This window comes from Trichosurus vulpecula, chromosome 1 (assembly GCF_011100635.1).
Source record: "Trichosurus vulpecula isolate mTriVul1 chromosome 1, mTriVul1.pri, whole genome shotgun sequence".
Taxonomy (NCBI): Eukaryota; Metazoa; Chordata; class Mammalia; order Diprotodontia; family Phalangeridae; genus Trichosurus; species Trichosurus vulpecula.
Window position 1 is genome coordinate 362,734,294 of NC_050573.1, and position 115,459 is coordinate 362,849,752.

Below are 115,459 nucleotides of genomic sequence, written 5' to 3' on the forward strand. Positions count from 1 at the left end.
CAAAGGAACTGATGAAAAATAATGTAAAGGAAGGAGGGGATTGTAAACTCTAGTGAAATATCTTTTGCAGAATCTAGCACAGATATTCAATTCATTGAATGAATTAAAGCAATGCTGATTTTCATTGGTAATTTCCAGGTACTGCAGAATGAGGAAACCCTAATCTCTTGTGTAAAAAGATAAGGAAATTATACAGCTTTTGTCCATCAAAGTGAGTTTCAAGTATAATGGGTAAATTGGCCAATATTTCTAAGCTTCCAAAGTGAATTTCTAAAACCTGTATCACTCTTTCATAGGCATGAAAAACTTACAGAATTACATGGCCAAATAAAACTTTATTTAATAAACAAAATTTTCCAAAAACACAGGGAGGCTATTTTTAATTTAACTTTTATTTTACTTTTTAAAATTAATAATCATTTTATTTTCTCTCCCTCCCATCTTCCCCTCCACATAGAAAAAAAAAACAAGAAAAACAAAACTCTTTTAACAAATACATTTTTACTTTTTTTTTCCCATTTACCTAGTTATCTAATTCTTCCCCTCTTTTGTCTTGGTCAAGTAAAATTACCTCTTCTCTTCCTCCTTCAACTTCTTTTGTTAATTTTTTTTATTTTCTGAAAAATTTTCACATAAGTGCAGGAAGAGAAAAAATATTTAAACAAATGACCATGTCTAACAGTATATACATACAGATATATCTATATACATACCATATTCCACATGGTTCCTTTACTTCTACTGAGAGGAGGGCACACTTTGCCCTCAGTTCTCCTAGCCAAGGATTGTTCATTATAACTAATGCCCTCTAGTTCTGTTTTCATCTGCATTACAGTAGTTGTATATTTTTTCTATTTACTTAACTCTGCATGAGTTCACATAGATCTTCCCATTTTTCTCTGAATTTCTCATATTTATATTTTTTTAGTAGTCAGAGGTATGCTGTAGCCACTTCAGTCAGCTTGTGAGAGCTGATTGTTAAATTCTCAATGTGAGCATTTAAACCTCAGCAATTGGCTAATGCTATAATCCAGAGCTTCATTTATCGTTTTATTGATTGTCTAAGAAAATGAGGGAGAAAATGTTAATTCAGATTAAGCTTAAAAGTATGCTGTGTGTCCTTTTTTATTTTCAGAGTCAGTTAAATATTCACCAGTACATCCTCACAGTGATATTCCATTATATTCATATGACAGTTTGTTCAGCTACTCTCCATCTGATGAGCAGCTACATTGTTTCTAGTTTTTTTTTTCCTACCATAAAGTGTCACCAATATTTTAGAATAGATATGGTTTTTCTGTTTTTGACTTGTTTGGGTCATATGTGCACATATGGGGACCATTAGTAGGATCATTGATTGGTTAAAGGTTACAAACAGATACTTTTCTTCCAATTCCAAGGTGTCCCTCAGCAGCACCCCACCCTGCCCAACTCATAGACTGCCAACATTGATTTAGTGTGTATGTCTTCCAACAGCTATCTCCAGCTGTGATTATTCCCATTTTATCATTTTTGCCACCTTAACAAATTATTTTATATTTCTCTTATTACTCATGATTTGGGTAATTTTCACATTGTTGTTGATAGTTTGTAAATGTTCTTTTGGAAACCATTCATATCCTTTGATTACTTATTTATGCATCTTAAACTCATATATTTCTGTCAAATCGCTATATATATTAGATATCTAGCTCTTATCAGAGATTTGATGCAAAACTTTTCCCACCACAAATGGTTTTTTCTTCCAAAAGGCATTAACTTTATATAACTGAAACTATCTTATCTTTTGTGATAATCTCAATCTTTTATTAACTAAGGCATAGTTGTGAAAGGTATCTTCTTCTGTTCTCTAATTGCTATCAATTACAGCTACCCACAAGTGTGATGGGATGCTTTGGGGAGCTAGTAAATTCTCTATCAGTGAAGGTTAGATTACCATTTCTGAAGGAAGTTGTAGAGTCGTGCATCCATTTGGAGGTTCTTGTAGTATATGGTATAAGACCCTGGTATAAATTTAATTCCTGTCTAATCACTCTTAATTTTTTTATTTTTTTAGTTTACAACACACGGTTCTACATAATGTTGAGTTCCAGATTTTCTTCCCTCCCTCCCCCCTTCCTCCCCAAGATGGCATGTAATCCCATATAACTTACATGTATAACTTCGCATTGAATTAATTTACACACTAGTCAAGTTGTGGAGAAGAATTTTGACCAATGGAATGAATCATGAGAAAGAAGAAACAGAACCAAAAAAAACCCCAAAAACAAAAACAAAAGAGAGGAAAAAAAAAAGGGGGAGAAAAAGGAGAGCATACTCCCAATTTCTTTAGCAGCTCTAGTTGAAGAATACCTCACCCTCCTTTTGTTTAATATGTTTGCAGAAAGGCAGCCAGAATATAATGTCTCAGAGTCTATGCATTTACACATTTTCCACTCTCCATTTTATGAAAATTATACAAATGACAAGAAACTGATATAAAAGATTTATTTAAAGAACAAACAACTCAGGACATGCCACAGGGTCACAACTAAAGTACCGTAAAATAATATGTAACGTCCAAAATGTTGACCTTGAGGCTTTTCAAGATCATGAAGTGCCTTAATTAACAAAAGAAAGATCAAATTGTGCTCAACAGTTTCTGGGATTTAGTACCTGTAGTTATTATTACAAGTAATTGTGTTCTAATCCTTTGATAATTAGCAGTGTAGGTACAGGCATAGGGCTAGTCACAAGTAATAAGAACATCTCATTTCCAGACTATTCTGGAGAAGCAAGAATTTCCTGTCGAAGCTTCCTATCCCATTACACTATCATCTAGGACTTGAGATTTTCCAGTCAATCATTACACTGCTCGGTGTTACGATGATTTCATTCAAGCTATTTGTATTTTCTGTTATTAGAGAAAGAGGGCTAAGTATCCACCTGATAATACTATGAATATTAAAACAGCAATGCCCAAAATAGGTTTTTTTTTCCTGCAGTGTACCCATTAAACTTTCACTCAACTTCAAAGCCTTCACATTCTTTTCTTTCCTCACCTGGTAAACAGATAGTGACTTTTTTGTAATTATAATAGTACTCCCAGACTACCACTCTTGCTTCACAGGTCCTTATCTTTCTTTATAGCTCCTCATCTTGATTTCAAGCATAGATCTTCCATTTCCCACAGACAGCATATCTTAGGATACTAAGGATTCCACTACCCTGGATTACAGAAGAACTTCAGAGGCTTAAAATCTGGTATGAGCAAAACTATGTTGGAAAGTAATTTCTGAAGGAATCAGAGGAAAAAAATTTTTTTTTAAACTGAACTATATATAGAACATGCCATGCCATACCACATCACTTGTCTATACAGCAAAGGTGTAAATACTGGTGAACCTTCACATCATAGCTATATTTCTAGAACAGAATAACTTAAACAATTAAAACGTACCTTTTGTTACTTCAGTAGCCAATTTTACAGTCATAACCAACAGCAATATTTAATACAAAATTTCAAGTACTACTAAGTATAAACTCTATGAAGCACATTAAAAAAAACCAACAAAACCCACCTCCTTTATGACCTACATCTGAAATAAAGCAACAAATAGGTAGAAAAGATTTACTCTAACATTAATGACCCAATTTAAAAATTTATACTGAATACAATTTTATGTTCAAACACAGAAATAAGTAACATAATACCAAAACCCAGTAGTATCCCAGCATTCTGTAACAGAAAATACCCCCAGCGGCTACATCCATGGTCACTAGCATCATTGTGAAGCATCTCAGGCACCTAAAAAAAAGAAAAGAAAAAATAATTACAATGCTGAAATTTCTAGACCAACAGATATCAATTTTGAACAATTTACCAGAGAAAAATATACTAATTTAAATGGTAACAACACACAATGATTTCATAAGTGATTTTTATAAAAGCTTTAAGCAAAGCTATACATCCTATAAAACTGTAATATCTCATTTAAACATAATTCATTGCACAGACTTGGAACTGTCATGAATCAAACCATTCTCTCCCTAAGTAAGATATCGTAAAAAGCTTAATTTAAAAAATTAACCTATGGGGCAGCTAGGTGGCACAGTAAGTACAGCACTAGTCCTGGAGTCAGGAGAACCTGAGTTCAAATCCAACCTCAGACATTTGACACACTTACTAGCTGGGTAACCTCGGGCAAGTCACTTAACCCCAACTGCCAAAAAAAAAATTAACCTATGATAAAATATTAGAGACTAATACTTTAGGTATAAATTAATTTTAGTGTATTTCCTGGCTCTGCCACTACTGGTATTAATTTGGGAAGTTATCACCTTCCCTGGCTTCAGCTTACTCATCTGTTAAAACAAACATACTGAACTAGATTATTTCTAAGGTTTCCTGAAGTTCTAATAAATTTATGAAAAATATTTGTATGTAGTGAGGTCATGAAAATGTTCTTGTTTGGCTTATACAAATAATACTACATAAAATAAGATTAATGCTTAAAATGAAAAGTTAATAAGTATAAACAGAATGGAAAGACTTGATTGTATCGATTTAAGGTCAAACTTAGGATTGTATAATTGAATTTACAGAAGTACAATCTCCAAACCAAAGGCTCCACCAAACTCTATACTGGTCAGATCTGTGCTAGAAAATTATTACTCAATTTTGGGTGATACTGAGTGGAGCAAATGAGAATGCACCTAATGTACTCTGTAAAACATTATCTAAATATTAACAAATACACCGTTTTATTAGATATCTGGTCAAAAAAGGGAGGAGCTGCTTTATGAAGGAGTAAAGGCTAAATCACTAATACTTTAGAGGAAATTAATAACTTGGGTGGGGATTGGACCAGGTGAGCTGGTGATATAGCTAAAGGGTTGCACTTGGAAAGTCAGTAAGACCCTGGTACAAAACCTGCCTTAATTAGATGCTTAGTAGCTGTGAGACAGAGGTCAAGTCACTTGACATCTCTAGGCCTCAACTGTAAAACAAAAGGGTGGAACATGATGACCCCTAAAGTCTCTTCCACCTCCAAATCTATGATCCTATGAACTTTCAAACTTTAGGATTTCAAGAACAATGTAAGGGATAAAAAGATAAGAAATTCAGAGATTCAGTAAATGAGATGATTCATGGATTTAAAAAAAAAAGGTTCAACCTGTTTAAAATCAGGATGCTTGAGAAGCTACAAGTGCTGATGAAATGGCAGCTCAAGAAAGCAGCAAGTTTTTCCATAAGCATAACCTCTAAAATTTATTATTACTTCTAGCAATTTTATACTCCTTTTGTACGAAAGAAATGGGTTATCAAAAAATCTGAATGAAAGGATGGGCTGAAGTTAGCGCAATTAAATAAGAAAACAGGTAAAATCTTGGACTTGGGTTTAAAAAAATCAGTTATTGAAATGAAAATTTACTGTTACATATTTTGAATCCTCTCCTATTTTCTGCTATGCACAATGACATGCTTTTTTTTCTTTCTTACTTTATATTTAAGTTTTAATATTTAAGTTTATGATGTTTTTGTTTTTCTCTATTTTGTATTTGTGCTCTGATAAAATAAGATTAAAAAAATCAATTGCCTAAGTACAAAATCCATTGAATAATTCATGTAAAAGATGACTTAGATTCTAGTAGACTACAAGTTCAGTATGAATCAGCAGTGTTAGGCAGGAGCCAAAAAATCCCCAAAACATTTTTGTGGACTTGGGCTGCACTAATACAAGTAGAGTGATAAAGTGAGGAAGGAACAAGACCCACTGAACCTTACCCTAGTCAAATCACAGGCAGAAGTACTATGAACAGTTTGAGTGCCATATTTGCAGAGGAACATTAAATGAGAATGTGTTCAGATAAAGTAGACAATAGGAAACAAAGAACCAAATGCAGCTTAACCTCAGTGGGGAAAAGGACAGAATCCTTCAAATATCTAAAGGACTATCACCTGTAAGAGATTAGTATTGTTCTATTGAGACCTTGAGAGTTAAATGGGGTAGAAATAGTATGGAAGTACACAGTATGGAAGTACAACATAAGGGAAATTTTTTTGTAACAATTACAGTTGTCCAAAAGAGGAACAGATTGCCTTGTGGAAGAATGAATTCCGTCACTGAAAATCTTAAAGCAAAAGCTATACGACTCCCTGTTGTAACATCATAAGGAAACTTAAGCTTTGGGTAGAGACTGGACTAGATATCTGCAAAGCTCACTTCTGAGTCTAATGAGAAATAGAACCAGTTTCTCAAAAAAACAAGAATCATGTCTAAGTTTACTCAAGGATATTTTTGAAAAATCTTCACTTTTAGTTGGCTATATTAAAAAAGGTGAAAATTTAGATCATAGCTCTGCACAGCTCACTACAATATTGTAGTGCTGTGTCAGTATCCCTTTGCCTTCTCAGATCTCAAATTTTGTTGTGTTGGCTTAGTCATTTTTCACTGGTGTCTGACTGCTCATGAACCCATTTGGGGTTTTCTAGATCCTGGAGTGGTTTGCCATTTTCTTCTCCAGCTCATTTTCCAGATGAGGAAGCTGAAGCAAACAAGGGTAAGTGACTTGCACAGGGTCACACAGCTATTTTTTTTTTCAGTGAAAACCAATACTTTATTATTACTATTTCTTAATGCTTTAATGTAGTTTCTCTATTTTTTTGCCTTTTTAAAAAATTATTTCTTTTTAGTTTACAACAGTCAGTTCCACAAGCTTTTGAGTTATAAATTCCGCCCCCTTCCCCAAGACAGTGCAATCTGATATAGGCTCTACACATACATTCACATTAAACATATTTTCACATTAGTCATGTTGCAAAGAAGAATTATAACCAATGGAATGAACCATGAGAAAGAAGAAACAAAACAAAACAAAAAAGAGAGAGTAAATAGTTTGCTTCGATCTGCATTCAGACTCTATAATCCTTCCTCTGGATATGTATAGCATTTTCCTTCATGAGCCTTTTGGAGTTGTCTTAGAACCTTGCATTGCTGAGAGGAGCCAAGTCTATCCAAGTTAGTCATCGCAAAATGTGGCTGTAACTGTGTACAATGTTCTCCTGGTTCTGCTCCCCTCACTCAGCATCAGTGCATATAAATCTTTCCAGGTTTTTCTGAAGTCCACCTGTTCATCATTTCTTACAGCACAATAGTATTCTGTTACATTCATATACCACAACTTGTTCAGCCATTCCCCAATTGATGGGCATACCCTCGATTTCCAGTTCTTTGCCACCACCAAAAAAGCTGCTATAAATATTTTTGTACATGTGAGTCCTTTTCCCATTTGTATGATCTCTTTGGGATACAGCCCTAGAAGTCACACAGCTATTAAGTGTATGCAGCCAGATTTTAACTAAGGTCTTCCTAACTCCAAACCAGACACTCTATCCACTGTGCCACCAAGCTGTCTTAAGATTTCAAATAGCATATATAATTTTAATGTGCTTAGTTATTGTATACATCTTTAAAAAGTTTTACACTGTGGAAATTGCCAAGGTGGTTTTAAGACCCCAGAAACAAAATGATTCATTTCTGTACTAAAGTGTTGGTATTTGTAACCTTAAGGAAAATACTCTTTCCTTTGAAAATCAAGATTAAGGATAGCTTTTGAACACCACTGTTTCCCACATTGCCACTGGCTAGGTACTGACATTTTCAGACTAAATCAGAAACTTTTTTCTTCCCTTCTCTCTTTCCTCGTTAGCTAAGATTAAGTAAGATTTGGGAAATGGAAGTTTCACAATGAATGAACTTCTTAAATATTCTAAGCAATTACTATATGGGTTTTGTTCAAGAATTCTGTTCATTTATTAATTAGCAATGTCTTTAAGTATTCTGAAGCAAAGAGAGCTTGTCAACAACAGAGCCAAGTTTCCTATTTGCTGTTGAGTAGAAAATAACAGCGAGATGAGACCTGGGTTCAAGGTAAATTTAAGTGTGGATTTATTGGCCAAGTGCTCGACTACCTGGAGTACATACTCAAATCAGGCAGTGCTGAACTGAGGGATTCACAGGCTTATAAAGGGAAAAACCAAAATTACACAATTAGGGAGGGTCGCTAGCAGAAGCAATGACCTACAGAAGCAAAGATCAGCCATTGGTTGGATCCAAAGTGCAGAGCTAATTTGGGAACATGGCGCAAGGATACAGGGGTGTGACCATCTTGTGACAAGGGGGTCCCTCTCAGGTTGTGATCAGTTTCCTATAACTGGCTGGAGGGTTCAGGGTGGAATTTCCCAGAAAGTAACCCCTACTTGATCAGCTATGGTCTGAGTGGAGGGACCTAGCTTGGTCAGCAGAATAGTTGCACCATAACCCAGGGTGTGGAGACCCTATTTGGTAACAGGGGGGTTTCTCCTTAAGATAAACTTATACTCTGTCTTGAAACTGATCCTTGTACATAATGGTGATGTAGAGAGAATATACTGAATGCTGAATCAGGAGGAAGGGGGGGGGGGGGAGTCAGGGGACTAGCTTTGGGCAATCTACCCAGAACTATGCCTTAAGCTGTTTCAAGCCATTACAGAGTATAGAGCAGAGACAAAGACAAAAATATAAAGGGTATTAATGGTGGGCTTCAGTTTGGGTGCTACATTGCTACTACTTTAAGTATTGATTTAATTATCCTATGTTTTCTCCAAATAATTACAAATAATTAAGAGGTGATTGACTGTCTTGATATTCTACTTGGCTGCCTAAACTAGGTGTGTGGGTTGCCAAGGCTGAAAAAGAAGGTGGGATTGTTAACTCTGTCAAATGTGTTAGAAAGGAGATGGCTGGCACCAGATACCAACAGTCTAAAGAAAAGCAGATGCTTCGTGTGTTTCTCAGGACAAACTTCACAAGTTTTTACCATGGCTACATTCTGCATAAAATCTTTTTAAAAACTAATCTCTTGCTGATTATTTTTGGTATTTGGTTATTATCATCAGAGAATGTGATTTAACTGCATAAAAACTTACCATATCGACTAAAGCGACGTACATGAACAAGCCAGCAGTAAGTGCAAATATCCACATGGAAACATTTTCAGCATAATGACCAATAAAAATTCCGGTTGCCATTCCAAGATAAGCCAGCATGGCTGACAGGGCATTATAAAGAACAGCTTGTTTAACAGTCATGCCAGCTTTTAATAGAACTGCAAAATCACCTGTGAGAGAGAAACAAAAACAGCCATGAGTTTCCTTCAATATTGTTAACAAAAACAATAAAGCTAACTGTGTGAAGATGTATGCACAAAAAGGCGATCTTAGATTTTAAAGAGAAATAAACTACCAATTTCAATACATTCTAACAAAACTAAGTTATTCAGACAAAGATAAATCAGACAAAATTATAGCTTTCATAAAAGACCTTTATATTTTGGGATTTAAAAAAATTCTTTATTTTTTTTGCCACTGTAATGCAGCCTACCTACAAGCATAGAAAATTTAAATAAATGCTTTAGTAAACAAAGCCAAGCTACCACAGAGCTCTCACTAAAATGGCAAATCAAAATATATTGTCTATTGTTTCAATAAAAACCTAAGGTTGGACAGCTCTGGTGTAATTTATTAAAAAAAGAACCCGGAAGTTAAAAAAATAACTCAAAGTTATCTCACTGATGAATACTTACCTGGGTTTGTCTGCAGCTTCCTAGCAAATCAATGGAGTCAAGAACATTTATTTAATCCTTTTACATTTGCAAAGCACTTGAGAAACATTCACATTCAAGTCTCACAATAGCCCTTAAAGTCAGGTAGACTAATTAACATTATTCACATTTTACAGATAAAGAAATTGAGACTCAGAGAAATGAAACTAGCTTGCAGAAGGTCATCCAGCATCTTAAAGGCCAGACTGGAACTTCAATCATCCTGATCCAATCAAATATTTATCTAGCACTTACAGTAATGCCTAAAACTATGGAAAATATAACATACTTGAATAAGAGGAAGAATTTAATAGAGCCCAGATGTGTTTCCAGGAGAAATGGAAATTAGGTTCAATAGGTAAAGTGGGAATGATTACGAAGTATTCAAAAATCAGGCAAAAGTGTTTAGATCTGGCACAATAATTATATGAAATAACAGTTCTCAAAAGAATCACAAACTCTTTACAATCATAGAAAAGAATGTTTCAAATCACTAATAAGAGGGATGCAAAACAAAATAACACTGAGGTTTCCCCCATATCTGACAAATTGGCAGAGATGACAAAAGATAAAAACAGTCAAAGTTGGAAGCGTTGTGGAAAGACAAGATCATTAATACACTGCTGGTGGGGAGTATGATTTGATACAACTATTCTAGAAAGCTATCTGGAATCATTCAAAGATAGTGACTAAAATATCGATATCCTTTGATTCAGAGATTCTACCTCTTGGACATATACCCTAAGGAAGTTAAAGATAGAAAAAGTCCTATTTTACACCAAAACATTTATAGCAACACTTTCTGTGGTAGCAAAGAACTGAAAACAAAGTGGCTGCTCACTGATTAGGAGATGTATAAACAAACTATGATATATGAATATAATAGAATATTATTGTGCCATAAGAAATGGTAAATATGATAAAATACAAATGCACTGGAAAGGCTTATATTGAGTGATACAAAGTGAAGTAAGCAGAAAAATCAAGAAAGCAATATACTCAATGACAACAATGTACTATAAATGGTAAGAAAAATATCAAAACAATCAAAACTGAATGTTTTGAAATCGTAACAACAAAGCTTAGTCCTAAAGAAAACTTATCAGAAGACAGCTTTTCCTACTTCTTTGCAGAGGGGCAGGACCGAGTGTATGTCAGACGTCTTTATTTAATATCTTTAATATAATGTCAGATGTCTTTAATAGTTTGGTTAGTTTTGCTCCAACTCTTTCTGTAAAAGCAGAGGATATCAATAAAATTTTATTTTTTAAAGTGAGATAATGATAGTAATAGACAAGCTGGGAAGAGGGGCCTGTTAGGACTAGATTAAGTAATAAATTAAATTGAGAAAGGGAAGACAATAGAAGTCAATACATTTAATTTGAAATAAATAGATAAAAAGTAATACCAAATAAGAAGAGAAGATGGATTGGTCACATGAGATAGATGACTGATAATAGGTGCTTGACTGGGATCCCTGAAATGTCAGGTAAAAATCAAAGAAGTCCTCCAGCAAAAGCTGGATGAACTTATGGAAGAATATGGTTAAATCTCACAGGATGGGCAGGCAAAGATTATCTGTGATCTGCACCAATGGCAGGAACTTTCCCAAACAATGAGGTCACAAGATCATTTGAGTATGAATGCATTTGTTTAGATGCAAGAAGATCAAATGGAAAAACTGTTTAGGCAGATAAAACACTGTCTTTTGAAGACTCACTGTGCAAATGTAAGTGAATCAGTAACTGGTACTCTGAGGCAGAAGAATCTTTATTCTTCTCTAAAATCATTACACCTGGCAACTAAATTCAGAGAAACAAATGATCTAAAAAAATTCTGATAGTTTAGTAATAAAATAGTCCACATAAGTATCCTAAAAATGCAGATTAAAAATGTTTCTTACCTAATTCATGAGGTAATTCATGACAAAAGACAGCAACAGAAGTACTTAAACCACTTGACAATCCTTCGGTAAAAGCTGCTCCTATGAAAGGGACAAATAAAGCATCAGAAATTATGAATCTGACAAGTAACTTTTTTGTATCATTTAAGTGTCTATGCAAAATAAAGTTTGATCTTAAAAAATGAAACTTTCAACCAAACCTCAAAAGGGAAATGACATTTTTAAAAAACAACCTTAAATTAAATCTTTAAGGCAGAAGAAAGTCACTCTCCACTGGTTTCTATTCCATTCACTAAGTTTGTTAAGCATTTCCTAACTAGGAGATGTAATCATAATCAAGATGGTAAAGTCAAAGTTTTGAAATTTGAAAAACTTATTACTGTTCTGGTGCATACTGCCAATGACTTGATACAAGCAAAAGTTAAAATAGAAACTAAAAAAAATTTTAATATGAATATTGACAATTTTCCAAAGAAGAAATAAGTTGTTAATAATTATTTGAAAAAATACCTGGCTCATTAGTAATCAAATACAAACTGATAACCAAACTGACAAACATAATTCAAAACAATACAGGTGGAGATGTAAAGAAACAGACACACAGAGTAAAAAAGTAAAATCATAAGAGTACGCTAATGATATAAGAGGAGCCATGGATGAAGAAAAGTAAATGGGAATGAAGGGACAAAGATTCTTGATAAGAACTGAAGGAGTGTTTGAAAAGTTAAGATATTTCATGCATTAAAATTACTTAAATTTAAATAGTAAAGCAAGTGTAATTGCTTTTTACAATCAAGTTTATAACAAAACTGTTCAAAATAATGCTAAAAGTGGGTTTAGGGAAGGTAGAGTCAAGATAGCAGAATAGCAGGAAAAAATATGGCGAGTTCCCCTTCAAAACCCCTCCAAACAGATCTAGAAACTGCACCAGATGGAATCCTGATGGAATTCAAGAAAATCAAGTGAATCATTTTTCCAGGGCAGCAAAAAGAGATTAATAGGTATGTGGACACTTCAGAAGCAGCAGTAGTGATGCTCAGATTTCAAAAGCAGAGTGGGTCTTAGTACTAGCTTCTAGTCGTCTCAAGCCTATGGAGGAATAACTAGGGCAGGAATCCCAGACTAAAGGGAAGCCTGTAGTTCTTAATCTCAATCAAAACTTCCTGGCTGGAGAGTGGTGGAGTTCAGCAACAGTCTTCTACTACTCACACCCCAACTCATGTCAGGAACTTACAGAGCTCAGACCAAAGGGGCAGCATCAGACTTTGCCCTGGATCAGACTACTTTAGGAGCACTAATAGCTTACAGATCCCCAGACTCAGCTATATCCTAGAATAACGTAACACTTAATACTTCAGGGGATGTAACAACAGGAACAGCCCAGTAACTTTCATGGATTTCCCCCATCTGGATTCAGTCTGGTTCAATTTCTAGATATGTTTGGAGGTATTCTGAGATTATTGTATTTCTTCCTGTTCTTCTGTTACTTATTTCTACCTCCTCTAAACACATTTTTAGCATTAAAGAATTTTGTCATAAACTTGATATTAAATATCAATAAGTGCTTAGAGCCGTCCATAATGGAGTTTGAAATAAAAAAAATTAGGCTGGAAGACTGAACAAGCAAAAAAAAAAGAATTCCACCATAAACAGCTATTATGATGACAGGGATACTCATGACACAAACCTAAAAGAAAATGACCCCAAAATATCTATAAGCAAAACTGTGGATAAAAGCACAGTTTGGGAAAGATGAAGCTGGAGTTAAAAAAGACTTTAAAATATTCTTGTAAGTGTGAAATGAGAACACTTGAGAAAAAAGTTGGAAAAGAAATGAGAGCAATGGAGAGAAGAATTGGAAAGGGAATTAACAGTTTGGCACAACAGGCACAAAACCTTGCCCAAGAAAAAAACTCCCTGAAAACTAGAATGGACCAAAAAGAAGCTGATGATTCCATGAAACAGGAAATATTAAAATAAGGTCAAAAGACTGGCAAAAAAACAAAAGAAAATTTAAGGTATCTCTGCCAGAGTACTGACCTGGAAAACAGAACAAGGAGAAATAAAATTTAAGAATTATTGTACTACTTGAATGTCATGAGCAAAAAAAAAATATTAAAATTCTTATTTCAAGAAATCTTAAAAGAAAATTGTCCAGATCTCTTAGAATCAGAAGGCAAACTGAAAACAGAAAGAATCCTCCAAGTTACCTCCTAAAGATACTCCAAAATGAAAACTCCAAGGAACATTACTGCCAAAATTCAGAGCTAAGAGATTAAAGGAAAAAAAAAAACACTGAAAAAAGCCAGAAAGAATTCAAGTACTGAGGATACACAATCAGAATCGCACACAATTTAGCAGCCACCACTATAAAGAAATGGAAAATGATATTCCAGAAAGCAAAGGAAAAAGGCTTGTAGCCAAGAAAAACCTATCCAAAAAAACAGAGGATAATGCAAGAGCACGAGAAATTGACCTTTAACGAAACAGAGGCCTCCCAAGCATTTCTGATGAAAAGACCAGAGCTCGCAAAGCTCAAACACAGGAATTAAGGAAAAACATATAAAGGTAAACACAAACAGTTCTAAAGATCTAAACAAGGATAAACAATTTACAATCTAATATGTAGACATGATACAGGTGTCCCCTATGAACATGGATCACAGAATGCGCCCAATTAGAAGGTCTGGGAATGGTTCTGTTATGTCTTGATGATCTAAAGAGAAGAATGGAAAGGGAAAGTAAGAGAAATACACGGGGGGGGGGGGGGAAGCAGGAAAATTATCTCATAAAATCAAGGTACACAAAGAATAGTCTTTAATCACTTTATAACAACAAGGAGAAGGGGCTGAATGGCAGTGGCTGACACTTGAACCTCACTCATGTGAACTGGTCAAAGGAGAGAATACACACACACAATTGAGTACAGAAATACATTTCACTCAACAGAAAAATAAGAGGGAAAGGAGGGAAAAGGGAGATTAGTGGAAGAATAGGTTAAGGAAAAGATTTGCCCTAAGCAAAACAAATTCTAACTAAGGATGTACAAAAATATTTCTAGCTCTCTTTGAAGTGAAAAAGAATGGGAACCTGAGGGGCTATCCATAAACTGGAGAATGGCTGAATAGGTTATGGTATGTAAACAAGATGAAATACCACTGTACTATAAGAATGATGAAGGAGATAGTTTCAGAGAAATCTGAGATCGATAACTAAATGAATAACTAAATAAACTGATGCAGAGTGAATAGAAGAAGGGCAACTTTTTATATCTCCTCCTGGATCACTGCATTGCCATGGCAGAAGGGCTTGCAAAACTCAATGAAACAATGAGCTATGCTGTACAGGGTTACCCAAAACGGAAAGGTCATAGTGGAGAGTTCTGACAAAAGGTGATCCACTGGAGAAGGAAATGGCAAAATATTTCAGTGTCTCGGCCAAGAAAATTCTATGGATGGCATTAAAATGACAAAAGAGATGGCATTGGAAGATAAGCCCCTCAGGTCTGAAGGTATCAATATGATACTGGGGAAGAGTACAGGACAACTACAAGTAGCTCCAGTACTTATGAAGAAGCTGGGCCAAAGCTGAAAGAAAGCTCAGGTGGTGATGAAAGGAAAGACCAATGCTGCATCAATAGTTTAAAAAAGATCAATATTGTATAAGAACCTGGAATCTAAGATCTACAAACCAAGGTAAGCTGGATGTGGTCAAACAAGATGGAAAGATTAAACATCGACATCTTGGGTATCAGTGAACTTAAGATAAAAATGAGTGAATTTAATTCAGATCATTTACATATATTACTGTGGGCAAGAACCTCTTAGAAGTAATGGAGTAGCCCTCATGGTCAATAAAAGGGTGAGAAAAGCAGTACTGGTGTATAATCTCAAAAGTAACCAAATAATATCTGTTCAAATCTGAGACAAACCGTTCCAACATCAAAGTAATACAAGTCTATGCTCCAAACACTGATGCCGAAGAGGCCAAAGTTGATGAGTTCTTTTTAGACCTACAACATTTTCTAGAAATAACACCAAAAAAAAAAAAAAAGATGTCATATTCATCATAGAAGATTAGAATGCTATAGTAGGAAATCAAAAGATAACTGGAATAACACAAGTTTGGGCTTGGGAGTACAAAATGAAACAAGGCATAAAATAACAGTTTTGTCAAGTAACTTGTTGGTCATAGCAAACACTCATTTTCAACAACCCAAAAGGTGATTCTACACATGGCCATCACAAGATGGTCAATATAGAAATCAGGATGACTATATACTTTGCAGCTGAAGGTAGAGAAGTTCTATGTAATCAGTTAAAACAAGACCTGGAGCTGACTGTGGCTCAGATCATGAGTTTCTTATTGCAATTCAGACTGAAGATGAAAAAAGTAGGGGAAACTATCAGACCATGTAGGCACGATCCAAATAACATCTTTTATGAAGATGAAGTGGAAGTGATGAATAGATTTAAGGGATTAGATCTGATAGGACAAAGGTTTACACAAGAGGCAGCAACAAGAAACATCCCAAAGAAAAAGAACAAGTGAGCAAAATGGCTATGCGATAAGGCTTTATACATAGCTGAGGAAACAATACAAGACAACTCTGAAGGACTTATGTTGAAAAATGCTATCCACCCCCAGAGAAAGAATTGATGGAGTGTGAACATAGAGTGAAGCATATTTTTTTACTTTCTTTTCTTGAGTTTTTTCTTGTCTATGTTTTCTTTCACATCATGACTATTATGAATACGTTTTGCATGACTACACACGTATAACATTTATCAAATCGCTTGCCTTCTCAATGAGAGTGTTGGGGATAGAGGAAGGGAGAGAATTTGTAACTCAAGTTTTGAGGTCCCTTTAACACTCTTTTTTTTTTCTTTTTTGGCGGCGGCGGGGGGAGGAGGGGCGCGGGGCAGGGCAATTGGGGTTAAGCGACTTGCCCAAGGTCATACAGCTAGTAAGTATGTCAAGTGTCTGAGGCCGGATTTGAACTCAGGTCCTCCTGACTGCAGGGCTGGTGCTCTACTCACTGTGCCACCTAGCTGCCCCTGGGACTCAAGTTTTAAAAACGAATGTTAAAAATTGTTTTTACATGTAACTGGAGAAAAATAAAATACTAAATAAAAGCTTTAAATGAATATGCAAAAAAAAAAAAGACTTTAAAAAAAACCTGAGGAAAGAAGGAAAGTAAAAGGAGAGAGGGAAAGATACACCCATTTGAATGCACAATTCCAGAGAATAGCAAGGAGAAATAAGGTTTTCTTAAGTGAGCAATGCAAAGAAATAGAAAACAACAGAATGGAAAAGATCTCTTTAAATTAGAGATTTCAAGGGAATGGTCCATGCAAAAACAGGCATGATAAAAGACAAAGATGGAAAGGACTTAACAGTAGTAGAAGACATTAAGAAGAGGTGGCAAGAACACATAAAAGAATTATAGAAGAAAGATCTTAACCTCACTGAAAACCATCATGGTGGGGTTATTGATCTAGAGCCAGCCATCCTCGAGAATGAAGTCAAGCGGGCTTTAGGAAGCATTGCTAACAATAAGGCTAGGGGAGATGACGGAATTCCAGCTGAGCTATTTAAACTTCTAAAAGATGATGCTCTCAAAGTGCTATACTCAACATGCCAGCAAATTTGGCTACTAGACTGGCAAACATTATTTTACGTCACAGTCCTAAAGAAGGGCGATGTCAAGCAATGTCCAGATTATTCAACAATTGTGCTCACTTCACAGGTCAGCAAGGTTATGCTTAAGATTCTGCAAGCTAGGCTTCAGCAAAATGTGAACAGAGAATTACCAGAAGAGGAGAATGGTTTTCAAAAAAACAAAAAGAGGAACTAGAAACCAAACTGCCAACATTTGCTGGATTATGGAAAAAGTGAGGGAGTTCCAGAAAAACACCTACTTCTGCTTCATTGATTACACTAAAGCCTTTGACTGTGTGGATCACAACAAAATGTAGCAAGTCCTCAGAGATGGGAGGACCAGATCATCTTACTTGTCTCCTGAGGAATCTGTATATGAGTTAAGAAGCAACAGTTAGAACTGAACATGGAACAACTAATTGGTTTAAGATGGGAAAAGGAGTACAACAAGGCTATACATTTTCACCTTATTTAACTTATATGTAGAAGAGAATACATCATGTGTAATTCCAGGCTGGATGAATCAAAAGCCAGAATTAAGGTTGCCAGAGGAAATATCAACAATCTCAGATATGCAGATGATGATACTATGATGGCAGAAAGTGAAGAAGAATTAAGAAGTCTCTTGAGGAAGGTGAAAGGCGAGAGTGTAAAAGCTGGCTTAAAGATTAACATGAAAAAACAAAGATCTTGACAACTGGCCTCATGACTTCTAGGCAAATGGGGAGAAAAAAATGGAAGCAGTGTCAGATTTCATAATCTTGGGCTCAAAAATCACTGCAGACAAAAAAAAAAATCACTGCAGACAGAGACCACAGCCACGAAATTAAACAATGCTTGCTCCTTGGAAGGAAAGCTATGACTATCTGGACAGCATGCTAAAAAGCAGAGACATCACCTTGCTGACAAAGGTCTACAGTCAAAGCTATGATTCTGCAGTAGCAACGTATAGCTGTAAAAGTTGTACTACAAGGAAAACTGAGTGCCACAGAATTGATGCTGTCAAATTGTGATGCCGGAGAAGACAGTTGAGAGTCTCTTGAATTGCAAGACCAAATCAGTCAACACTTAAAGAAATTAATTCAGACTACTCACTGGATGGCCAAATACTGAAGCTAAAAGCTTAAATACTTTGGCCACATAATGAGCAGACTGGACTTATTGGAAAAGACCCTGATGTTGGGAAAGATTGAAAACAAAAAGAGAAGGGGACGGGAGACGATGAGTTAGATAGATAGTGTCATGGACACAACAAACATGAACATGAACAGACTTCAAGAGATAGCACAGGATGGAAAAGCCTAGTGTGCTATCTATAGTCTATGGGATCATGAAGAGTTGGACACGACTAAACAACAACTTTTTATGTAAAGACAACAATATGGTAAAGACAAACAACTTTGAAAGAATTACTAACTTTGATCATCATAAGAACCAACCATACTTCCAGAGGGCTAATGATGAAACTTCCTTCCTGATAGAGAGGTGAAGGACTCAGAGTATAGAATGAAATTTTTTGGGGAGACATGGCTAATGCAGAAATTTGTTTTGCTCAACTATACATGTTTTTAACAGGGGTTTTGTTTTTCTTTTGTTTTCAACTGGGGTAGGGAAAGGATGGGAAGGAAGGAAATCAGATTCCTGCTGATTGAAAAAAATAAATTTTAAAAACATGTCTAGGTCTCCCCAAATTCCTGCAGCCTTTAAGAAACTGCAATGAATTTATACACTTAAAATTTGTTTCTTGACCAACTTCTCTTATATGCTACTTGGTACATATTAGAATTCCTAAAGCATTCAGGTCCTGCTCAAATGCCATAAAACTTTCATCATTTGAAACATTGTCAATCACACTGCTATGATCTCTCTTCTGGTACATACTATAAACCATCCACAAATGTACTAAAAATAGATATTTGCTAATTTAAAAATCTTAGCTGCTTAGAAAACATGATACTAAATAGCATACAGACCAAAGAAGCATTTTATATTAGCACTCCAAAGAAATATATGTAGATATACTTACCGATTGCTAGGCCGTCACTGAAATTGTGTAAGCCATCACCCATGATCACCATCCAGGCTAATGTGGCTATGCCAGCATCTTTCAACTCTTCCCGAGAGTAGCGCTGACTGTGACTGTGGGGATGATGATTCTGATGATGGTGGTGATGTAGAATATGATGGTAATCATGATGATGATGAATGAGATCATCTGATTGGCCTAGAGTATCATGGAAATGGGAATGACATTTATTCTTGCACCCTCTAGATACATATTCATTGTAAACTTCTTGCGGATGAGAGTGAGCTATCATGACTTCTTCTTCTTCCAATACTGCTGGTTGTTGAGAATCGAAGTGTGCAGGGTCCTGTGAGTCTGCCCCTATATAACCTTCAGGCCCTAGGTAACAACAGCAAGGAATTTAGATTTTAAAATGTCCATTTGGAAAGAACACGGTAATTGAGCTGGGGAAAAACACGTGGCGTCTAAATACAAATTTAAAATGTAAACAATAAAATAATATTAATAGGATATGATAGGTTCTAATCACGGGTTCTCATTTTATGACTATGGGCCACATTGTTGTGAGATTCAACCAATCAGCAAGTAATTTTTAAGTGTCTATGCACTAGGCACTGCGGTAGATCCTAGGGATACATGTACAAAGAATGAAACAGTCTTTACTCACAAGTTTACCTTCTAAAGGGAATGACAAGTATTATAAAAATATATACAGCATAAAATTAGTACAGACACATAAAAAAACAGCTCAACACAAGAAGTTTGGTAGGCAGGACACTAATATTTGGAAGCAGGGTCAAGAAAAGCTTCAGTTCGGGCAGAAGATGGTACCTGAGCTGCATGCATTGTAAAGAAAAAGAAAGGATCTAAGGAAGCAGAGAGAAGCATGGAGGAGTGCATTCCAGGCATGAGAAGAGAGACAGAATTTCATGTGAGAAACAGAGAGATGATGATACATAATCTCAACTGGGGAAGTCACTGCAGCAAAGCAATCTTTTTAAACCTCTCTAACTCATTATTCCACTCACCACAGTCAACAAACTTCCCAGAGCTCTCCCTCCTTGTAGCCTCTCAGCTGAAAACTCACATTTTACTGAAAAAAAACTGTAGTCATTCACTGAGATCATTCTCTTCTCCCCTCCTCCTCAATTCATATCTCCCAGACACCTTTTGCAACCATCCTGCCTTCACTCCTATTTCAAATGAAGAGGTGGCCCTTCTTCTTGCCAAAGCAAACCCCTCTACAGGCACAACTGATCCCGTTCCATCCATTTTCTCCAGCAGATTGTCCCCTTTATCACCCTACTCTCTCACCTTTCTTCATCTCTTCTTGTCTCCTGGCTGCTTCTCACTGCCTACAAACATGCTCCAGTCTTCTCTAACCTCAAAAAACCTCACATGACCCTCTCATCCCCCACTAGTTATTGTCCTCCATCCCGCCCTCCCTTTTGTGGCTAAAGCCTTTGAAAAGACTTATCATCAAATCTTTCGCCTCCTTTCTTTTCACTCTCTTCTTCACAGTCTATGTTCTAGCTTCTAATCTCATCACCACGCTCTACAAATTTACTAAAGATCTAATTGCCAGATTTAACGGCCTTTTTAAAAATCCTCATCTTTTATGACCTCTTTATGATCACCCTCTTTTCTCTACATTTCTGTGACATCATGGCTATCCTAGTTCTCCTTCTACCTATGAGACTGCCCCTTCTCCACTCCTGTGAAGAATCTTTGTCCAGGCCACACCTGCTAGCAGTGGGTATAACAGGGGATACCTCCCAGAGCACTTTCCTAGGTCCTCTATTTGCCTTAATCTCATCAGTGCCATTTCTATGTTCATTTTCAGATCTACTTATCTAGTCCTAACTTTTCTCTTGATCTCCAGTCACCTGTCGGATACCTCAAACCCCATGTTCCTCAGATACCTCAAACTCAACATGTACAAAACTGAACTCATTATCTTTCCCCTAAATGCCTCCCTCTTCCAAATTTCCCTATTAATGCAGGGATACCACAATTCTCCCAGGCACCCAGGCTTACCACCTAGGTGTCATCCTCAACTTCTTACTCTCTCACCCTGCTATAATCAATATATTGCAAAAACCTGTCAAATCTACCTTTGTAACATCTCTCATGTACACTCCCTTCTTTCCTCCGACACTGCAACTACCCTGATACAGTTCCTCATCATGTCAACCCTAGATCAATGCAACAGTTTGCTGGCTCATGTTAGTCCCTCTAACTCAATTCTTTCCCCACTTAGCTATCAAATCAATCTTCCTGAAATGCAGGTCTCTCCATGTCACCATATCAGCGCCCTCCATTCAATAAACTCCAGCGGCTTCCTTTTACTTCTACGAACAAATATAAAATACTCTAGCATTCAAAGTCCTTCGCAACCTGGCCCTTTCCTTCCTTTCCAATGTCCTTTTGCTTTATTCCCTCCCTGTGTACATTTCAATCCAATAATGCTGGCACCTTGCTGTTCTTTAAACAAGACAACCCATCTTTCAACTCCAGGCATTTTCAACGGCTATTCCCTACGCCTGGAATGATCTCTCTCCTCATTTCTGAATCCTGATTTTTCTGGCTTCTTTTAAATCCCGACTAGAATCCAACTTTCTCCAAGAAGACTTTTCCAATCTCCCTTAATTCAGGTTAGTATATTTCCCTTGACATTACCTCCCACTTACAGCGACATTTATACATAGTTGTTTACATGCTGTCTCCCCATTAGACTGTGAGCTCCTTGAGAACAGAGACTGTCTTTAACATTTCTTTGTATCCTGAGGGCTTAGCACAGTACCTGGAACATAGAAAGTGCTTAAATAAATGCTTATTGACTGACTGGATTACAGAGTGTGGGAGGAAAAATGTTCAATAACTCTAGAAAGATAGGTCAGGGCCAGGTTGTGAAGGGCCTTAACAGCTAAAGAGTAGTTTGTATTTTACCCTAAAGGCAATAAATAGGAAGGCAGTGGATGAATGGGGGAGAGCTACAGGGTCAGATCTATTCTTCAGGAAAATTACTCTTACAGAAGAGTGCAAGATAGACTATGGAGGTGACAGATGACGCAGGGAGACTAATTAGGAAGCTGTTTTAATAACCTTGGTGAAAGGTAATGATGGTATGACTAGCATGTTAGCTATGTGAATAGAAAGAAGAGTTCAGATGATAAGCTATATTGTAGAGGTAGAAATAGCAAGATATGCAATTGACTGAATATAGAGTGAAAGAATTAGGAGTCTACCATTGAGATTATGATCCTCTAAGACTGAAGAGAATTATGGTACCTTCAATAGAAGTAGTGAAGTTAGGAACAGAGGGAAAAGAGGAACAGCTGGGGGAGGGTAGAAAAATGAATTAGATTTTGGACATGTTGATTTTTAGATGTTTCCATGACTTCTGGTTTGAAAGGCAGTTGATAATGCAGCACTAAATCTCAAGGGATCTGGAGATATAGGAGTTATATGCATATAGAGGAGAGCTATACCCACGGGAGCAAATGAGGTCACCTGGAGAGTACAGAGAGAGAGAAGAGGGCCTATGATAGAACCATGGAGAACACCCACCCTTAGAAGGTTATCGTATGGATAATGATAAAAAAGGATATGGAGAAGCAGGTACACAGGTAGGGGGAATACCAGAAGAGAGAAGTATCACAAAAATCCAAATGCGAGATGGTCAACACTGTCAAGAGGAGAAGAAGGGGGACTCAAAAAAGACCATTATATCTGGAAATTAAGTAATTATTGGTAACTTTGAGTTTCATTTGAGCAATGAGATCAGAAACCAGACCACAGAGAGCTAAGAGAGTGAGAAAAAAAGAGCTAGAAGCTGATGATAGACACTTTCTTAAGGAGTGAAGCCTCAAAAGGGAAGAGAGATATGGCACAATACCTAGTGGGGATAGATGGATCAAGTGAGGGTTTTTTAAGGATGGAGGAGATGTGGGAATATTTATAAGGCATCCACAGCCAAGGAGTGAGAGGAGATAAAGTGGAAGCAATGAGTATGGGTAGCTTTTCCAAGGATCATATAAGATCCTTCCAAAACTCTGCCAGTTAAAAGTGAGTGTGTGAATGCATGCACTTGTGTGCACGTGCATATGTATGAAAAAAAAAAGAGAAGGAATTAGATGATCAACATTTATTAGACACATCCTATGAGTAGAATCATTTGTCAAGGGGCAGCCAGGTGGCGCAGTGAGTAGAGCACTGGCCCTGGAGTCAGGAGGACCTGAGTTCAAATCCGGCCTCAGACACTTGACACATGTACTAGCTGTGTGACCTTGGGCAAATCACTTAACCCCAATTGCCCTGCCTTCCCCCCTGCAAAAAAAAGAAAAGAATTGTTTGTCAAGCCCCTTTCCAAATACTGAGTAAATATGATAATTACTGCCTATTAATAAATACCAAACTCATAATGACGTATGCTTTGCACCAGGAACTAACAGTCAAAAGACAATTGTTTATAATCATCCAGTCAGATAAAACATTAGAAGTCTAGGGATATGGACATCAAAAACAAAAGACCAGGTAATGTCTATATATAATTCACAAAAGTGAATCAGAAGGCAGAGGACAAAACACTAAATAAACAACCATCCTGAATTCTCTCCAAAAGAATCTACTGGTAATGATAAAGTAAGCCACAAAATGCAGCATGACATGCAAGAAAAGATAATGAATTTGAAATTCAAAGACTTGGGTTTTAATCCTAGCCACATTACTTCTAGCTGTGTGACTCTGTTTGGTGTTGGTTATAAGAACAGCAGCAGGACTTAAAAGACAGCAAAGCCTTCCATATATCATTTTCTTGGATCCTCACAACAGCCTGTGATAGGGCATATTTATTATGTTTACTGTACTTAATCTCTCTGGGTCTCAAGTTTCTCATTTACGAAACTGTAACAGGAAAGAAAAATTTCTTCAACTGAAGAGTTTCTGGATGAAGCTTTGATTTGGTTTAAAAAGTTATTTGAAAAAAAATTTAAAAAATAAATAAAAAGTTCTTATTTGGGTTCAGTACATTAGTGTTCTTTATCTCAGTGTTTGAGTTGATTTCAAATTCCTCTTATTTTTAAAGGAATACACTAGAGGCAAATCCTATACAGTGGGGCTATGGAAATAAAATGTGACTGGCCCTAAAATAAATGACCTCCTAGGCAAAATCACCTCACTTCTCCAGGGGAACAAATGGGTTAGTGTAAGAAGGGTATACTAAAGTCCCACAGGACCAGGGATGGCCAGCCTTGAATCTTCTGGCAAATTTCCCCTGAAAATGACGATATTCTCACTTCCTGTCACTTTTAGAGGGTATACAACATAAGTTATCAGCTGTTCTTTAGGAAGCAGATAAGGTATTAGCTCTTCTGATTAAAAAAAAAAAAAAAGGATACAGCAGGGTTTTCTCAAGATTTGATTACCAGGACTTACGATCATCTGTGTCTAATTTCTCTTCGTTTGTTGAAAGTTGAGATTCATACTTGGACAACTGTTTCTTAATCTCCATCTCATCATCACTTTCAGGCTTTTTTTGAGTCTAAAGCATCGAGGGAAAGTAATATTTTAACAGAATTTGCAAACATCTAAAAGTCAAACATTTAATCAAATATATTTAACATAAAAGCTGTATTAATAGATTACTACCAGATTGTAAACTTTTGAGTACAGGTGAGTATATCACATCTTTTGAGATGGGGAAAAGGGCACTCTATATATACATGTTTGTTAAGTATATAATAGTTTGTGTGTATATATATGTAATTGTTAAATACATATTAGATGGGTTCAGTAAATATATATACTTCGTATCAATCATAAATATATGAATGCAAAGTCATAATCACAGTATAGGACTATAACACCTCAGAATTTTATGTTTCCTCCTCAATTTATGACTTTTGGCTATATCAATTTCCTTAGTATTTGAAATAATCACACAAAGGGGACCCCATTTTTATACAGTTGTAACAGTAGAGTCATTAACTCTAAGGATTAATTCAAGATATGCTTCTCTCAGAGGAGGAGGATGACTCATTAAACTGAAATTTGTTCCTTTGTCATCTCTTGTGAAGAGGACAGAAAAAACCCTTTATTATCAGCAAAACCAATATTGATAGTTATATTCATCAGCAATTAAAAGCCAGAAATTGCCTTTTTCGTAATGCTGCATTTGCTGTTCAGTTGTTTCAGTTGTATCTGATTCTTTATAATCCCAACTGGAGTTTCCTTGGCAAAGATACTAGAGTGACTTGCCATTTCCTTCTCCGGCTCATTTTACCAATAAGGACTCTGAGACAAACAGAGTCACACAGCTGGTTAAGTGTCTGAAACCAGATCTGAACTCAGGAAGATGATTCTTTCTAACTTCAGGCATCCACTGTGCTACCTAGGTGCCTGATAGTGAAGCATCTCCACATGCTATTCTTCACTGGCTATCTTATACATATCACTAACATAGGGCCATGTTTACAATAAGGCACTTAATATGCATTTGTTGAATTAAGTCAAAAAGAGGGCACTCTCCCAGCCCTATCTACCCATTTCCAACCTCATAAGATTAGAGCTAGCTGCAGAAAGACCATCTCCTGCCTGAACCACTAGGATTGATGAGGAAAGCTCTTTGAGCATGGATGACATAAATAATGTAACTGAAAAGGTACTGTCAATAGAACATGAGAACCAATTATATACCATCTCTGGCAGAACACTGAGTGAGTGCCACACAAATTTTTAGCCAAAAAGGAAGATAAAGTATAGGGCAACATTTTCAAAGAAATGTTCACCACTATCATCAACTAATATTTAATGGGTATCTACTGCATTTCTGGGTCTGGAAGCCCTGTTAATGCCATAAGCCTAAGTCATTTACTTTTATCCTTTTCCTTCTCATGTAGGGTTGGAGACTTTAGGGAAGAAGAATCTAGAAGTACTGACACTTGCAAATACTCCCTAAGTTCCCTTAAGTAGCAGGACTAGAGGCTACTAACTCCCCAAATCTAAGATCCTGCACCTCAGGTATAGTACTTATCAGCATGAATAGCTTTTAAAATACATTAAGTATTAGATATTAATATTTTACCTTTTTCTTCTTGTCCTTAAATTGTTTAATCAATGTGATTAAATGTTCAGCAAGAAACATGAAATACAGGCCTCCTAGAGCTGTAAGACCTTTCCAAGTGGAGTCAAAGTAAGTGCTTTCTTCTATATTTTGAGAAGATAGATGACTAAAAAGTGGTCCTCTGCTTGCTTGAAGGGGTTGATCCTCATGACTATGACTATGGTGGTGACTTGCATGAGACTATGAACAAACAATATGTTTCAAAATTGTTAGATTCAATTTACTAACATACAAATGATTGCAAATGACTTGCCAATGACATAAGAAGCAACATTAAGAATTCTTTCATACTGAGAATAACTAATACGATAATGTGTTTATACTTTGGTGCAATCAGTCTGATACATATACATACTTATGTATATATACACATCTATGTGGGGAGAGAGATAGCACACTTATATGTAAGTCAACAAAAACACACTCATCCAGATGTTAGTTCTCTAAAGACTTCAAATACTTGGACTAGTACTTAAAATTTTAAAAAATTTTAGCCCCTGAGCAAAGGACAATAAATAAAAGATTCCAATGAAATTGGTTTATGTTGATGATACTTGCTATCTTTTAGATCAGTAGGAAGTAGGTGCAAGTGAATGAAGCCTAACTGATTTGGGGGCAAGCTCTGAAGCAGAAGATTGTCATAAAAACAAAAAGCTCTTCTTTGCAGCGTATTTACTTATAAGTTTACTTTTCCCCCCTTTAGACTGTAAGCTCCTCGAAAGCAGGGACCTTTGTCTTATACTTGTAACTCTAGCAATTAGCATATAGTAACTTGTATACTACAAGGCATTTAAACATTTGTTGAATTAGAAAGTGTCTTCATGTCAGCAGTCTCACATTTACCTGGTTCAGGGTCCAAATTAATGCATGGATACACGAAGACTTTTAGAAGTTCTATCATCTCCTATATTTTGAAAAGACATTTCAGAATCACTGACTAACCTGAGGACAGCATACTATTCAATTTTGGAATTTACTTTATGTAAGCAAGGTTAGTATCTGGCCATTTTTTATTATCTTTCCGCTTGCAATAGTGCCTCAATGATAACATACAGACTAGGACGTTATTCAGGAATTTGAAATGTTACAAATTACAGAGAAGATGATCTGCACAGGTAGAGGGAGTTTCCTCATCCAAAAGTTCCTCATATAACCAAAGGTCCAGTCCCCATCCTTATCACATGAGGAATCTGATGAGAAAATTAAGCCAGAAGGAAGGCACACAATCCTGTAAGACCTTTATATCATTAAAATATCTTGGATTCAATTGTTAATGTAGTTTGGGCCTGAAATTATTATGCTGCATGTCCTGACACCATTTCTATAGAAGCAATATCTTCTAATGATTAAAGATTCTTAAATAAAACTCCTAAATTTTTTAGGAATCTTCCTGGATCAGATGAAGGTCTTTTATAGCTCTAAAAAACCTAACACTCCTTTACACTCCATGAAAGTACAAATAACAGTAAAAGAGAAAACTGAAATTCACATGTGGTCATTTGGTCAACAAGTATTTACTAAGTGCCTACTACATGCCAAGCACTGTGCTAGGTGCTAGAGACACAGAAAGAAAACAAAACTAGTACATGCCCAAGGAGCTTAATTTTTTTTTCTTTTCAAAGTTTATTAATATTTTGTTTTTATGTCACTAACATCTCTCAGGATATCTCTTTTCTTTTCCACTCTCTAAGGGCTTTCCATCGTAACAGAGAATGAAAAATAAGGGAAAAACAGTTCAGCTACATCTCCCAAGATATAAACCAAGTCTAACACTGGATGCAGGGTTCCATGCCTACAGCGCACTCACTTCTGCAAAAGGTACTTTCTCATCTTTCTTTTGTGGGGTTAAGCTTGGTCATTATAATTTAGCAACATTCAGTTTTGATTGTTTTATTGTTAATGCTCTTTCAATTTACATTGTGGTAGTCACTGTAGATGGTTTCACTGGGTTGCTTATTTCACTTTGTATCAGTTTATAAATGTCTTCTCATGTTTCTCTGTATTCATCATTGGGAGTTACCGTTTCTGACACTGAAGCAATATTCCAATACATTCACAATTCATTTAGCTATTCTTCATTCACTAGGCACCCATTTTGTTTCTAGTTCTTTGTTACCTCAAAAAGTGTTGCCATAAACATTTTGGTATTTTGGGGGCCTTTCTTTTTATCTTTTTAAGCTCCTTGAGTGAAGGAAGCTTACATTCTACTGGTTCACTGTATCTGTGATTCCAAAATATGAGAGAATGTTTCTCAATGCTAATACTAAATTAAAGGACACTGAGAACAGTAAAGTAGCATTCCTGAAGAGAATGCTTTGGGTTTTGACTTGACAATTAAATCCAGAGTTTTAAAAATTTCTTTTATTTTGAATTTAACACCCTACCCCATCCCCCAACAATAAGCATTTCTATATATAAAGTAAAATACAAAAAGAATTATATATATATATGAAGCTATCAATATTCATTCCATACCACTTCTTTTTTTAAAAAATCATATCATGATCTCAAGCCCATGACTTTCATAGCTGATTTTGCTTCCTTCTGTTCTTCTCTGAGAACTTTTAAAAATGTTTCTGTCTTTCTAGTACCAAATTGAATAATAGGGGTGATAATGGACATCCTTGTTTCACCCCTGATCTTATTGGGAATGCATCTAGTTTATCCCCATTACAAATAATGCTTGTCGATGGTTTTAGGTAGATGCTATTTATAATTTTGAGGAAGGTTCCACTTATTCCTATGCTTTCTAGTGTTTTTAATAGGAATGGGTGTTGTACTTTGTCAAAGGCTTTTTCTGCGTCTATTGAGATGATCATATGGTTTCTGCTAGTTTTGTTGTTGATATGGTCAATTATGCTAATAGTTTTCCTAATATTGAACCAGCCTTGCATTCCTGGAATAAATCCTACCTGGTCATAGTGTATTATTCTCGTAATGAGTTGCTGCAATCTTTTTTGCTAATATTTTATTTAAAATTTTTGCATCAATATTCATTAGAGAAATTGGTCTATAATTTTCTTTCTCTGTTTTAACTCTACCTGGTTTGGGTATTAGTACCATATTTGTGTCATAAAAAGAATTTGGTAGGACTCCTTCTTCACCTATTTTCCCAAATAGTCTACAAAGTATTGGAATTAGTTGTTCTTTAAATGTTTGATAGAATTCACATGTAAAACCATCTGGCCCTGGAGATTTTTTCCTAGGGAGTTCGTTGATGGCCTGCTCAATTTCTTTTTCTGATATGGGGTCATTAAGAAATTTCACTTCCTTCTCTGTTAGTCTGGGCAGTTTATGTTTTTGTAGATATTCATCCATATCTCTAAGGTTGTCAAATTTATGGGCATACAGTTGGGCAAAATAATTCCTAATTATTGTTTTGATTTCCTCTTCATTAGAGGTGACCTCACCCTTTTCATTTTTTATACTGGTAATTTGATTTTCTTCTTTCTTTTTTTTAATCAAATTGGCCAAAGGTTTATCAATTTTATTGGTTTTTTCATAAAACCAGCTCTTTGTTTTATTTATTAATTCAATAGTTTTCTTGGTTTCAATTTTATTAATCTCTCCTTTGATTTTCAGTATTTCTAATTTGGTATTTAATTGGGGGTTTTCAATTTGCTCTTTTTCTAGCTTTTTCAGCTGTATGCCCAGATCATTGATCTCCTCTTTCCCTATTTTATTCATGTAGGCCTTTAGAGATATAAAACTTCCCCTAAGAACTGCTTTTGCTGCATCCCATAAGTTTTGGTATGTTGTTTCATTATTGTCATTCTCTTGAATGAAATTATTAATTGTTTTTTGTACAAAAAAAGCCAATGCAACAAGAATTAGGAGGGAAGCAGAAAATTGGGAGAAAATCTTTGCAACTAGTATCTCTGATAAAGGCCTCATTTCTAAAATATACAGGGAACTGGGCCAAATATATAAGAATACAAGCCATTCCCCAATTGAGAAATGGTCAAAGGATATGAACAGGCAGTTTTCAGAGGAAGAAAAGATGTTAAGATAAGGAACTGCAAAAACCTTTGTTGTTGCCATTAACTAGCTTCATGATCTACAGCAAGTCATGTCACTTTTGTGTCTCAGTTTCCTTAGGTACCAAAATTGAAATAATACAAGCCTTACCTACTTCCAGTGTGTCTTAGGTTTTAGATAAACATAAGGAGAAATTCCTGTGCATCGCATATATTTAAGATATTGTCACATCATAGAAAACAATTATCTATTCCAAAAACAAACTTCAGTCACTTATTTAATAGTAACTAACAGCATTTAACACTAAAAGGGAAAGAAAATGTTCCCAATGCAGGTCTCTCTCAAGTAACTGTGCTTGCACTAATATCAAAGTTATCAGTGAATTAAGCAGAATAGAATTAAGAGCAAGATAATTATTTTAGCTGATGCTGTTAGGATAAGAGTTATGATTGATTAATCCACCCTATGTTGATGATTATATTAATTATATTTGATTTATCAGACAGATTCATACTGTTAGTTAAGAATGCATTAAGAATATAATTACTGCATTAACCACCCCCCCTGCCCCTCCAACTACTGGGCTTGTAGTAGAAATCATTTGCCTCTCTGCCTTGATCAATCATTACCATCCACTTCCTTGTGACCTTGTGCTTGAAAACCACAACTTCCTTAGTTCCTAGTTAACAGCTGGTCAAACACTGTTGTTAGAACAATGGAAAACCTCTGACAAGCTGACAAAAGGAAGGCCCTGGTTGAGGTGGCCCAACACAGCTAATGACCAGTGAAAGGCCTGCTGACAAAGTAGCTATGACTGATGGATTGCCCTTAGCCAATCATGAGAGCTTCTCAGCTTCTGATGGTTAACCAATCATAGGAGTTTCCAGGCTTTTGAAGAACCCTCCCAAGGGCTAGGGGACTTCCCAGATTCTCCAGGATCAAAAAAATCCCTCAGGCTCTGAACATCAAGATCCTAGGCAGAGAGGAAGGTCTTGAATTGGATGGCTTAGGGGCCACCAGTCTCCCTAATAAATCAATTACAGCTCAGACCCCTACCTTAGTAGTGCTTTACTGCTGATTGGAATTGTGGCCCACATGCCTTTATCAATCTCCTTTTAATATTTTTAAAAAATCCAAAATGCTAGCTTTAGTAAATTTCCTTAAGAAAAAAAGGAAAAAGCATGAAAACTTGTGTATACAAGTTAGTAATGTCCAACATATTTCAAAATTACATTTTATCATCAAAAATCAAACTTCTAACACATCCACGACTTAGATGCAAACAGTTTTAGTAAATAAACACTGAAAAATAACTTCTGAACAACTAATAATTACTGTCAACAATGAATAACAAAGTATGTTAAAATGGGTTAATACTACTTACATGTGGGAGAAGATGCAAAAAGGCATCACCACTTAATGTCCCAACAGCTAATGCCACAAGAAAACTTAGAAGAAACTTGAAAAACACACGATTCATCAGCGGTACTAAGATGACACCAAGCAAAGAAAGGAAACTGATGATGGAAATAGCTATGAATCCACCAATCCAAGCTGTTAAAACAAAACACACACAAAAGGTAATCATGCAGTTAATATACAAGTTACTTACTCGTTTGCCTGACTTTCACAACTAAGGTCAGCAGGACAGCAGCTAAGGGGCAAAAGTGCATCAAAGTATGGAACCCCGAGTTAGGAAGACCTAAGTTCAAAAATCCAGTCTCAAACTATTCCTGGCTAAGCGACCCTGGGCTAATCACAACTTTGATCTCAGTTTCCTCATCTACGAAATGGAGAAAGTAACAGCATCTACCTTCCAGGGTTGTTGTGAAGATAAAATGAGGTAATGTTTGTGCAGTGCTTTTCAAACTTTAAAGCCTTCCATAAATATTACCTATTATTATTAGGACTAAAGCTGTGGTGAAATGACAAACAAATCGTTGAAAAACATTTTCAGGTTCATATTCTTAACCAGAGAGTTCTTATTAGTTTATACAGTTTACACTGTTAAGACCAGCCCTGGGCTGGAAAGAAATTATTATGCTTTCTAGGACTGATGGTCTTGCTCTTTTGACAGTTCTTCGAACCTCAGTATTTCAATTCACCAATCATCACTTAATCACCATAATTTCCTCATCTGTAAAATGGGGATAATACTTGCACAACTAAGCTCAGAAGGTCATTGCAGGGCAAACACTCTGTAGTCATTACAATGTTATGTAAATGTCAGTAGCTATTAATATGATTTTTGAGAATTATATATCCACATAATAGCTGCATTCGTAATCAACAGGACGACTTAAGAACTCTAAACAACAAGATGAACAACCATGGTCATGGAGGACCCATCAATAAAACACGCTTCCTCACTTCCTGACAAAGAGGTAATGATCTCAGTATGCATTCTAAGATATATACATTTTTTTGGACACAGCCAATTTGGAAATTTGTTTTGTTTGACTATGCATATTTGTTCTTTTTTCTTTTTCAGTGGAGGGGGCAGTGGGAAGAAGAGAAGGTAAATTTTTGTTAATTGAAAAAATAGAATTTTTTAGAATGTGAAATTTTCAAAATTAAGCCATAAGGAACAAAGGACATACCACATAAAACACAGAATTTGAGAACGGAAGGAGCTTAGAGGCCATCTATTCTAACCTACACACGAAAAGAATCCCCACTATAAACACACCTAACAATTAGTGTCTAGCCTGCTTCAAGGACTCTAAGGTGAAGAAAGAAACTCCCACCCCTCAGGGCAAGTTTTTCCACTTTTTGGATTGTTGTTCAGTTGTGTCCAACTCTTCATGACCCTATTTGGGTTTTTTTGGCAAAGATCCTGGAGTGATTTGCCATTTCCTTCTCCAGCTCATTTTACAGATGAGGAAATTGAGGCAAACTGGGTTAAATGATTTGCCTGGGATCACACCGCTAGTAAGTGTTAGAGGCCACATTTGAACTCAGGAAGATGAGTCTTCCTGACTTCAGGCCCAGCACTCTATCAACTGTGCCACTTAGCTGCCTGGTGATAGAATATTATAGTGATATAAAAAAATGACCAAAAAAAATGGTTTCAGAAAAACCTGGGAACACTTCTATGAACTAATGCAAAATAAAGTGAGCAGAACTAAGAGAACATCGTACACAGTAACAGCAATATTGTAACAATGATTAAATGTGACTTAGCTACTCTGATCAATACAACGATCCAAGACAATTCCAAAAGATTCATGATGCAAAATGCTAATCGTCTCCAGAGAGCGCTCTCAAGGACTCTGCTGCAGGTTGAAGCACACTTCCCCCTCCACTTTGTTTCTTGCTTTTTACTGTTGGTTTTGTTTTGTTTTTGCAACATGGCTAGTATGAAAATGTTTTACACGACTTCACACATATAGCTGATATCATACTGCTTACATCCATTTAATTCTAGTTCAGTTTTCTTATTTTACAGGTCAGGAAACTGAGGCCGAGGGAGAATAGGTAACCTCTACCATATCATAGTGATAGGAAGCATTAAATTCCAGAAGCCCAAGTCTTGTGATTCCAAAACCAGTATTCTTTCCATTACATAACACTGTCTCCTAAATGACATTTAACAAAAGTCTCCTGAATTTTAAATTTTACATTATAAAATTATCCCGACTTTTTTTAAATTTGATAATTTTTCATAGAAATATTTTCCACCTCTTTCCTCTTTCCTACCATACACCTCTCAAAGTTTAACAAAGCTGCTAAAGAGCATAATTCCACCTTACCTATTTGTAAAGAATAGGTCTTGGGAGGGATTTCAGTCTTCTTTTCACTGGTTACGTGAACTATACAGGATTTGCCATCGATCTGATTGATAATAGCTGGACAAAGATAATTAAATTCTGTGGCATTCAGCAATACTTGTATGCCCATTCCATGAGACTGGAGAAGTTTTGATGCATTGAAGCACTAATGAAAACAAAACATTTCAAATTACAAAAGGCATTATCATAGTATGAAACCTGGAAAAAAAACACCATAAGCTTTTTGCTACAGGAGAGCCCTACCTTCCTGCTAAAACATATGGAAAATTGTTTAAATTCAAGTAACTCTAAATTAATTTTGTTTTGAGAATTTGGGCACACACCCTGAAATGCAGTACAGTGGGAATTAACTTAACTGCCAAACAGGCCAGGGGCAACAGTCTAACGAAAGGTTGTGACACTCACTTTATGGAATCAGCTTCTGGCTTTTTCTTGCCAAGCGTTTGAAATTCACAGGCAAATAGTACTAACCTAGTTTACAGCAAAGGTGTCAAAAATGTTGCGCACAAAAGAGCCAGATTAAAATGGAAGTGGGAAATATTTAACAAAATAAAAATACTACAAAGATAATGTTCACACGTGACTTTCTAAGTCAACATGCTTGCCACGTTGATCCTTAGGTATGATTTAGTAGTCCTTATATCTATTTGAGTTTGATACCACTGCTTTATTAACATGTATTCATCTGGAGAAAAAGCTTGAGTGAATAAGCATATGGATGAACTGGCATATGCAAGTTTAAGTCAATTTGTCTATAGGCTGGGAGTCAAGCAACTACAGAGGTAGTCCCTGCTGTCACTAACTGTGTGGTTTTAGACAAGCCACTTTTCCCCCTTGGATTTAGATATTTCCCTCATCTGTAAAACGAGTTCAATGGAATGGATGATCGTAAAGTCACTTCCTGCTTTAAAGTTTAAGATTCTATCTAACTTATATTTACGATTTACAACTTATTTACTTGTAAACCTGAATTAACTTGTTACTCACCTACCATCAAATAATTTTCTATTGCAGATAGTGAGAAGAAGCTGCTTTAAGAAATCTGTTGATTTATGATAAATGGTAATTCTTAGGACTAACAAAATGAAGTTATTCATCCTAATAAACATATATCATGACATCTCTCCCGCAATAGGTTTAGTTCAACCCTGAAAATACTTATATAGCACCTGTCTCTCTTTGGTGAATAGAATTAATACTGGTCAAGCAGGCAGCTAGATGGTCTAGTGGAGAGAATGTTGACTTGATCCTGCCTCAGACACTTATAAGCTGTGTGATCCTAGGTAAGTCAGTTAACCTCCTTCAGCCTCAGTTTCTTCATCTGTAAAATGAAGATAATAGGACCTACCTCACAAGGTTGTTGGGTGAACCAAATGAAACAATATATGTAAAGCACTTTGCAAACTTAAAACTGCTGTGTAAATGTTAGCTGTTAGCTCAAATATTCCATTGTGAGGTACACCTCCTATCAGCTATCAGATATTCATCCTTGATAGCTTTTTAGACCACTAGCTACATTTGCCAAATTTCTTGATTAAATTTATTTTATCATGTCACTTTTCATTATGTTCTTTAGACTTACAAGCACCTGACAGCTTTCTGATCTTATCAAAGAAATTCTTTGGCTACATGTAAGATTTCTTTTTAGTAGGTGTCAGGTTGGTCAAAAGCTCTGACTCTGCATTGTGCATAATCTCATTTGGCTACTTAAGATACCAGGAGGGACAGAATATCATTTTTTTTTTAAATTGCAAGTATATTACAAATTAGAAAATTTTCTAGGAAAATATAAGTTAACATTAACTTCCATATTTCTTGTTAAACCTCAACTGCACCTTTTTAAAGTGGGTTGACTAAAATTACCCGTACCAGGTGATTAGTGTTGAAGAATGGATCAGAAATCTACTGAATATGGTACCATAGGGATTAGAAAGAGTTAATTCACATCAACACAGTAAGCAGTTTACTTCTTCCCAGAAGGACCAAGGTCATTATGTTATTGTACAAATAAATAATACTTTACTAGAAAATTTGCATTTATTTCCTTGTTTCTTCAGACTGTGCAGAGTCTTTTGTTTATGAATGCAGGTATGAAATAAATCACTTTTGCTTATTCCATTACCATTATTTCATGCTGTATTTTAGCATGACATCTAAGTTAAAAGAATATATTTTAAATGTATTTTCAACAGGGATGTTCTATAGAAAAATTAATAAAGTTTGTGTTTCATGTTTAAAAAAAAAATGTTAGCTGTTAGAATAAAATCTTACAGGGGGCAGCTAAGTGGTACAGTGAATACAGCACTAAGGTCCAGAAATCAGGAGAACCTGAGTTCAAATCTAGCCTCAGATACTTGACATTTACTAGATGTGTGACCTTGGGCAAGTCACTTAACCCCAACTGCCTTGCCTTCCTCCCTCAAAAAAAAAATATACTTCAAATATTAGTTTATTGTCAGGAGAAGGTTCTCTCAAAAAATAAACTATTGGCCTCGAAGCTTTCTAGGTTGATTATGTGATTGTTCAAATTGCCTCAACTTTTACATCAGATACCTTGAAACTCACCCTTTGTAAGCCAGGATACATCAGAATATTCTTTACTAGTAGTTAATAAGTTACTATGCTGATATGAATTCAAATTATAATACTTTTATTTATTAAAATGTAGCTAATAATTTAGCTCTTTAAAATTCCACAGATTTGAATATTTGTTGACTATACTAGTTGAAAGCCACTTTTTGTTCAGATAATTATAACACTTCACTTTCCCACAGAATTATATGTAGTAGTAATTTCCACATCTAAGGCTCTGTTTATGTTTGCCAAAAAAAATCCATTAATTAAAAACCTTTCTTTGTCTGAAATAAAGACAACTTTGTTTTGTTATAAATGAACTTAAGTAGGAAGGGTTTAAGCTATGGCAAAACTGAGAAGTAATCAGTTTTTGGTGCCTACCCTTTTCCCCTTTTCCCTTCTAATGCCAATGTTCATGGTGGCCTACCACTCAGCACATGTTTAGTTAAAAACAATAAACAAATTTAATCTTACCTCCTGGACATTTTGGTTGGAATGTTTAGAATATATAGAACTTCCTCCTCGGTCTGGTTCATTCACAACTGATTCATTTGCTTTTCCTCTTGCCAGCAAGCTCATACCATTACCCTCTGTTGTGTTGGGTGCCAAGGAACTGTTCAAATCTTTGGGCAGAAGCTGTTTGGTAGTCTTTAGGAAATGATTTCCTCCTATGGCAGTGCTGTAAATTGCTGTGGTCATCTCACTAACACCGTCCTTGACCAAAATGCTTGGCTGGCTCTCAATATTTTCTGATTTGTGTAATCCTTTAATGTGGCTATTCCTAGTATCCTTAATTGTGCCACCAGATTCATGATCTGGACACAAAGTTTTCTTAATATTTTTATTTGTGGTACCATGATGATGATGGTGATGATCATGGTCATGATTTATATGGATTCTCTTAGGTTTATCAATGCCTATATTCTGAAGCAATTTTCTAAATCCTTCAACTGTCAAGGAATTATTCTCACCGTATCTATGGAAAAGCTCCTGTAAGTGCTGCCGCTGAGTAACAATTGCCAAATCAACATTAATACTAGTTGCCCAATTGGGAACACTTTTTTCTGGTTCCATTCCATGATGGTTACCTAACACTGATATGACTAATGTGAAGAGCAGAGCCACAGAAAATGTCTTCTCCATTGTAGTTTCCTATAAGAAAAGGAGAAAAAAATATCATTATTCCTTGTCTTTAGTAAGAAAATAGGAGTGGGTTTCAAAAATCATGTACTTGAAAAAGTATACAAACAAATATATATTTATTAGGTACCTATTTATGTGATGCGGAAACAAAGACAAATTAAATCATTCCTGAAGACCTCATAGTCTACTTAGGAATAAGACAAAAACACAGATGAGTAATACTTCAATGGATATGTGATCTCCTTGAAGTTAAGTATTTCTTTCCATGGTGCAGAATGAAACCACAACTTCTCATCCTGGGCCAAATCCTAGTCCACCCAGTAAGCTTTAGGGACGATTCGCACAATCTTTAAATATTATATGAGGACCATTACAACACAATTAGCAAGCTTTTATTGAACCTCTGTGTTTGCAGTACTATTTGATAGAGACATAGTTTACAATCTAGTTGAGGAAATTACCATGCATACTAAAGAACAGGTAAGTGCTAACCAGATTTAGTAGCATTAACTTGTAGTACCACAGAAGTTATATTTCATAACCTGGGGTCCGCAGATAGATTTCGGGGAGTCTGTGAACTTGGAAGGGAAAAAGACACTTTTATTTTTATGAACCGAACTCAAATTTAGCATTTCCCTTAATTATGAATGTAGACAATGGACATTATACTGAGAGGGGGTCCAAAGGCTTCACCAGACAGTTAAATGGGCCCATCACACACACACACACACACACACACGAGATTAAGAACCCCTGAGTTAAAGGACAGACTGAAATGGGCTTATGTAGGCCTTGAAAAAGGTTAAGATTTAGATATACAGAATAAAGACAGGCATTCTAAAGAAAAGCAACAAAAGAGAGGAATGAGGAAAAGGAGGAAGAATTTAAGTGAGGCATTCCAGGGGCAGAAAAATAAAAAGAATATTAAAGAAACAGAGTTGGATGGGTAGAGGCCAGATCTTGGAGAGCATTAAAAGGCCACAGGGAACTTTGCACTTGATTGGGCAACAGGAAGCCCTAGAATAAGAAAGAGAAATGATAAAAGCAAATGTTTTAGGATCATTAGTACTGATGCAGCTTGTGTGACTGGTTAACATGCAAAGACTAGGTTAGAACAGTTAGGCGAGTATTTCAGTGGTTAAGTCCAACTAGATGAATGTCCTCCCTTTTCTAAAATGCAGAAAGTAGACCATTGTAAAGATAAAGACCAAAGAAATATGCAAACACTTCTCTCAGAGCACAGTGAAGATATTCATGACTCTGAATCCCAGCCTTTTCACTGGCTGTCCTACATACCTGGAATGCTCCTTCTTCATCTCAAATCCTACCTTCTGTAGGAGGCTGTTCCCAGTCTCTCCCTTTTTACCATCTCTGAAGTGTCTTCCCTCTGAATCTGACTCCTATTTACAATGTATATGCCTTTTATATACATCATTGTTAGTAGGTTGTCCTTCCCATTAGAATGAATTCCTTGAGGACAGGGACCTTTGGATTTCATTGTATCTCCAGCTCTTGGGAGTGTATGGCATATAGTAAGTGCTTAATAAATGCTCATGGATTGACAGAATCTCTAAGAGGATTAGAGGAAGAGCACTGAAAAGAGCCTTGAAGAAAAGAGTGAAATAAGATAAAGGCAGAGGAGAAAAAGGAAAAAGAAGATGGGGCAAAAGAGAGCGAAAGAGGTTTAAAGGAAATTGGATAGCAGTCTCTGTGCTGAACGAACTGAAAGAATGACCACCAATAGATAAAACCATATAGTTTCAGCTTTTAGAACCTTTCATTAAGCAAATACAAGGCAAATACAGGCTGGTGACTCCCCACCCTGCTGCTTCGTTCTGGGAAAGAGACTTCAAGTCTATTTACCTGACAACTTTCCCATTACCTTAGGATGATATCCCAGCAAAAACTATTCTACACTAAAAAGGGCACTGCCTCTTCCCCATCTGCCTCTAAAATACACATCTTCTCTATTCCCGTTAGGGAGTAGTACCTCCTCTCCTTCCCCACCTTTCAAAAACTCTGGGCTACCTTAAGCTAATTCCCTTGAAGGATCCCCCCCGCAATAAATCAACCCTTCCCAATTAGTAATGGAGGGCAACACCTCTCCCGTATTTCAATAAAAATCAAATAATAACCCTAGTGTCTAATGTTCAAGTTCTGCCTTTGATTCGCACTAATTTTGTGACCAAGGGTAAGTCACGTCACTCAAGTGTCCTAATTCTAAGTTATAGCTCAGCTTACTATCCACGAGGGAAGTAATTTCCCACCAGGGGATTCCAATTCCAAGCCCGTAATGCTCCGCGATCACCCATTTCCCGCCCCCCCCCAATAAAGTTCAAGTCACCGAGCTAAGTTCTAGGGGATACAAGTAAAAACACTCCTAGACCTCAAGCTGCTGACATTCTCTTGGGGTTGGGATTAAGGAGGAAAAGGAATCAACCAGTAAGTATTTTATCAAGTGCCTGCATTATATGCCAGGCATTGTGCTATACCTAAAGACAACCAGTACAGAGAATGAAACAATTACAACTCGCCAGGAGCTAGACACAGAGAAGTAATACTTCAAGAGATTTGTTTATCTCACTCAAGTTTTCCCAGTGATGATACAGCTTCTAGTCTACATTCTAGGAGAGGGAGAAAGTACACACATTCATGTGAATGTTTAAGTGTCAGTACATATTGCATATAATATGCATATATACATATACAAAGCATATAAGCATATACAAAATCATCTTATTATTATACTTATTCGTATATAAATATACACAAACCTTTCCTGCCCTGGATACGTGGGCGCTAGTCTATTCCCTAGCCTGGAAAACTAGGTTTAGAGGATGGATTCTTAACCTTTTTTGAAACCAACGGACCCCAAGTTTTCAAATGCAGAAAACAGGATTACAAAGGGAACCAGTTAGACTAACATAGGGTTATCAAACTACTGAATAGCCCGTTCAAGAACCCCGCGTAAAGACACCCCGTGTAGACAGAACCCCTCCACCCCCAACCCAAAGTTTCTTCCAGCGTTGGGGAGAACAGCGGACACACCTGGGACGCTCAGCTTCCTGGTACCCCTCCCAATTCCAGCTGTGTCCCGAGGGCGGGGCTGCTCCCAGGAAACAAAGCGGCAGCAGCCGCGCGAGGTCCACACGCGCACAGCGCTCCCCCTCCTTCTCGCAGCCCTCCGCGCCCTCCCCTCACACCGCCCCCCCTCAGTCGCGGGCCCGCACCCTTCCCAAGCCTCGCCGCCCAGGCGGGGGGCTCCGCGCCCGGGGTCGAGGCCGCCAGCTCTCGACGCCCACACCGGCTGGTCGAGGGCGGGGTTGCGGGTGCTTCTTAGTGCAACAAAGTAAGGCGCTCGAGCCCCCAAGGCCGCACGTCTCACCCCACGAGGTCGGTACCCTCACCTGCAGCGTCCGGCCAGCCCCGAGGCTGGCCCCAAGCTGCCCGCACCGGGCTCGGCTCTGGGGCATGCGCAGTGCGGCCGCCGCGGTCCCGTCCACGTCCTTTTCCGGGTTTTAGAAGCGCCGAAAGGATGCTTAGCCAGAGCGCTCGCAGACCTCGCTGGTTCAGTGGAGGGGGCGGAGCTGGAGAAAATTTGTCTCTTTAATTAGCTGGGATCTTTTGCTTCCCTGCCTCCCTTCTACCCCACCCACTCCGCCCCCAGGGTGTACGCGAACTTGCTTGTGTTACGATAGGCAGGAAAATGAAAAAAACTCGGGAAGTGGTGATTTCATTCCCAGGGGATTGAGGCTTGCAGCTCCTTCTAGTTTTCTCAATCTCATCTGCCTCCGGGCTTTCTTGGTCCAGCTCCTTAACTGGAAAATGCGGGCTGCGCCAGCTGACCTCACTGCCTCGCACCCACGCCTTTTCTAGTTCCCCTCGGGCTGGTTTCTACGCCCACCCGTTTGCTGGAAGGTTGCCAAAAACCCCATCGTCATAAGAATTACCCTTTTCGACTCTGAAGCATTTGATCATCTCTCTGCCTCTTTGAAGCCCCCCTCACTTTGCCTCCCTGCAGTTCTGGTTTTCCTCCTACCCCTCTACGTGCTTTTCGGAGTCTTTCACTAGTTTCTGTTTCTCGGTTACCGTCTAATTATAGGCAATCTCGCCAAAGCTGCCTTTGCCCCTCTTTCCTTTCTTCTGGCAACACCACGCCGCGTTAATACTTTATCCATCTCCATTATGAAGATGGTTGCCCAAATCATAGCATTGTAGGTTTGGATGGTACCTTACAGATGGTTTAGTTGATAGAAGTCCATCATACAGGGAACAGGCCTGTGCAAGTTAAATGAGGCCCGGAACTGAATAGCTAGAAGATACAGGACAACAAAACAACTTTTCTTGACTCTTGGCCTGCCATCCCCAACCTCAAATTCCCTGTGTTCATGGTAGTATCACTCTTCTATTTCCCCAGGTTCAATTCATGTCCACTATCTCTCATTTCTTTCTTGTCCTGCCTCCTCTATACCAATGGTTTCAAATTCAAATAGAAACAGGACCCCCTAATCCATATATGAGGATCCCTGTGGCATACTGGTTTTAAAATGTGATGTTAACTGCTTTATTCTATTTTTAAAAATTTTGTTAAATATTTCCCAATTACATTTTAATCTGGTTCTGAGTGCTCTGGAAAGTATTTTGAACCACCAGCAACAGGAAGGTCCTAGGTCTGACACATCTGCTCTACACCTCCTCCAACTCTTTCCTGTATTCAGTCATTAATCTGTCCCTGCTCCTTGAGTCATCTAAGTGGTGCAGAGGATTTGCTCTGAACTCAGACACTTACTAGCTGTGTGATACTGGGTAAATCACTCAACCTCTGTCTGCCTCAGTTCATAACCAGAAAATGAGGATGATGATAGCATCAACCTCCCAGGGTTGTTGTAAAGATCAAATGAGACAATATTTGTAAACCTTTAGCATAGTGCCTGGCACATAGTGCGAACCTAATAAATGCTTCCTTCCTTCCTTGCAATCCCTACTGCTGCCACCCTAGTGCAGGCTCTCATTACCACTGAAAACATGGTACTGTGACAACTATACTATTTCAGCTTTCAATCCACAGAATCACAGAATTTGAGATTTGGAAGGAACTTCAGCAGCCATCTAGTCCAACCCATGCCCAAAAGGAACTTCCACTATAATACCCCTGACAAATCTGGCCTCTCTTTAAAGACCTCCAGTAAGAGTCACTGCCACCTCTCTTGGCAGATCATTTCACATTTGGACAGCTTGAATTTTTAGAAAGTTTTTCCCCACATCAAGCCAAAATTTATCTCTGCTATTTTTACCCTTCTCTCCTAGTGCTGCACTCTGGGACCATACAGGAGTGTAACCCCTTTTCCAAGTGTTCCCTCTTTCAAACTCCTGAAGGCAGTTATCAGGTCCTGCTACATTGCCCCATCCTACCCCCTCCTGCACCTATCCCTCAGTCTTCTTCAGGCTAACCATTCCATTTCCTTCAACCAATATGATCCATATGATATGGACTTTTCAAAGGTGTCAAACACTAGGCCTGCTGGCCACATTCAGCTGGCAACTCTGTAGTGCCCCCGAACCAGATTAAAATGTAATTGGAAAACATTAAACAAAATAGAAATGCTATAGATAGAGCATAATTTTAAAAAGTGGTTTTCTAAATCAATATGCTGCCTCATATACAGCTTAATAGCCTTCATTTCTATTTGAGTTCGACAACATTGCTCTATACTACTTTCATACATTAATCTTCCTTAACTATTACTCTTGTGTTATTCCTTTGTCTGAGATTTTTCATGGTTCCTCACTATCTACAAGATTAATTACAAATACCTGTAGTTAGCACTCAATACCTTTCATAATCAAGCGTTACGACTTATGTAGTGGATAGAGTACCGAACCTGGAGTCAGGAAGACCCCAGTTCAATTCTAGCCTTTTTTCACTTCACAAGTGAATTCTTCACTTTCTAGCTATGTGACCCTGGGCAAATCACTTAACCTCTGTTTGCCTCTGTTGCAGGATCATAATAGCACTTACTTTTCAGGGTTGTTGTGAAGCTCCAATGAGATAACTGTAAAGTGCCTGGCACATAGTAGATGTTATATAAATGTTAGCTATTATCATTTTCATATATGTACTTACATAAAAAGTATATATATGTGTATGATTTATTGATGCTCCTTTAAAAAAAGACCATTATTCCCAACGACTCCCAGAACTTCCTAAGGAAACCCTCTCTGGCCACAAGGAAGTATATAGTTAAAACAAATCAACATATAGACCACGTCTAGCAATGTATGCCTAATTTTATACCTATAGTTCCCCACTTCTCTCTCTTGAGGTGGGAGACATGCTTCACTGCTAGTCCTCTGAAATTAATAAGAGTCCTGATGTTTTTCAACTGTTGTTTTCCTTTTTATTATTGTCATTGCATAAATTTTATTCTGGATCTGCTCATTTCACTCTGCATCAGTTCATACGTCTTCCCAAGTTTCTCTGAATTCTTCATATATGTTTGATTTACCTTTCCTGTCTCATCTCTTCTTAACTCTATCCTAAATGAACATTCTTGTGAGTGGCATTGTTTGTAGTGAGGTAGCAGGCTTAATGCAAGCCAGCTTGGCATAGTGTAAATAGCTTTGGACTGACAATAGGCTGACTTTGTTCTCATCTCAGATCTGCCACTGCGTTTCTTGAGCAAGTCACTATGCCTGTCTAGTCCTGATTCCTCAGTTTTCCTCCATCTGTAAAATCATAGGATTTACAATTGGAAGAAACCTTAAACGTAATGTAGTTCAATTCTCTTATAGAGGAGGAAACTGAGACTCAAAGAGGATGTCAGTCACCAAACATTTATTAAATCCTTAGTACCTGTTAGGCACTATGCCAAGTGCTAGAGATACAAAGAAAGGAGAAAACATGGTCCTGTCCTCAAGGGACTGACATTCTAACGGGGGAGACAACATGTGAACAACTAGGTACCTGTAAGATATAAACAGTGGTAATCCCTGAAGGAAGGCACTAATAGTGGAGGGGGCCACAAGAGACCTCTTACAGGAGGGGGGCTTTGAGCTGATTCTTGATGGAAGCAAGGAGGAGCTGATAAGGAGGGAGAATATTCTCGGCACAGAGGACAGCTGGTGAAAAGCTATAGAGTCAAGAGAGTATTAAGAAGGCTAGTATTGCTAGAGTGTAGAGTACCCTGGGGGGAGGAAAGTGTTAGATTGGAAAGGTCACAAGGGGTCATCTTGTAAGGGGTTTTAAAAGATGGAGGGAGGATTTTATATTTGTAAAAGAAAGCTGCTGGAGTTTACTATTCAGGGGAGAGGAAGTGCCATGATTGGACTTGCACTTTAGGAAGATAACTTTGGTAGCTAAGTGGAGAGCAAACTGGAGTGGAGAAAGGCAGAGAGACCAATCACCAAGGAAATGACTTGCTCATAATCACAGAGAGAATAAGCAGAGAATTTGGGACCATTGCCCAGGTCTTCTGATTCCAAAGCCATGCTGCTTCCACTAAGGTACTTAATCCACAAACATTTATTAAGCACTTACTGTGTGTCAGGCACTGTGCTATACAGTAGACAGATAACTGTGGAACATTTTATACCATTTTATATCATTTTTGTAATTTCAATAAGACTCAGAGTCTGAACTGATTAACCAGAAGAAAAGCCTGATCCTAACAGTCTCTTTGTTCTCTGAGTAAACTCAGAATACCTCTATCTTATGTCAACAAGCCCAGATGGAGCATTCTTTCCTCTGTCCATGGCCATTAAGGATGAGAGACCTTTAGCCTTGAGAAATTATCTTGAATTATGTGACTTTTTCTTATCTTAATATTTTATGGGCATATACTATGTTATGGAATGTTAATGGCAAATTAAACACAGAGATCCTGGGTTGTAATTCGAAGTGACACTTTGTCAACTATCCTGACTTATTGTATTTACAACCTATTCCATTAAGGAAAATCCTTGTCTTGTATCATGGGGGTCATAAAAGTGACATAATGCAGGCTGCTGTGTTGGGACTAGGAAAAATGTATATAAGTTTTCTCATTTCTTTGTTCAGGCAGTCAGAATTTATGCTCTGGCTCCTTGTACGTTCAAGTAAGCTAGCTCTGCTGCTTTCAGGGAATAAACAATATGGATTTTTCTATCACCTAGCTTGTTTGCCTCCTTTAACCAAACTTTCAGGTTAATAATACAAATACAAAATAAAAGTCCTTTGTTCTATTTTTAAAAAATATTAATTTGCTTATCTTTAGTTTTTGACATCCACTTCCATTAGGTTTTGAGTTCCAAATTTTCTCTCTCTCCCTCCCCTCTCCCCACCCAAGACCTGCAATCTGGTATAGGATCTACATATATATTCATATTAAACATATTTTCACATTAGTCATGTTGTAAAGAAGAATTAGAACCAATGGGAGGAACCACGAGAAAGAAGAAACGAACAAAAAGAGCAAACAGTATATGCTTTGATCTACATTCAAACTCAATAGTTCTTTTTCTGGATGGAGATAACATGGTAGCAAACCTGCCACCCTGGGGGACGTCTCACTGGCAGACTCACAGGAAAAGATACTTACACTTTTAGGAGAAAAGGGAGAAAGACTCCCATTAGGTAGTAAGGTCTGGTCATGAGATGCCAGCCACCCCCCCCCCCGGGAATATGAGCAAGGAGAGTCACTTCATTCTGGCTGTTTTGCCCTTCATTCCATGAATTCCCAAAGGAAGGGGTAAGGACGTGAGGACATCAGGGGCAACTTTGGGGCTGATCTGGCTCAAGCTGTTTACTAGGAAAGGTTCTAGAGTGGGACTTAGGGTATAGTTCAGCTCAACCTAATTGAGAGTAAATATCTTAAGACTAGGAATGCAAGGATATTACTGACATTCTGACATTACGAGGATCATTTAAGAGACTTGCCAGGTAATATTACATTTGCTATTAACAATTTTCTGTCACTTTAAACATAAATATAAGGTGATTTAGCAGGGGATACTTAGTAGCTGGGAAGATTAGGAAAGGAGTCCAGTAGGAGGTAGCATTTGATTGAGCAGTGAAGAAAACTAGAAATTCTAAGAGGCAGAGAGGTGAGGACTAAGTACATTCGAGGTATGGGGGACTGCCTGTGAAAAGGCATAAAGTAGTGTCTTAGGATAGTTGTTCTCAGCTAGTCTGAAGAGTGTGTGGAGAAGAGTTAGGTATATAATACATTTGGAAAGGTAGGTTGGAGACAGGCTGTGAAGGACTTTAAATGATAGAGGAGTGAGAATATGAGAGTGTGTGTGAGTTACACCCTTTACAGACACTAGGATTTTATGGTCAGACCTTCACTTTAGGAAGAGTCCTTTGGCAACTGTAGAGAATGGATGGGAGAAGGGACACTTGAGGTATTAAACTAGCATTTATTAAGCACCTACTATGTGCCAGGCACATAGTGCTAACCCCTGGGGATATCAAAACAAAACTCCTTGCTTCTTCAAGGGGAGAAAACTCGGAAAGAACTTTGTACAAATAAGATAGGTTCAGGAAAAAGTGGGGATAAGAAGGCACTAGATTAAAGAGGACTGGAAAGGGCTTCCTGCAGAAAGTGGGACTTCAACTAAAGGAAACCAGGGAAGCTAGGAGGCAGAGATGAGGAGGAAGAGAGTTCCAGGAATGGTAGGATGGGCTGAGAGGACAGCTAGAGAAAACTCAGTCTGCAGATGGAATGTCTTGTCTTCCAGCATCAGCAAGGAGGCCAGTGTACTGCCTGGCAAAGTATGTGGTGGGGAATGGAGGGGTGGTGGGGAGAGGGAGTACAGTGTAAGAAGACCGGAAAAGAGGGGCAAGTTGCAAAAGATTTAAAATGTCAATCGGAGGATTTTATATTGATCGTATAGAGAGGGGCTATTTGAAATGGTCAGACCTGAGCTTTAATTCCAGTCATTTCCCTTTTAAAATTATTTTCTATTTATTCTGTAGATAGCTTGCTTTTATATATTTGTTTGCATGTTGTCACCTCCCCCATTAGCTTGTAAGAACTTTAAGAGCAGGTACAGTCTTTTGCCACTTTTTTGCCACTTTTGCCACTATCTCTAGCGCTTAGTACAGTGCCTGGCACGTAGTAGGCGCTTAATCTTAATTGAAAGAATCAATGAATGAATGAAAAAGCATCTATCTAATCCATCCAACCATCCATCCATCCATCCAATCTATGTATCTATCTAATCTAAGCCTCTATCTGTATCTATCTATCTATCTATTATCTATCTTACCATCTGTCCCATTAGGACAATATCTGCAATAGTCTAGGGGGGAAATGGTTAGTGGCTAAACGAGTGTGGTGGGTGGGTTTCTGTGAATAAGAAGAATGGGACAGATGCAAGAAACGCTGCCGAAGTAGAAGCAAGACCTGGCAACTGATTGGATAAAGTGAGGAGCTGGTACCCTCAAGAGCAATAAAGAAGTTCGGGGATCGGTTTGGGGGGAAAGATGAGCTCAGCTTTGGACACGTTGAGGCTGAGTCCCCTGCGGTAATTCCCGTGGATGAGGTTCCGAGACTGGAGCAAGGCAGGGACTCATCGATGCTTCCCTAAGCTCTTTACAGCCTTACGCAATTCTCTTAATTCCGCTAGATCGAAGTCCTGTTTCATAAGAGACGAAAGCTCAGTCGCTGGGCCGGGCTGGTCCGGACCACCACGCCAATAAAGCATCAGTCCCAGTTCCCAGGTTCTCCATCCCTCCCGGCGCTTTCCTCCTCCCTACTCTCCCTTTCGCCGGCAAACCCTAATACCCGGGAAAGCCGCGCCCCGGTGGCGGGGAGTGGCGCGGGAGCCAGATGCTGCAGCGCTGGTGGCACCCGCCGACCGAGCTAAAGGAGATGCGCTTTCCGCTCCCGCGCCGGAAGTGCTCCTCTTCTGGGCGGAGCTACAGCTTCCTCCTCAGCAAGATGGCGGCGCCCGTGATGGAGATGTGTCACGTGTTCTGCAGCGCTAACCGGGCCCGGGGCGCCGTACGCTGGGACCCCGGATCCGGGGGCCTCCTGGCTTTCGGCTCCTGCCGCTCTGTGGTCCTCTACGAGCCGCAGGTGAGAGACAGGGCGCCTACCCCGTCACCTTGTTCCCCCGCCCCGGGGTCCCCCCCCCAGTCCCATTCAGTTTATCTGTAACACGTGTAAAGCACCTACTGTGTGCGCTGCTGCCCGGGGCGGGCGTTGGGGCTTGGAGGAGCCTGCGCCTTCCGCGCCATCCCCGCCTCCCCCGTATTCCCCATCCAGTACTTTCCTGACACTCCGGGGCTGCTGCTCAACCCCTCAGCTGCGCAGCCCGGGGCAGTGAGGGTCTTTTCCCCAGCTTAATCGCAAGTCGCGGAAGCATCAAGGAGTTTGCCCCTGTGGGAGGCCCGGGCCTTTCGGTCCTCCTGCTGTCAGTGTGGACGCAGTCTGAATTCTTGCAAGTGCAGTGCAGTTTCTCAAAGCCTACTTTCATCTTTCATTTTTGAACCCAGTGTTCATTTCTAGTGCATTTCCAGTGATGTATGTGCTTATGGCTTGCCCATTTTATTGCGTGTCATGATCCGGACAGTAGGCATTCTTTATCCACTCGACTCCCTGTGCAGCGTGGAATCCATGGCCAGACACTTCAAAGCGGCCTTCGATGCCCCACCCCCACCCCAGTCTCCTCCCTCCTCCCCATTTCTGATCGGCTTGCTTGTCTTCAATACTGGAAACTTCCCTCTTCCTGATTTCTGGAGATTCCACCCACACAGTGAGTTAGCCTGCTATTTCACAAATATCTTTGCTGAAGGAAATCCTTGTTTCATTTTTCGAGAACTGATTTCCTAAATGGACCTTTACCAGGTCCAGTCTTTCCAAGTACCTTGGGCTAGGCACAGCCTCAATTCTTTCAATTCGTTTTCTCCAACTTATCTCTTATTGATTTAGGCCTTGCCTAAATCTTTTACCTGTCCACAGCGTACTCAGTTTTTTCACTTTCTACTGGCTCCTGTTGTCAGCTTTCAAACATGCCTGAGTTTTCCCTAGCTTTGATACTTGGATAATCTCATTGGTTGTAATTAGCCCCTTCAATGATAATAATAATAATAATAATAATATCCAGCTTTTATATATAGCACTTACTATGTGCCAGGCACCATGCTACGTGTTTTACAGTTATAATCCCATATAATTTGATTCTCACAACCATCCTGGAAGTTAGGTGCAATCATTATTTACATTTTACAGAGAAGAAAACTGAAGCAAACAGAGGTTATGTGATTTGCCTAAGGTTAGTAGGTGTCTAAGGCCTGATTTGAGTTCATAAAGATGAATCTTCTTGTTTCCAAGCCCAGTGCTCTGTCCACTGTGCCACCTAGCTGCTAAATACCAAACCTGAAGTCCTGAGAGACCTGAGTTCAAATTTGGCTTCAGACACTGGCTGTGTGACCCTGAGCAAGTCATTTCTCCCTGTTTGCCTCAGTTTCCTCATCTGTAAAATGAGCTAGAGAAGGAAATGGCAAACCACTCCAGTATCTTTGCCATGAAAACACCAAATGGGGTCACAAAGAGTTGGACACGACTGAAACAACTAAACAACAGAGAATTACTACCTCAGGTTTGAGGCACTCTGTAGGTTTGAATTCCTTTCAAAGCTATAGCTCGTGAGCCCAAAGTAACACATTTACCTTGGAGAAGTCATAAAGAGGGCGCAGCTCAAAGCAAAGACACTATTGAACTCGCATAGAAAGAAATTATGCAACAAAATATCTTACCCATAAATCTGGCATGTGGTCTTCTACAGACCAGTGGGGAGAGTGGCCACACATAGAAGTCACAAGTAGAGGGCTGTATGTGATGAAGAACAGCTTATGCTTCTTATACTAGAAGGCCAAAGATGTCTTTGCACTGCTCTTACTGAACTTGGTCTTCATTCTCTTTTCTGTTGCTGTGCTGGATACTACTTGGCTGGAGTCTTCACTGTTTCGGTTTCTGGCTCAGCCAAAATCTTCTGCCTATACGGGAACTTTGGGGATGATGAAGGAATTATGAGGGAAAATTGGTACTATTCTGGATGTATCTTTACTCTTGTTAGAAGGCTAGATTCCAGGATCATGCTATCTAGGGAATTCAGGATACCCATTTCTCTACACAGAAGGTTGGGATTCAGGAAAGCAGTGTCCTTGGAATTTCTCTCTCAAACACATCTCTCTTAGCTTTATGCTTCTGATGCATATTTTCATTACTGCTTCTGGTTAGGAGAGTAGAGGGTAGGAAGAAATCTACCATTCTTGCTATTCATTAAGACAGATACAGGCAGAAAAGTAAAGAACAAGTTTTCAAGAATTGAATCCATCATCTAAGACAGACTCCTCAAAGTTCATTGTCTCACAGTAGTGCCAGCCTGCTTTTTAACCACTTGGGAGTTATGATTGATGCTCAGCCAGCCCACATGTCCTTGTAGTCTGTCCATTTTTTTTTCGTCCAATGGGAGATGCTTTATAATGCTATCTTTTTTAGGAAACTGTTTTATACTCCATTATCAGATTGTTTAGGAAAATTCCCTGATTTATTTAGGGACCTCCCTGATCCACTTCCTCCACATATACACTGAGGAGTCTTGTATGACCTTACTACTTTAATGGGAAACTGTTGTTGTAATAAGAGCCTTTAAAGCAGGGCTTCTTAAATTTTTTTGTTTTATGGATCTTTTTGGCAGTCTAGTGAAGCCTATGGATCCCTTCTAGGGTAGAGAGAAGAGAGAAAGGAAAGGGAAGGGAATAAGCATCTATGTATACAGTGTCTAAATACTATGTGCCAGGCATAGTGCTAAGCCCTTTACAAACATTTGCTCATTTTATCCTCTCAGCCATCCTGGGAGGTAGGTGCTATGTTGTTATTTTTACAGTTAAGTGAACTAGTATCTTAGGCAAAATTTGAATTCAGGACATGCAGTTTCTAGGCCTAGTGCTCTATCCAGTATTTCATCTAGCAGCTCTATTCTTTATATAATAAAAGAGGGCAGAGAGGAGAGTGGAATTAGGGAGGCCAATTAAGAAATTGTTGAAGTAATTCTGATATGAAAAGATAGAATAAAATGATAATGATAAGAAAATAGAGAAATAGACAACTGTAATAATCGAATTTTAAGTAATATATGATAGAAACAGGTGTCTGAATATGAGGGATGAAGAGGAAAGTCACAGAATCACACTATCTGGAAAAATGATGTCCTCTATAATATACAGAAAGAGTAATAATCTAGCTTTTTCTTGAAGCTATCCAGTGGATAGGAGCCCACCATCTCCTGAAACTGTCCATTCTATCAAGAACTCCCAAGATTTAAACATTAGATAATTGGTAGAAAGATGTATGTACAGAGAAAAGTTTGGAGGATAATAGAATTTTGGTGGGAATAGATGATGCACTTGCTTCTGGACATGTGTTCAAAGTGAGGATGGTGTATCCAAGAGGAAATATCCAGTAGGCACCTGGAGGACAAGACTGGAATTCAGGGATATCTTAGAGTTATGGATTTGAGTTATCAGCAAATAAGTGATAATTGAGAATGAGGGAGGAACTCCTCAAGGGAGAAAGTAAATATGGGAGCCTCATAGTGTGAAAAGACAGCTATGCCTAAAATCAGCTGCCCTGGGTTGGGGTTCTGACTATAATACTAGCCATTTCTACTACGTCTTCACCTCTCTGGACCCATTTGCTCATCTATAAAACAGTAATTTAATATTATATAGTACATACAGTGTGTGTCTATATATATATATATATATATAAAACAACTGTACTATTATCTTCTTCAAAGTGTTGTGGTAAGGGAAGTATATAAAAAGTAAACCACTGTGTAAAAGGCAGCTACTATTATGTGAATCACCAAGATGTCGTGTTGAGCAGTGGGCAGCCATGGAGAGTCTATCCTTAGGTAGAGGTGTCTCTGGCTCTCCAGTAGCAATATGGCAGGCCTTAATATTTTTTAAGTGATAAACTTGACAGTCATCAGCAAACATGAAATTTCTAATATGCAAAAGACAGAAAAAATTATATATGATACTGTGAATATACTGTGTATAGCTTTAAAGAAAAGTATATATCAACTTTAATATGGTAGTAGCAGCACTACTCTTCTTGTTTGTATCCCTTTCTGAATATCTTTCTGCTCTCTTCTGTGTAATTTTATGTTTTATTGGTGCTGTTTCTTTTTTTTGAATCACTATCTCTTCTTGCGCCCCTTTTCCAAGACACCTACCACCTCTTTTGTAGTAATAAGCCTTCTTTCCCTTGTAACAAGAAACTATAGTGAAGCTAGTGAAGCAGAAAAAATTTGAGTTGTACTAGTCGTGTCTGAAGATGTATACCTCATTCTGTACCATGTAGCACATTATTAGCCAAGAGACTGGACACGTATCATCAATGTTCTGGAGTCATGATTTGTCATTGTATTGGTTACAGTTCCTGGGTCTTTCAGAGATCTTCCTTACAATGTTATAGTCAAAACAGTAATTGTTCACAAATACTGGTATATGAATGTAACGGGATACTATTATGCTATGAGAAATGATGACCAGGCGGATAGCCAAAAAAACCTGGAAGGACTTAGATGAATTGATGGTGAGCGAAGTGAATAGAACCAGGAGAACATTGTACATAGTAATAGCAACGTTGCGTGATGATCGACTTTGATAGACTTCGCCCTTATCAGCAATGCAATGATCTAAGACAAGATCTAAGATGAGAGTCTTATATTCTAAGACAATTCCAAAAGACTCATGATGGAAAGTGCTATCCACATACAGAGAAAGAACTATGGAGTCTGAATGCAGATTAAAGCATACTATTTTCACTTTTTTTGTGGGTTTTTTCTTTCTTGTCCTTTTTCCCCCTTTTCTGATTCTTCTTTCACAACATGACTAATGTGGAAATATGTTTAATATGATTGTACAGGTATAACTTATATCAGATTGCTTGCACTCTTGGGGAAGGGGGAGGGGAGGGAGGCAGGGAGAAAAAATTGAACTCAAAATCATATAAAAGTGAATGTCGAAAACTATTTTTACGTAATTGGAAAAAATACTATTAAGTGGGGGGGGAGGGCTGGGGAGACCTATAATAATTGTTCTCCAGGTTCCTGTAGTTTGGCTCACTTCGTTATGCATTAGTTCATACAAGTTTTCCCAGGTTACTATGAATCTATCCCCTTCATCCTTTCTTATGGAGCAATAATATTCCATTTCATTCATATACCATAATTAGTTCAGCCATTTTTCAATTGACAAGCACTTGCTTTGTTTTCAGTTCTTTGTTACAACAAAAAGTACTGACTTTAAGTATATTTGTACATATGGTCTTTTCCCTCTTTGATCTTTTTGAGGTATAGGCATGATAATGACATAATTAGCAATTGCTGTCCCTCTTCTCCCTCTTACCTTACACCCTTCCTCTTATCCTCACTTATTTGGGGAAAAAGAAAAAGAAAAAACGCTTGTAACAAATATATGTAGTCAAGCAAAACAAATTTCCCTATTGTCTGTTTCTGAAGATGTGTGTCTCATTCTGCACCTTGGGTCTCACCTCTCTATCAACAGGGTGCTTATCATGTTTCATTATTGGTCCTGTGATAGCATAGCTGGGCATCGCATTGATCTGAATTCATAAGCCTTCCTTACAATGTTGTTTTTGTTCTGATTGTGCATACTTCATTTCCTACAATTTACACACTTAATACTTTAAAATATATACTATTTTGTATTTTCTCTTAATTGTTCTTAAGTATTAGTTTTATATTTTAAGTGCATACAAGTCAGAGACCATAGCTTAGAACTCTTTGTATTCTCCCCATATTGCCTAATGTGGCGTAACTTATAAGGTAGGTAATAAATATTTGCTCCCTTAATGGTTGCATGAAACTTTCAGGAGAGTCAGGATCATTTGGTGTCATTTTCCGATGTACCTGTTTCTTGACAAGGTTTTTTGGCATTGTTGTGCTGGTGAATGGGAGTGGTTGAGTTTGACTGGAGTGTAACATGTGGGAGATAGTATGCTACTGAAGAGGCATTCAGGTAGCTCAGAGGATAGAATGCTAGGCCTGGAGACAGGAAGACCTGAGTTCAGTTCTGCCTCAGACATTCACTAGCTGGGTCAGTTAACCTGTGTTTGCCTTAATCCACTGGAGAAGGAAATGGCAAGCCCCTCCAGTATCTTTGCCAAGATCTACCGGGTCAGGAAGAGAGTTCCACTAGTGCTGCATCAGTTCTTACAAGCTTTCCCAGGTTTCCCTGGAGCATTCTTTTCATCATTTCTTGCAGTACTATAGAATTCTGTTAGGTTACTTTATTGTAATTTGTTCAACCATTATTTAATTCATGGGCACCCCCTTAGTTTCCAGTTCTTTGCAGTAACAAAAAGAGCTGCTGTAAGTAATGCTGTACGTATGGGTCCTTTCTCTCTTTCTTTGCTCTCTTTGTTTCACAGCAGTTTTTGTTGAATTTTGGGTTTGTTGAATTGTTGGTGTTGTTGGCTTTATCAAACATAATGCTGCTATGTTCATTTAATTATCACTATATGTGGTGAAGCATCTTGTCTCAATCATGCAGTTAGTGTGTATCAGAGGCAAGGCTCAAATCTTCCTAACTTCAGTGGCAAGTCTCTATTTAACACACCTTTGGGAGTACCAGGATAAAAAATTATGTTTCCCTGGACTCAAGGAGGTGCTTATAAGTGCCAGAGCTTCACTAGAGCTCAGGTCTTTTGACAACAAATCTAACACTTTCCACCTCCACCCCCATCCCCCACCCCCATATCACACTATATCATACCAGATGGTCTGATGGCTGGTGCCATGTTTGTTGAACCTGGGAAATTACATATTTTTGTCGTATATCATCTGGTTGCCAGAGTTTGGTTGTAAAACGTAGTATAAAGTGATCCAAGCTAGTTTCCAAGGTAAAGTATCAGTTATAAAATAGTTTTACGGGGCCAGCTCCCATGAAGTTTGTTGCTGTATTATTTTAGATTGAATTATGATTCATGCATGAAATTATTTAGGTTTAGTTTCTGTTAAGCAAGGGAAACCTATATGAAGTTATCCACCTTCTTAGCTGGGTAGCTAGATCTTATGTTAAGAGGGGAAAATCCTGATTTTGTTTAGGTCCAACCTTGAACTATAAATTACTAATACTACTGTTTCCTTTCTCATAGAAAGGAGTTGTTATTGACACTCTGAATGGTCACACTGGTCGAATTAATTGTGTACAGTGGATTCAAAAACAGGATGACTGTAAGTATTACTTGAGTTCTTTTAAACAAGTTTGTTTGGATTTTTTTTCTTGATAAAACAAAATTGAATCTTAATTATCCTCCATATTCATCTTTTAGTGTGGTGTTATAATACTGTAAAAAGACCAGATTTTTACAGAGTAAAAAGCTATAATATACATATTATTAAAATAATTATGATAGGATAATATAAACTTACACTAGCTTGGATATATTATAGGGGATAGTTTAATATATGAAAAGTCTTAAAGAATAAAATAAAAACATCATAGGATCATAGAGCTAGAACTAAAAAGAACCTTAGTGGTCATCTAGCCCAATTCCTTTATTTTGCACATTAGGAAATTGAGACCCAAGGTATGAATTTTTCTTTCGGTACCTTTAGTGACCAAAGGTAAGCTAACAAAGAGGTTTTTAGGGAATCTCCCAAAAAAAAATTGAGAAAGAATGGAATGGAGTACGAAGAGCACATTATGATCATCAACAAATAGCTGATTTAGCAATACTTTGTGTTAAGACCTCGAGTCTTAAATGAGAAAGCCTGCAGTGTAGTCCCGACTTTGCTACCAGGTGTCTGTGTGATCTTGGGCAAGCCCTATATCCTCTCCAGGTCCAAGTTTTCCTAGTTTTAAAATAAGAAACTTATTCTAGATAATCATTAAGGCCAATTTTAGCAACTGCAATTTATAATTCTCTTTTTATAATTAGCATATTAGTTTGTAACTGGAGTTTTAAAATGCTCATTTTTCCCCCAAATGTTTTAAACATGTTTCCTGCAATTTAGGTTCATTGTTAATTAGTATGGTCTCTGGAGAAATGATAATACTGCATTTTGAATACATTATAGTTTGAATATAGTTAGAATTCAGGCTGAATTAATGTGGTTTTGTTGTATTTGTTTTAGTGACATTTTAAATCTACAATTTTTTTTAGTCTACACTTAGAGTTTTATTGGTATGGGAGAGTTTCTGATGTGGAAACTCCTTTCTCTTATGCAGGTTTAATCTTAGAGTAGCCTGAGGACACTGAAAGGTTGTGATTTGCTCATGGTTACTCTAATATGTGTGCAGGGTGAAACCTTATTTCAAATCAGAACTCTTTCCAGTATACCAAGCTCCTTCTCAAATGTACAATATATTGATAGACACAATTTATATCTATGTGTCTATATTTGTGTAATCTCCCTGCCTCCTTTCCAAAATGTTAATGAGCTGCTGCTCATTAACAACCAAAAATGTGCAAACATCTTTAAACTATTTTATGAGTTATATACCTGAATTTATGAATGTGCATATGTATAAGGGGAGAAGGAGGTAGGCTGCTCACCCATAGTGAGAATGAGAGATAACAGTGCCTCACTGGTACCTATGATATGTCAAGAAATCTAGAAGTCCCCAGCATGCCTATGGAAGATTTAAAGAAGAATATGGACAAGAAAACTCAGGATGAGGCCCGTTTTGTAGTTATTGTAACTGGTAGTATTAGTGAGATTACCCACGCTGATGACATTGCAGATAAAGTGTAGAATATTGTCGTATGGGCCTTGAATTTTTCACTTTGAATAATTTTCTAGCTATAATATAGTGTGATACTGAATTTAACATATTAACATATGTTTAACATGTGAGATATTATATAGGAAATAATAGATAGAATTCACCCCATTATAATTTATCTTGTTCAGCTCCTGCAACGGAATTGATTTCTGGAGGATCAGATAATCAGATGATTCTTTGGGAGATACAGAAAAGCCAGGTAAATAAACATGTTTTGAGTCTCTTTTTATTTGTTTTTTAAAAATCTGATCCATGATTTCATCAGTGTTGGGAGCTCCCAGTGAGAAACTTCTTTTTACCAGTTAATCTTATAGTCTTAATGGTTAAGTGACTTATCCACAGCCTGTCAGAGGCAGTACTTGAACCCAGGTGTTCTTGACTATAAGGCTAACTTTATTCACTACACCATACTGCTTCCCTTAGTGTCCTGTATAGTTGTAAAAATATTCTGCTTTTGCTGATAATTCTTATTCGTGGTTTTTGTTTCCTCTTGTTTCTCTTGTTTTAAAGTTTTCTACGAGCTTCTTGGTTCTTATGCAGAGATACTACATCTTATAATTTTCACTGACCTTATAGCTTCCTTCACCCTAATCTCATACCTTATTTCCACATGATTGCAAACATCTTTCTGAATGTCCAGATATTTCAGAATGTTTTTCAAAATCCTCTTTGTCAAATAAGTGAGACTCCCTCTGTATTTATCAGAACCAAGTAGAAAGGGCCATAAGGGATTTATACACTGTACCAATGCTCCTTGTTTCTTCCTGTCAGGGATGCCAGTGTCTAGAGTGACTAGGTTCTGCGGCATGGTTCATTTAGGGGGCACATGTGGGCTGATTATTAAGGGTTTGTAGCTGTCTTGGAAGGTCAGAAGACTGGGTAAAGCCCAACAGACCTTGTTGCCATTTCTAGCACTTTCTCTTCATTGTATACTTTGATCTCTTACTTGTTTTGGTTGGACTGTGGGAACAGAAGGGAATTTATTTGGTGTCTTCTATTTGCAGAGTCCTGCGATAGACAGAAAGTTTAGCTATAATAGTTCCTGATCCCTTGGCACTTACAGTCTTGGATATTGCAACACACAAATGCTGAGAGCTATTGTACACCGTATTTTAGGATATGTATATTATATAGATCCAAGACAAAGAGGTATATGGAGTAGGAGGAGGGGTCATTACTGACTGAGAGATTAAGGAAACCTTGGAGAAGGTAGTGTTTGAGTTGGGCTTAAAAAAATGAGTAGGAAATCAGTAGTGAAGAGGTGGAGAAGGATGTTCCAAACATAATAATAGTGAAAGATAATAATATAGTGCTTAAATATTTGTTCACAAAGCACTTTAGTACATTATCTCATTTGAAGAGTGTGAGTAAAGGCATGAGAGCAGGGTGTGTTCAGGTTGGAAAATAGCCCAGTTTGGCTGGAGCAGGTGTAGAGCTCTTGTAGAGGAGCAACATGACATAAAGTTGGAAAGAGAGGGTAATTTCACATTGTGGAGGGCCTTGAATGCTAGACTGTGGAAATTTTACTTGACTCAGAGACAGTAGGGAGACTCTAAACATTTTTGAGGAGATGAGCAACTTGGATCAGATCTACACATTAAAAAGTTCCAGGAGTACTTACTACAAGGATTAATAGATAAGAGAGACAATGAAAGGGGAAAGGCCTGTTAGGCTGTGGCTACAGGATGGGAGGGTGGTCATGAGGGTCTGCATTAAAATGGTGGCCATGGGACTAAGGAGGCTACAGAACTGAAATCCCATAGCAGTGGGATCAAATAGATGTGATATGAGAGGTGAAGGAAATGGAAGTTACAGATTAAGAACATGGGAGACTGAGTGAACATCATGCCAGTCAGAGAGTAAAGTCAGAAGGAAGAGCAAGTTTAGAGGAAAGATAATGAGTTCATTTCAGATGCCAGTGGTTTATCCTTGTGGAGATTCACTGAGAGCTGTTGCAGGTGTGGGTTTGGAGCTCAGATGAAAGCTTATTCGGGGAAATAGGTATTTGGTATTCATCTGCTTGAAGCTGTTCATTGGAGAGGTGAGAATGTATGAGTTTGTCAAGGGAGAGAGTAGAGAGAAGAGGAGCCATGTTGTTTTAAGAGAATAGCCACATTAAAGTGTGGGAAGAAGCTGAGGGCCTAGTGAAGGACACGGAAGAAACATTTAGGTGGGAAGGAGAATTAGGAGAAGGAAGCCAAAGGAAGAGAAAGTATCCAGTGAGGAGGATGCAAACAATGAACATTTCTTAGTCACAGGAGGGAGGGGGGGGTTGTTGCTAGCTCCTCATTTCCAATTTCCAACCTGTCCTATTGTCCCCCACACCTCAGCTCTGTAACCAATCATATTGATTTCTTCATTCATGATATTGAGATCTTTGTTACCTGCCTATGAAGTCATGTTTTTTGTTCTGTACTCCCCCAAACCATAAAAGACAGCTGTCCCCCTCATTCAGAATCTTATCTTTTCTGATACAGCTGAGATCCTATTTATTAATAAATTTGCACTTTACTAATAAATTGATCATGCTTGGAACTTTGTGCCTTAGTTTACTTTATTTTGACTGTAACATCCCTTACCAACAGGATCCCAGCCCTTCTCTTATGGAGGGGTAGTTGTTGATTGTTGGGAAAAAGTAGAAGTAGTATGGGAAGGCCAGGACATCGTGGCTGTGTATGTGTGGCACAGGAAGCTATGTTATCAAAGACAAAATGTCCTCCAGGACTGTCCTTAAGGGCAGGCACTATCACCCATGTTTTCATAGTACTGAGGTTTTAAGGTTTTTTTAATCCTTAAAAAGTGGAGCTCTTTTTTAACCAAGTCATTAAAGATGAAATTGGCAACACCCTCTTGACATATTTTTTATCTTATCTCTCTCTTCTTCCTTGTTTCTGTTGAGACATCACCATACTTCCAGTCACCCAGGTTCAGACCCTCAGAGTCCTCCTCAATTCTTCTTTCTCTTCTCCCTTTTTTCTTCCCTTCCCCACTCCACATAAAATCAGTGACTGAGTCTTATTGATTTGACCTCCACAACAACATCCCTCACATCTGCACTCTTTCACAAGGCCCTCAGAAGGCCACTACACACGTTCTAACCATCATGTCTTACTTTGAGGTCCAAGTACCAGTCTGGCCTGTCACTGCCTTGATCAGGAACCTCCAGTAGCTTCCTGTTGCTTCTGAGATAAAATAGCAATTACTCCATTCTGCATTTAAAGCCCTCCATAATCTGGCTCCAGCCTACCCTTCCAGACTTACTGCACAGGACTTCTTGTCACACTCATTATGTTCTGGCCAAACTGGCCTTCTTCTGGTCTCTGTACATGGCACTCCATGACTGCAGAGGCTTTCCTTCCCCCAAGCCTGCAATGCTGTCTTTCCTGCCTTTTTTCTGTTCCCTTCGTTGCAGCCCCTTTTCCCCCATGTCTTTTTGTTTGCACTTTATCCATATGCTATATTTGTTGTATTTACTTATCTATATACATGTTGTTTTCCCTGAATAGACCATAGGTTCTTTGAGGGAACTTGTCTTCATCTACCTGACTCTTAGGGCAGTGCTTGCACATATTAGGCACTTAATTGCTTTTTCTTGTTGTTGTAGCTTATAGAAGTAACTCACTTCAGAGGCCATGAAGGTGCTATTTGTGCTGTCACTGCTGTTTACCAGAAGAGTGCCTCAGGTATAGAATACCCACTTATAGTTTCTGCAGCTTCTGATTCTACAGTTCGAGTGTGGTCCAAGGTAGACTCAGAAGGTAAGTAATGCTCCTTCGTGTGTTACAGACTGATTATGTAAAGAGAATCATTGATTATTGAGGCAGTCAATAACAATATTTTCTAACATGTTTCATTTGGAATTCAAATATTTCTTTTGAATTTTCTCACAGTTTCTATAAAGCTAAAGGAAATCCTCAGTCTTTTTGCTTTGTCATTTCGTAATCAAATATATTTGGTAACTGTAGCCTTTAAATTTGATGACTAATCTAATGGGAGGATTTATGGAAGGAGTATTTGACTGAAAGTCAGGAGACCTGCCTGGATTTTATTTTATTTTTTTCATTATATTTAAATTTATTTTAAACTTAAATATAAAATAAGAAAAAAAATTGCCACGTAGACAGCAGAACATTAGAGAGGATTCACTATAAAACAATGAATTTCCATTTCAAGAAAACTTATATGATAAATAGTACAATTATTTTCAAAGCTGCCCAGCTTTTCTTTGTTGCTGTTTATTTTTGTCCTCTGCTATTCACTTTTTACTTTATTATTTTTCCCCTTTCTCCCCCCACTATAATTAATATATATACACACATGCATATTTGTGTATATACATATACAGATCTATGTATATGTGTATATGTATTTTACATATGCATGCATTTTACATATATATATATGTATATATATATATACACATAGATATCCATAAAAATACACATATACACTCTAACACATATACATAGGACTATTATGCTTATTTCCACTTGTCATCTGTTTTTCTTTAGGTGAATAGCATCTTCTTTCATAAGTTCAAATCTTTCCATATTTTTCTAAATGCACTAGCTCATTATTTCCTACACCACAACAATATTCTGACCCAGTCACATTCTGTCTGGAAGATTGTCTAGGAGAGTTTTTCCCCAATTTTTCTGCATTCCCTCTATTCTTGGGTACAGGTTTTATTTATGCTGGAAAAGTTTAATTGAAAATAATCAGAATTATCCATTTTACACTTCAACACTGTTTCACCTTATAATATGGTTTAAGGTCTGATACTACTGAATCTAGTTCCTTCACATCTTTTTTCCTTTGGTTTTCTTGACGTTCCTGACGCCCTGACTCAGCAAGATAATTTTTTAGTAATTTAGTTGGTATGGAATTACATAAATAGATTAGTTAGGTAAAATTGTCATTTAAAAAATTGTTAGCTTTACCTACCCATGCACAATAAAAGTTACTTTAGTTATTTTGATCTAACTTTGTATAAAACATATTTTGTGTTTATGTTCTTATCTGCCTGGGTTTTAGATCTGATACTGTCATAAACTAGTTTAAATTTTTTTGGTTTGTAAGACGAAGATCATGGTAGCTATTTTGCTGAATTCAGTGTTCCATCCCTGGATCTTTCCACAGGCCATTCTCCATGCCTTAGAATAAACACAATCTTCATCTTAACTGCTTAGAATTCTTTGTTGTCCTTTGAGGCTCAGCCTTTTGTTTCAGCTTTCTGGGTGCCCCCCCCCCACCCCAAGATTACTTTTCATTATATTTATATTTATTTTGTTATATTTTGTATACATGCATATTCTTTGAGGGTAGGGACTGTTTTGTGTGGCTCTCTTCCATTCCACATCTAATGAAGCCATAGTATATGCTTAATAAGTGCTCGTTGTCAATTGATTATGGAAATCATATGCCAAGTATTATAAAAATACTTTGGAAACAAGTGTAAACTGCAACAGAAAACCAAAAATAAATGTTATTTTTAAAGCAATTATATTTTATTGTACTATTATATAGTTATTAAATATTAATAAGCTAAAAATGGAAATTTACCTTACAATTTAATATTTTCCCAACCCATAATTTTTCTGTAGCCATTTTTTATAGATACAACTTTTTTCATTTTTTATGTTACTTTTGTTTCAAAATCATCAACTAATGGTATTAAATTATGTAATCAGGCCTCATTTATCCATGTGTAGGTTATTCATTTTGTGAATAATTTCTACCACCATGCCAGATTATTGTTGTTACTGTGGATTTCTCATTCATTGATTTGGGAGTTTCCTCCAGTGAGGCAGATTGCAGGCCATTCATGCCTGTCTCTCCTGTGGGACTCTTGTTCATATCTTCCCATAGTTTACCATAGGGGATCCATTCAGTGGATTTCTCCTGCCATTGAGGGGATACCAGTGGGATACCCTGGCTGTCTACCTTTCATCCTGTGTTCTTGCCAGGTGATGAGCCCATCTACTCTTCCTGTCATAAAAATCTTTCATGCTCCCTCTTTCTCAGAATTTTTTCAGAACTTACTTACATGTATACATGTTCTCCCTGAATAAAAACTTCTTAGAACTTTCTCATTGTTTATTTGTTTCAGCCTGTCCACACCCACCATGGGCCTCTCCATTGTCCATTGTGTGATATTTATTTTTAATTCTTTAGAGGCAGTTGTATTCTGTGTCTTACTGCCATATTGCCACTCTGGTAGAATATTAACATTGAAGAGATTGGCCTTGCTCTCATGGGAAGGATGGGATCAGTAAAAGAGCTGTGCAACTTCCTGAAGACAATTTAGCCCACTCTCTTTCCCTTGTTTAACTCTTATTATTAATGATAATATTACTAAATCAAATGTATATAACACTTTATGGTATAGAAAGTACTTTTATATCCATTATCTGGCATAATTCTCGTAAAACTCCACTGAGGCAGACAGCAACAATATTACTGTTGTCATATCGTTAAGAAAGTAATGGAATCAGTTAGCTTCATGGATTTTCCTTCCACCTGTATGTTATAGTCTGGCCTTCTTCATCCATGTGGTTTTTCCTATTGGTAATTAAGTTGAAGTCTTTTGAATCATTATGAATCTCATTTAGGAGGTTTTGCAGTGTTTTGGGGTTTGATGCATTTGGCACAATGTCATCCAAAAAAAGAGGACCATCTGAAAGACCTTGTCTATAAATCCTTTTTTAATTTAAACATCATACATAATGATGGAAAATACCTTTGGCAATCATACATCTTCCTGTTTTGTGCCTTGCTCAATATTAGTAATCAGAGGGTTGTCAGAAAATCATCTCTTCTGCGACTGGCACAAGCTCACACAGATAACAACTGGCAAGATTCAGACTCAGGTCTTTCTTAATCAAAGTCCAATGTTCTTTTTAATATACCATACAACCTCAGACCCCATACTGCCTCCTGTGTTTACGAGCTGCTAGGTATCTGCTCCCATCATTTAACTAAAGCCTAGGGCCATTATCACTGGTTAATACCCCGTCGTGTTTAAGAGCTGCTATAAATAAATATGAGTTATAATTATTAATTATGCTTTTATTATTTCTTAGCAAAATGCCTTCAGACCTTGCAGTTTGGAAGTGGCTTTATTTTGGATGTCTCCTTATCTTTTTTGCCTAATAGTATTGGTGAGTATCCTGCTGGTCATATATAAAAGAAAAATGAGTCCTTATCTATTTCAGCTATAAAAAGACTTTTTAAAAGGCTTAATAAATTAATTAATTTTATATTACACACACACTGATACTCAGACTCAGACTCATATCCTAGCTCTAAATCTTGAGTTTGAAATAATCTCTGCCTTTTCTTTTGGTTGCTTTTTGATTTCCGTGAAATATGTAGTTTTTATGACAATTCTGAGAGTTTAGATTGGGCTACCAAGATGTTCTCAGGTTCTCATATGTCATTGATCTAAGGATTAGTATAAGATAGTGAAGACTAATAGGTGAAAAAAAAAGTTATTAAATTTGGTTGAAGTTAATATAAATTTTATAACTGGTAAAAATATTTGTGGGCTTGAGAATTAAATTATACCCAGAGCTAAAAAGTAGCAAAACCTAGATGTATTGCATAAATTATGTATCTATACATAATTCCATGTATTTTAAGTTTCCTGAGCCCAAAGAATTAGATATTTATAAAAAGTAAAGTAGTGATGCTATAGGACCTAGGCTATCTTTGCTGAGGTAATAAATGCTTCCTGTTGATGATTTGCTCTTCCTCTAATCTCTTCTCTCCCACCCCCTACCATTTTGAGTTCTTCATTTTTGAAAATACTCCTTTTAACACTAGGGCACCTCATATCCCAGGTGCATACAGATAATGCAGGACTTTTCTGTTTCTAGGTACAAATTCTCCTAAAACAGCCCTCTTCCAGTATGTTACCTCCGTTCTTTGAACATTATTTCCATAGGGCTTGAGGACCTCTTTAAATACTCACATTGATGTATCTTATCTCTACTATCTCTAGAGGTCCCAGATCTTTTAAGCATAGACCTGATGGAGAGCCCCTGCTGCTGGTGACACTGTGTTACTTTTGGCTCCTCTGTACATAACAGTTTTCTCCTTCTAGTTTATCCTTATCCTCTGTTGATTTTTGCAAAAGGAGCTAGAACTACATCTTTTTTCCTTCCTTGTTTTGCCTTTTCCAGTTTGTGAATGGGTTACATTGAGGGGAATGGTAAGGAGGAACCAGACAAGTGAGAAGTGGTTTCTAGTTTCCTGGCTTAGCCATCTACCTGTCTTTTCCTTTCTTTCAGGGTCAAGGGGCATAGCCTTTAGTTGTTTTGCTCTCAAACTTCCTCTTTCTGACCTATGGGAACTACTTGGTAGAGGGGAGTTTCATTTCTTTTAAAAGAATGTTGCCTCTGCAATCTTAATATGACAAAGCAAAAAGACCATTGGTTCTGCAGTCAGAGGACCTAGGTTCAAATTCTGCCTCCTGTACTTACTACCTGTGTCCTTGGGCCAGTCATTTAACCTTCTTGGACCTTGGTTTCCTTATCTGTAAAATGAAGGGGTTGGAGTCTGAGATCTCTTTCAGCTCTAGTTCTCTGATTTTGGGATCCTCTTTCTGCCTCCTGAGGCATAAAAAAAATTTCATCTCCCAGCTTTGCAAGAGGACGTGATTTTCCCAGTGTCTCCCTGAGCCTTACTTTTAAAAAATCTTCTAGTTTAGCCTTAATTGCATTGTTTACTTGTTTCTTTATGTATATTAGTTTTATAGTCCAAAAAATTTTAAGTTTCTTGAGGACAGAAAGAGTATCTTTTTATCATTACATCTTTCATAACTCCTTACACTGTGACATTTTGAGAGGAGCATAATTTTTATTTAAGGATGACCAGCCAATGATGATGAATTCAGAAAAGCATGGAAGGATTTACATGAATTGATGCAAAAATGAAGTAAACAGAGCCAGGAAAGCAATATACACAACGACTACAACATTTTAAATGAAAAGAACAAAATCACAAAACAATAACAAAAAAGAATGTTGCCTAATTATATTTATATCTATATATCTGTGGCAGAGGGGGAATCTATGGATGTGGATCATTGCATATGAGGTCAGACTTTCTTTGATGTGTTGGTCAATTTTACAAAAATTTTTTCTCTTACCACTTGTTGGCTTTTGACTAAGATCAAGTGTGGTACCTACTATTCTTCCTTTATTTTCTTTTTCTATTTTTTAATAAAATAAGTTGTTGTAAGGGATGTCTCTGGAAGGGAGGAGAGAAAGGATGAAAGATGAAATGTAGATGATGTAAAAAGGTGAATAAAAATGTATTTGAAAAAAGAAGAAAGAAAGATGGTTAGCTTCACATCTCTTCCTGTAGAGCTGAGACATCATTTCTTTCCATCCCCAGTTCTTTCTTCCCTCCTTAAAGGACTTTTTTTTTCCAAGCCTTTATCCAGGTTATCCTCACTCCTTGGTTTAATACTTGCGCATCTGTCACAGTCATTCTTTGAGCCAAAGGGGCATTCAAACTTGTAGTTCTTGCCTGGAGAAACTTTTCTTTGGTGGTTGTCATTTCTGCTAGTCAGTCACTATATTTATGCTGAATAATATGGTCATTTGAAGATTTACAATTTCACCTCAAAATTTTTTCTGTATCAGCTAGTCAGCTATATTCTTTCGTCTTCTCTTCTTCTCTTTACTGTTCTTCCCCTTTCCTTCCCCTCTCCTTCCCCCAAGTCTGAACTAAAGGAAAACATATCATAGTTTGGATATAGTTATGGGGGTATTAATAGCCACATTGATGAAGTTTTGAATGAGAGACTGAAGGGTGATCATTGATATTTTCAATAGTAGTCAGTGGGATATAGTAGAATTGCCAACATTTGTTTGGAGGAGGATGGATATGGGTGGTAGTTAATAAAAATGAAAATACAAAACATAGATCCTTTCAAAATATTATTGCTCCAGTATATATTAAACTAGTCACTTTTCTTTGAGCCTTAGACTGCGTGGAGCTAAAAGAAATGTGAAAGGTCTATGAATATGGTAACGAGAAATAGTTAAGTAATATTTAGTTTTGTCTTCTATCTCACTATGATAAGATTCAACCTAAATCTTAGCATAAAACATTTTGCTATTAGAATCTAAGTTCCTTGTGCCTGGTGATTATTTTTCTTTTTGTTTTTTGTATCTCCAGAGCCTAATCCAGTACCTTGCACATAAAAGGCAATGAATAATTACTTATTCAATCAAATTGAATTGACAGTTTCGCAATAAAATATTTTTTCTGACCTTGTTTTTTTAGTGCCAATTCTAGCTTGTGGCGGTGATGACTGCAAAATTCATTTGTATGTACAACAGAATGATCAGGTAATCACTACTTTTCACTCTTGTGCTTGGAAATGCCTCCTGTTTTCTTTCTTTTGTTGTCTTTTCTTCTTAGAGTCTGTTATAATTGTTATCTATCTGATTAGATAACTATATGTATACACACATATATTCTTATCTTTTCCTAATATAATTATGTATCATAAATGCATGATTCTTTCCTTTAAAGAAAATTGAGGGGAAAGGATGAAAAGTTAAATGATCTGCCCAAAATGATTCCCAATTTAATTGAAAGTTTAAGTGGCATGTGACTAGTTCATATTACCCTCTGTATAATTGGTGCTCCCTCCAGATGAGAAGATGGCTATGGGTTTTTGAGGACCAGTGAGGTTCTTGATGTGTGTTGATATGTTGAATACCTAAAAGAATCTTGTCATCTTGTTTTGTTTAGTTTCACAAAGTGCTTTTGCTCTCAGGACATGAGGATTGGATAAGAGGAGTTGAATGGGCAGCCTTTGGTCAGTATAAAACTTGGCAAAATATTGCATGATAGTAGCAAGTATATGTCATGTCTCTCTAAGGTTCTAGGAAAGAAATATTCCTTTTTATATTTCACTTCTTTTACATCTCCCATTCTTTACTCCTTATCAGAACAAAAGGTTCTCATCTTTTTAAACAATAATGTTGGCTATCATTTTTATTATTACCTTTTCTTTTAATTGTCAGTAAGAGTAGGTAGAATAAAACAGTTTGACAGGACTTAGAAAACTTAAGCAACTTAGCATTCTGTAGGAAAGCAACTTTTTGAGAAATGTCCCTGTAGAAAATTGTCTTCATGAGATTGTAAAGATATGTTTTGAGCCTTTATGTAAACAATTTTCCATGTTACTTTATGATTCCCAACATAACAGATTAGATGTAAGAAAATAGCATTTTACATACATTGTGTAGCACACATTGTATGGGAGGTTTTTGAAAACATTAATGTGTAATGTTGGGGAAAGAATCAGTATATAAACAAACTCCTAGGATGTACTAAGTGAAGAATTACTGTGTAACAAAGAGATACTATTTTAAATAATTTTTAGAATATAACATTAAATTGTCATTTTTCTCCATTAGGAAAAGATCTTTTTTTAGCAAGCTGTTCCCAAGACTGTTTGATAAGGGTCTGGAAGTTGTATGTAAAATCAACATCCTTAGAAACTCAAGAAGATGATGACATAAAGCTGAAGGAAAATACTTTTACTCTGGAAAATGAAAGTGAGTAGTAACAAAAATGTTAGTATATAGAAGTCCTTGGTTTGCTCCCATCTCTGTAGCTCATTTAGCTCTTTCACTAATGATTATTTTGAAGGTTATTTCTCTACAATTGTCCATTCTCTAACAAAAATTAATTTATGAAGTTTTCCTTTTATGAAAATGATTCATCTGAAATAATTTTCTTTGAAAATGAAATATTTGATGGTGTAAAATATTTCCAAATGGTCCAGGTAGAACAGACTTGATTTGGATAAATGCATAACAGTATTAAAGTCAAAATTGTGACAAACAATATATATATTACAAGGAAAATTTTGTGATATAAAATATTTGTTGTAAGTTTCTTTTTAAACATTGGTGAGATGGCAGTTTTAAAATGAAAACTTACTTAGGGGCACATTCAAACTTTTAAAAATATCAAGGGTGTGAATGATGCATTTTTTTTGGACAATCTGTGATTTTGTTGAGTGGGAAAAAACCAGGGATTTGGGAATCCCAAACCAAAGTTCCCAGGGCAAGGTCACCTGGGATGAATTCATGATCACTAGCATTCTTTTAGTCAAGGCGGCAAAGATTTTATGCTTTACAGCAGGCAAGAGTTCTAAGGGAAACTGAAACCTTAGAGGGGTGGGATTAAGCATGGTTAAGGGGTGGTCAGTCCTTAAAGGAACATGCACTTTTAGTATCTACTGTGCAAGCGTATTACTCAGAGTTCACTGGGAAATAGCCCAAGGGGGGGGCTACTAGGGGATGTGGTTTTGACTCTGAAACATCACTAAGTTTACTATTGGTCAGGGCTAAAGGGGAGTCTCTATGTAATTTCTCATCTAATGTCTTGTTAGACAAAATACTATGTCTAGGATACATATTAGAAAGGTCAGTAAATAGCAAATATTAGAGAATTATAGAATGCTTGAGATTGTGAATTCATTCCAGGTGACCTTGCCCTGGGAACTTTGGTTTGGGATTCCTACATCTCTGGGTTTCTTTCTCCCTCAACAATTTCGTTGTTGCAGGAAAGGCTTAGTGAAGAAGTTTCCTCTGCCAGTGCACCTCACTACCTATGTTGCCACTTACAACTTAAAGTCTTTGAGAATCCACTGTGATAGGTGACTTGCCCAGGGTCATACAGCTAACACGGGTCAGCAGCAGGGCTTGAACAAGGCTTCTAACTTCTAAAACCAGATATCTCTTCATTTTTCCCTTACTGCTTCTTATATACACATACGTACATACATATAATAGACAAAATAATCACAGTATTCAGATGTTTTCTATAAAGTTATGCTTTTCTATGTACAAAACTGCTCGTATATTAGTATCGTTATATACTTGAATATCTCTTTCTTATGGAAACCTATCATTAGTAGTTAATGTTTGTATTGTTCAATTATAACAGTATTCTGTAATGAAGGGGTTAAATATGCACAATATTATGTTTGAATTCTTTGATTCTTCTCAGGCAAGAAGTTCTCACACTTTTTTTTTGGAGGGGGGAAAGGCAAGGCCCAAGGTCACACAGCTAGTAAGTGTCAAGTGTCTGAGGCAGGCTTTGAACTCAGGTCCTCCTGACTCCAGGGCTGGTGCTCTACTCACTGTAGCATCTAGCTGCCCCAAGTTCTCACACTTTTATGTTGTAATAAAAACTTAATATTGAATGTCAGTACAAACAAACTAAACTTATTTAACAATTATGTACATTTGAGTTAATGTTGATACTGTCCCTTCGGAGTTCCCATCAAAATTCTTTCTCCTATAATTCTCATTTACTTTCCTTTACATGATAATAGTGTATATTCCATTCTTCTGGTTCTGCCTTTTTCACTTTGCATTATTTCATGAAGGTTTTCCAGGTTTCTTTTTGCATTTCTCACACTCATTGGTCTTAATTCCATTATATTCCTTTACATTAATGTAGCACAATTTATTTAACTATTCTCCTGTTGGACATTTTGGTTATTTTCAGCATTTTTGAAATGATTTCTAATGCTTCTATGACAGTATCCAAACAGAGCTCTTTTTACTGTTCTTGATAACACTATCAGGGTATATTCCTGGCAGTGTTTTGTAACTGTTACTTTGTTCTGCCAGACTGTGCTTGATCTCACCCTCATTGCTCATACAAAGTACCTACACACTCAAAGTGGTCATTATTATAGCCTGTAGTTAGCATACTTTAAAATAAATGGAGGGGGGTGGGGTGGAAGAAGGTACTTTATATTAAATTGTAGACCCTAAATTTAAATTTATTCAATCTAATATTGAACAAATTTGTATTCTTTTGGGATTTTTATTAATTCTTTTGATTTAAGGTTTTGAAATACCAACTGTTTTGAAAGTACAAAGAGCATTCAATACTAAAGGCTGGGTTTTACATGTTTTCTCTCTCACTTGCTGTTTTTGTGATCTTGAGTGAGTCACTGCCTCTGGGACAAAGATTTCAAAATTTTCATTGTGATGGCAGGTGTCTTGGGGCTTAAAGAAATATTTGATATGTTCATCTTTATATTTCATTAATAAGCTGGTTTTAGTATGGTAAACTTAAAACTAAGAACTTTCTTCTTACATAAATTCTATTGCATGCATAAAGGCAAAAACATTTAGAATATCTTGAATTTACTTAAAAGCTGTATATTCTGTTTTTCCTGAGCATTAGTATTGCTTGCACCCCTGAGTTGATGCTGAACATTCTGGTGGTTCTTTGGGGAAGAGCTTGGGCAGCAGTGTGTGCTTAGAGAGCTGGCCTCAGGGTCACAAGACCCACACTCTCGTCCAGGCTCTGCAGCTGCGTCATCTTGGGCAAGTCATGTACCTGTCTGGATCCCAGTTTCCTCATTTGTAAAATGAAGTTTTTGGGCCAGATGTTTTCCATGGACCCTCCGGCCTTTGAGATGGCATGATTTCTGATTTTAGAAATAAGTAATTTCATTGCCTTTTGTTGTAGGTGCTGAGGCAACATATGCCGTTACCCTGGAAACAGTGTTAGCTGGTCATGAAAACTGGGTAAATGCTGTTCATTGGCAGCCTTCATTTTACACAGGTAAGAAAGAGATAAGTGGAGGTTTACTAGATATTTAACTGACCAGATGGTTACAGTAGAGAATTAATTCTTTATATGTAATTGGTAATCAGTCTAAGAAATTTTCAGTTTGGAAGTCATGTTAAATAATTATGCCTATTGACTGTGTGATATCACAGCAGTTCTATATTACACACTATAACTATCATAGCAAAGGAGAAATGGAGAAACAGTGCTCTGGGAGGCAGGGGTATGGACTCAAGGAATCTGTTAGTGTTTGAAAAACATCTGTGGTCTGGGCTGGAGAGAGATGACCATGGTTGGAGAACTTGGCATGGGGAGGGATTGGCAGATGGAAAGAAATGTGAACTACCAAATGAGAGCTACAGTTTTTGGTGTATAAACATATAATTTCTGCTGTGCCATGGAGCTGATCAGCAAGTGTTCAACTTATTCTTTTGAAGACTTTCTGATTTCTTTTAGGAATCACAATTCTGATTTTACAGTGGGCGGAAAGCAAGGTTTACATAAGCGAAGTTCAGTTTATAATTAGCTTTACCAGGATGTGAGAATAGCTGAACTAACTTGCATTGTTATGTGTACCAAAACAATACACTCTGTTTTGCCTTGGAACAGAAACTCTGGGGCTTCTGAACTCCTTCAAAATATATATCTTATTATAGTCATAAAAGAGAAAAACAAGTTCTCCCATTCCTTCATTTTTTTCAATATCTTTTCAATATCGCCAGTTGATATTAGACAAAAATAGGTAAGTAGGCAGTATGAACTAGTGCCAGAGACCCAAAGACTCATTGAATTAGTAAATTAGATGATAGATGTAGGATTAGTTGCTCCAAGTAAATAGTCTCTGGAATGACTGAGACTGCTGAGAGCCTCAGATGCTCCCTCATTCAAGTTTGCCCAGCATAGGTTTTAACCCAAAACCATGTTTATTTTATTTTATTTTTAAAATGTTTTTTTAATTAAAATTTTTATTGCTATCTTTTATTTTGATATTGCCTTTGTTTCCAAATTTGTCCCACCCACTTCCAGAGAGCTATCCTTTATAACAAAAAATTAAAAAGGAGAAAAATTTTTCAACAAAATGAGCCAGTACCTTAACCAAGCCTGTCATTAAAGGATAATGCTCTATGCTCCTACTTCCCCACCTCTGCAAAGAAAGGAGAGAGATAGATTCTTACAGCTTTTCTTTGTAGCCTAAGCTGGGTCCTTATACTTTCATCCAGTTTCTTGTTGATGTTTTTTCTTTTTACTTTGTTGTAGTTGTTGGGTATGGTTTTCCGGGTTCTATTTAATTCACTTTGTCTTGGTTCATATAAGTTCATTAGTTTATATGTCTCATGCTTCATGTAGTCATTGTATCAATCATATCTTAAAGCACAGTAATTTTCCATCATATTGATGCACCAGTTTATTTAACTGTTTCCCAGTTAGTGAGCATCTACTTTGTTCTTTGATTCCAGTTCTTTGATATTACAAAATGCTGCTATAAATATCTTTGTATATATGGGACCTCTCTTTATCATTGATTTCCTTGGCTTATGTGCCTAGGAGTAGTATCTCTGGGTTAAAAGGGTTAAAAGCTGGGTTATGTATATTTTAGTTACTTTAGTTACTTTCTTCGAATAATTCCAAATTGCTTTCCAGAATGATTACACCATAGCTCTAGCCAACAGTATTATTATTGTGCCTATTTTTACACATTTCCTCCAACATTGATTGTTACCATAATCTCTTGTCATATCTGCTAATTTTCTAAGTATGAAGCTGTACTTCATAGTTGCATTTTTTTTAAGGCGGAAAGAAAGGTATAATTTAGTAGTCAAGATGTCTCCTCATTATCAAGTTCACTCAGAGCTATTGTCTTCCTTTTTCTTCCTCTTTTCTTTCTTTTTTCATTTGTATTAAGATAGCCTAAACCTCACTTCCCCTTTTGGGGTAGTTTGTAGGATTACAGTGAAGTTCAACCCTTTTTTTGGTTTGCTGAAATCTAGTTCTCTGCCATTTCCATGTAGCTTCCATTACTTTAAAGTATTACCATTGATGCTACTAACACAATTAGTATCCCAGTGGATAGAACTGGATGGATATTTGTTTATGATTCAAAAGACAATGTCTTCATTTGTTTCCATGGGAGTCAATTTGCCATTTTGTTCCCAAAGCATTAATATGGTGTAAAGTAAAAAATGACCTTCATACAGTAGTAGTCATTGGAGTGGTAGGGGCAGAAGTTAGGCTGTAGTTAAAGAAACAGTTCTGCCTAGTGGAACTAAATGCAAGATTTGGAATCAGCAGACCTAGGTTTGAATCTGGCTTTGACACTTAAATGGCAAATGACTTTACTTGTCTGAGCCTTTTTGCTCATCTTTAAGATGTGCATAATGTGCTATACACATCCCAAGAAGGTAGTGAGGAAAGCATTTTGTACATTTTAAGGTGCTGTGGAAAGGTGAGTGGTATTTCCAGGGTGGTAGAAGGCAGAAGACTTTGGCCGTAATGGTCATGGATCACTTGAAAAAGTAATAAGCCTATGAAAGGTGGGTACAGCACTGTATCCCAATTTGAAGGGAAGCCAGTTTAAGTGAAATTCTTTTTTTCAGGGAAGATATATATATATATAAAGGCAACAGGGAAATTGACTAGAAAAGAGAGTAAGAATGTAAAAGGAAGAAAGAATGAGTATAGAAACAGATTCTCATGGGAGGTGAGAAATAGCAGAATTAAGGTGAAAGGAAGGGAATTCTTTTTTTTTTTTAATTTTTGTTTTGTTCTAGGTAAGTAAAAAAATTTTTTTCTCCTTAATATCACCATACTTTCTCCCACCTTTGCAAAGGAGCGTGGCTGGAGTATTTTCTCATACATCTTCTTTCCAATCATGCTTGGTTTTGTGATTTTGGAACATTTATTTTTTTTCCCTGTGGGTTCTTTCTGTTTACAGTGTTGTGGTCAATGAGTATATTGTTTTCTTGGTTCTCCTTACTTAACTTTGCCATCAGTTCATATAAGTCTGTTTTTGCTTTTCTGTAGTCATCATATTCATTTTTTTTAAATATAAATTAATTAATTTATTTTTAATTTTCAACATCCACTTCCAGAAGTTTTAAATTTCCTCTGCCTTCCTCCCCTCCCCTTCCCCAAAAGTATGCAATCTGATATAGGCTCTACATAAACATTCTTTTAAACATTTTCACATTAGTCATGTTGTATAGAAGAATTACAACAAATGGGAGGAGCTGTGAGAAAGAAAAAACAAAAACAAAACAAAAAAAGAGGGCAAATAGTATGCTTTGATCTGCATTCAGACTCCATATTTCTTTTTCTGGATGTGGATGGCATTTTCCATCATGAGTCTTTTGGAGTTGGTTTTTTTCTTTTTTTTTTTTTTATACTGGAAAACTTTTTATTGTAGGTGGAGTGGGACAGCTGGACACAGTTTAGATGATTCCGATTTTGTTGGCAACATCTAAAGCATCGTAGTCTGGAGCAAGTCGGACATAGGCCTTCTTCTCTCCATCAGGCCGGATCAGTGTGTTGACCTTGGCCACATCGATGTCATACAGCTTCTTTACCGCCTGCTTTATCTGATGCTTGTTGGCTTTGACGTCCACAATGAAGACTAGGGTGTTGTTGTCCTCAATCTTCTTCATAGCAGACTCAGTGGTCAAGGGGAACTTGATGATGGCATAGTGATCCAGCTTGTTTCTCCGAGGGGCACTTTTCCGAGGGTATTTGGGCTGTCTTCGAAGTCTTAGTGTCTTGGGTCACCGAAAGGTGGGGGATGTTCGGATCTTCTTCTTTTTGTGGCTGTGGACACCCTTCAACACCGCCTTCTTGGTCTTCAAGGCCTTGGACTTGGCCTCTGTCTTGGGGGGGACAACGGCTTCCTTCTTCGCCTTTGGTGCCATCTTGGGGGAAAGGTTCTTGGAGTTGTTTTAAGTCTTTGCATTGTTGAGAAAAGCTAAGTCTATCAAAGTCAGTCATCGAATAATGTGGCTGTTACTGTGTATACTTGTCTCCTGGTTCTGCTCACTTCACTCAGCGTCAGTTCATATAAGTCTGTCCAGGTTTTTCTGAAGTCTGTCTACTCATCATTTCTTATAGCACAATAGTATTCCATTCCATTCATATACCGTAACTTGTTCAGCCATTCCCCAATTGATGGACATTCCCTCAATTTCCAATTCTTGGCCACCACCAAAAGAGCTGCTATGAATATTTTTGTACATGTGGGTCCTTTTCTCATTTTTATGATCTCTTTTGGATACAGCCCTAGAAGTGGTCATTTTTTTTTAGAGTGGTCTTTTTTAAAAAAAAAATTTATTTTTAGTTTGCAACACTCAGTTCCACAAGTTTTTGAGTTCCAAATTTTCTCTCCCTCTCTCTCCTCCTCCCTCCCCGCCAAGATGTCATGGAATCTGATATAAGTTCGCACTAAACTTATTTACACAATAGTCAAGTTGTAAAGAAGAATCATGACCAATGAAATGAATCATAAGAAAGAAGAAACAAGACCAAAAAAGAAGAGAAAAAAAAAAAGAGAGAGCAAATAGTTTGCCTCAATCTGCATTCAGACTCCATAATTCTTTCTCTGGATGTAGATCGCTCTTTCCATCATGAGTCTTTTGGAGCTGTCTTTGAACCCTGTATTGCTGAGAAGAGCTAAGTTTATCAAAGTTAGTCATCACAGAAACAATATGTCTGTGATTGTGTACAGTGTTCTTCTGGTTTTGCTCCTCTCACACAGCATCAGATCATGTAGGTCTTTCCAGGTTATTATGAAGTCCATATCTTCCCCATTTCTTATAGCACAGTAATATTCCATTACATTCATATACCACAATTTGTTTAGCCATTCCCCAATTGATGGGCATCCCCTTGATTTCCACTTTTTTGCTACCACAAAAAGAGCTGCTATAAATATTTTTGTACATGTGGGTACTTTTCCCATTTGTATGATCTCTTTGGGATACAGCCCTAGAAGCGGTCATCTTTTTGTTTAATAGCACAGTAGTACTCCATGACATTCATGTACTACAATTTGTTTAGCCATTCCCCGATCAGTGGGCATGTACCTTGTTTCCAGCTCTTTGCTACGACAAAAAGTGTTGTTATAAATATTTTGGTATCTGTGGGAAGAATTATTTTGGAGAGAGACAGTTTCTTATGTGATTGCAAGAAATGATGAGAAAGGATAGATGTACAAGGATATGTAAGGTGAAAAAGAGATATATAGGTAGCGCAGGCTAGATGTCATTCTTAGAGACACAAGATGGGATGGAATCTTCTTCATGGGAGAGAGAAAGTGAGAAGATTGGTATGTTAGGGAGAAATAAGCAGCTTTGGCATACCTACTGTGAGGAGTGAGTCACTCATCTCTGTATGAGGTTTTGTCTGCAGACCATAGGCAGGTCTACTTGTTTAGAAGGCTCTCCCACAGCATTTTGCAGCAGAGATACTGGATCAAAAGCAATTGGTCATGGCAGTAGTCTAGGGTGGACAAAAGGTATGCAGTGGAATATTAGGGGAATGAAGGTGTCACAGGACAATTAAAATAGCAAAGAAAAGCAATTAAAATGACTCTTGTCAATATATAAGGAGTACATAGTCAAGGATACTAGGTGTAACATTTCTGGAAAATTGGGTTTTTAATTAGACTTGCCTGAGCATAGAATAATTAAAAAAAATTGATGATGTTAAGGTATTAGACTCCAGGCAGGGGTCCCTAATATTTTTAAATATGAGGGCCCTCTATCACCCCCAGAGTAGGTGCACCGTATTATCCATTGATTGAGAAAATGCATAATTAATGGCAAAATGATTGAATTCATTAATGCTTTTAAATGAATTTGTATTTCATTTACCACAATGTCTACATTCATTTGAAATATAGCAATACACATATGTGCTAGATGGGCATAGTATTTATTCAATTTACAGAATGTATATTTATTTAGTAATAAAGAGTGATGCTTCTACTGGAGCTAAGCATCAGAATAACAAGTTTGGGGTTCATAGGAAGTCATAGACCCTTTACAGTGACTCAGCTCACAGTCTGAGTTTAAACTTAAAAGATCACCTGATATGACTTTATGTTGAATAAAACTCAAATGTATTCTAGAAGCAACGATGTATCTTTTCTTCCTTAGAGAATGTGATTCAGCAGCCAATGAGATTGTTGTCTGCCTCGATGGATAAAACGATGATTCTCTGGGCTCCCGATGAAGAGTCAGGAGTATGGCTGGAGCAGGTAAAGACAGATGTTTCATCTCCTCTATGCCTTGTAGACTCCTTAAGGGTAGGCATTGTCTCATATTTTCTTTATCTCCTCAGCTCTGGCTCAGTCACATTACATTTGTATAATAAATGTCTGCTTGGTGGAATTAAATATTTGTTTAGCTTATAGTAATCATTATTTTATACACTAAACTTTTACATTTCTAAGAATGAATTGCCATAGCTGCAAACTTTTCCTTTTAGTATGTATTATATAAATAATTATTTGACTGTAATGTGCTTTTTTTATTGTGAAATATGGGATATTTATTTACAGTTATTTTCTTTCATTGGTTGCCTAGGTCCGAGTAGGTGAAGTGGGTGGGAACACCCTGGGGTTTTATGACTGCCAGTTTAGCCCAGATGGCTCCATGATTCTAGCCCATGCTTTCCACGGAGCACTGCATCTTTGGAAGCAGCATGCAGCTGGATCGGTAAGAGGGTTTTCTTTCATTGTCTCTGGTAAGGCTCTTTTGGGGCCTAACAATAGCTGCTTTGAGTATTAGGTTTTTTTTTTATTTTGTTGTGTTTTTTAATTTCTCTTTTTGAAAACAGATGTTTTAAAATTGACAGTCTCAGTTTGATTCCTATAGTTGTGTCCCAACAGTTCCTAGTTGTGAGACATTGATTTCACCATATACATAACTATCTGGTATCTTGGGGAATGAGGTATTCCACAGAAATGAGTTGTCTAAATACCTGAAACATATTTTTAAGTCATATTTGATAGAAATGTTTCTAAAAACGTTCTGCTCTCTTCCCTAACTTTTTAAATGGAATATATTCGTAAGGCAGCTAGGTGGCTCATTGGATAGCACACTGGGCCTGGAGTCAGGAAGACCCCTGTTCAAATCTGGCCTCACTAGCTGTGTGATCCTGGAGAAGTCACTTGACCCTGTTTGCCTCAGTTTCCTCATCTGTGAAATGAGCTGGAGAAGGAAATGGCGAACCACTTCTGTATCTTTGTCAAGAAAACCCCATGGACAGCATTGGCATGCTATGGTCCATGGAATCATGAACAACATTCAATGTAATTTAACCTTTTGTTGTTGACTTATGGCTGTCGTTAACATCAGTGACCATGATGTGCTATATGTGCTGCTCTCAGGGGCTAAGAGATAGAGGGCTATCTGTGCCCACTCTAAGGCACCTCAGATTCTTATGCTTTTATAGTTATCAGGTCTGCTCTTTAAAAACTTTTCTCTTAGGTGTTAGCTATCATTTCGCGTACCTTGACACTCCTTGTCTTCTTTGAATATTCAATTTTAATTTGCTTTAGTCAGGAAACTTAAATATATCCATGCTTGTTAAAAGTGCGTATAAATTAAAATTCAGTAGATTCTAAATTACAGTAATATTTTTGTGGCTCAGAGGCTTTTAAAAATTATATTCTCTGTATTTTAGATGGTTGAGATTCACTGAAGTCTGACCTCTTAGAAAAAAAGGGTCTTCCCTTCTTTCTACATTTTAAGTGCAAGATTGTTTCCTTTAATGCATTCTCCTTTAAACATACCATTAATAGTACCAGCAAATAAAATATTTAGCTTTTGCATGTGTGTTGGTCCACAAGGTTACCTATTAAAGTGTATGGTTTTTTTAGAAAGTTTCCTAGTTTTCTTACTGTACAGTTCCCTTTAATTTTATTCCTAATCCTTTTGAGCCCCTTCTGAGTGTCCTTCAGTTAGTCTTTGAGAAACACTGCAAAAAGATGCACTGTGTGTAAAGATTGGAAACAGTAGATGACAAAAGACAAAGTTTACTGAATATCGTCTTTATGCCTTTAAGGGAAGATGGCATGGTTATGAGAGAAAATTTAATGAGAATGCTTTTTGAACAGGCAAGTTAGAACTGATCTATCCAGGTTAGTCCCATTAGGGAAGACTTTGTACTTACTTATATGATGTATGCTGTTGCTTGACTCAGTTTTGGGAGTCTTTTGAAGTTTTCCTTAAGAGTCAATTTATGTGATAAAATCTATTTTGTTACTTTATATTCACACCTCATTTTAAAATTAAAAATTGTTACCTTGCTTGATTCCCAGCTTTGTTTAGCATACTTGAAACTGAACAGCTCTGTACTGATTTTTTTTTTAAATCTACCCTCAATGGATAGAGATTTACCACCATTTTCCCAAAAGTGCCACCGGCCCTGAAGCAGTTCTAGAAAAGGAGTTTGGAGAAGGTTTTGGCTACTACCAGCATCACTGGAATGTGACTACTTTGAAAGGGAAGGCACAACACTGATGTGGATGTCCAAGCTCTCCCATGTTTGTTAGAAAATCGGTGGCAGGGGCAGCTAGGTGGCGCAGTGAGTAGAGCACTGGCCCTGGAGTCAGGAGGACCAGAGTTCAGATGCGGCCTCAGACACTTGACACACTTAATAGCTGTGTGACCTTGGGCAAGTCACTTAACCCCAATTGCCCTGCCCCCCCCCCATCAGTGGCAGTACTTTATAGCCATACTTCATACACATGGCTTCCATTCTCTGGTTCTCCAAATCTCTTTTTGCCACTCTTATGTTACATCACTTCCTTTAGTGGTTTTACTCTTATTATCACATTCACTCACTTTTCTTTTTTTGCTTTTGATAATGTGCATTTGAGGGGCTTCAATATAGTGGAAAAGGTATTTAATTAAGAGCAAGGGGACCTTGTTTCTCTTGACTTTGCTTACTAGCCATGTCATTTTATTGAACTGAATCTCAATTTATTCATCTAATCAGTGAGGATAGATAATGTCTTCCCTGCTTACCCCAGAGGATTTTTGCTAGACTATTAATGAAAGTACATCAAAAATCATAAAGTCCTCTAGAAATGTGCAATGCTATTACTTTGTGATATACATTTGGTACTTTTTTTGTACAGAAAGAATGGGTTCCAGGAGTTGTGATTTCTGGGCACTTTAATAGTGTACAGGATCTAAGGTGGGATCCAGAAGGAGAATTTCTCATGACTGTGAGTGCTGACCAGACAACTCGGCTCTTTGCTCCATGGAGGAAAAAAAATGATTCACAGGTAAATTTTTTTCTGAATTTTACATATTAAGTAATATTGGTAAAGTCATGGAAAAGGTTAAAAGATTGAATAGTCCTGTATATAGGTGAGAAATAACACCTTCCTCAAATGGAACCAAATCAACTTTAAAATTTTGTTTTATATCTGTATATGCTCCCATCCACCCACATGTATGTATACATAGATAACATATGACAAATATAAATTTAAAGTTTGCTTCTACATTTGATTACCTTGATCTGTGCTTCATATACTAACAGCCTTTATTCTTCTTTTGTAATTGTAACTTATTTCCAATCTTGAGTCATTTGTGGCATTCCACCTCCCCCCATGATCCCAGTCTTTTTTTATCGTCTCTGGAAAGCTTTGTTTCTCAGGCCACTTTCATCCAGACCTGTATTGATCTTTGGGATTTTTGTAGAGTAGCTATAGATCAGACCTGGAGGGCAGTACCTGGTGTGTTCTCAGCATTTTGGGGCACATTTAAAGCATAGAGATGTGAAACATCCCAGTATCAGACCTAATTCATGTTCATGTCCCTATCTGAGAGACTGATACTTTGACCTACAATGAGGTGCTGAATCCATTGAGAACAGAATTTTTTTTTGTTGTTATTGAACATGAAAAATTATATCAGCATCAGAGTATGGCATTCTGCATTTAGCTTATGTCCCATCACCTTTCTGTGGTTTGGCTCTGACAACAGACCACCATAGTTCTCCCTGTGGACCTGGTTGTTTCTTCTGGATTAAAAGAGTATTATGGGTGATAGTGGTGACAGTTTTTATAATGCCCTTAAGGCCCTAGCCCTACAAAGGGAGACAACCTTTGTAAGTTAGATAATTTAATTCTTGGTAGGATGTGTGAGGTTTTATCTCTGTAGTTGTCAGTTTGGGAATACTTATAAATAACTTGCTGATGGGTAAATATTAATTTCTCTAAGCATCAGGTTATTTATACAAATTGTGAGGGTTCAAAAGAGTAGACATCAATAGTTGCTAGTTTAGATGGCAGCTAGAAATGGGAGATCATATAAAAATTAGTGTGTTTCTCATAGGGTCATATCTGACCTTTTGTACAAAATGCAATTCTTTTGCTTGGACTATGTATACTCATTACTTTGTCCATAAGGCTTCCATTTGGCAAATGATGTCTTAATATTCTAGATAAATGCTTTCCCTCTGTCTTGCTGAAATAAGTTTCTTTGGAATATCAACAGAGAGAAATAAGTCTTAAGGACTTAATAAGTAGAGCCATTGTGAGGCATCATCAATAAATGTTCAGTGAGTTACCATTATGCATGTCCTGTTTATCCATCTGCCTTATTAGTCCACAGGGATGGAAATGAGATCAGTAATATTAGAATATTCCCCCCAAACTCCCAAATAACTGCAAATAAACAAGTTGTTTTAAAAACAACTTTAAAGTTAGAGAGGGTACTTCATTGACATAAGAGAGTTAGCTTTATTCTTAGACTTAACACATTTTTCTATAGAATTAAATATTCTTTGTCTAGGAGTCTAAAGAATTTTATGTCAGTATCATGTAGATCAGGAAGTTGGTAAGTTAAGGCAAGAAGCATTTATTAAGTATCTGCTCTTCCAGGTTCTGTGCTAAGTACTGTAGGTGCAAAGGAAGGTAAAGAACAGTACCCATCTTCAGGGTGCTCACAGGCTGTTGGGGGTACAAGATGGAAACAACCATGTACAAACAAGATATACACAGGAATAACGAGACAGTCACAGAGTTCTGGCACTCACATTAAGAGGGACCAGGAAAGGCTTCTTGCAGAAGGTGGGAAACCTTTCCCATGGGGGAGAGTGGCACCTGCTGATTATGTGAATGTTTAGCACTGTCATCTTCAAAGTTTTCTGTCTCTTTTTTTTTTACGCCTCACTCAGGCTTTCTCCTACTGCTTCAGTTTTGTAGTAGTGCTTTCCCTCAGCCTTTGTGGGCAAAATCCAAGAATATAAATGTCAGATGGAATGATTTGTTCCCATTGAGTCTAAATATTCTTTGTTCAAAATGTACAGTTTGCTAGATTAAAGTAGTGTTGGGTGGGTGTTAACAGAGAGGAAGAAGTAAACCCAATAGATAATTTGAAAAGAGATGTCTATTAAAAACCTTATTGCCGCCTTAATTCCCTGGCCTTTTCTATCTACTTGGGAAAGTGAAAGCTAAAGGAGAGGAGAAAGATTCTGGGATACTCTGGGGAAGGATTAGGAAAAGAGATGCATCTAATTCTGGGTTGAATTTGTTCTCCTTATTATCTTTTTATCTTGTAACTAGATAACTTGGCATGAAATCGCAAGGCCTCAGATACATGGGTTTGACATGAAGTGTCTAGCGATGATTGGTCGGTTTCAGTTTGTATCTGGGGCAGATGAAAAAGTGCTTCGTGTCTTCTCCGCTCCAAGGAACTTTGTGGAGAACTTCTGTAACATCACTGGGCATGCAGTGAAGAAACTACTTTCTAGTGTAAGTATAAATCATTTTTAATTAAGTGAAGTACCTTAGTTTTAAACCTGATTATTCTGTACTAAAGAAATGCTCTACCCCATTTCCTTATCTGCCAAGTGATGCATACACTATTTATACATTGTAGGAAAAATGACGTCAACTTGTGTACTGCTGACTTGTCATAAATGATCATAGGCCTGCTGGCTTATAGGGATATGTGTTTTGAGAATAAGAGTGTCTGTGTCTACAAAGAAGGTAGAAGGATTCTAAAGCAGCATTTAAATTTCAGATTAATACACAACAAGATTTAAAGTTCACCTTAGTATTGCATAGTATGAAGTACAACATTCTGTGAATGGTACTGGCTATGGGTGCAGAAGGAGTCAGAGAAGGGAAAGAAGAACGTGGGCTGAAGTCAGTTGTGGGAAGACCTCATGGAAGAGAAGGGAGATACATCTGACCTGGAAGGAAGCAATGATTTATAGAAGTAGAAGGGAGGGAAGCAGGACCTTCTAGCTAGAGGGAATTTTATGGAGAGAGGTAAGAATTATCTTTCGCATTTGAGGGACAGTGGGTAGAAGTGGCTGACTAAAGTAGTGAGGTTGAAGTGGGTTGGAAAGGAGGAGGCCAAGTTATGTGAGATCTTAAAAGCCATGGGCAGCTAGGTGGCACAGTGAGTAGAGCACCAGCCCTGGAGTCAGGAGGACCTGAGTTCAAATTCGACCTTAGACACGACACACTTACCAGCTGTGTGACCTTGGGCAAGTCACTTAACCCCAATTGCCCTGCTCTCCCCCTCTAAAAAAAAAGCCAGGTTCTTGAACAGGTAGGTTCTTGAACAGAGGAAGCACTAGATAAAAGCAAATGTTTCAGGAAGGCCACATAAAAGCTCGTAAAAAAATTAGAACAAAAAGAGACTAGTGGTAAGGGAGACCTGCTAGAGATATTATAGGTGTGTGTGGCTGTGGATGTTAATGGAGAAGAAGAAGTAATCCCAAGAGATATTTGAAAGGAAATGTATATTAAAAACCTTGTTGCTTCCTTAATTCCCTGTCTTTTTCTATGTATTTGGAGCAGTAAAAGGGTAAAGGAGAGGAGAATGAGATTCTGGGATACTCTGGGGAAGAATTAGGAAAAGAGATGCATCTAACTCTGTGTTGAGTTTGTTCTCCTTTTTAAGACTATAGGAAAAAAAGATGTGGAGGGATAATATACGAGCTGGACAAGGGGCTGGATTTTGTATTACCCTTCAGGAGACACCATGGATGAGGAAAACCTCAGTAGGTTTTCAGTAGATAGGGGGCCAAACACCACTATAGGATCATAGATCATAGGACCATAAATTTATAGCTTTAAGGGTACCTAGAGGTTATTGCATTAGACCACCTCATTTTACAGTTTAGGACACTGAGGCACAAAGAGGTGTTAATATGTGGTTTTAGCAAATTAAACATTTAATGCATGGTAATTCCATATGTTAAGTGGTTTGCCTAGGATCAGACAGCTAGAGAGTGGCTAAGGTCTAATCCCAAATATTCCTGATTTCAAAACCAAAAAGATAAAAACAACACCACTTGCCTCTCTAGGACCTTATAATATAAGGTTAGAATTTACAGCATAACCCCTTTATGCACAGCCTATAAAACATTCTTCTTCCAACCAAAGTTCTGTCCCCTTCTGCTGTGCAAACTACAGCCACAGACCACCAAAATTGAGTGTCACACCTTTCTCACACCCACAGCCACTGATTGTACACCACTATAGTTTAATCACCTTTGCCCAAATCTATGAATTGAAGATGTACATTTTCTCACTGGCATCCACTCCTACATCATCCTTATGAACATCTCTCCTCGATCCTTTTCCTACATGACGATCACACTTTTGTGGGAGGTGGGGAGGTGGATGGAGGAAGAGGTGCAAGGTTTATTGGAGGAGAGAGTAGGGGCTTGGTGAATCCACAGGACCTGTGCTCAATAGTCAACAAAGTGACTTCAGGCTACTAATGGTTTCCTGTTACTTCTCAACCTGTTAAAATGCTAGTTTATTCCCAGCTCTTAGTAATTTATGTTTCTTAAAATCTGGATATCTCACTTTTTTTTTTAGCAGGAGAGTGACCTTCCAGAAGGTGCTACAGTGCCTGCTTTGGGACTCTCCAACAAAGCTGTTTTTCAAGGTAAGTCTCTAGTACCTTTAGTCACTAAAGCTGCAATTACTAACTAACTGTTATCTCTGTAACTGTGCTTATAAACCTCTCTCTTTAATGTCTGGTGAGTTTCCTGATGACTGAGGTTATAGATTCATTCTCATAATCAAGTGTATTATTTATGAAGTGCTCACTCATACATTCCACTGAGGGAGATCACCATAAATAAAGTAAATTTAAAAATCTTAGCTAAGGACCAACTACATTCTGAATAAATCAGTTCAGTTAAAAATGTTTGTTATATGCAAGGCATTATGTTAGGCTCTAGAAAATTTTTAGTAGTGAGGTATAAATAAAATTACAACTTGAGTTGGATACCTGGTTTAATCAGTGGAAAGACTGGATGGTATAATGGAAGGAGCCCTAGGCTTGGAGTCAGAAGGTCTAAGTTTGAATCACAGTTTTGGTGCTGTGTGACTCTGGGCAAGTCAGTTAACTTAGATGGATCTCAGGTCCTCGTCTATGAAATGGAGATAGTGATGCTTCTACTCCCTGTCTTACAGGCTTGTTATAAGGAAAGTGCTTTATAAATCACAAGTGCCATAGAACAGCAACGTGAGCTATCTCTTTTTAAGAATAAATTTTTATTGATAGCATTTGTTTTTTTATCACCTGTATCCCTCTCATATAACAATGGGAGCTGTCCCATGTAACAAAAACTTTTTAAAAAGTTAAAAAGAAGTGAAAAAAATCAGGAAAATTAAAACATTGAATAAATCTGACAGTAATTGCAGCATTCTGTACCTGTGGACTCTCTGCCTCTACAAAGGCAGTCCATAGTTCTTCTAAGTATCGCTTCTTTGGGTCCAAGCTTAGTCTCTATAATTTTGCAGCATTCCTTTTCTGTTATTTTGTGACGGTTGTTTTTCTGCATTTACATTGTTGTAGTCGCTGTGTATACACACGGTTTGCTTGGCTTTGCTTACTTCAGTCTTCATTAGTTCATGGAGGTCATTCCATGCACCTCTGTGGTCATTATATTCATTGTTTCTTACAGCCCAGTAATATTCCATTTGGTGATTCCAGTGCTTTGCTACCACAAAAAAGTATTTTGGTGTATATGGGGGACATTCTTTTTATTGGTGACCTCCTTTTAGGTGTATGTCTACCAATGGAATCTCTGGATCAAAGGGTATGGAGATTTTATCCACTTTATTTGGATAATTTCAAATTTAAGCCATATACTTTTACTGTTTATTTAGGATTTATACTTTATTCACTTCTAAAAATGACTTGTGGCAACTTAAAACCTTGAAATGCATAAAAACAGGATACATTCTAAAATTCATTATTAAAGGCATTGATAACATGTAAATTATCAGATGTCACTTCTTATGTGAATATGTAAGAGGCCCCATGTCCTTTCTTGGATAGAGGGCTTGCCATTCACTAGCTATATGACCATGGGTAGGTCCTTTAACCTTACCAAACCATAAGCAGTTAGTTTCCTAAGACTTAGCTGAGAGAGAGGTTGAAGTCTGTTTTGGTAGAAGTTCCCAGATTGACAAAACCACTTCTGTGATGACAGAAATTCCTGTTTGAACTAATTGATTTAGTTTTCTTAAAAGAGTTAATTTTCTTTTTTAAAAAAATTAATTAATTTTTTTAGTTTACAGCACTCAGTTCCACAAGTTTTTTAGTTCCAAATTTTCTCCCCCTTCCTCTCCTCGCCCCTCCCTGCCCAAGACAACATGTAATCTGATATAGGTTCTACATAGACCTTCACATTAAACTTCTTTTCCCAATAATCAAATTGTAAAGAAGAATTATAACCAATGAAATGAACCATGAGAAAGATGTAACAAAACCAAAAATAAAATTAAAAAAAGAGAGCAAATAGTTTGCTTCCATCTGCATTCAGATTCTATAATTCTTTTTCTGGATGTGGATAGCCTTTTCCATCATGAGTCTTTTGGAGCTGTCTTAGAACCTTGCGTTGACGAGAAGAGCCAAGTCTATCAAAGTCATCACAGAAGCAATGTGTCTGTGGTTGTGTACAGTGTTCTCCTGGTTCTGGTCCCTTCACTCATCATCAGATCATATAAGACTCTCCAGGTTCTTGTGAAGTCCATCTGCTCCTCATTTCTTATAGCACAATAGTATTTTATTACATTCATATGCCACAGTTTGTTAGCCATTCCCTAATTGATGGGCATCTCCTTGATTTCCAATTCTTTCCCACCACAAAAAGGGCTGCTATAAATATTTTTGTACATACGGGTCATTTTCCCCTTTGTATGATATCTTTGGTATACAGCCCTAGAAGTGGTATTGCTGTGTCAAAGGGTATGCACATTTTTATAGTCCTTTGAGCATATTTCCAAATTTCTCTCTAGAATGGTTGGATCAGTTTGCAAGGAGTTAATTTTCTTTCTTTCTTTTTTTAATTTTAGTTTACAACACTTAGTTCTGCATGTTCTTGAGTTTCAAATTTTCTTCCTTTCCTTCCCCTACCCCCTTCCCCCCGCAGGACAGCATGCAATCTGTTATAAATTCTATATAAACCTTCGCATTAAACTTATTTACACAATAGTCTAGTTGCAAAGAAAAATTATAATCAATGGAATGAATCATGAGAGAGAAGAAACAAAACCAAAAAAGAAGAGGAAAAAAAAAGAGAGCAAATAGTTTGCCTCAATCCGCATTCAGACTCCACAGTTCTTTTTCTGGATGTGCGTAGCTTTTTTCCATCATGAGTCCTTTGGAGCTGTCTTTGAGCCTTGTATTGCTGAGATGAGCCAAATCTATCAGTTAGTCATCACAGAATCAATATATCTGTGGTTGTGTATAATGTTCTACTGGTTCTGCTCCTCCCACTCAGCATCATATCATGTGGGTCTTTCCAGTTTATTATGCAGTCTGTATCTTTCCCCATTTCTTATAGCACAGTAGTATTCCATTACATTCATAAACCACAACTTGTTCAGCCATTCCCCAATTGATGGGCATCCCCTTGATTTCCAGTTCTTTACTACCACAACAAGAGCCACTATAAATTTTTTTGTACATACAGAAAACCCCAGGAGTGTATGCACATTTTTATAGCCCTTTAGGCATAGTTCCAAATTGCTCTCCAAAATGGTCTCCAACAACTCCACCAACAATGTATTAATGTTCCAATTTTCCCATATCCTCTCCAGCATTTATCATTTTCCTGTTTTGTCACGTTAGCCAATCTGACAGGAGAGATATGGTACCTAAGAGTTGTTTTGATTTGCATTTCTCTAATCAATAGTGATATAGAGCATTTTTTCATATGACTATAGATATCTTTAATTTCTTCCTCTGAAGACTGCCTGTTCATATCCTTTGACCATTTCTCAATTGGGGAATGGCTTGTATTCCTATAAATTTGGCTCAGTTCCCTGTATATTTTAGATATGAGGCCTTTATCAGAGACCCTGGTTGTAAAAATTTTCTCCCAATTTTCTGCTTCCCTCCTAATCTTTGTTGCATTGGCTTTGTTTTTACAAAAACTTTTCAATTTAACATAATCAAAATTATCCATTTAGCATTTTGTAATGCTTTCTATCTCTTGTTGTGTCATGAATTCTTCCCTTTCCCATAGATATGATAGGTAAACTATTCCTTGCTCTCCCGATTTGCTTATAGTATCAGCCTTTATTTCTAAATCATGAACCCATTTTGACTTTGTTTTGGTATATGGTGTCAGATTTTGGTCTATGTCCAGTTTCAGCCATACCATTTTCTAATTTTCCCAGCAGTTTTTGTACAATAGTGAATTCTTAGCCCAGAAGCTGGATTCTTTGGGTTTATCAAAGAGTAGATTGCTATAGTCGTTGACTACTGCATCTTGTGTACCTAACCTATTCCACTGATCTACCACTCTGTTTCTTAGCCAATACCAGCTAGTTTTGATGACTGCTGCTTTATAGTACAGTTTGATATCTGCTATGGCTAGGCCACCTTCCCTAGCATTTCTTTTCATTAATTCCCTTGATAAGGAGTTATCTTTCTTAAGGCAATTTTGCAACAGGAAGATTCAATTTTGTCACAGATGAAGTATGTTGTATTTTAGGGTTGTTTTTTTTTTTTCTTAGTAGAGAAACTCCATCTATAAAAACATGATGGAACCTGTTTTCATAATTTGATATTATTGGCAATGTAAAAGCAGAGTTAAAAATTCTCCCAAAAGTTAGGAGGCAGAATTATTTTTCCAAGCTGTTTGCCTTTGTGGTGAGAAAAGGTAATAATTACTTATAAAGGAAAAGTAGTAGTCTTATGCCTGTAGCTTTATCTTCCACAGAAGAGGTCATTGGTTTAATAATAGCTCCTGCATGTACAGGTCACTTTAAGGGCTCTGGTGCATGGCTTTCTATTTGACTTGAGATCGCTTTGAGCAAAAACTTTCTTACTCCTTTATAATCTTACACATCACAACTTGTTTTCATGATGCATTCCTTCACAATTTTACAATATTAGCGGTTGAAAATTTGTCTCTATTTCTCCTTTATTTAGTTTTGCATCTCTAATCATATCTTTTTCTCACTTAGTTCTCCAATTTCCCAGCTTTATTTTAAGTGGCACAACAAGATCCCCTCTTATTTCTTACTCTTACCCCCCCAATACTGTAATACTCTAGTACTTAAAACAGTGACAGACATATTAGGTGCTTAATAAATGTTTATTGATTGATTCATTGATTCAAGATAAGCAGCTACAGTCTATCGTGAGTCTTCCTTTCTTCCTAGGCTTCTAAGACATGGCTTACTTAATCGTTAGGTAAAATATGACTGATTAACAAGTGGGCATTTTGTAGAGGGAGTGCCAGTATCTTGGTGTCCTTAGAGTCTCAATATCACCGTGCTTGGCATGAATGAGGAGGCCTAATATCAAAAAAAGTATAGGCCTAATGCAGCTATTCTCTGCAACTTCTTTATGACTTTTGACTTTTATATGGAAAGAGTTTTGATGAAGGAATTTAAAAAACAGTAATAATTCTTATTTTGATGTGGACTTTTGTCATGGGTGTAGGGATCTCCTGTTAAGGAAGTTCCCTCTTCCAATGCAGATGGGCAGTTCTGCAGTTTAGTTGGTTTTCTAAAAAATATTTTTCAAAATTTATTTTGTTAAGTATTTTTCAATTACATGTAAAACCATTTTTTGAAATTCTGAATTCCAAATTCTCTCCCTCTCACACCTTGAGAAGGCAATGAATTTGATTTTGTTTATACATGTTAAGTTGTACAGTTTAATTTTAAGAGTTGCCTAGGGCACTGAGAGGTGAAGCAAAGTAAATTGTCCAGGATCAGAGAAACTGTGTGTTCAGAGGCAGGACTTGAATCCAGCTCTTCTTGACTCCAAGACCAGCTCTCCATTCACTGTACCATACTGCCTTTCAGTAACAGTAACATCTACCATTCACATAAGGTTTGCATAGAGCTTCAGTATGTGCATTATCTCATTTGATTTTGAAAAATTTGAGGAGGGAAAATGAAAAGGTGATAGGTCAATACATTTGACTATCTTTGTATTTATTTCCTTAAAATAGGAGACATAACTTCTCAGTCAGCTGAAGAAGAAAGATTTGTTAGTGTTGGTCGTCAGTACCAGGACATTTGCTTTCAATCCTTCAACCTTATTGGTAAGAAATGGAAAATATTCTTAATGCAGTAGCTATTGGTTGTGATAAAGAGCCAAACTGACTTTTTAAGAGAAAAGCATAAAATACTTGCTGCAAAATGTCTTTTTTTTTAATAGAACCCCCTACTGAGGACCATCTTTTACAAAATACGCTGTGGCCTGAGGTTCAAAAACTGTAAGTTATACTAGTTTACATGCACATCAACTCTTTGCTCTGATGACATAATTTTAATCTTGATATTCAGTTGCACATACCGTTCTTAAGGACCTTTCATGTTCTTTGTTCCATACACTCTGGAGCCCCTCTCTGCCTCTCACATAGGATATGTGAGAGTAAAACCCCTCAGACAATGCTGTGTTCACCATCTACATGGTAGTGAGCCACTGACGCTTAAAAGTATATGACTTGCAAAATTTATGTGTTCCAGAAGGTAGTAATTCTTCTCTCCAACATAATGAAGTCATAGAGGTAGGCAGTATTTGGTTTCAAGGTATACGCTGTTTTCTTTTCTGCAAAGATCTGTTTCCTTACAGTACTTCGTACTGCCTTTGCCCTCACAAATCATAACCACTCTCTGCCTAAGCTCATAGTTCTTCACTGAGGCCAGACATGATGTTGACTTGGTGACCAGCCTTCTGGTGATTCATCTTTCTGATCCTAGTCTTGCCTTTATATGGCAGGCATCGTATCCCCTGGCCTGCACACAAAGCCTTCTTAGCTTGATGGGAACTTTGAGAGCTTGTGCTATCCTGGCTTTGCAGGAGCCCAAGGCTGCCTCCACACTGTGATGTGAAATGCCTTAGCCTAATTTATTATATTTGTTGCTCTGTCTCAGAAAGAAGGTTGTCTGGAGGATGCAAAAATTCTTTAAGAGAATGTCTGGAGACTTTGAATCATTAGGTATCAAATACTCCTTCTTTGGAGTGAGGGTGTCAAAGGGGCAGAAATGTAATTTGGTTACAGATCTGTTATTGCGTCTGTGCTGTTTTGTAGAATGTGTGAATTGATTGAAAACCTCATGTGCTTACTTGCCTGAGGAATAAGAGTTCTCCAGATAGGCTGTTGACTCTGGAATTTATAGTTGTGAAAAAAGGTAGGAGTTTATGCAGAATTTGGGTTCAGAAAGAGGTGAAAATCCAGTATGAAGTGATTGAGTGAGGAAACTTATAGGCAGAGTCCTAGGGACATTGGTCAGATGGAAGCTTGAAGCTGTGCTAGCGTACCTAGGGTACAGACTGGAAAGGATTGTACTTCCTCAGGGACTTAAAACAGAGAGAACCACATGGGACTAATGGCGAAGTGTTAAGAAAGGAGAATGATTCCAAGGATAGAGACTGGAGGCCCAAGCCAGGAACTGAAAAGGGAGTGAAAAGATGGTTAGTGTTTTAAACTTGCACTAATCTGATTGAGTGAAATCATGAAATCATGAATCAGGTGTCTCTAACTCACCTAAGTTCTCTCTCTCTCTCTCTGTCTCACTTCATCACTGACTCTATCTCTTTTTCTCTGTCTTTCACATATATATTTATTCATTTATATATTCATTGATTTAATTGTTTATATCTTTATATTTATGAGGTTCCTTCTACTTATCCAGAGATCTTTGATTTCATCTGTTTGCATGCTCCCTTCACCAATGAAGATCACAAACCTTCATGAACTTAGTAGAGTTTTTGACAATTGCTGTGGCCAAAAATTTCACCACGCTATGGCCAGTCTGGTGATGAGTCTCTATGAACTTAGCTAGGCCAGAACTCAAATAAAACGCACGTAGTCCATCACTGGGTCTATATTCAATGTCATTCCACTGTGCCAGGACCTCAGAGAGCTTGAGCTTGACTGGTATTACCTTGGAGAACGGAGCATTGCTTCCATTTCACAGAGACATTAGAGGGGGATTTCAGCGGAGCCTCCCCCTCACCACATCACTGCAGCTGATGTGTTGTTACAATAGATAACACAGTGGCTGGGGAATACCACTGGAGAGTAAAAAGGCAGAAAAAGCTATGAGGCATAGAATTGTAGATTCAAAACTAGAAGAGACCTGAGACACTCTCGAGTCCAACTTTCTCATTTTACAGATGAAGAAAGTGAGACCAAAGAGGTTAAGTGACATGCCCAGGATTAGACATTAAGTGGTGGACGTGAGATTTGAACCCAAGATTTCCTGAGTCTAAATTCATTGCCCTATTTATTACACCAGGAGAAATCTTCTACCTCCTACTTTAATAGCAGAAGGTTATTAGTCTGTCTTGTGGGTACCCTATTCAATTAAATTTAACTTTATTAAGCACCTATTATGTGCAAAGTATTGTGCATGTTAAGTATGGGGGATATAAAGGCAAAAAATGAAGAACAATGCCTCTCCTTGAGAACTCTCCTCCTGGGAGAGAGAAACGAGAAAAGAGACAAGTAAATGCAGGATAATTGGAAGAGGGAAAGAGCAGTAACCCTTAGGGTTGTTGTGAAAGGCTTCCTGAAGGAGTGGCTGAGGCTTGAAAGAATCTGGGAATTCTGGGATCCAGAGGGGAGGAGGGAAAGCTTCCTAAGCTTGGGGCAGCAGTGCAGAGGCATAGAGCCAGGAGAGGGAAGGATGAGCTCATCGAACCACTAAGTTAGGCCATTTTGGCTTCAGTGTCAGTGAATGTGGAGTGAGTCTGAGGAGGTAGGTCAGATTCACAGTGTGAAGGACTTCTAAGTTCCAAGCTCAGAAGCTTGTGTTTTATCCTAGGGGGAATGGAGAGCTGCTGAAGTTTCTTGAACAGGGGAATGCCATGGTCAGACTTGTGTTTTTGGATCTTTATTTTGGCAGCTGTGTGGAAGCATGGATTGGAGAGGGGAGAGACTAGAAGTAGGAAGACCAGTTAGTAAGTTGTAGTAGTCCAAGTGAGAGGTGATGAGTCTGTGTGAGTGAGGCAAAGAGAAGGGATTGGATAGATGTTATGGAGATGCAACTGATTGGATATAGGGAGAAAAGAGTTGAGGAGGAATCCAGGGTTGCAAAACTAGCACAACTGGAAGGATGATGGTACCTCCAGCAGAAAAAAAATGTTTGGAGAAGATATTCCCAGCACATTTTTTTCTTTAGTACAAATTATCTGATGTGCTCCAAGCTGTGAGTTCTATTAGAACTCTTTTCTACATTTGTTAAATGTTTAGTTTCTTTCCATTGTGAATTCTGTGATGGAAATCAAGGGATAAACTACCTTTGAAGGTCTTCCCACATTCATTATTCTCAGAAGAATTCTCTCTAATATTAATTGTCGGATGTTGAGTAAGAATTAAATTCTGGGGGAAGGCCTTCCCGCATTCATTATGTCATTACACTATTTTATCACAGGGTGTATTTCTTTGGTTAGAAAAAGATTTATCAAAGGAATCCTTTAATTAGCACCTCTCCAGGGCATTAAATTACAAAAAACGATCTATCTGCAGATTCTCAGCAACGTATCCCATCTTTTTTTTTCTTTAATGGGAAAACCTCAGCATTTATTAACTAGGCATCTGCATTTTAGTGATATAAAGCCCATACTTGTCACAGTACCCTTAATATCAGTACTTGTACAGGATTCAGTAACATGGCAAGTTTCAGTCCTTAAATATTCAATAAATCAGCACATGTAGACATCTGCAGAAATCATTTCAAAAGGAACAGGTTTATATGGGAAACACCAGAAAAAACAATGGCTGTACAGTTATAGCCCAAAACAAAGAGAAAATATCCTGCTACTTTTTCTCTAGTGGATCCCAGAAGCAAGGACATCCAAGAGTAACTAGGGTATCTCCCTTGAGGGTCTCCCAAAATGCAAAGGGCTAAATTTTATCCCATTTGAGCCCTCCCGTGTAGCATAACTCTAAATTCACTGTTCCAGAGCAAGGCCAATTCACCTTCAGGGATCTAGGGACACTCCTGAACAGTAAGACTGTCTTTCTCTACTACCATTGGCTCCAGCCCTACAGCAGCATGTTCTTTGTTCTTTCTGCTTGTTAGTTGCCAGTGATTAGTGTCCCAGTTGCATTTAGCTTTTTATGGAAGTATTTACTGCAAGAACAGAAATTACAAACATTTTCCCCCAGCACCTGAGGTCACACTCTCCCTTATACCACCACTTTCATCCATGGAGAGTGGGCTTATACTTCACATAATTTCTGCAGGTCATAGCCAAAGATAGAAGATTTCAGAATGTCTTCTACTGCTATCCTGGGTCAGATAGGTCTCTCTGGTCTTCAGTTTTCATAGTCTAGCTTCCTGTATATGTTGGCATGGACTCCAGCTCCCTGCCTTCTGGTGACCTACTCTTTTGTCCTTTCAGTGCTTCCAAGGTTAAAGCTATCTTCAGTCTCCTTTACCTAAAAGTAGGAAAGAATGGACACAGTAGAGACAGAAGCCCCTGTGGGCCTAGCTTCATGCTGGCTCTGGGTGGAAGAGGATCTGAGGCCCTTCCGCCACCTGTAGGTTCATAGCATTTGAGTGAACCCATCCAGGAAGGACCAAGCCATACCATCTCTGCTAAGATTGAATCAGTGGCCCTCATATTGTCCATTTGTCCCAGATGGATAGACAGTGATGCTAATCAGCTCCACGTGGACTTCTCACCACCCTTGACCACATGTGCCCATAACCCCTGTCTGCCTTCTATATGTGCTGTTTCAAAGACAACTGGGCAAGATCAGGGAAAATCTATCATTATAAAGGAGATGTTCTGTTGGTGGTGAACTGGTAACAGCATCTTCATACATGAAGGAAAGCATTATGATTGTAACACTCGTATTAACTCCTGCCATCTGAAAGATAACTTGACCCTGTGAATAAGAGGAAAACTGTGGTTTAAAATCCTCCTTCATAGCAATAGAGCTACCTTCACTATGAATGTTTTGCAAAAAATAACTCAGTAACTTAGAAGGAGGAGGATAGGCTGACAACCGCAGGAAGTAATAGGGGCAGCCAGGAGAGACACCACCTACAGCAATCATAGCAGCTGTAAAAGCTCAGGCTTGTTTAATGTGGTTGCAACCAGTGTTACATGCTCAGAAGGCCCTTAGGACATCATTATATTTCAGCACATACACTAATGGATGCTCGTGACTGTCCTGAGTCATCTAGAAGAAGTTACATGTTTAGTGTACTGCTTAAGATAGCATGGAGGTGTATGGGAAGACAGGAGAGAAGCAAAAAAAGACGAAGAAGAAGACCAGATCCCACAGACTGCTATTCTCCAAACTCTCACAGGTGAAATCTTTAGTGAGATACCTAGTATCTAAGTGAAGCATACTTCTCTCAGTGACCTGGGGGCACTGTTAATGTGGGTGCTGCTACTCTGGCAAGGATTGTAGCTTTCTCATCCTGTCCATGTCCTCCTGTAAATCCTCTGAGAAGAGTTCTTAACTTTCTTGTTGTCCCCTTTGGCAGGCTGGGGAAGCCTACGAACCTCTTTTCAGAGCAGTGTTTTGTTCTCAACACTTCTCAACCATATAGTGTTGTGGCACTTTCATGGTATGTTATGGTGGCACCATCTCAAAGAATTCAGAGTCAGACCACCTCTAATCCAAGTATAGGCATTCATTGAGGATTGATGTCAATCAGAAGCAGGCTAGGTTCTAAGAGGAACTAGCAACTTCATTGAAAGCAAGACAGGTTTTTAAAGGGTAAAGATGCAATTACATAGCAGAAATTATGAATATTAAAAAGGCAGGAGGAATTTGTTAAGGGATTGGGTAATGGGAGGGGGTTTGTTAAGGGATTAGGTAATGGGGAGGGGACCCAGCCTCAGTGGAACTGCGCGTGGGATTACCCACAATTCAAATAGGAAAAACTCATTGGGGAGGTATGTATGTATGATAATGATATTATAATATGCCTCTCTACATCATAAGTTCACCTAAAGGACAGCTTTTGCTATTTCTGCACAGGTATCTACTTAGGGATAGTCCCTTCTGTTGTTGGGGTCTACATCCTGCTCAGGCATCTGCTGCTTTCTGATTAGCTGACTGTCTGAGATTAGATGGATGTGGTTATGATTGATTACATGGACACATCTGCTGTTTCTGTGGGAAGTATGAGGAAATGGTCTGAGGGCAGTGTAGCTAGAGGCAGTGGCTGGGATCCCATCACATGGACATACCTGCTGTTCTGTGAATGAGCAGTGAGGCATATATGAGAAAGTTGGGATATTGAGTTGGGGCAAGGGGGAGCAGGGCGGAGACAATGCCTAGGTAGTGGAAGTGGCTGTATTGTGTCTGGGGACCTGCGGTGTGGTTAAATCAGGTTAAATCACTGCTGCTCAGTGAGGCCCATCAGGAAGTTAGAGTATTGGGGGTAGGAGCAGCTTTATTAAGATTCTGTCAGTGTCATAGCAAGAATAGACTTAGTTATAGGGACTAGTCTTGTGGTTTATTGGTATAGAGAAACTCCCCCAGCAATGCTAGTCAGAACCGTCTCTACAGCTTCTAATCTTAGACAGTTGCCTACACCGTTGAGAAGTTAAGTGACTTGCCCAGAGTCATATACCCAGGTCTTTCTCGCTTCAAGGTCAGCCCTCACTCAATCCACTATACCATAATTGTTTCTATACTGAAAGAATATTGGAACGAAAAACATGGGTCTTTGTTTGAGGGGGTAGCTTGAAGTCTTTAAAAGCGTGGCAGTTCCCCAAATGCATTTTCACTTTTCCGTTTGAGGCCCATTTTATTGATGAATTATTACCCATCATGTCTGTCCAAAATAAAGGAACTGATAGATGAGTTCTCTGGGCCAAGTGTGCAGTTGCACGTGTGTTGGACAACAGAAGCTCTCCATCCACTTGATCCCAGTTTCTTTAATATCGGTAGCCTTTTCTCCATTCATCCCACCACTGCCTTGGATCAAGCAAGTCCTCATCATCTTTTGCCCGGACTAGTGCAGTAGCTTCTTTATTTGTCTCCTTGGCTTCCGAGCCATCCCCACCCCAGTCCATCCTCCACAAAACTGCCAAATTATTTTTCCTTTTTATTTTTATTTTATTTTTTTAAATTAATTTTAATTTAATTTAATTTTTGTTTTTCCTTTTTAAAAAAATTAATTTTTATTCTAGACCTGAGCACCAAATATAATAGACATTGTTCCATACAGTGAAACTGCTAATCTCTTACATATAGCTTTTCCTTTTAAGGATGTAATAAATTTGACATAACAGCTTTCAAAGCTGTCATGCTTGTCTGTGTTTCCTTCTGGTCTTCCTTCTGTTTTCTTATGAACATATTTAATAGTTCGGTCTTTTCTTTCTTCTCTCTTTTTATTTCTAAATTGCTATTCCTAAAGCATATATTTGACCATGTCACCCCCTTACTCAAGAAGCTTCAGGAGGTCCTTATTCCTTCTAGGATAAAACTCCTCTGACGGACATTTAAAGCTCTTTATAATTTGGCTCTAACCTAATTTAACGTTCCGTTCTTTCTCACCTATCCTGTATTTCAGACAAGCTGGCTTACTTGCTTTTCCCTATAAATGACATTTCATTGTTCAGCCCCACTACCCCTTGGGAGCTCTGGCTACCTTCAAAGTATAGCTCAGGTGCTGCCACCTAGGGGTGACCTTTCCACTCGGAAAAAATTCAGTTCAAATCGATGCAGTTTATTGAGTGCCTAGCACTGAATAGATATTCAGTAAAGGATTGTTCAATTGAACTGCATTGAGTCAAACTGAATTTTTTCTGAGTAGATAGATATGCACCAAACCCACTCCTAAGGAATAAAAATACAAGGCTAGCTACCCATGTTTATTCGTTTTGTTTTTGGTCTTGAAGAGGTTTAAAATACCTTTGTTTTTTTCTAATAATATTTTGTTTTTTCCCAATTGCATGTAAAAACAATTTTTAAAAAAAATTTTGAGTTCCAAATTCTCTACCTCCCATTCTCCCCTGACCCTCCCTGAGACAGTAAGTAGTTTGATATAGGTTATGCATATGCAGTCATGTAAAACTTATGTCTATAGTAGTCGTTACACATGTTAATTTGGAAAAGCATGTACACGACTCTAGGGAAGATCAGTGAAAAGATGTTTTGTGCCTGTTTGCTACAAGGGAATTTCCCTGGACATCTCCTTTATGGGATGGGAGCTAAACAAATCCTTCTCTGAAAGCTTCTTGTAAATCCTAATTAGACATGCAATATTATTCCTGTCTCCTCTACTCATATTTAAAATACTCTGCAAGAGCTGTGTCCCTGAGAGAGGCTTCTTGTCCTTTCTTTCGTACATGATTTGCTTACTTTTTTTTCCTTTTAGATATGGACATGGTTATGAAATTTTTTGTGTTGCCTGTAACAATTCAAATACCGTGATTGCCTCAGCATGTAAGGTACGAGATTTTTCCCTTCCTATTTAGTACACTATTTGAGATCACACTTGATTTTGGATGTCATTGGTCCTGGGCAGAACTTATAAGAGTTACTTATTTTTAAACACTCAGCTTTTGAATCATGAATTCATGTGATTGATGTTGTTGCTGCTGACCCCTGTTGCTCATTGTACCTTTGCCCTCCCTCCTCCCAAGCACCTTGCTGTGCTGGTGCTACCATGAGAGAAAAAATGGCTCTTGCCGTGCCCCCTGAAAAGTTGGTGTTTCTGAAAACCCTTATACCTCACCACACCTTTTCCTCCCTTTTCTGAACCTCTCTTACCCCACCCCAGCGCCAGCTGCCACGACCCCCGAGCTGTCTTGTCCCAGCTTCCTTCTACTCCTGCCCGGTCCTAGAGCCCTTTTGGGAGCTGGGCTAGTGGGAAAGGGGATCAAGTAGGAATTCCCACTATGGGGGTTGGGATTTGTAGTTGGGACTGTCAGGCTTCCCAAGTTGGAACTTGGAACTCAATGTCCTTTAGAAATCTTGTTATGCATTACTGTTACAGATGTGGTTTTGCATAACTACACATGTATAATTCAAACTGCTTGCCTTCTAAATGGGGGGGGGTTTGAAGAGGGAGGAAAGGAGAGAATTTGTAACTCAAAGTTTTAAAAATGAATGTTAATTGTTTTTTCATGTAATTGGGTGAAATTTTTAAAAAATATAAAACACACAAAAAGAAATCTTGATATAAATGGTGATTAGATCATTTGTACCATTAAGCTATGTTATATGTTAAATAGGCGTTTGTGGACTAGCGTGAAAACTTAACTACCCAATATGCTCTTTCCCTAACCCCCCATACTCCCTGGGGGGGAAAAGTGTTTTGTGTTCCCAGTGATTGACTTCAAATGAATTTCTGAGATGCTTCCCATTTATAACTTGTTGAATATCTTTTAGGGATTGATGGTGGGGAGAGAAGGGTGTGACCTGAAGTGCATCTAATAGTGTGGTTGTGTCTCTGAATGAATGAAACAGGGACTGTGCAGCCGGGTTGAGCATCTGAACCAGTTGTAGCCCTCTCTTCAGATGTGTACATTTGCTATTTTGCCTTCACTTGCTTCCTAGCTATGGTAGTTTTTCCTGTTCTTTTCACTGCTGTCCTGCAGGCAACCAAGAAGGAGCATGCCGCTATCATTCTCTGGAGCACAGCCTCCTGGAAGCAGCTGCAGAGCTTACTTTTCCACAACCTGACTGTGACCCAAATGGCCTTCTCTCCGGATGATAAATTCCTGCTTGCTGTTTCCAGAGATAGAAACTGGTCACTGTGGAAAAGACAGGAGGAAAACTCAAAACAGCCAGGTAAAAGACAATGGAAAACCATCCCTCTGACTGTGTCTTTCATCTGTTTCCACCATTGATTGGAAAAGGGAAAATTTAGAAAATCTTGAAGTGACTGAGTTGGGAGCACCACAATTCCATGATGATGGGTTCATCACCAGCCTTCCAGCTAAAGGAAGGGAGTGAAGCTGGTAATGGTGACAGGTAGCTCAAGGCAGGGTGTGAAGAGATGTGTGAGTTACAGCTTTTGTGCTTGGGGCATTTTATAGACACTAAAGACATTTTTTAAAAATTTTGCTGCAAAATGTGATAAATGATATACATTCTGATCCATAGATCTTATGTGGTAGAAATATTGAGGCAGAAATACAACTAAGAATATTTAAATTTTTTAAAAAACATATTAGTACTTTCAATAATTTGAAAAACTCTTTTGCCAAACTTATGGTAACTACACCTACACATCAAGAGGCAATAAAGAACTAGAAATTATGTTGCTTTTCATCATTCCAGATATCTAACCTATAAGCTCTGAGATTTCTTCCTAGCTATGGAGAGGCATAGAGGAAGCTGCTTGCTCAGTGGACAGCATGCTAAGCCTGAATTCAGAAAGACCTGAGTTCATGTTGACCTCAGATACTTACTGTGTGACCCTGGGCAAGTCACTTAACTTCTGTTTGCCTCAGTTTCCTCAACTGTATAATGGCACTTACCTTGTAAGGTTGTTGTGAGAATCAAATGAGATATTTATAAAAAGCAATTGACACAGTGGTTGGCATATGATAGGTGTTCTATAAATGCTTATTCCCTCCTTCCCTCTCCCATATCAGGAATGTGCCCTAAGACTGGGTGAGTCCCTTACCTTTTTTTTTGTCCTAGTTTCACAGTTATTCAAATGAGGGTGGTACCAAAGTACACCTGTCCAGGTACCTAGGGGTTCTAAAGGACTTAGACATTTGTTTCCTTTGATATTTACAAGTGAGATTAAGATGGGGCTTTGTTAGGAGACAGGGACTTGTTAGGTCACAGTTTATGCAGGTACCATAATTTGGTGTTTGGGATGTTTTTTGGCTTCAGTCTGCATTATATCTGTTCGATGATGATGGATTCATTCACCAGGTGTGGTCAGCTGAGAGGCTCCTGGGCCCTTCCCCATCCCCTCTGGCTTCCAGGCTGTCTTCTGCCCGCAGCCTCAGCTGGGCCTGGGAAAGTATTCTTTCTATTTGAAGAGGTTGCTTTCTTTTGAATGCCTTTTAACCCTGGGCTGAAACGAAGAAAACAAGATTCCTGATACCTGCTCTTTCAGTTTTCCTTTCTTGAGAATGACTCAGTGTATTTATTTACCAGTAATTCTGGAGTATTTTTGTCTGGCTCAGTCCTGTTATGTGCAGTTTTCCCTGAGTCTGGTAGAGATTATGGGGTGTACACATTTTAATCCATTTAGTCTCTGGCCTTTAAGCACTTGGTTTCTCAGGAGACTATTTCACTTCCATCTTTCAAAACTCTCCTTGTAAAATGTATGCAGCAGGCACAAATAGACTGAGTTTGATATTTGGGCTAAATAATTCTTGTCTGAAGAGCAAGAATTATTTCCACTGGAAAGAAAAAGAAAATTAGCTTATATTATTGTGCCTCCAATCATGGTGTCCCTGCCTCCAAATTAAACTAACTAGCTGTCACAGATATACCCTGTTGCTCCCAAGAGTACTTGGTTAGCACAAATCCATCCCCATTACTGGAAAAAGAACAAAAAGTGTGTGTCCTACTGATGGCAGGTCAGTAGCTCTATTTACATAATACAAAAAAGTTTAACAATGTAGTTTCACAAAAACATGTACTATACAAAAAAAATCTTTAAAATATGGCCTTATAAAATATGAAAAAGCAAATAGCTATCTTTCATTCAGTAGATGATTTTTCACCTATGGATATGTGTTTTTTTTTTCAGAACCAGCTTTTAGTCTCTGTGCGTTCACAGACAAAAACACAGCTGTGCATAGTAGAATCATTTGGTCTTGTGATTGGAGCCCTGATAGCAGATATTTCTTCACAGGGAGTCGTGACAAAAAGGTGATTTTTAAAAAAAAAATATGTTAAATCTTTTCAGACTTTTCTCTAAAGAGCTTGAGCTGCTGTCATGAAAAGTGATAAACTAAGGGATAGAAAGTACCAGAAGAGGCGGCTGAGGAAGCGAAAGGGGGAAGCAGGAAGAGGAAGAGGGAGACATTATTTCTAGTTGAAAATGATGACAACATCATAAAACTTTGAAGATAGAAAGGACCTCAGCAGATACATAGTCTGCAGTAAACACTTAGCTGCTAGTTGAGCGCCTGACCAACAGAATCCCCAGTGTAATGTCCCTGACCAGTGGGTATCCAGCCTTTGCTCCAGAGATTTCTAGGGAGGAGAAAACTCACCTCTCTTGTCAGGCCATTCTGCTTTTGGACAGGTCTGATTGGTAGGGAGGAAGCCTAAATTGACTTCTTTTTTAACTTCCACTAAATGCTCATTTCTGCCCTTTGAGACCAGACAGAACTTCAAGTCCCTCTTGTCATGAGAGCCCTTATCGTTGGCTCTCATGAGTCTTCTCTTCTGCAGGGTAAACATGCCCAGCTCCTTTTGCCAAGCCTTCTCTGACATGAACTCAGGCCCTTCACCATCCTGGTTACCCTGCAGCCTTCCAGTGTCTTTAAACTTCGATGCCCCAAGCAGAACCAGGTGCCAGGTGTGATCGGACTGTGGTAGAATGTAGAGGGACTTTGAGGAGAAAATGAGATAATTGTTTAGTGCTTAGCTCAGTGCTTAAGCATGATGTAAGTGTTCACTGTTATTCTTGACAGCAGCACCTTCTCAACACTAACCAAGATGTCATTAGCTTTTGGGGGTCTGTCGTATCATCCTGCCCAGTCATACTGAGCTTAGAGTCACTGAAACCTCTAGATCTTTTTCAGAGAACCTGTTGTCTAACTCTGTTCCCCTTCCCCCATCGTGTGCATGGGAGTTGATTTTTTAATGCCAGTTATAAAACTTTACATTTATCTTTCTTGAATTTCGTCCTTTGATTCATCCTAGTGTTCCAGTCTGTCAGAATCTTTTTGGGTTCGACTGTCACCCAGGGTGGCAGCCATCCTTTTCAAGTTGCATGAGCAATCAGTCCGTCATTAAAAAATCACAGAGATAAAAAGTGAAATAATCTCTGCCCTCGAGTAGCTGACATTCTACTATAGAAAATCAGCGCAAACATATAAAAGGATAGAGAGTGGACCGGTGATTTCATTGTTACAGAGAAATGCCAGGTGAGGAAACTCCCTCTCTCAATGCAGGTCAGTGCCTTCTTTGCAAATTAAATAGTGAAATAAAGAAAACTGCCCAGAGCACTGAGAGGTTAAGGGACGTACATTACATAGCCTGTTACATAGCCTAAGTGTGTTGGGGCACGTCTGAAACCCAGGTCTTCCTGATTTCAAGGCCAGCTCTTGACTCTGCACAACATTGCCCCCATATACATGGAAAGGATCCACACAAGTTGGGGGAAGGGTGGAAGGATTGGGAAGGGCTTTACATAGAGAGAAGGTGACAAATGAGTCTGGAAGAAAATGTAAAATTCTAAGACATAGAGGACCATAACCTGTCCAGGCCTCATCTTCCTTATCTGTACACTAGAGGTTGGACTAAAATGACCTCCAGCTCTAAATTAACAACTGCCTGAAAACCCAGAAGAAATCACTCTTGGGCGTTGATTTAGATTCCCATCACCAAAAGAAATGGACATTCAGGAAAGGTTACTCTCTGATAATTTTTTCCTGAAAAGGAAGATAAAGATAGCCTGCCATTATATCTGAGAATAAAGGCTGGACTATAATCAGATAGCTTGCTTCCATTATCTCTGTGTTATCTAACCAGTGCCCCAGGGATCTTTGCTTGGTTGATGCTATTTAACATGTTTATCAATGACTCAGATAAAGGCCTAGATAGCATTAACATGTTTATCAGTAACTCAGATAAAGCCTTGGAGACACGCTCCTCCGATCTCTCCATTTGGGAATCCCAGCCCAATTCCCCTTTACTTTCTCCTTTACCTGCTACTTAAGTGGAATCAGGATTAGATAATGGGTCCTTGTACATTTCCAAGAAAGCAGGTATACAAACCTTTCCTTGTTTAGATCATCATGTCTTAGAAAATCTCACCAGATCAAAAGACTTTTCCAGAGCTTAGAACAGTGAGGCCCACTCATTTTTAGTAGCACCTGGCAATGTCCCTACATTTTTATAAAGTAAACTGAGTGAGAAGTAGGGTTTTATCTCCTTCAGTTTTCTATTGTGTAACTCAGGGCTGTCCAAGATGCATGCGGCCAGGCCTGCAGTGAGATTTATGTGACCCACCTACAAGCATAGAAATTTACATAAATGCTTTAGTAAACGAAGCTGAGCTCTCACTAAAATGGCAAATCAAAATATATTGTCTATTGTTTCAATAAAAACCTAAGATTGGACAGCCCTGGTGTAACTTAATCATGTTGAGTATAATACTGTAAATTTTCAGAACATTAGAATGCCACAGTATATGCAAATTCAAGTGTGAAAAAAGGTCAGGCATGAACTGAAAAAACATCATTTGTGTCCCTGTACATTCTGTTCCTCAGAGCACCTGAGAAGGGGCTTATTTATGGAATATATCTTCCAGAAGAAACCTGCAGGGAGCATCCCAGGGAAGAAGAAAGACATTTTCCCTGTGGATTTGTCTGTGACCTCAGATTTCAAGAACATTGTTCCACCATACACAGCTTTGTAATTTGTTCATCTTTGTGTCTGGCTTAGGTTGTAGTCTGGGGTGAGTGTGACTCCGCTGGTGCTACAGAAGAAAGCCGAATCTGTACCATCGGGCCCTGCTCTTCAGTCCTGGATGCAGGCGATGCAGTCACTGCCATCAGCGTCAGCCCTGTGCTTACCCTTGCCAGAAGGTATGGCTGCCTTCTTAGATTTTACTTTGAAGAGGAGAACATTTTAATTCTCACTTGTTCATTGTAAGGCCAAACTGAACTGGGCAGCAGTGTTGCTTGCCTTCCTAGTATTTGTTCCTCTTCTAACTCCCTTTGTGAGGATTCCTGGCCTTTCAGAGTTGTCCCCCAGCTAATTTAAATTAATCAAACTAGATAAACAAGAGACATCCAGGTATTGCTATAGTGCACTGAGCACCAGCCTGGAGTCAGGAAGACTCCTCTTCCTGAGTCCAAATGTGGCCTCAAAAACTTACTAGCTTTGTGACCCTGGGCAAGTCACTTAACTCTGCTTGCCTCCGTTTCCTGTCTGTGAAATGAGCTGGAGAAGGAAATGGCAAATCATTCTAATACCTCTGTCAAGAAAACTGCAAATGGCATCGTGAAGAGTTGGACATGACTGAAATAACAGCAAAGATAAATAAGGGACCAAGATGTAGATTTGTAGTCTCTCTGTGTGACAAAGTGTTTTTAACAGAAAATCCAGTATTGTGGCAAACTTTAGATTGACTCATTAAAGGCTTTCCCAGCAGAGACTAAGAATCAAATATAGGCATGTTTTCTTTTGGTTCCTTTAGATCCTGATAAGAAAATGCTTGTAAATTGGTTGTACAATCCTGCCGTTGTTGAGCTTTAATGCTCAATTAACACTTCAAGTTTAGGAAGTGACGTTGGTGATAATAGAAGTAATTTTAATACCTGTTGCTATGTCTTTTTTTTTTCAGATATATTGTTGCATTAGGATTAGAGTGTGGAAAGATCTGTTTGTATACATGGGAGAAGACTCTCCAGCAACCAGCATTCTCAGATTGGACCAAGTGCATGGAAACAAATCATAGGTATTTCTATGTCCCATTGCCCGCAGACAATATTTGTTTTATTTGAGTTGAACAAAATTTAGTGTTTTTTGTGCAGTAAACAATATCCAGCTTTTACATGGGGACACATGCAGAGACCCAGGTGCGGAAAAATGATTGAAACTCTTCTTTCTTCAAGAACATAATAATATATTCCATTCCCAAAATGCTTTCTTTCTCCCATCATCCAGACCATTGAAAGCAGTCTGATAGAAGTAAGGTCTGTCCTAGACACCTACAGTCTAGGAGAGACAGACAGAAAGAGGGAGAAGGGGAGATATTAGAGACTTGTTGTGTGGCACAAAAGATGGGGTAGGTGATTAGGTAGGAGAATTCACTTTTTCACTGCTACTCTTATTACTTTCTGTTTTTACCTCCTTGGAGTATAGGTCTAGCAGTAGGATCGTTGGATTAAAAGGTGTTGTGGACATTTTAGGCAAAAATATTTTTTAGCATAAATTAAGTGGCACATATGGAGGTGAAATCTGAATTTATTTTGCAGTTATAGTTTCCCAAGATACGTTTTTATGTCATGACTTTTCTATCTTTATTACAGCCAAAGCCATACACTCACTGTCAAAAAACTGTGCTGGAGGAGTTATACTGGAAGAGCTGGACATGATGACCCAGACAGCAGTGAGTGGCTACAGCTGGCAAGTTGTGGAGAGGATAATTGTGTCAAAATATTCAATGTTAACAGATATGCACTTTAGCTAAACTAGAAAATTTACATTAAAAAATGTAAAAACCTCAGTCACCTGCTTGAGTTTCACATTTTCAAAATTTTTTATTATTTTTAAAAGATAATTATGTTTTTGTAATATCTAAAAATAGCTTTGATAATAGTCAGTATTGTCAAAATATTTATTTGTAAATAAATAAATTTCCTTTACCTTCATAATTTAATTTGAATTTCATTTTTATAATTATGCTTAACACTTTATTTAGGGGCCAATTATCCTAGTGCCTTCACCATATGATTTCTTCCCATCTACTTTGGCATAGTGGATATGATGGGGTTATGGGATTTGAGCTGGACTCACAAAAGGAAAAGACCATGTCTTTGAACGCAACCTAGGCCCTGAACTTTTCCTTACATTTCAGCAGCCTGGCATTCGCCTGAGGCATCTGGCCCATCCCAGTCTACCTGGATACTCAATAATCTTTTTAACTGTCTTTTCACTGTGGGTCTCTGACCACTTAACTCTTCTCATCTGCACCTGGACCACCCCAGGCTATTTACCACTCCTTTTCCAGTTCAGATCTTCTCACTACCTTTTCTTGTACATAAGTAGCAAACTTACCCCCATTAAATTGCACGGATTCTTAGAATCTGGCAGGCTTCTATTGGAGACACAGTAGCAGATTTACTAGGAATCTTGCCTGCCTAACCTGTGTTGTAATAAAACCTCATTTCTCTGGCTGAAAGAAAGCTTGAGTTGATGAATTCTTTTGAGGCAGATCCCTTGCATTTCAGGGGTCCCAGCCCCCCAAACTGCAACAGATAGAGCACTGGGCCTGGAGGCAAGAAGACCTGAGTTCAACTCCATCCTCAAACATTGACTGTTTTTTTGCCCCTGGGAAAGTCACTTGACATCTGTCTGCCACAATTTCCTCAACTATAAAATGGGAACTATAATAGTACTCACCTCCTGAGGCTCTTGTGTGGATCAATGGAGACTAAAGTGCTTAATAAAACACTTTTCCCATTCCCTTTCCCTTTTCTTTATATTGCATGTACCTAGAGCTTTACATATCTCCCCCATTAGGATTTGAGTTCCTGGAGCATAGGTACTGTTTTTAACCTAAGTGCTTTTTGAATGTTCAGTTCTTGGAGCTCTGGAGAGTAAGTTTAATCTTCCCACATGACTTTAGGTGTTTAAATATAGCTGTCAAGTTGATTCTTAGATTTTTTTCTTCATGCTAAATGTTCTCCATTTTTTCAGTCATTCCTCATATAATATGGTCTTGGATGCCTTAAGCATGTTAATCTTAGGATTTTCTTTTTTTTTTTTTAATTAATTTCATTTTAGCCTCTAGGGCCAGGACACAAATACAGAATAGAGTAAAGAAAAACATAACATAAACTTAAATATTGAAACTTAAAATATAAAGAAAGAACAAAAAAGCATATTGTGTACGTAGCAGAACATGAGAGGATTCAAAATATATAACAATAAATTTTCATTTCAAGAAAGCCTGTATGACAAATAATACACCTTGTGTTGAGAATTGTCCATCTTTGCTTCCTTGTGAGTTTTCTTTTGTTCTCTGCTGTGCACTTTTTTCCTTTGTTCTTTTTCCCCTCTCTCCATCCTCCCAGAAGGCTACAACATAGTGTAGATACGTTTCTCGATAGCTATAGATATATACATACACATATACATATATACATACATATAAAGACATTTACTTTCCCAAGCATACTCTACTCCTGATTTTATATTTGTGCATATCTTGTTTCCTATTCCTCCTGCTTCCTCTACTTCACTTCTACGCACTACCTTGCCCTCCTATTACTTGCCTTCCCCTAAGTATCCCTCCCGTTCCCATAAATCTAAACACCCTTCTGTACTCCCTTTTACCTATTCCCTCATTCTCCCCTCTAAAGATCCCTCTCTTGTCCTCTCCCCCATCTTTATTCCCCTACCATTTTATTTCTTTTAAATTTAGAATACTTTTATACTCTACTAAATATATGTGTATTGTTCCCTCTTAAATCCATTCCTGATGAAAGTAGGTTACCAGAACTACCAGCCATCCTCCCTCATCTAATCCCTCTGTATCCTTTCTTCCTCTTGTACCTCATTTGTATAAAATAGTTACTCTTTTTAGCTGTTTCTAAATGGTTTTACTTTTAAAATTGATACTGTAGTCAGGTTTACCCCAATCTTTCTTATGAGCTTGCCAGTTATTAATAAGAATCTTAGACATACATTTTATATTTTACATTATATGAAAGCTAAACAGTCAGTCCTTAGGGATCCCTTATAATCAGTCTTTGGTATATATCTTACGTTTCTCTTGGTTCTTGTGTATGTCAAATCTTCTATTAAGTTCAGGATTTTTTTTAACAAGGTCTTGAAAGTCTGAGAGTTTATCAAATGTCCATTTTTTTTTATTCAAAATAATACTTACATTTGCAGGGTATGATATTTTCTGCTAGAGCCCCAGGTCTTTTACTCTTTGATATATTGTGTTCTAAGACCTGTGGTCCTTTAATGTCTCTGCTGCTAGGTCTTGTGTAATTCTAATTGTGGCACCATCATATTTAAATTGTTTTAATCTTGATGCTTTTAATATTTTATCCTTGAGCTGGGGGTTTTGGAATTTGACTATGATATTCCTATGAGTTTTCCCCATAGGATCTCTTTTAAATGGCTTTCAGTGGATTTTTTGTATTACTACTTCCCTGCCTTGTTCTAATGCTTCAGGACAATTTTCTTTAATTATTTCTTGTATTATTGTATTAAGATTCTTTTTTTGATCATAACTTTCAGTTGGTTCAATTATTTTTATATTTTCTCTTCTTGATCTGTTCTCTGAATCTGTTGTTTTTCTTATAAAATGTTTCACTTTCTCTTCTATTTTTTCATTGTTCATGTTTTGTTTAATTATTTCTTGCTCTCTTATAATTTTGCTGGCTTCACTTTGCCCAATTCAAATTTTCAAGGTGTCATTTTCCTCCTTAAGATTCTGGATCTCCTTTTCTAATTGGTTAACTTTCCTTTTACAACCCTCTTGTTTTTCTTGGATTGTCCTTATTTTTTTTTTTTTTTAGTTTTTCCTCCATGTCTGTCGTTTGATTTTTAAAGTCTTTTTTAAGATTTATAAATTCTTTTTGGGCAAGTGACCATTTAATGTTACTCTTTGGGTTTTCTTTGCTTCAGTATCCTCCTTTGAAGATGAACCTGGTCATCTCTGTTCCCGTAATAATTTTCTGTGGTTGGATTCTTTCTCCTTTGCCTGTGAATTTTTTATGTTAATACCTTGATTTTTGTGATTACCTCTAGCCCTGGGGTATGGGAAATGGTGCCTCTCGCCCCAGATCTTCAGTTTTCCCCTCTAGTCTGGAACCAAAATCAAACCTCCAACCTCCTGTAAATGCCCACAGCCAGGGGCTTTATGTCCCACTGCTTCTGCACTCACCGAGTGTGCGCTGGTTCCTTCTCACCCCCACAGCTCTTCACAGCACAGCTGGGTCTGGCGTTCCTTGTCAGCAGAGGTTCCCCCAATCTTCCTGGGCTCAAACGCCCAACTCAAATGCCCTCGCTATCCTGGGGTGAAAAGTTCCTGTGGCTGGGGCTGAGACATCCTCTCAAACCAACAAACCTTGTCCCTTATTGTTTAAGGGCTTGCCCCTTGTTAAAACAGAACCTATCCTGGAGGTGTTTACTCTTGGAAGGGACAGAACTTCATCCTAGGATTTTTTTCATCCAATATTCTCAAATTGTTCCAGGAAGACCCTGGTTGTGCCCCTGTTCTTCTTTGTCTGCACCTATACTTTGTTCATTCTAAGGTGCTATTTTAACTCTTTTTTGGGGGAAAATCTTGAGAGCTTGGAATTTTCTGACCTACTCTGCCATCTCCCTAACCTTAGAATTTTCTCCAGTTTTTCAGTGTCCCTCCTAAAATGTGTTGTTTAGAGCTCAACATTCACAAAACATTCCCTAACTCTTAAGTTTGAAATTCTTTTAAGGGAGAGTTATCCATATAACTGAGAGAGGCTGGCATAGTAGATAGATCTCAAGGAACTCCTGAGTCCAAGTCTTGCCTTTATTACATACGAGTTTTGAGATACGGAGAAAGTTGCTTAACTTCTAGGTGTCATTGGCATCAGAAAATTAAGATTTGCATTTGTAAAGGAAGTGCCATTGGGAATTCCTTATACAGTACCAGTGAGAGGTTGTTTTTTTTTTTTTAAAGATCTATATAAAAGGATAATAAAATCATAAATGTCACTTAATGAAACCTTAGAGGTTGTCTCATTTATAGATGAGGAATTGAGGTTCTGGGAGTTTAAGTGACTTGGCCAAGATCATACAGTAAAAGTCAGAAGCAGGATTTGAATCCAGGTCCTCTGACTCTGGAGCAAGTATTCTTTGTAAAGTTGGAGTGGTTTGCCATTTCCTTCTCCAGCTCATTTTACAGATGAAGAAACTGAGGCAAACAAATTAAGTGACTTGCAGGGTTGCACAACTACTAAGTGTCTGAGGTCAGATTTGAACTCAGGAAGATAAGTCTTCCTGACTCTAGGCGCAGGGGTTGGTGCCACCTACTGTGATTTGTGGGGATGTCTACTCTAAGCATGTGAAGACTTTCCCTGGGAGAATGGACAAATGAGAACAATTTGTTCCGACGTCATGAGGTGGATGAAGCAGGCCCTGTGGAGTGCTTAGAGCTTGGTCAACACTGAAGCCTCCAAGGTCACCCACTGCACCCTGGTATCATCAGTTGTCCTGACTTGTCTTTTTTTTTTTTTGGAGGGAGGGAAGGCAGGGCATTTGGGGTTAAGTGACTTGCCCAAGGTCACACAGCTAATAAGTATGTCAAGTGTCTGAGGTCACATTTGAACTCAGGTCCTCCTGACTCTAGGGCTGATGCTCTACTCACTGCGCCACCTAGCTGCCCCAGTGTCCTGACTTGTCTTGCCACTGGAATTTGATGACCCTGGGAGAGAGTGTGGCTGACAACTTTGTGCAACTCTGCCTCACTTAAATCCAATTCACCGTAAGTCAACACATCATCCTGTGATGTCTTTGAAAACAAAGGACAAATGACAACAACTACAAAACAGAGATGGAAGCGTTATATAAATATTAGCTATTATTATTAATAAGTTTGATGAGCCCAAGACAGTTCTGAAGGACTTATGAAAAATGCTGTCCACCTCCAGAGAAAGAACTGATGGAGTCTGAATGCAAATCGAAGCATGCTTTTAAAATTTACCTTATTTTTCTTGTTTTCTTTCACAACATGACTAATATGGGAATATGTTTTTCATAACTGCACATATAAACCTATATCAAATTGCCATCCTTTTCAGTGAGAGAAGGGAGGAAAAGAGGGAAAGAATTTGGAACTCAATTTTAAAAAATGAATGTTAAAAAATTCTGTTTACATGTAATTGAGAAATAAAAATTAAATGTAAAATTTAAAAAAAAATAAGTTCAATCAGGTAACTACTGTCTTGTATTTGGAACTTTGATGTTTCAGCTTCTAAGATCTACACATACCCACAGCTATAGAGAATACCGATGAGAAGTAGAACATATTTGTGAATGCAGCGAAAATACGTCCTAGAAGATTGGACCTTTCCCAGGTTACTCTTAGATATTCTTGACAGGGTAAGTTGGAGGTCCTAGGTAGGCAGAAAAAGCAAGAGGGTTTCAGTCTCTCAGTATGTGACTTCAGTAAAGTCAAAGAAACAGGGTTAGTTGACTTCTGGGTCTCTCTCCAAGCCATGGAGGAAAATGGAAAAAACAAAACAAAACAACAAACTGATGGGGATGGGATCTGAACCCCCAAAAGGAAAAGACCAGGTCTTTGGGATCTGGACCCCAAAAAGGAAAAGCCCTTGGACTTTCCCACTTGGCCCAGGTCCCTGGCATTCTCCTGGGGCAATCAGCCCTTCCCAGTTAATTAACTGCCCTTTCCTTGTCTGACTGCCACTCCTTTAATTGCATCCAAACCCCTTCTCTATTCCCACAGTCTGCTGTATATAAGATCCATCTTGCCTCCGTTGAGGGGCTCTAATTCAGTCTGGCCTGCTTGTCAATGCAAGCATGACAAATGCTCAGATTCCCTAAAAGTCTGGTCAATATGGTGGATTTTTAGAATCATGCCCACCCTCTATCAGTGTTTTAATAAACCTTGTCTTTGGCTGAAAGAAGGCATGGATCAAATTCATTTGAGGCAGGACCTGTGTGTCGCTATTTCGGGGTCCCAGCACCCTTAAATCTCAACAAAATAACCATTCTCCCCCAAACAAGCAACGGTAGAAAAAAATCTCTTCACCATCATCTCCACTCCCTACACCCCAAAATTGCTAAAATTCTTCAGCTTACAATTTTTCAAATTGCACAGTACATAGATATTACTGGCACTCACTTTCTCTTGATAAGGACTTTTTTGGTATCCTTTGTTCTACCACATTTCTATATTCAGTCCAGCCTTGGTAACATTTGAATTTTCTCTAGATAGACAAATTGGATAGCTTCACAAAAGATCACTTTAGAACACTTAGGTATTTTCTTCAAAGATGAGCCTAACTTGCTGGAGGTAGGGAAAGAAGGAGAAAGGAGAGGGGAAAAGTCCATGATTTGTTTGTTGTCCAGTATAGAGTGAAGGGAAGTAACAGACAAAGAAACTCGGTAGATTTGAGTTACTATTACCCAAAAACCATCACCTATGAGCCAGCCTACTGATGATAAGTCTCAGTAGATGATAAGGCCCAGACTTGAAGCTCATACAGCTTGGTAGACACTGCCATAGGTTTATGGTGTGTTGGCCTAGTGCATAGGAAGCCGATATCTCACCTCCATGCCATGATGAGGCATTGTAAATAGATTTTTAGTGGAAAGAATATGGGCATTGCTGTACTTAAAAAAAAAAAAGTTATCACCTTCACTAAAGTCTCAACCCATTGTCGGAATTAACTTTTCTCATTGTCCAGGGTAATGATCATTCTTGAGCCTTACATTTTAGATCTTTTCAGCCTATTTGTTTTCTTTCCCATTCTTTTTTTTTTTTTGCCTTTCTCTTTAGCTTAAATCCCTACTATTAAGTCTAAAAGCTGACTTAATACCAGGTGGCCAGAGAAAATATTCTCACGGTCCTCCAGTGATACCACCCATTGGTTCTTTGTTCTTTTGATGGAGTACAAATCATTTACTCTGAGTTTCCTGCCATTGGCCAAGCTGCCTATGCCTACATCTTTTCCCTGTTATCCAAGTACCACCACCCCTCCCCTCCCTCTTCGTTTTGACAATGAATTTATTGTTTGTGCACATCCTAATGACTGATTGCTGTACCACCCCCACCCCAAGTGTTTCATGGATATAAAGGCAAGATCTCTATGTGAACATTATTCCCTGTGAGCAAGTTAATTTTTTTTTGAGGGAGGCCCATTAAATC

General features: G+C 37.9%; 2 protein-coding genes and 1 pseudogene across 4 annotated transcripts; 1 reads left to right on the top strand and 2 right to left on the bottom strand.

Moving 5' to 3' along the window:
• Positions 1–2,473: 2,473 nt before the first annotated feature.
• SLC39A6 (solute carrier family 39 member 6) lies at positions 2,474–41,299 on the bottom strand. Of its 2 annotated transcripts, none has more exons than XM_036741247.1 (10): positions 41,231–41,299; positions 37,155–37,832; positions 34,068–34,251; positions 31,700–31,869; positions 26,299–26,517; positions 24,651–24,756; positions 19,215–19,592; positions 11,528–11,608; positions 8,951–9,141; positions 2,474–3,787 (listed from the first exon to the last, which is right to left on the bottom strand). In XM_036741247.1, the coding sequence occupies exons 1-10, from the start codon at positions 41,294–41,296 to the stop codon at positions 3,635–3,637; spliced, it is 2,226 nt and encodes a 741-aa protein (XP_036597142.1). In that variant the 5' UTR covers positions 41,297–41,299; the 3' UTR covers positions 2,474–3,634. The 2 variants fall into 2 exon arrangements, with proteins under 2 accessions (XP_036597142.1, XP_036597143.1); XM_036741248.1 differs by having other exon boundaries at positions 2,475–3,787; positions 19,215–19,412; positions 41,231–41,294.
• A 7,429-nt stretch (positions 41,300–48,728) lies between these two features.
• Positions 48,729–108,222, top strand: ELP2 (elongator acetyltransferase complex subunit 2). 2 transcript variants are annotated; one of them, XM_036741867.1, is made up of 22 exons: positions 48,729–48,883; positions 56,000–56,078; positions 57,762–57,832; positions 61,238–61,391; positions 64,716–64,793; positions 67,930–67,994; positions 68,404–68,470; positions 69,075–69,215; positions 72,160–72,255; positions 78,402–78,502; positions 78,831–78,962; positions 81,392–81,541; positions 83,831–84,019; positions 86,111–86,177; positions 91,720–91,812; positions 91,929–91,986; positions 100,073–100,145; positions 101,298–101,490; positions 103,418–103,539; positions 106,288–106,430; positions 107,192–107,305; positions 107,880–108,222. In XM_036741867.1, exons 1-22 carry the CDS (start codon positions 48,746–48,748, stop codon positions 108,034–108,036), a joined length of 2,481 nt encoding a protein of 826 aa, XP_036597762.1. In that variant the 5' UTR covers positions 48,729–48,745; the 3' UTR covers positions 108,037–108,222. The 2 variants fall into 2 exon arrangements, with proteins under 2 accessions (XP_036597762.1, XP_036597761.1); XM_036741866.1 differs by having other exon boundaries at positions 86,108–86,177; positions 107,880–108,221.
• Positions 75,690–76,160, bottom strand: LOC118834408 (annotated as a pseudogene).
• Positions 108,223–115,459: the final 7,237 nt, after the last annotated feature.

What these genes read in the sequence shown, in the direction of transcription:
- SLC39A6 (XM_036741247.1), bottom strand. Translation starts at nt 41,296, where the DNA reads ATGCCCCAGAGCCGAGCCCGGTGCGGGCAGCTTGGGGCCAGCCTCGGG. An exon ending in CCAACCAAAATGTCCAGGAG is followed by an intron (nt 34,252 to 37,154) that starts GTAAGATTAAAT and finishes TGTTTTCATTAG; the next exon opens with TGCTTCAATGCATCAAAACT. An exon ending in TGAATTACCTCATGAATTAG is followed by an intron (nt 9,142 to 11,527) that starts GTAAGAAACATT and finishes TCTCTCTCACAG; the next exon opens with GTGATTTTGCAGTTCTATTA.
- ELP2 (XM_036741866.1), top strand. Translation starts at nt 48,746, where the DNA reads ATGGCGGCGCCCGTGATGGAGATGTGTCACGTGTTCTGCAGCGCTAAC. An exon ending in GCAGCCTTCATTTTACACAG is followed by an intron (nt 72,256 to 78,401) that starts GTAAGAAAGAGA and finishes TTTCTTCCTTAG; the next exon opens with AGAATGTGATTCAGCAGCCA. An exon ending in AGCAGCATGCAGCTGGATCG is followed by an intron (nt 78,963 to 81,391) that starts GTAAGAGGGTTT and finishes TTTTTTGTACAG; the next exon opens with AAAGAATGGGTTCCAGGAGT.